The following is a 144,179-nucleotide window of genomic DNA, read 5'->3' as shown; positions in this document are numbered from 1 at the left end:
TATGCCAAGTGCAACATGAAGAGACCATGAAGAAACAAGCACAATACTATGCTGCTAAAATATACAAAAGGACAGAAAAAATAGGAAAAAAGGAAGAAAAGGAACACCCAAGCCTTTTGGGGAAAAAACACTGGTTTTAAACCTCTCAAAATTAAAAGGTGTGGAAGAAAACAGAGACCTTCTCTTGTCTCAGTGTCACTTGCACTACAGTACCTGTGAAATCTCACCTAGGATAAAACTGGTATTTATACTAAAAATAAGAGAATATAGACTCTAGGAACAACGAGGAACAAGGCACCCTGTATCATCTGTTCATGTTCCAAATGTATAAATTTTCCTCCCCGGCTCATTCTTTTCAACCATAAGCCAAGCAATCTTATGACAAAATATTCGGATGACGTTTTGTTTTCTGACCGCTTTTAAAAAATAAAACTTATTTATAAATATCAGAATCCCTTTAATAGTAAATCCCTTCTAAATTCTCTCAATCTTCTGGTCCTGAAGCACCACTGGATCACTCGGGGGTGGACCAAAGCAACAACAGTTTCATTAAGCGTGACTGTGATTTCACCAAGGAATGAAACAACTGAGATACTCCCAATCAAGGAGTGGGAAATACAGACGAGGAGATGCTCCCTGCTCATGCAGGTCTCTTTGGATGTGGAAAAAAATCCTCAATTTTTTTGTGGTGGTGGGAGTGGGACTTGAGGGAACTGCCGTGGTACACCCCTGGCTGCTGAGCTCCTGCCAGCCCAGGGCACCAGGAAGGTTCCTCTCAATGCTACTCAAATGAAGAGCTGTGCAATTTCCTCCACAAAATGACATTGAAGTCCGTGGCTTTTCATCCCATTTCAGACGTACATAAAAGTGAAATGTGAAATTTCACTGAAATAAAACCCGGGGAGCTGGCCAGGCTTACCTAGGAGTTTTGTAGCCAACTAGGATGTCCTTGAAGCCCAGCAGCTCATTTTCTTTTTTCTTTTGAACGTTCAGAATGTTCACACCAGATGCCCCAAGCTCTGCCTTTCTTTGGAGGCCAAGGCAAACTCAGATGCTGTGCAAGTAACCACCAACCACTTCAGCTCTGCAACACAAATATCTCCTAGAGGCAGCAAAGACAACTACTTGTACATTCTTACAGGCCTTTTTCCTCTCATTTGGTTCACATAGACTATAATTTGAGATGTTGTTGTTTCTCTTCTCCCCAGGTGTAAATATTTGGTTTCATTTTTATTGCTCCTTGCCCCTTATCTTTAATATCATATAAATAGAAGCCTGCAGAGTTTCTCCACCTACAAATAGACAAAGATTAATTTGCATGCTGAAAGCTTAAACCAAATAATTTTAACTGGATATGGATAAAACAATAATCCACTCCTGGGCTGAAATCCAAACAAATAAATAAAATAGATTTCACATGAAAGCAATAAACAATAGCAACGCCAATTACTCATTAGAATGCCTGCTCTGCCGACATGACTGACAAACGCTTCATAAAAGTAATGAAAGTAACAATAAAAATCTCACGTCATCAGACTGTCATTACTATTCAAACTTTCCTCCTCCTCTAGGCTGTGTTGGTGTGTGCTTCACAAACACCTGGAGCTCTGAAGAACTTAGGGGTTAGAGTTCATGTAAATGCTGAAATCAGCCTATGTGACGGGAAGGGAATCAAAGCATTTTCCATTTAGGTTCTAATTCACTTGTAAGGCAGCGAAACAGCAGCTCATTCTTTTTCTCAGCATTTCTTTCAAAGTTGTATGTGTACGTGCTGCAGATATCCAGCTTTCCGTGGGGACGGACGGGGAGATTTCGAGTGCTGCTCTAAGCAAGCAATTACCAAGCAAGAGTCACCGTGACTCACACACATCCCCACGTCTGAGTCACTGCTACTCCTCTGCTCTACTACTCCCTTCCAGGATCCGAGGGAGGCAATTCACTCTCGCAGTAATTACACCCGCCCGGAAAGCAGCGAGCCTCGCCACTGCCAAGCTGTAGTATTCAAATATTGTGAGTCAGCCCCTTTCCCCTCCCCAAAGTCAGGTGGCTGGCTTTAAAAAGTCACCTAGTCTTAAAAATATTAAGTCTGTGGGATTTTTTTGTTTGTTCGCTTTCTGATCGTTATTTTGAGCTGGCTTGAGCACACGCTTTTCTCTCCCACCTCCTCTCCTCCCTGCTCTCCTGCAGAATGAAAGGCGAGATTCTCACGTATCGACTCGATTTCGTGCCTCAGAAAAGACACTTCAGAATACACCACACAGGTCCAGACCATGAGAGGTGAGCCCATGGGGAGAGAAGGATCACCTTCCATGGTCCTTGAACAGGCACTGTTCAAGTTAGGAAGCAAAAAAAATTCAGTCCAAATTTGAAATTTTTTGTTCTTCACCCCCTCAGTGCTCTGCTGAAGAATATCTCTGAATATTTAGCTGCAATAGCAGGCACCATCTCTATCTATATCAAGGTTCTGTGGAGGATGGGGGAATGTATTCCAAGCCCCCAGCAGCAGGAATATGTAGTGAGCAATGGCTGTCACCTGTGAAATCTCACTCAGAGCCTCCACAGGTACCATTTTAAATTTTCAGCAGCAGTTTCTCTGCCCTCTCTGCCTGGGATGCCACCTCACAGCCAAAACACATTAACACAGGTTTTCCCAGAAGCTCCTAAGCCAAAGCAGAGTCACTTACCCCCACTGAGTGACCCTGTGACACCACAGGGACACGAGCAGAGACCAGATCTGCTCCACTTCCACGCAGAACCCACCCAGGCTGCAGATCCTCACAGAGCAGCACTGCCAGCTCCTCACTGCAGCCCAGCCAGGGCCAAGTGGCCAGATGGGATTTTTGGCCCGTGGCCTCAGCTTGGTCTCCAGCTTAATGAAATCAGATCTAGAAGATGTATATTGGAGAGGTTATTCATAATCTATATGTACAAGGGGGATGAGTACCCAAAAGAGCATCTCTGCAGCAGGTGACTGCCTTTTGGAGTGCTTGCCTTTAGGGCTGTTCTTCTTGAAGAAATTCATGAGGCTTCTTGTAGCCTGGCAGTGAAAATCCCTCCCTTGGCTGCTCTGTAGTATCTCCCTACATGGCAGAGCTCAAAGCAAACCCGTGCTGCCCAGGGCTGCAGGCATCTGGAGCCTTGATCTCCTGGCAGGTCAGAGCTGTGTCCAAGGGGCTGCACCAGCGTGGGGACACATCCCTGCTGCCTGCAGCCCTGGGACACACGTGTGGCCTGCAGGGTTCAGGGAACGGAGCTGGGGGTGGCTCCGTACAGAAAATACAGGAGAATGCAGGCACAGGAAGGGAGGCAAGACATGCTGATGTGGTTTCCATTAAAAGGGAGGAAATCCAATATACTCTTGAAGCAATTATTTTTGCTTTTTAAGCAATGCCAGCAACTACAGAATGACTGCTTCTTTTCTTTCTCCAAATTCCCCCCAGGATCCTGAATCAGTTTGTCCTGAAATGTTGTTGTACATGTGGGTTGAAACCTTTGGTCAGATGAACTGTCTGCCTTTAAACACACAGTACATACCAGGGAACTGCTTAGCAGCCGTTCCTTTTCCTTTCCATTTGCAAGAAGGTTTGCTTATTCTGCAACCCCCATATCCTGAGAAAGTGGCCAACCCTTTGAGCAGAACAGAATTTTCCTTATTCTAAACAAAAATCTTTACCAGCTGTCAGATGAAGGCAGCTCTTTTTCCATTTCTTTATTTGGATCACAAGATAACATTCTCTAATGAGAGTTTTTACCCCCAGGTTCAGGCATCTCTGGCTTGCTCACCTGAAGTTTTGATGTCCTTCCACTAAAAGTGGAAGAGAAATTATGCAGATGTAGACTCACATAAATAGAAATCAAGGGAAGCCATACAAATACAAAGAAAAAACTTTCCATAGTGCTCTGTATACCTTTATATTGTCACAGCTGAACTGAGCCAATTAATACAATTAATATACCAGTCAAGAGAGACCACTCCCTAGAAAAAGCAGACTATGATACACTTCTAAACAATTTACCACACCAATGACATTTTTGAAGGAACAAATAAGAACAGCCTCTTGTAAGTGCTTAAGACTTCAGAACAATGACCCATAAAAAATAAAAACCATGTTGCAACTTGAATTTCAATAGATACAGCCACCAGCTCTTCCCACTGGACTTTTGTAGTCACCATACCAGGTTTGTGACTAAGTCCTAGTGAACAAGATGTTCTCAAATCCATGAGTAAAGAAGACAATTTAACAATAGGGCAAACAGTAAACCTATTTGGTGGGCTGAGAATGAATATTCTCCCATATTTCATTCCCAATGACTCACACAGTCCAGTATTCTTTAGCAAAGAGGATCTTGGCAATTTTTAGCCCACTTCCCCAAGGCATTATCTTGCTGCCAGGTTACCATAAATCCCAAGTGTCCAACTTGCTCTCATCAATGTCAGAAAAAAAAATCCCTTGACAATTTTTCCCCCTGCAGAGAACTCTTTGCATTCTCATCCTAGAAATCATTGAATCTCTTCTTTCAATGGTATCAGTAAAAAAATAATAACATTGAAATGCTATAGTAGATAATTTCAAAGTGCCTGCTGAGCCCTACGTGAATCAGGTCACCAGCTGCACTCAGGATCCACTCCCAGTTCATCAGTGTCGCTCACAACTACTGCAAACAAACTGATCAAGTCATTTTGGTTTTAGGACTTTATGACCATAAACACCCTCACATTTGATATCCCCCCTGATTCCCACCGTGCCTATCACAGGTCTGCATTGTGGCATGTGGAATACAAAGGAAAAGCAGAATATTTCCCATTTCCTTGCAGTGCTCCCTTTTCTCCCAAGGGGTTGCTCCCAAGGTGAGGGCAGGTCTCAGTAGCCCACTTGTTTCCCAAAGGAAAAAAAAAAAAAAAAAGTACAGCACAATTCTGGCTTTCTCAACACACAAGTAAAAAACCCCAAATAATAAGATTTTCATTCCACAAACCCAAGACTCCCTTCCCCGGGAGCACTGTTCCCACTAGGAGCTCTTGCTCTTGGCTTTCTCCTGGGCTAAGCACTACCTCTCTTTCTTTTTGCAGAGTTTTTCCTCCTTTTTGGGTTTTTGTTTTTCTTTTTTTTTTTTTTTTTTTTGCTTCTCAAAAATACAGAAGGATATAGCACTAACCAGTCAAACCAGAGTTTGCAATTAATCTACAGGAAAACCCGTGTCCATTTGGCTCTGCTGCTCATTAGTTTTGCACAGCTCATTGCCTTGGGTCCCAGCTGGCTTTTGTTCCATCCATCACCACACAAAGGAGCTTTTAATTGGTCTTTGTATTTACCATAAATGAAAGAGGTGAGTATATCCATCACCGCTAAGCAGCACTGCGAATAAACAAAACATACAGCCCCCATAACAGCAGCCATTAATACCTCCAAGCAAAGCAGTATTAAGCCCTTTTTCATTTTGAAAGCATTAACAACACAATCACTAACTAATTTTAGTTATTAATGTTTCAGTCCCTCAAGATTTATGAAGGGGCATAAGGTCTTACAGCAGTTTTAAATACCTGGGTACAGTACTCCAAAAACAAAATCATATTTTTTATGCTGTACAGCATTTCGTAATCATAATCCAAATGTCAGTTAACTACTTGACTCTATATACACCATTACTAAAAGATTAAATATTCAGGAACATAAATTTTTTTTAAAAAAAAAAAAATGTCACAAAAGCTGTACTTGATAGTTTCAAGGGATTTGTGGGGCTTTTTAATCAAATAAAATTTTGGTACTTTTTCAAGAAATAAATCATTGTAGTCGTATAGTTTATACAGGCAATAAGAAATACTGCTTAGTATTCAGGGCAATAATAAATGATATGAAATGAAGTACCATAGAAACTTGTGTTCATAGGATATAAATCATAAAGAACTTTTGCAGTCTGAAACTTGCAAACTCCAAAGTCAGAAAATGTCCTCATACACCACTGTGGAAAATGCGGCCAAGTGGAGATTTTTTTGCCAATAATTGTGAGGTTTTGCTGGTCTTTCCAAGGATTTAATAATTCTTGGGCTCTCCAGGCCTACCCCTATGCATGTCTGTATTCTCTTTTATCAGATGTCTAAAGGAAAGTACAGCCTAATGCACGTCCTGGGCTCTTCTGGCAAATTCCCAGCTGAAGATAAATTGCCATCAGCCACTTTCCTCTTTGCAAACCCAGGTGCTTGGCCAGACCCTTTGCTCCCATCCAGGCAGCAAAAAGAAACCTTGCGTTTTCAGGAATGAATTTACACCAATTGTAGCCTTACCCTAAGCAAATGCTCCACGCTGTCTCTAAAAAGAAACCCGAAGTAGTAAATCACTCACCAACTTCTCAGGACACAGTGGCAGCAATGAATGACTTGATTGTCTGCCCAAAGGAAACGAGTCAGGTTTGGGATGCCTTGAGAGGCTGGTGGTAAAACTGAGATTCATGTCTGGCCTCTGCTACGTTGTGCCACATGTCCTCACTTATCTCAGTAAAATACAGATGCAAAAAGTCACCACGCTGGAATTTTTCACTCTCAGTGTAAAATTAACAAGCAAACTAAAAATCCAGAATTTTAAACCTCTCACTTTCACAAACACAGCGACTTTTATTTCCCCTTTTCTCTTTTTAAGAAAGAAAGAGAAAATACATTTTAAAATTTAAGAAAACCCATCTGTAACATAATTGGAAAACAAAGCAGCTAGAAAAACCAAAGCAGTATTAGAATCTCCTTGAAAGAAAGTACATAAGATCTGCAAATGCTCCTGAACAGGGTCAATTTTTTAAATCCTTAACAAAACTGAGCTCATCTACCATCCCTCTGCCTCTGATCTCAGTCCCCCGTTACTCTCAGTGACAACCACTGCAAGGAAGTGTCAGGAAGATACAAAACATGAATCTATATTGATTTTTCCTCTCAATGCTGAGAGTATTCTCTCTGGGAGAAGGTATAGAAAGACACATGTAACACCAATATTAAGTTATCCTGAGTTTAAATTAGAGGCAGCAAAATTGAAGGCCAGATCTTCAGCTGTCAAAAATGAAAGCCAATATATCCATGTTGATTTTCAGCAGCCGTCAGCATAGCCCTACGCAATTATTCCTGGCAGGGTCTTTATAAATATTGATTTTTAATTGAATAGACCTATAATTTGCCTTCCAGCTTCATACAGAGACATACATACGCCTTGGAATACTTTTTCTGTTCCTGCTTTTCTAAAATGGAGTCCTTAGAATTATTATGTCCAAAATATTTTCTATTGCAGAGAAATCTGAAAGTCAAAGCTGTGCTTGGATTCATTTGTCAATGCAAAAATATTAAAAATAAATCAAAGTTCAACTATCACAGCAGTAATCATTTCAAAATGTCTCCTTTCAGCTTCAGGTTATATTCCTTTATCTTTGATGGTGCAGGAAAGTTGCCAGTTAAATTATTGCCCTCCTCATTGCCTTTGCCAAAGTTTGTGTGACTGTACTGGCGAGCTCCTGAGCAGCTAAGTTCCTCTTACAAGAAGAGAGATCTGGCTTTGCTTTATACTGCATCTAATTCAAGGTTTATTTTACTTCATTCAGTAGATTACTTTTGGCAAAACCAAAATCTTTAAGAATGCCTTTTCAGGGAACACAATCTCTACTAGCTCCTCCTCAGTTCTTCTGTTACGAGAGACATTAGTACTATGTCATATTTAACAAAGCACTTTGTAAGCATTCATTAATCATGCAGTGCCCCTGAGAGGCACATTATGTAATGTTTAATCTGCTCAGCTGAGCCTGTAAGTACAAGAAACCTCTCAAAATTTTATCAGCTTTACAATAAGAAGAGATGTATTTTAACTGTGATCAGTACAAGCCGCTGGTCGCTCTCTGTCCTCCAGCAGCAACAGATTTGCCCCAGTGCAGTCACAGAGCTGATGTACTCTTTGCTTCTGAAAACCACTGCAGGTGTTTTAAGTGCAACTTCTGGGTGTCCAGGAGCTGATTTCCAAGGACACTGACCCTCTAAGGTGTCACACATGGAGGGAGGAGAGGAGCCCCGAGCAGTGCAGCACTCCCGGGGCAAAGATCAGCCCCACAGCCCCTCCTGTGGGGGTGTCATCGGAGAGAAGAGCTCCCTGCACAAAAAGGACACCCCACAGGTGCCCATGAGTGGGTCATCCACGGGCTGCCTCTTTCCACGCTGCCACTGTCCTCAGTTACAAACATCGTGTAACTAACCGCCCTAAACCCTGCAGCAATCCCCTTATCCCCCCTTATCTTTGTCCTGACCCTGCACCAGTGTTAGTGCAAGCTTTGAAGAAAAATCCATCCTTGGAAGACGTTAAAAGGGAAAAGGAGGCAGCTCTGAGCCTTAGACTTCACATTGCTGATACCAAATAGGGTCCAAAAATGATGATGCAGTAATTAATATGCTGTTTTAAAGAATTTTTACTTAATATTCATATTTAGTGACTGAAACAGGAAAGGCAGGGGTACAGAATTCAAGAAAAAAAAAAATCACAGGAAAGAGGTCCTTTGCATCTTTTGCTTCATATCTTTTAAATATTCATTATGAGTACACATTTTATACAATGGCATAAAAGCTTCCTCTTTCCTTTTCCTCCTTACTACCAGCAGAAAAATTCTACATTCACATCTTTGCTTCCATCACAGTTAACAGATACCTTGAAATCACCTTGACAGGGGAATATAAATGATATTTGTGTAGGAATTTGAAGGAAGTCAGTCTCTGACAGCATCTCTGGAGATGAATCATTTGTACGGTCACGGCCACCTGCACCCCCTGCTCTAAACCACTCTGAGCTGTTATCAGACTCCTTTAGATGTGGCCCTTTCTTCTCCCAAGATGAATGCAGGAAATAAATAAATAAAGACAGCTCACCTTGTAACTCACAGACACAGTGCAGCCCAAAAATATTCAGATTTTCTAGCACATAGGCCAGCTCTCATCAAATTCATCAGCACATACTAACGGATGGGGGTTCAGCACTAAGACCACGATAAATCCAGTGGAACTGCTTCAAATCAAGCTGGTACCCAGATGGATTTTTCTTTCCTGGCAAGAACCAGGTTGAGCAGGATTGTGCTTGGCTGTCTCCTGCAATGTGCCACTGAGGGGTGAACACAGGGAGCAGCGGAGGGAGAGGAAGATGAGAGTGAAGCACAGGGATGGGCTGGGACAGGCCAGAGATGGCTCTGCAGGGAACGGGGCACAGTCAGAAGAACTGAAGGGCTCAGGGCACTGTCACAGCTCCCTGCAGAGATCTCAGGTCCTGCTGCAGGGAAAGAGCCTGGAACAGCACTGGGCTCCCCCAGGGCAATGAGCACCAAAGAGCAGAGCCACCCCAGGGCTCACGGGGAGGAGAGGAGGGAACTGCAGCAGGTGTGCAGTGGGGACAGCGTGGGAAGCACTGCGGGGGTTTACAGCCTGTCCCCTTCTGCATACACTCAGTGAGCAGTTTTTACCAAAAACCAATGCACCCTGTCTCTAAAGGGCTGCTTCCCAACATATGTGCACATGTCTCAGGATCAGGGGCTCCTTTCAGCTATCACATTTTTTGGAAAATTGATGGAGGTACACTGCGCTGCCTTTTGATCCAGACATCAAATTTAAATCATTCCTGATTTAGAAGTGGACAACTGCCTTCATTCCATAGTGCATCCAGCTTTCTGGGAAAGAAACTGCCACCTCTAGGCTCTCTCCATTTCTTGTATTCCCCCCCTCATCTCACAGTCACTCACGGTTCCACTACACAAGAAGTTTCTTTGCCACTTGCGTTTACTCTGTTACCATGAATCCCAATGTATTCTTTAAAATCTCCATTTTAATCAGTTCTTTTTTTCAAAATGTATCGCTTTGTAGAGTACAAAGCTCTTTTAAACACACATTTTGTAGTTATAGACCTGCTTCCTGTATTGCTTTTATTATTACCTGGTACATTCAGCAAAAGCTGGACAATAGAATTAAGCTATCAAGACAACAGAGCTGTGTATTTAAAGCCTGATATCTGTCCTACCAGTCTTTAAAAAAAATAAAAAAATCAGCAGGTTCACCCTCATGAGCTAGTTATAAGGGTTTCTGCAGCTCTCCTTCTTGAAAGGATCTATTTAAATGTTGTATGACATCTATTTTCTCCCTGGGAATATCTTTGTAGTGTTTCATCTTTCTTTGCCATCAAAAAAAAAAAAGAGCTGGCTATGCTGCAAACCACTGGAGATTTCTTATTCTCAGGCTCCCTGGCAGCTGCTGGCTGGTTTCACGTTTTCTGACATCACTGAATCCTAGCACCCTTTTTTACCATTATTCAAGAGAAAGGTCAGTGAAATACCTTGGGTTTAGGTAAGTTTCTCGAATTCTTATTGTTCGTTCATCACTACACGACACCGGGGAGCAGCTGGCAATTAGCAAGAGCAGGAAATGAGGACACCTGAGCTCCAATCTCAGCCTGACAGTGGCACTCAGCAGGGGCACGTTCTTTGGGGCAGGGCTGGGAAGGGTTTCTGCCCTGCCAAGGAACCGGCGGGTGGTGCCTTTGGCGGGGGGTGTGCTTTAAAAAACTCACTGCAACAGTGGAAAAATATGAACCTGGAGTGTCCTCTTCTCAGAGCACATCATGTGAGGTCCTTGAGATCAGACACATCACAGTGCTGACTCACAGCCTTGCCACCTTTTCAGAGAAAAAAAGAAATAACGTATGCAAATATCTCTGCAAATTCTAGAGGCTGTTTGCCATCTCTGCCTTTAGCATGAAGAGCACTTGCCCACATCACAGCCAAGCTGCCTCCTTGTTTAAATCATTTATAGCGAGTCTGAAACATAAGACTTGGGGAATGGAGGCTGACCCGAGTTTAAAGCAAGATATGATTCTTTAATGCTGGATAGGAGAGAAGTGGAGAACTTGAGCCCAAATACAAAATATCAGACTGTGGGGGCTCAGCGAGCAGGGTCTGCACTGGGTAGAGGCACCTCAGCAGGGGCTGCAGGATTATGCCTTGACAAGCAGCCACTGCCCTTCTTCCCCTGGTATTTTCCTGTGCTCAGACAGCCAGGGCTGTGGAGAGGAAGGCCCTGTCCCAGGGAAGCATCCCTGGAACCTCCCAGCCTGGATCCTGCCCTCACCCTGTGCCAGGTACCCCCTGCCCCCGGCTCAGCCCATCCCTCCCAGCTCCACCGCTGAGGATCAGAAATGCCACCCACCCACATCCCTCCTGCCCTGCAGGACCAGCCCCAGGGCTCCCACGCTGGACCCCGCTTCAGAGATCCCCCACAGTGCCATCAGCCATTCATTTCCACAATCACTGGGGTTCTTCACTTGAGGAACACTTTTGCTTCAAAGCGCAATACGGCAAGATTTTTTAAATTGGAGCTCTGGGACTAGGAGATCTCTTTGGTCATGGCAGCAGTGACAGAATACAAATGTGTCCATTTCCCTGAGAGCAATTTGGAGAATTTTTGCTGGTGTGTCTGTTTATTTATTCCCTCTTCCCCCTCCTTTTTTTCCTGTGCTGTTTGCACAACAAAACAGAGTGTTGTCGAGCAGAATGATATTATACGATATAATGTGTTACAATAAGCAGTCTGCAAAGAAAAACATCTTTGCTTTAAGAGATTACTTCCAAATTGTATAAGATGTGGCAGTGGATGTGCAGAACCATTAACCTCTGGGAGAGAAAAGCAACCCACTTCACTTATAAACTCAAATTACAAATATACATTTCAGCATTTCATCTGGTGTTTGTATATACACACACAAAAGCCTCACAGTAAACTGGAATGCAAAACCTCTTATTAAATATAAAAGCCCTCAGAAAATAATATTTCAGGCAATGGAACAACAACCAAAAAAAAAAAATCAGAAACTAAAATGTGGAGAAACAAACCCAATTTCCTAAAGCCTGCCTCATTTCAGCCTTGCCCAAAAGCAGCAAGGACAGACTGCATCTCCTGCTCTGGGAACCTGCTGAGCTCAGCAAGGCTCTCTGGAGAGCACCACTGCCCTGACTGGGGTGGCATCAGTCACAGAGAAAAGGATTTAAATGCTACAGTCAGGGAGGTCTACAAGAGCCAAGGGAAGATGTCCCATTGCCAGCTGTCCCAATTAAAGCAAGGTTCACCAGGAAAGGAGCAATCAGTTCCCAGTTGCACAAGATACCAAAAAAGAAAGGGGTGAAATTCAATGCAGCTCAACTGCAAATGCAGAGGAGACCCTGTGGAATCTGTGGGGACCAGGGATTTGGTGTTCATTCTCACCCCACCCCAAGAGAATTTGCTCCCACCTTATGAATAAGGGACATGTCAGAACTCTCTGCGTGTGCTGAAGGCAACCAGGCTTCCAGATAATCGACTGAGCAGTGGCCTGGCACTCCTTGGAACTAATGCAGCTGAACAAGGGCTTTGTTGAAATGAGAAAGCCTAAAAAAGATTTGCTCAGATCAAGATTTAAGCTTTGTTGGACATGCTCACCGTGGCTCGGAGAGCTGCCCAGACAAATTGCAGGCAGCAGGGAACTCTGGTGATTAGAGAGGGAAGAGGGGGAAAAAAAAGAACATGGAAAACATAAACCAGAATTGGAAAGCAAGAGCCTCACGTTGATGGTGCACCCACACCCAGCTGTGTCACACAGCACAGACGCCTGTCCCCAGTTTGGTGATCGAGCCACCAAGACACCGCCAAAGCAAAGGAGCAGGTATGGATTTCACCCACAACCATCTTTGCTTGCAGGTGTCACCTTTCTACCAGCCAGAAGAGCAGCTCAGTGACCCAGCTTTGCAATATTATCTACATTTCCAGGGCATATCTTCTGTCCCAGGCAAGGATGGGTTGCAGGACACAGCCTTCGGTTTGGTTTCAGATCAAAAATAATAACTGCCAGTTTCCCAAAGGTAAAGTGAGCTCCAGAGCAAGAACACCTCTAAAAACAGGAGAACTTCACCATGACCCCATGACTCTGCCCAAGCAATTTTTAGGAAATTGTTTTCCTTTAGCCTACTCCCAACAGAGTTCCATTTATAACGCTGATGGCTCTCTGGTGAGATCCACAGCTCAGCTCCTGCTGAATGCATTACAGAGGATGTAGGCAGGATGTAACCTAGACTTCTCTACCCCAAGGTTCATTTCAGCTGCTTCCCCCATCCTCCAGGCCTGAGCAGACAACAGAAATTCCCAACAGGGCAGGGCATGGAGATGTGCAGCAGTCACTCCTTTGCCACAGGTCAACTGAGGCATCCCTCTCAGGGAAACAAGATGAGCAGGAGGGCTTGCTTCATTTGCCTCTGCAATATTTCAGCTCTTCCATTGTGATGAGCCTCTCTCCCATCACCCTTACAAGCCCCACACTTGGAATCCCAGTTGCTGCCTCGCATTCTGAGGCATCCAACCTGCCAGCCCAAAGGGGACCCCTCTAATCAGCCATGCTACACATGGAGCACAGGGTCCCTGTAATGGCTCAAAACACTACATTTTAATTATGACTGGGTTAGGAGAGAATCAGTTGCCTAATCAAGCTTAAATTAAATGCATATTTAGCAATTTTCATGCTAGCATTTCCAGAAATGCGATACTTGCACACTGAATTATTTATATTGTCTAGATCTCCAGTGTTTTTTAAGAACAAAACCAGCAAAGCAAAGCTCCAAGAAGGTAGGTAAATAAATTAATCACATTTTCTGAGTAGCCATGGTTCCCCACTGCCTTGGCTGCCATTCACTCAGAGGTCCTACAGTAAAATGGATGAAGAGCGTTCAAACCCTGTCAACCAAATTACTGCAAGGATTTCCAGTGTAAACATGCATGGAAAGATTCTTCCATTAACAGCAGCCTACAGGTAAATATTTACTTTGTTTGCAAGGCTGGAGCTCCAGAGGGCAACTTGCTACAGCAGCTGCAGTAGGTAATCCAAAAATAGGTATTTTTGTTAGTGGGTGAATTGAATGCTCATGAAAACTGCCGAAATGACAGAAAGAGGATGGGAGTGGCCAGGTGCGCTGCTCAGGGCTCCATAAGCTGCTTTCAAGGACATGTCCTCATCTGTGCCCCCTTCCAGCAGAACAGCTAACCCAGAGCTGAGCAATAACCTTGTACATAAATCCCACTGATTTGAGGAAGACACATCTGATGGTGAATCAAATTGACCAGGAATTTTGGTTACATAGATACAGAGTTGGTAAAATATCCAAGAGACTGAGCAGTGCTAGAATTAAGCACATGCTTCAGCCTGTGTATATGGATATGGCTTTGTGAGGCTGAGAGTATCACATCTCTGCCCAAATCTCTGCTTGTCTTTGTTCCAGCTTCCCTGTCTAATCAGCCAGGATGGTAGCACTTACTGGGCTGTTATGAAGCATGAATAACATTGTTTAATACTTCAGATCCCACAATAAAAAGTGATGCAAGCACCAAATGCTGCTGTATCAACATAGCACGCTATAGAAATAAGTGTTATTAGAGTCATACACAGGAGTTTTATTTTAATGTTGTGCAGTTTTCTACTGAGTCTATTAATGATCAGCCACTACAGCAAGAATAAATTACTTTTCACAGCAGTTAAGCTTTTCATGGTGCAAGCAGTAGACAAAATTTAACAGAAGTGACAGGTTGAATTCCCAGGGACACCTGAATTTTGTACATCAGCTGCTTTTGACAAACAGCAACACAGAAAAAAAGAAATCAATGTAGTAAAACTTCCACTGGAAATAGAATGATCTTATTTCTGCTATCCATCATATTTCCCACTAAAATCATTAAGAATGAGGGGAGCAGAGAAATCTGTAACAGGATGTTGGCAAAAGCACAAGGGGATCTTTTTCCCAAGCTCTTAAAGCTACATAGCCTTTCCTGAAGCTTGATAAGGTATGTTTTAATACTTAAAGCTTACGCAAATCAAACTCCATTGTGATCAAAGCCTGGGTGCAAAGCTATATTTTCCCCAACATACTGAATCATTAGCCAAAGTCCACTTCTGAAGTTATTTTAGCTTTTTGAGGCGGTTTCGGATAAGAATGATTCAGATTTTAAAGATCTTCCCTTAAACAAAACCCACACATGTACATGACAGATGGTGTTAGACACATAGCATGTAACCTATAGTAAGATGGATACATAGTTTTATATATGTCTATATATAGCTACATTATCTGTGCATGATTTAGAGATAAGAATAGTTTGCTTCACTTGTATGGTTAGTCACAAGTCTGGCAGGGGACCTGAGAACTGCAGAAAACTTGGCCAAAGAACTCTGGCGTCAGGAGATTCCCAGGCACCAGAGGTTTGCTTCTGCTCCCTCCCTATCCTGAGCTTTTGAAAGCCAGTTTTAACCAAGTCACAAGGACAGCTCGTAGTTATAACGCAGCTGACTGTGTCCAAGCAAAATGCTGCAATCTGGTTACTACCAGAGAGGAGCTGGGAGAGTGGCCTGATCCCAGTCTCTCATTTAGATCATCCCAAAGCCCTAAATGTGCAACCTCCTGATCGATTTATCCTTAGGTTTCCCTTGGCAGACTCCAGGTTATAAACAGACTAAACACACTACTCAAGATTCCAGTCCAAATTGAGATGTGAGACAGAGCAAATGGGACATGAATTTGCTTAACAGAGCAAAGAATCCATGTAGTGAAAGCAGCTGAAATTATATCTTGACCCATTATCCTTCAAAAAACCAGAATATGCTAGTCCTGGGTGAGTGCTACATGAGGCAGAGGAGAGTTGACTCCATTACTCACAAACCAAGAGAGGCAGAAGATAACTTATTAAAAAGGAACACTCACTATTTTAATGCACCTAATCTTCTGGACGGCTGGTAAACACGTAAAGGAAATTTGGAACTTAATATTAAATAAGACTGCTTTTCCCAGAGTAAATAACAGATCAGCCTCTTAATGCATCAGAAAACCCATTCCAATCTTTTGCAGCTGTGTCCTTGGATATGGACAAGCAAAAAACACATTGGGACAAATGTATCCTAATGCCCCTCTACTGGCATCAGACACCAGTGTGCCCTACTGCATTTGAGTGGGGGTGACCCCGATACAAACTCACGCATAAGCCTGATTCCAACCCATTTTTAAGGAACACAGGGGCTGGAGCAGATGTCAGGGACATTACCATCAGGCTCAGTGACTGAGTTACTGCATTTGATACAAGATCTACTTATAGCCCAGCTAAGATTAACTGGAACATGTGGTTACCTGTCAGACGGATTTTGCTACACAAATAACAATCACGCCTTCCAAACCACAGCAGTGAGAAATGCCACCTCCATCTCCTCTGGATGTCAGGCAGCTGCAGCACTGGAAACTAGCATTAAAATCAACATTACATGAAAGCAAAGTTTAAAATGCTGTCCTCTACTTGTTGTCCAGTCCAAGACTGTGCACAGCGGTGTTTGTGATCTATCTGCCCTTTGCCTGACCGAAGGTGGGTTGGTTTTGTGCTAGTGGTACACTGCTGGAGGCTATACACCAGAGGTGTTTCAAAGACTTATCTTTATTTATTAGTTAAAATTTGGGTTACTCCCTAATCAGCAGGTTTCCTTTTGAAAATATTTAGTGCGTGCTACTCTACTACTTCACTTCTTCTGGTTTTCCTTTTTTTTTTTTGAACCATCTTATTTTCTTCAGCTTATAGAGGTTTTATTTAATAAGTTTCCAAATCCTTGACTTGACAAGCACAGCTGCACCAGACAAAGGCAACGCAACAAAAGCCATTGGTGCTTTGTCTTCAAGCGAATTTGGTGCGCACCTTTGCAGGTGTAGAGCTATTCCTAGGAACACGGTGGAAGTAGTAGTGAGGCATTCTTGATTTGGTAAAAGCAGTCCTACCTACACATGGCCTTGCAATATAAAAATACTTAGAAGGAAAACCACTGTTAGATATAATGAAGCCTCAGGAGATTGAATTTAAACTAAAAAAAAAAAAAAAAAAAAAATCTGACTATCTGACTGAAATATCTAGCAGGAAGCAGGGTGAGTTCCCTATCAAGACTTTCTTTAGCAAACCTGCATGTGTCAGGCACATACTACCAAGCAACCACGCCTGGAAATTGCCATCAATCTTTACCAGTTTTTGTCTGGGCTAAAGGATCAGATTTTGTCTATACAACACAGACACACTTGGAATGTCAGAAAGGTAGAAAAGCCTCTAGGGGAGATAAAACAAGGTTGGAAAGGATGTTGGTAAATACACGGAGCTGTTCTACAATCAGCTCAAGCTCTGCAGCTTGCACTCCAGCGCAGTATTAGCCCTCAGCGGCCTGAGGCAGAGCTTTGCTCTACCCTGCATGCCCAAATACTTTAGCAGGACCCTCAGCAAAGGCTCTTTCACCTTCCCCTGCGCAAGGCTGCTCATTCTGCGCTTGCAGCCCCACGACAGCGCAGTGCTGGGGAAGCTGCTGGTGCCCAGGCAGCCCCAGCCTGACAGAGGCTGATGCAGGGCGCTTGGCACGGGACCTAATCTTCTTACTGCTGAAGGGATGGAGGGCTAAAGCACCGGAGCTTTTGAAATGTAATTAAAAATATGTTGTCTTCCAAATGACTTCATGATCTTGGAGTGGTTCTGGGAGCATTTAACTAAAACTGGGCCCTGTAAAAACAAGACCACAAACTACAAACAACTTGAAAATATTAATGAGGTGCTGCCTAGTTAAAGTCTGGATTAATTAGCAGACTGTTAGTTATTTGTTTGTAAATACAGGGTGTTTTCTATACTGAGAATGGTTCATTCAGTTACCCCCAAGTCTAATACCAAAATATTTAGCTGAGTTTAATAGGCATATGTGGTTATACAAAAATCTCTTTTTAAATTTCCTTAAAAAAAAAAAAAACTTTATGGGAAGAGACTTCAGATAATGGCCAAATGCTGAAAAATCTGAAGACAGAAAATCTGTAAAATTACTATATATATATATATATAAATAAAATGTGCGTATTTGCATTTTAAACCAATCTTGTGATTTCCTAAGAGGACCTAATGCTGATAACACAGAAGTTTTATATAATCCAAAAGCATCCACCGATTTGGAATGGCTTCCTCAATACATACTAAAGATGCTGCAGAAGGATGTGTGCCAGGACCACAGATTGCTGGACACAGATTTTTTTTGTTGTTGTGCAAACGGCTTCTCTGATGTAGCATTTTGTATTAGATATTAGCATAGGGAGCATAGAAAGGGACTGTCATATGCTAGATCCTGCACAAAAAGTAATTTCATAGCTCTCTGTAAATCTAATTATCTGACTGTGCTTCCCAAAGAGAACTCCAACTTTTACTGTATTAAAGAAAAGGAAAAACCTGTCACTATTGCAGTCTATTTTTGAGCAGACAGGCTGACACAGAGATCACTCCTGAATGCTGCCACTCTCACTGCCTTACTCCAGGCTGGTTTAATAGCACCAGAAAATGTTTTATTCATATTCATAATAAAGTTTTGGAAGAATGCACATTTCACTTGTGTTACTGACCAAGTGACTCTATTAAGGACCCAGCTCGGCAGAGCATGAATTAGAAATAACATTTGGAAACAAAAGGCTTTTGGTAACAGCTTTGGGGTGTTTCAAATCCAGGAGAATGACTTCCATCTATATACCCTTAACTTGGGTTATTTTGTCACTGAGACAACAGAGGGGCTGAATTTGACCACAATGAAGCAACTTCCCAAGACAAGTGGCAAAAGAGCAGCTGTAATTCTGTCTTGAAACTCCCTGAGCACAGAACTGCTCTCAGCACAGAGCATGAGGAGGAAATTTTGGGTGCTACTGTGCCTCAGAAGTCCCAGAGCTGCTACAATGGCCTCTCTGGGATTCCTTCCACAGGAAAAAGATCAACACTTTTTTTATTCTGATGGATTACATTGAAAGTTGGTGGGCTAAAGATGTACAGAATTCAGTCCAAACTGTTCTGCACAGGGTGTAAAAATAGTAACTCCATGTTTGATTATTTAATTGAACAAGTGAGCATGAGTGGATGGCTACACCCTACCCTGCAGACAATGATTGTATCCACCATCCCTTTCAGAGTCTGAGGCTGTGAAATATATACAAAACACTTGGAAACTGCTGCTAGCATTGTCCCTGGTACAATTATAAGAGGCACCTTCAGGTATTCATAACAACAGGGACTGATCACAAAGAACACTTTTTCCTCATCACTTAATTTCATCTCTAAGGCAGATGGAGAGCAGGAGCCCAGCTCCCAGGGATGTGCCCAGTGGCACAAGCAGGGGTGAAATTCAAACATCTGCTCTACATAGCTCATCAACAGGACATGGCCAGTCTAGGAGGAACATTCAGAGGGAATTCTAGGCCACGTACCTCTGATTTGGTTCAACATGTGCAACTAAAACATGCCCTACAATATCTCTAGATTTGCAAAAGTAACAGACAGTATCACCATTCTGAGGGTCATATTTGGCATTCCAAGGTAGTAAAAGTGTGTGCTGTGCTGGATCATACCTCCCACACCCACAGGCACTGGAGGGGTAAATCTAGAACTTTCTGCTTTCCACTGATCTGTTGTTTTGCACCTCAAGAAAGGCTCAAACATAGCAATTGTCCATCTCAAAGTGCTCACAGACTGGTGGCCTTCTTTCCATTGCATTTAATACTAAATGCCTTGAATGTGTCAATACCCTACCAAAGGTTTGGAACCACGCACTCTTTGCCCCAAATGTTTGTCTTTTGCTCACTCAGATGTTCTTTATCAGAGACAAATAAGTCTTATAAACTTGGGCAATGCTCCTCCTTTAGCCCAGGAAAGCTTCTCAGACTCTTGTCCTTCTCTTGGGAGATATTTCTTTCAGAAAAGTATCCTAGGCACAAAGAAACACATCAGCAGCTACACCACATCTCCTAAGAAATTCCTGTACACCATCCCCTGCCTTCCAGCCATTTCAACAAGCCCTTTTATTTGATTTTTCAGAGAGAAGTTGTGACGTGAACTGATCGACATTATGCTCAAGGTAAAGGCAGCAAAGACCTAATCTATGTTTAACCTACTGAAAACTTCACAGACACTTCCCAATGGCAATGAGCCCTTTGCTTGTCTCATGAGAGTAGCTGAGGAAGAAAAACCTGACACAGAAATGAGCAAATGCTGGCCTGTGACAGAGTTCATGTCCAAACCTAAAGCCTGACCATCAGCTAAAGGGGAAGTTTGTACCTCTAGGGTGAGAGAGGGTGCTACAGGTTGTCCCACAGCTGGAAACTTTTCCAGAAATGTTCCAGCATCCTTGAGGCAGAAAACATCTTCTCCACACATTTTCTCTATTAGCCTTAAACCAAGAACAGCCAGAATTCCCACGATGGCCTCTGACGGCGTAAGGCTGACAACCTCCCGTAACCTCAGTCTTGCCCTTAAAGTTCACCACTTCCCAAAATAGAGCTTGTGAGCAGATGCTGGGGAGAAAAGAAAGCAAACATCTGTCCTGTTGGAAATGTAAATCCTCCATACCCACCCCCTGCCAGTCTGCAGCTTGGCACCAATCCTGCAGCACGTGGGTGGACACAGGGAACAGCCCAAGCCCCGAGCCTTCGGCTCCACTCGGGATTTTGGGTAACGCAGAGCACGGGGCACAGCCCAAGGGCTCCTACATTATAGACCCTAGGCAAACAGGGGTTAGCTGGGGGTCCCAGCTCTGCTCTACCCAGAGAGCCTTTGCCAGGGAAAGGGGATAAACAGCTGGGTTGTGCCGTGCCACGTGTGCACCACGTGTGCGCAGGGATGTGCTCGGTGGTTTGTGACACCCAATAAAACTGGACGAGTGCAAGAAGTCACGGGAGTGCCAGAAGAAAAATCCTAGCTGCTGCTTTAATTGCAAGCGTGCTTGTTTGCTGTGTTCTCTGCTGGCAGCACGAGCATTTTAAATAAAACATGACCGGTAATTTATTTAGCAAGCAAGTCTTTGAAAAGTTCTTTTCGCACAGCTCTTACTAATTTATACTAGACAAGATTAACCCTTCTTTCCCCACACACATCCATATGCTTGAAGTGATGAGGGGCGTGATCCACACCAAATATTTCTCTAAAATACATTTGGACACATCCCTAGCTCTGTTCCACCACCTGACTGCCTTCAGAAATAATGCAATCCGACCAAGGATTCACTTTTTACCTCCCAAGATTCAGTTTGAATCTTCTCCCAGTCAGTGCTCCTTCTTCAGGAACGTATATATTATTCATTCTATATATTGTGGTGCTGATCAAGTGCCTGCAGAGCACAGACACAGCTGCAGCTGTCCAGATGAAATGAAGGAGTCTGCAGCGTCCACATGAAGAATTCACAGGTGCACTGACACAAAGCACAAGCAATCCTGGATAACCCACCAGAGCAAAGGACAGGGCTCCTGTGGTTACCTGGAAACATTCCTGGGAAGTTTGGCCACGGCTCTGTGGGAGGGTTTGCTCTGCCAGGGTGGTTTAAAGCAGATCCTGAATCTTGGTTTCAGTCGCTCCCTCTTCCCACACGCGTGGGGAAAGGAGTGCACGTCTGTGTGCACACAAACACTCTTTATATGTATTAAATCTCTTCATACAAGACAGACATACACACACAGAGTGTTTGTATATGTATTAAAGGTATTTTCCTTGGAAAAAAAAATAATCACAAGGAATCAGATCCATACATGTTCAAAGTCCATTTAAAGCAGTCTAAAACAGTCAATTTATTCTTCTTCAAAATGGCACCAGCTTCAGAGATAATGGCCACAGTGGCCAGCAATTTCTTTGGGATTTGCAGTCTGGCTCATTTTCCATTTTTATTTTCTATCTTTCCAATATTATTATCTAAATACATCCAGCCTTTTCTCTGCTGAGGAGAAACCTTAATATTTTGAAAATTTTATGATAATTTTATGCAACAAGAGGGTTAAGTCATTACAATTTAACCTTGCTGAATCTAAGGAGATGTTCAATTTATTGTGTAGCCTTGGGCTGTGGTATAACAGCAATAGTTTTTCATTTTAATTGCAGCAGTTTTTTAACTATTTAGTAAAACTTCAGAGACTTCTTGCTAAATTTGACCAAAGTCTCCTCTTGGTCAGCTGAGGGATAAAGTGTCAAAGGGATGATAAAATACATGTATATATATATACAAAATGCATATATATCTGCACACATGCACAAAATATATGTACTTTTATATACTGTGTTTATATAGTTATTATAGTTATATAGTTCATATAGTTATTAAACAGTAATTTTTGTAAACAGTGTCTCACTTTTTTGCAGCATTTCTTCTTAGATCACATTCTGGGAACGTGTAAGACTTACTTGGATTTGTGTTTATCCTAGCATATTTCAGACAAATCTTGGGAGCAGGTGGTAAATAAACTGAAAATAGAAATTTATAAAACTATAAGAAATAATGTGGCTGAAAGTCAGAACTGTCACCACGAAGAGCTCTTCAAGATTTGGACTCACCTCCCACTCCTCACAACGGTGCAGGTCACAGTACTCTTATCAAGAAAAGAATCTTTCTAGATACCTAAAGTTTAGTTTTGAGTTCAAACTGGGTACACAACTATAAAGATTTGAACAGAAAGAAATCCACTGAGCCCTCAGTCTTCTTGCAATTAGACCATCTCTCATATACAGATTCTTATTTTTCTGGCAAATGTCAATTTTTTAAAGACAATTTCAAAGAAGTGTGTCACTGAAACTCTCTTTATCTTATAACCACTCCAAACTTTCCATGTTTCCATAACTTCATGTTATGACCACTGCATTTATTCTTAACCTGTTTAGTGTTCTTTCTGATACTTCTCTTAGGTGAACAGAGCCAGTGTGTGCACAGAACAGCACAGCTGATTGCTGCTACCTTTCACTGTAAGGTATTTACCTGGAGAAAACGCAGGCCTGGGATGTTCAAGCAAACCATAAAATCCAGAACGACCAGCTGGCAAGGACAACATTTGAATGCCTTAATAATAATTTAAACTCTGATAACGTTCAGCAAGAAATTAGCTATATTAAAAAACCCCAAACAATTTGACAGCCCAAGACAGTATCGGCTCTCAGAACCATGCTGATGAAGACCTCAGTCAAGTCTTGACACAACCAAGAGGCAATTTTAGGACCCAAAGCCAACAAAAGGAGGCAGGGCTCTCCCTGTGGGGTTGTCTGAGTTTCCAGTGCCCAAAGGCTGGCTGGGAATGCAGGCACAGGTCAGCTCTCCCAGCAGGAGCTGCTGCTGAACCTGTGCCAGCACCGCGGCGGCTCCAGGAGAGCTCAGCTCTGCTCATCCCCCCCCAAGGCACAAAGCCTCTCTCCCCCTGCAGCACCCACAGCACAGCACCCACCTGTGCCCAGCACCCACCTGCCTCTGCCCACACTCCCACTTCTCCCAGTCTGGGTCTCTGCTGCAGCCACCACGTTTCCAAACAGGACAGAGCCACCCTGAGCCACAGCAAAATAAATTTTCAGCCAGCTGCACTTGGGTGTTAGGGTGCCGACGTGAAACATGACTTCCCTTAAAAAGTCTTTATTAGCAAACACGAGCATACTAAATATTTAAGGCCCGGTTCCACGACCTACAGCTTAATGTACAGGGCAAGGAGAAAGCAGCACGCTGATCTTTGAATGTACAGCTGGGTTCAGTTTAAAGGATCACTGAGTAACCATCAGGATACAGCAGTGCTGGGCACTGGTTATTCCACAGCACAGCAGGGGTCATATTTAACAATAATGAAACAACAAGGAGGCCCATCCTTCCTGTGGCTCCAGTTTTATTGTCTTCAGTAGCTATTTACAGGGAAATGGCTGTGGAGAAGAGGGTTCAGCTCCACTCAAAGGAAGTTGTGCAGAGCCTGGTTTAGGAAAGACTAAATCTCATCGCACAGACCAGCCAGGTGCAACTCCACTGAAGTCTTTAGAGCTGTGTAGCATGAAACTAGAAGAGATAGGCAGTAAGGACCACATTTAGAAATTAAAATGGAAAGAGGAGGCAAGAAAAATGCCATCCGTCTCTTCTGAAGAATGTTTGTAAAATCAGGTGGGTTTTACGCTCTAAAACGAGGAGCTACCAACTCAAAATGTTATATTTAAAATGCGGTGTTATTTTAGACACATTTTGTTTGTGAAATTGGAGGGGATGGACTCAGAAGGGAGAAATTCCTGGATCTATGCCTCCCCCAGACATTTCCCAGACATTTGAGTGCCCAAAATATACACTGCTTTTTGCTGTTTGATTCCATGGCGGCAACAGTTCTTTCCCACAGCTACTGTGCTCACAGGCAGCAAAACCCCTTGGTTCCCTCCAGGCATCCAGCCCACCCCCTTATCCTGCTGATACCCAGGAAATAAACCTACTTATTGTACCTTTATTGATTTTGCAGAGCTACAACATCTTTGGGAAACAGAGTCTACAACTCGAATAAAAATGATCTGATTAACTCGGCAATTGTACTTATTGCTACCGAGCCCCTTTTTTCTTCCTAATGGGATTATTGATTTAGAGTTTAGAGCAACTTAAATGCAACAACAAGGCATGCTGGGCACAGAGATGAAACAAAGAAAGAAATGCTCACTTTTAACAAGGAGGAGAAAGCAATACCTCTCTGAGCATATCAAGGGAGAGAGAACAGCTTTAAAATAAGTGATTTGTTAAATGCTTTCTTGCAAATCCTAGGGATGCACGTATTTGGTGCTGTTCCAAGGGGCAGGGCAGCTTTCACCTGGTGCAGCAGCACTTCCCTCCCTGAACATGCTTCTGTCTTCCCCCCAGGATGGTAAATCCTGGTTTGTAGCAGCCCTGGAGAGAGGCTTGGCAGGCAGGAGGCAAGAACTGCCCGTGGACCAAATGTGAGGCTCTTAATTTGGACAGCAGAGCCCAGCTGATTTGGACCAGCACAGAGAACACAAGCCCATCACTCTCCCATAAATGAGATTTGTAGAAAATCCAAGACCTCACAAATAAAGGTACACAGGAGAAAAACATACCCAGATTTAGCAGTCAGCGTTATTAATGACCCCTGAATTTTTATTTTTTTAATAATTGAACACAACAGCACGGCAACAGAATTGCCTTTGGAGTAAGGGACAACGACCAGACAGTACATATTGTATAACAGAAAACCACAGGTTGTCCTCGGTGCAGATACTCTGCAGAATTGTTACTCTATGTGGAATTTGCATTGCTTTGCAGACCAAGATTCAGACTGGTTCTTCCAGGAAAAAAAAAAAAAAAAAAAAAAAATCTTCTCCTCCTGAGAAGGGAGAGAACTGCTGCAGTTCATGAAGGAAGAAAAAAACAAAACAAACAAACAAAGAATACAAACACAAAACCTTCTGCTCTGATAATTTTGAATTAACCATAACAAAATACCAATCCACAGTCCAATTCTACAGATCAAGACCAAGACATGCTGAAGTGTTTCCCTGAATTAGGATGGGGCCATTTACCAGAAATGCAAAGCAGCCCTTCTATTTCAGCTGTCATGAAAGACAAAGTTAACATGTACATCACGAAAGTTAAAAAAAAAAAAAAAAAGGTAGAAAAGTTCAGAGGCATATTACAGAGGAGTTCAATGCTGAAAGCTGAGCTTGCTGCAAAAGTCTCAGCAGAATGTTAATGTCAAGGTCCTGTTTGTAGGGAAAGAGTACACACTGCATTGAACAGCCTAAAATCCAGCCCTAAATAAAAGGGGGGCAAAAAAGAAAGAAAGAAAGAAAAAGTGACCAGGTATCAATCAGCTCATGGGGAATTGCTGGGAGGAAAGGCCACACACACAAATTAGGTAGCTGAAGGCTACTGGGATTTCGATTTTAAGATATTTATCGTGCCACTTTGTAGTTTCAATTGAAAGTCCATATTAAAAGAATTAAGGGTGGGGTAAGTGACAGATCTTCAAAAGTAGATGTCTACAGGCAAGCATTAGCTGACAAAGGGGTGTTCACATGGATTCACACCAGGCCTGGCATCCTCACCACTCCCAATACAGGAATAAATATATATTCCACCAGCAGAGAATTTACAGACTGTATGAAGGACAACACAGCAGTAAATTCAGATGGAAAGAGGCCAATAGAGTGGCCTGGATGGTTTAAAAGTTTGAGCTCTTTCCAACAAAAGAGCCAAAGAGCCAAGACACAAAGCTCTAAGTCTAGGAACAACAAGAATTCAACATGAGAAACTGCATCCTAGAAAGCAGAGCGAATAAAGGATTTGGACAACAAAAAGAACAGGCAATTTGTTAGACATTCCCAGTGGCAAAGCTGTCTAATGTCATCTCTGAATATATGAATCCAAGAACAATGTCTGGGAGTACAAATGATATTTGACTTCACTGTAGGGGATTGGCAATAACCAGTTCCTGCTTCAGACCCAATGCTGGGGAAAGACTCCTGATAGCAGAGAAAAGAAAGGCACAAGGGTTCAGTGCAAGAAACAGCCCAGAATGTTCCTAGTCCCTTATGCCACAGCTGGCTTGCAAGGAAGGAAGGTGCATGACAAGGACCAGCAAGTGAAACCTGAAACCAGACAAAATCAAATTAGGACCAAAAGAACTGTGGTGTGGGGCTTGGGAGAGCTGACTGGACACACGGCACTGGGAAGTGGGGATTCAGCACCTGCTGACATCTTCAGACCATTTTCTAGAGAATCCATTTTACAGACAGATGCAGTTTCAGTAGAGAAATAACTGGGACCTGTGAGGGTCTACAGAGATTTTTACTTGGAAGATCTTTCAAGCCAAGAATTGCAATTTACTCTTTTTTTGGTAACTGTTGGGAATAAAGAGTTCTCAAATTCCTGTAGTACGGTTTTCAAGAATACACAGTGTGCAATAAGGAACTCCAAACTCTTTCCTCAGCCTATAATGGCTCAAATCCAGTCCACCTGATGTCAGGCACCTTCTGTTTCTCCAAAGTTAATAGCATAGTCAGAAATGCCAGTCCTGGGAGAAGAAATCTGTTTCCAAATAACATCTCAAATCTTAAAGGCATCTCCTGCACATCTGTCTATTCTACCCCTCAAGGAGAGTTTCTACAATTCCCCATCACCATTTTAGGTCTCTTGGGCAGAACTGGTTCTGTGCTAACCACCCGCAGGGGACTAGAAATGTGCTTGGGCCAGGCTGGTGATTTTTGATTTTTGTAGCTGTAACTTTCTTCTAAAGATTTTTTTTTCACTGAAGACAAGCATTCCCATTTCATTTTTAACCCTTGTGTAATGATGATTTTCCCCCCCACGATGCACCCCCTCTGCATTATTAATTTCAACTCACAATGGTGTCTGCTGCTAAAAATTCCATAATAAATATTATTGCCAAGGGCTGATGGGCAGATGTTAAGCAGCATTTAAAGATTACAGGACCAAGGTAGGTCAAGTTATTTTGGTTCTCTCTGGAATCTAGAAAGCTCTTTTAAGCTGATTTTATGACGAGCCCGATAGCCTGCTTTCATTACTAGAAATTCACCGTATCTAATCCCCTTGTTTCATGTAGCAGAGCGTGCTGAGTGACACATGAGTGTTTCTCTTTGTCCAGCTTAATCAACCAGCTGCAGCTGCATTCAATCACCTTTCCTGGTGAATGAGCCTTCACTCACTACAGCTTCATGGAGAGGATAAATTGGTACCCACAAGAAGAGCAGGACTGCTGATGGTTGTGCTGCAGTGTTGATTCAGACCCACACTAATACTCTGTTTGCATCAGTGACCCAGGATACACAGAAACAGTTTGTCTCAGTCCAAAAGTAACAGGAGATAATGCAAACTAATTCAGCTTGAAGCTGAATGGAGCAGCACATGACCTGAATGCCAGGGGTTTTGGTGGAGTATCTGATTAAAGCTAAGAACTGCCTGTAGCTGCATGAGCCTGTTTGTCCTGTCAGTAGCCAGAGGGAAGAGGGGGACACCCTCTGAAGGACACCTGGGCAAGGCAGCCAGCAGGTAGAGAGGATAAAGAGGATGCCCAAAGCACACATCTCCCTGTTTGGGAGTTAATTTATGTGACCCGCACCCAAAATCTCCGTTTTGGGGTGGATTGCACGCCCAGGTCTTGAGCATGTACTGCTCAAGGACTCCCCTGACTCCCTCCATCCTGCTGTTTTAGTCTGTGTGCAGCTCCCCCCTGGTTTTAGTTCTTAGCACCTGCAGTGGCTAAAGAATGTAATGACACAAGCAGCTTAAAGAGGGAGAGCAGAAAAAAGCTGTAACAGGTGCCAGTGTCCTGATTTTTGTACCGGTGGAAAATATTGGGGTAACAAAGTCCTTCAGGGACACAAAACCTTTGGATAGATGAATCCAAAGGAGCTGTTAGACGAAGATTTGGAAACTTCATCCACTTGCTCTCAGGAGCAATTGATGGTCACAATGAAGTTTCCTTTTTCTCAGCAGCTGTGCTTGTTTAGAGGAACACAGACACCAAACCCAAATTGTGTGCATTTAAGTATGACCTCTGCAACAATTATGGCACCAAAACATAGAGCAAATTAGAGCTTAATGGCTCTATTCAAGTACTTTTATCTCTTAAGGGACTGTTTCAGAAACACAGCTGAACCCAGAGACTCAGGCTTTGATTTCCTTCCCCCACCCTTCCAATTCAGAAAATAATTTAAATTCCGCAAGTGCTAAATTGACCTTGCATTCTCCTCTGCCTGCTAACTCCTTTAACAAGTGGTGCTTCCAGCCCTTCACAACACATCCAGAACAGAATGTGATACAAATGTGAAGTGATAGGATCAGAGAGCTTTACCCTACCATCAATTTCTATATAAATCCAGATGGAACATCAACAGGAATTCTGCAGACAGGAGATGACCCAAAGCCAAGACCAAAGCAGCACTAATAAATCTTGATGTTGTCATGTTGTTCTGTTACTCTCCCATCCTTTTTGAGGTCTAAAATACTACATCAATTCCCATCTGGGGCAAGGCCCACAGTGTAATTTCATTCTCTATTAATGCTTTCAACAGACAAGGCTGTCAACAGGCAAGTCTCAGTCACTCAAACCAACATAGTGCCAGTGAGGCAGCAACATTCACAACTTCAGAGAAAAACTGTGCATTATCCAATACAATATCCCTTAGCACAGCTCTTAATTGAATCATCACACAGTTGTCTCTTAAGCACTGATAATGCAACACAGTACTGTGAATTTTTCCAGGAAGCAAGCAGGGCTCTCTAAAACTCTCCCATCAGTCTTGATTTTCTGCTCCAGACGGGTTTTCAAAGTCCTATTTTGAATTCACTCCTCTTGTTATACAATATCCACATACACTGTTCTTAGAGGTATACTTTGATTAAACAAAGATTTACGGGCTTTTGTTTTGAGTTTGTATTTTTCAAAGCCAAAATGCATACAGAAAAGTTTTAATAAAGCCTGAAATGCTGCTCAGAGTACACTAAACAACAGAGAGCTCATGTAACTGGATTTGTGCCATGCGCTCTTACAACAATATTGTTAACCCAAGAAGAGGCAGAGGTATCAAAGGGATGCTGAGGAAGTGCCACAGCAATGGTTTAGGATCAAGTCATCTCTGTCAGCTCTTCAAGACACACAATTTATAAACAATTGCCATCAACAGCCTTGGATGCCCATAGGAAGCAGCAGGCAGTGCTATGAAACAGTTTCCTGGGAGTTCTTCCCACATTAACAAGTCCTTGCTGGAAGTTAAAAAACCCCTGGGATGCGGCACATTGTCTATTGCAGACTGCAGTGAGCAGAGACACTAAATCCAAAGCCCTCTAAAGCCAGGGGATGGTTCCCAGAGCTTTAGCAGATTCCTGATCATCCCACCATAGAATCAGTTCCCTGCCTTTCTGAACTGTAGCATCCATCTACTAAAAAGCAACTTTGAAGAATCACTTCTCACTATCACAGAAAGATAGAAATAGCTGGAGAGACTTTATCAGTAACATATCCCCAGAAGCACACAAGAACCAGTTGCAAGTCTGACATGGGTTTCTACAGCAACACTCTTTCACCTTGGCATTTAATTCAGATTGCTCCAGAGCACTCCTGCCTGCATCTGGAAAAATAAATGATTGTCCTTCTGGTAAGAAGAAGGTATTTGATACACACACCCCTCAAGGACAGGAGAATGTGGGGGAAAAAAAAAAAAAAGTTTTAAGCCAGTTGGAGCTGTCCAGCCACTCAAAACACAAACCTGACTTTTTGCTAATGTCCAGGGGGAAGATGATTCTTTCCATACCTACAGCAATCATGACAAATGTTATTTCCAATATCTACTACTGAATTCTGACACAGCTTTCCCCTTACCTCACATACTGCCATGGTCACAGTTCCCTTCCACTTCTCCCCTCAAGTGGTTTATGCTGTTCCAACCCCCTCCTTGTCTTTCTTCAAGTGCAAGAAGTCTGCTCCCATGAGCAGGGAAGAATAACTACGTAAAGAGAGCTGCTGCTCCTTAGCTCAATGAACACCATTGAAATTTGCACCCTTCAATGGAAAAACAAGTATGTGAATGACCAGCCTTTGAGTTAAAGCACTGAATGGAAAACCAGGACACAAGCCAAGAGATATTAGCAAGATTTTGCTATTGCCTATGACAGTGAAGGTAAATTATTTTTATTTTCAATGACCCCTCCCAGCTGCCAGAAACTCGCCCCAAGGGCTGGTGCAGGCTGGGAGAGAAGGAGGGAGACAATGCCTAACACAACGCATCCACCAAAGATGCTGCCCAAGATTGAGCATGCAGATGCCAAGCAATACCCAGTTTCACACACAAATATCCAAGCAAGATAGCAAAGCTAATATTTCAATTAAAGCAATAAATCCTCCACCCTGCCTGAAATGGCATGGTATAAATTCTCATCTACAATTTTTTTTTTGCCTTATCGGAAAAGGGACCTGCTCATTTGGCAGTAATATTTATTGTGCTCAGCTAATGCCAGCACATTTCCCCTTTTAACACATATAACCCATCTCTAAAAACTTGCCTTCTCACTGTGTCCCTAAAATTACTGAGTGAAAATAGACAAAAAGAAAAAAAAAGAGAGAGGAAAAAAAAAAAAAAAGACATAACAGACTTCAGTGATTCAGAGGGTTCAGAGTAACCTGCTCCAGCTTGTGTTTTTAAAAATAGCTTTAAAGTCACACCAGATTTTTTTTGTTTCATTTTTACCAGCATGTTCAGACTTGTCTCAAACAGTTTCCTGTCCTTCTCCCATTCAAGTCTATGGAAATTTTGCCTTCAGTGTAATCAGAAAAAGAAAATCAGACATATTCAGTTCTCATAAAGTAATCAGAAAGACATTAAAGGGCACAGCCTTGTGAGGGCACCACTACACATCTCTAAAGTCTCTTTACAGTCATCCTTTTTTAAACTCTGCCCGTGGTGAAGTACAGAACAGATGTCACTGAATTTCTGGGACCTAAACACCTCGTGCCAGTTCAGCTCACGGATTTGAACAGGATTGGAGGATTAAAATCACGGCTACAGCCCTCAACAGGTCATCCTTGCAGCTCCCTGTATCTTCATGCCCTGAAAATGCCAGGCACAGTCTCCAGGAGTGAGCAGCTGACTCTGGACCCTGGAGCACCAGCGGGCAGCCTGCGGTCCCAGAGCCCAGCCCAGGGCTGTCATGGGCTCTCTCATCACCGCTGAGGGAGCCTCTGCTGCTCCCCAGGATTTGTGCATCCTCCTTCCAGTTGTGCACACAGAGCCCTGCCAGCCTTCGGGCAATTCCCAGAACAAACAGGCTGCCTGCTGTTTTCAGCAGGAGCCGCTGTCATTGCTTGGGCTCACATCAAGGCAATATTTTTCTTGCATTTTTTCCAAATCCCAAGTGGAGGGAAAAAAAAGAAAGGCATTATCCCCCACGTGGTGTGTTCAAACTGATGTGCCAGGTCTCGAATTAACAAGCAAGAGCCACATTCTGTCCCAAATACTTTGTCTAAAGCTCTTCCAAGCTGACCCGTGCAGTCAGTGGTGCCTGAGTAACCATAGCAGCGTGTTTGAACAACGCCAAATACTTTTGAACAGAGCCTGGGGCTGCTGATGGACGTGAGGAGAGAGCTGGATCTGCTCTTCCCGAGACCAAACAGAGTGAGGATGGGCAGGTGAGAGTGCTGGGACAGCCTCAGAATTAATCTGGCAGCACAAATGAAAATGGGGGCCAGAGCAGCTCCGGGAGCCTCCTGGATTGTCTGGATACCGGTGGCCACCACAGTGACCCAAGCAGCCAGGGGTGACCACTCCCTTGCAAAGCCTTCTTGCCAGGGTTCCACCTGACCAGAGCCCCAAGAGGCCAGAAGTCCGAAGCACAGACTGACAGCTGTTGGCCACTTACGTGAAATTATCCTTGATGCAGAGAAGTATTTACCTACTGCAGTTATCCCTGGAGCTCCAAGTATCTGCAAGACCTTACAAGCCTCAAAAAAGCTAATTAGTGCACTGCCATAAATAATTTGATCTCTTAGGAGGGTATGTACTCTCTACATAGTAAGTAACAGCTCTCTTTAATGGAAAAAAAAAGATGATTTGCCCTTGCATATCTCTATTTTATTATAGGTATTTATCAACCATTTATAATTTACCATAAAAAAGTAGAAAAACAAACAAATGAACAAAAAAAAAAAAAAAAAAAAAAAAAAAAAAAAAAAAAAAAAAAAAAAAGAAACCCTGGCCTAAAACACAACTCATTCCTGTAAGCTACGCCATCCCTGGAAAGCAAATGTAGGTCTGTCCTGTTTTGTCAGACACAAACATATCCTGCAGGGAAGTCTCACATAAAATTAAAAGTCAGTGCAGATTTCTTCTCCCAGACCCTTTTGCAGCTGCAGAGGTAGAATAAAGCTGCACAGGACAATCCTTTCCCAGCTCTGCACCAGGGAGGAGGCAGCTGCCTGCTCTGTGCCCTCTGAAATGGGAGGAAAACCAATTGCTGCCTGATGCAGGAAAAACAGCCATTCTGGAGCCACAGCAGGACAGCTCGTCAGGATTCCCACTGCAAATCAACAGCCAACACCAAGTAAAATAAAAAATTTAAACAAAAGGAAAGTAACAAGTCCCCTGCTTAGCTAGTGTTGTTACCCAGAAGTTTTAACATCCTGTTTTCAATAAATGAGGTTGCCCTTTAAAGAAGTTGCCTTTCATCTGGCGAGGTCAGCAGAGCAATCTCCAGCAGTGGAGATAAGCCTGGGTGACAAACTCTGCTACAGTAACATTACGATTTAAAGTTACTCATTAGCTGGTTTAAGTGTTTTGAAAGACAAAATGTAAAAGAGCATCTAGTACCTTAAAAACCACTGAACTCCTCCTAAGAAACAGCCATTGTAACTTATTCTTAAAAAGCACTCCAGAACTGCTGCTGGGAACAGCTTGGTGACACGAAAACCAGGGCAAGCCTCTCGTAAACTGCTTTTAGCACCGAAGGGAAGCACGGGCAGTGCCCCAGAGGATCCAGGCAGCCCTGTGTGAGCTCAGCTCTGCCCCAGGGGCTCAGGACAGGCTGAGTGGCAGCGAAGGAACAAGTGGGTACCGCAGAGACTCAGCATCCTCCCCGCGCAGGAACCCCTGGGAACGGCAGTGCCAGGAGCTGAACTGCCTGGGAGCCAGCACAGGTGAAACACCAGAGCATCCTTAATAAATAAAACAATTTCTCTTGCTGGCCTCAGGCCATCAGAGAGCTTCTGTATTTGAAGCTTTGCCAAAACATCAGCCCAGCCCTCCTGTGGAGAAAGAAATGGCCCCTTGAACTCCTTGTGCAAATTTATACTTTTCTAAGTGCAGCCTTTTAGAAACAGCTACAGCCAGGGGGGCAATTAATTCAATTCTTTCCAGAAGATTTTTAGCTCTGAAAAACTCATGTATTATTTAAGCCTCACAGCTAACCATGAGCATTATCAAGGTCCAACTTTCTCTTTGTGAAGGGGAAAAAAGATCCAGAGACCTTTTGGCGAAAGATCTCTGGAAAAATCCCACATCACCTTCAACGCCCCAATTCCCTGGCTACCAAGAGAGACCTTTCATTTCTGGAGGAGTTTGGCAGTGCCTGACTCTCTCCATCAGCAGGGCCTTTGCTGTGTCTTGCCTCAGATTTCTAAGCAGCATCAAGGGATCATTTTCTGTGGCAGAAGCCCCAGCCAGATCAGTGTCTCTTTTTAGGGTTTCTGCACTCCTAGCAGGATTTGGGAGGATGCAATAGAAGAAGGCTGATCTTCCCTCCCCGTCTGGATAACTAAAATCAGCTGGATGAAGAATCCTTACACATAGAATCAGGTGCCATTCGTAAAGAAGAAATGAATCTATAATTAGAGCAGCATTTTTTAGAACAACCATTACCCTGATTGAGAAAGTGCCAGCTTGAAGCACCTAATACAACACAGCAGCTTCACTACTGCCCTGCTCTTCACTTTTGGGAAAGGCCTGAGGGAAATCCGGTCTCTGAAGCCAAACAGAATCAGCTTCTCCCTGGCAGTCCCATAAATTCACTCACGGGGAAAATGGGTGTAAAAATTGAAGTAGAGCTTTGCTAGTCTTCCCTGCATTTCTGAGACCTAAACCAACAGTACAGAGAGCAAGCACAGCCCAGCCAAAGCTGCCTGGACCCAGGAGTTGTGTCCCACACCCAGGGATCCCAGAGGCAGAGGTGATCCTCCTCCCCTCACCTACACACAGCAAGTGTGCAGCTGCAGCCCTCAAGCAAACTCAAAACACATGAGGTGACTACATTTTCTAGTGAACAGACATACAGGGAAAGAACTTGTATTTGAAGAAATATGGATTTATGCTCAACTTGCTGTCAGCCAACAGCCAACACACCAAGGATGCAATGCAGAGGGGATGGTGCAATACAGAGACTGAAGAGCACTCAGAGCCAAGCAGCCACCTGCAGCCCTGGCCAGTTACAGCTCCCAGGATGTTGGCTTGTTGGGATCAGTGATAGCACTTTTAGGAGTCCCAGCTCTGCCTGATTTAAACAAAAACACATTTTCTAGAAATCTGCACTACTGCATGTTCCAAGTGCTGTCACTCAGCTTTCCATAAGTTATTACTTCTGTGCATTCAGAACAGTTTGGGAACTGAAGGTTGTGTTGTCAGTTCCACACTCCATAAACAATATAGATGCTGGAATGGGGCAATATTTACTCCTGTTTTGCCATCTGCTTATATATTCATATAAAATATGTGACTCCCAGGATATAGAGCAGCAGTGTAACAGCCATGGCTTTCCACACAAAACAACACATCTTTTCTTCTTAATGCAAAGGTACCGCTGCACAAAATAATATGTGTATACACATAGACATGTATTAAAAAATAATGAAAGAAACCCATTTCAAAGGAAGAGATACCCCTTACCTTTGGCTTTTACTGAAGAGTCAGCATCTAAAGAAACCACAACAGACCAAAACCTTCCTCCAGACTCCCTACCATGTGACCTATTAAATGAGTGAAATCCAACCCAACCCAACAAAGTACAGCCCCCACCATTAACACCTTCCCATGCAGGTGGGGCTTCTTACTCAGCTGCTGTGTGTTTAAGTAACTCTGAATAAAGATCAACATGGCCAATGGATGTGTAAAGACCTCCCTCAACCAAGCACTGAACTCAAACACTGAGTTGGTGTTTGAAACAGCAGACCCCACTACCCATACGGGCTCCGGGACATTCAGAAAATCATCCAGGACAATTTCAGTGTTGCACCTTTTAAGAACAGAGTGAAATATGTGTAACTCAGCTTTAGCTCCTCCAGCCTCTTTTGAAAAAAGCTGATAAATAAAGGTGGATTGACTGGAGGGCTGATGCCTCATCTGGGCACCATGAAGAGCCCATGGGAGATGAGAATTTCACATTTTTCCTCACCTCACAACACAGATTCCTTTGATATGAAGTGAGTTTTCTGGTTTGTTTTTTCCTCTGGGCAGGGAAAGTACTGCTGTAGGTTGGGGGTGCAGTGTGTGTGTATTTTAAAGCCAATTACAACAAGAACACTTGAGACATTTAGGGAATAAATTGAAGGCATTGGGGAATAAAGAAATCATCTTACAAGACTGTACTTCTACCAGTCTAGAGAGACAGCAGGTGAGCTCACAGGAGCTATGAAAGAGAATATTCAGTGTCTTGTGTGACTATAAAAGAATTAAGAGACTCATTTTACAGTGCATTTTAATTAAAAGTTCATTATAAGAATTTTCTTTTATGAACAGCATACTACATATTCATGGAAATATGTAACTTTACCCTACAAATGGGACTGTCACCATATTATTCTTACAATTCAAACATATGAAAAATAAAATATGATATTTAGCTTTATAAATTCCCCCTCCCCCCCCTTTAAATCCTTTTTCTTTTAAATAACAAAAGTATTAACTCTTTCCCAGTACAGTGCATTTGCTATCTGCGAGCCACAAACCAAGTAGTCACATCAACGCCAAGGAAACAGTAACGTTGTTTGCAAAATATTGAGAGAAAATGATAAAAAAATATAGTAGTCAGCCCAGTGCTTACAGAAGAGACAGTCAACAAGAATTGAAAAAGCAGCACATTTTCATATTACATAGGACCATTGTAATAACATATAAACCAGTGCAGAAGACTTTTATGCTGGAAAAATAGATAGCAATTCTCAGCAAGCAGAAACTGAACTTTGGCACTTGCTCATAAAAAGGCCTTTCAAAGCAAAACAAAATGGAAATTCACTTAATCACAGCTTGTATATTTAAAAAAATAAAGACATTGAAGCGAGAGAAACAATAGAGAAAAGGGTACAAGCCAGGTCACTAGGAATTCAGTACATTCAGTCTACAGAAAATACAAGTACAATCTTTCATCCACCCACCTGTGCTGGGATCCTGGCTAGCAAAGGACAGCCTTTAGGACAGAACCTCACCTGAAGCATCTCTGCTGCAATGGAGCTGTGCTGAATAAACAGCCCTTTCTTCAAATTGAACTGGTACAATGTGTCTCAAATACATCGCCTCTTTATCATAAAATAAGGATTTCTAATTGCAAATTAAAAAGCAAAAGCCTTGCACTCAGACAGTGGCTGTTCTGCTCTACCCACAGCTGTACCATAACCACTGCAGTGTAAGGATTAAGTGATTTTTCTTTTTTAAAAAGGGCTAAAAAAGAATGGCTTTATTTCAAAGGAAGGGTTCACATTTAGTCTGTTAATCCTGGTGCTGTCAGCACTGCACATGACCAGGAACATGAGAGTGAAGCGTGCACGCTGTTCTCCCTCCCTGCAGAACTGATGGTCTAAGCTCAGGCCCAAACAAAAGGCTTCTGCAGGCCAAAGCACATTTTTGGATCAGACATAGGAAAGCAAGGGCTGCTCTAGCCAAGAAGTGCTCCTTTCATAGCCAGGCTCAATGCCCCAGACTAGCAGCTATCTTTGCACTGAGGCAGTTTACTCACTTTTTTTTAACCTTTCAAGGAGCTGAGACTGGGGAAGGGCAAGGAGAAAAATAGGTGCTTTAGATTGCACAGAAGATTGTCCTACTAAAGGGGGCACTTGGACGGGAAGTGATCACAGCTACAAGTCAAGCAGACGCTCCTCACACGTCTCCACAGGCCATTTAGTAGCACCTCCAAACACATCCACGTTGTTATCGACCCAGGGGATGATGTTGCCAGGCATGTTGATAGAGCAGTTGGCAATATTCATGATGTCTTCAGCTTTTAAGACTCTGTCCCATATATTGAACTGGCTCATCTCCCCAACGAAGGCTTGAGTCGCATCAAATCTTCCTCCTACTGTGTCCTTTGGGCACACAAGAGTTAGGATTAGATGAGGAGGTTATTTTGGTGTTTTCTCCTTCAAACTTGGAAGTCCCTCCCCGCCCAGCCCCACTGCTAGAGAGGTGCAGAGTTAGAACACAGAGGTGAACGAGTTTCTAGAAGGGCTACATTGAACAAGGCATTCAGTGACAAACTCCAACCTGAAACGTGTCAAAACAATGGAGGGCCAACAGCGGTGACTGCAAAACACCACAAAAAGGCTGCACATAACCGACCTTGCCCTCGAGCAGTAGAGCACAGGAAGGCAGCTTTAAACTTTGAGGCTAATTTAAGAGCCACTGTGCAAGCTTAGCACAGGACAGCTCCAGCAAGAACTGCACAGATGTGTAAGGTTACCCTGAAAGCTTTATGGCTATAGATTAAACCATAACTGCAGCCCTTGCCCAACTGTCTGCAGGGACTGTGAGATGAGATCTTCGGATCTAAATACCCAGGCTTTGTCTGGTTGTAACAAATGAGTGATTCAAGCTGCCACTGCATAAGCCTAGCAGTGTTTGCTTGCTCCACTCACTATCCAAGGACAGAAATCACTCATTTTTGGTGATCACAATGACATGGAACTGATAGCACAGGACAGAACCCAGCACAACACAGGCAGAGATAAAGGAAAGAGCCAGCTGGAGCATCGCTCTGCAGATTGTATTAGGATACTGAACCCGCCATTCTGTCATTTATGTCATGGATAAGTATCTACTAAAATCAATATCAAGACAAAACTAATTTTTCATTGCTCCAACTGTGAACCTGGGAATCCTGAAGAAAGGGTATTTTCTGCTACTTGTTACAGTATTTGCTTCTTTTAATAAGTGTATAATATAGGTAGAGAAATAATGTGAAGCCAGGAGCCACACAATTCATTACTTATGAAATGTTAACTAGAAAGGCAAGCTTCAAAATCCTCTGGGTTTTTTTTCAATGTTCTTAAAGGAGTTATTCTCAGCCCCAACATGAACATTCTGAATATTTAATACGTGAAACAAATACACCAATGTGTAATTTCATGAAGTATTTGTTGCCTTGTTTCAGTCCTTCTGACACCGTGTATACAACAGGACCAAGTGTTTAACAGAAATTCTCACAGCTTTTATTTGTTTGGGGAGTTTTGATTTTGTTTAAACCCTGGAACACCCTGACATTCACTCACCTGTTCCTGACCCAGGATCAAGACACCTCCAGGTTTAATTGGATGCCAAGGAGCAAGATTCTCCCCAGTGCCAAGCTTCTCTCCATCCTGAAAAGCTTCCCACATTCCATCTCTGGTTGTCCATGTTATGCAGATGTGATGCCATTTTCCATCACTGATGAAGAGAGGGAGCTGAGCAACCTACAAAAATCAGAAAATGCATGTGGCAACCCAAATCTAGCAGTTCAAGCCCAATGTGTATAGAACAGTATTTACTCTGTTCTCAAAAGCAAAAACTTTATAGAGGCAAGAGTTAGTCCACATCCTACTTTGTATGATTCCACATAATCATAAAATGATTTAGGTTGGAATATCCCTCCAAGATCACTGAATGCAATCATTAACCCAGCAGCACACCTCTTTTAAATACCTGCAGGGGTGGTGACTCCACCTCTGCCCTGTGCAGCCTGTTCCAGTGCTTTGCAACCCTCTCAGTGAAGACATTTCTCCTCATACCCAATTAAAACTTCCCCAGAACAACTTGTGGCCGTTCTCTCTTTCTCTGTTGCCTGTTACTTGGGAGAAGAGACCAACCCCCATCCTGCACATTAATCTGTAGCATTTGTTGTTTAAATCTCAGTGCTTAGTGACATTCCACCCAGTGCTCACGTTAGTTCCTCTTAAAATCTGGGGTTTGCCAGCACCATTTGCAGTAACAACTTTGACAAATGGATCTGTCTGCTACCAGGAGGATTTGTGGTTCTACACCTCACAATAAGGAGGAATTATGCTCCTTTAGGAGTTCGAACTGAAAACCTTCTCCGGTCAACATCAAGACACAAGTGGAGTGGGCTTTGGAGCAGCTGTGATGTGGAAGAAATAAAAGCCTCACAGAATATTGATATTACAGACACAATATTGAAGAGAAAAAAGACTATTGCTAAAGATAAGCAGACTCCAGTTTGCTTCTCTTCCACAAGGCATTAAAAATAATTGGTTATTGATCTGGCAGGCTGATAGGACTGTTAGAAGTCCATAATCAGCCACAAGATGAACCACCTGAGTTGTGTAGCAAATACCTGATTCTTCAGAGAGCAGTGAGGTACCAGGAAACCTAACTGAAGGTGGGGAGAAAGGAGGCATTTAAATACTACTTTAATTACAAGTTTCAATGTTTTCTTCAAGCTTGTTTCCTTCAAGCTTGTCAGAAACCATCAATGGTATGAAGTAGTTCTATCTAAAATCTGAAAAATTGTATTTAAACTGAAGTTAAGCCACTAAGCATAACAAAACCAGACCGTTATGTGGAGAGCCTTTTGCTCCACCTTCTGCAAAATTAATTTAACATTTGCAATTTCTACAATTAGAAAGATAGAAAATCTGCAACTGGCCTAGATCTCACAGGTCTTACAAAACTGGCTTCAAATTTTGCATTAAAAGAAACAAACAAACAAACCAAGAAGCCAAGACCTGCTTGTAACTTCAGAGAACACAAGTATGTGCGCATCTAATGTCAAGCTGCTTGGTCTCAACACACAAATATCTGTACAATTTAACTTCTGTTTCAAGTGCTTTTATGAACTTGTAACCAGCAAGTGGACAACAGACAAGGAGACAGCAGCAGCTCAAAGGCTTCTCCCAGAGGGAAGGAAGGAATCAGTGCAAAGGCACAAAGGGGTCTTGTTCTGGTTATGTTGACAACGAAGAGTTCATCAAGTCTCACCTTATCATTAATTAGCAGTTCAATTGGATTATTCCCCCATTCTATGAGGACAATTTCATTGGCTTGCCCAGGAACAGCATATGAGAACGGAGTGCCAATTCCAGGAGAAGCACTTGACCTCAGCCACAAGCACACAGTGAAAGCATAGAGCTCTGGCAGAGTCTTCTTGATCTTCCCATACAGGTAGTTTGTGCGAAGAGGAAGGGAGACTTTGAATTCATCAGGTGACTTAAATGCACTGTTACCTAGAATCACATGGAGAAAAAAAAAAAACCCTTAACATTAAGCAAAATAATACATTGGTAATTCAGGCTAAGACACAATTGTTATTGATAATCTTTGGCTTTAATAACTTTGGAGAGGTGCAGAAAAAAAAAAGTATATTGAAGTGGTGTTTACTGAATGTTGATTTTGCTGCACACAAAAACACAAATAGATTTTATCCGCATTGTGATAATTATTTATTTCAGTTTAGTTTAGTTTAGCTTTGCTCGTTTAGAGCAAAAGAATAGCTGGTAGACAATCTTCTTCATTGACTAGTTTATGACTGGAGGCCTCCCTATTTCAAACAATTCAAACTGGTTTAAAAGATACTTACTGTCAGTAAAATGGATGCTCTGCTATGCTCATTACTAAAGCATCACAGTGCTTCACAACCAGGATTTCTTTCCCGACTCCTGCTACACAAGCAGCATCCCTGTGTTAAGATCTCAGGCTAACAAACAGATTAACACCCACATTTTGGGCAGCAAATTTGAAATAAGACTCCACTGACACAGTCCAGAAATCAGCTACATTCAGTAAAACTGATTTCTGTCCCATCAACTGAACAGGACAAGATCTGAAGAGTTCAAAGTGATCTGAATTAAAAATGCAGTATCAAGCTGCGAACTATGGGAAGATTAGACACTTGATTTAATATAAAAGCAGAAATTATTATTTAGCTTTTTCTAAAAAAAGTGATAAAAACCAGTGAGATATTCTGAGACATGCTTACAAAACTGAGAACCCTTAAGACCAAAACTTTCTGAAGTTGCAGTACTCTGTATCATACAGTTGATGTAGATGCTCGTAAGTAATTTTCTACAAGTATTAAGAAATAAATCCCACATTGTGCCAAAAACTGAACCCCACAGTTCTGTAGTAATGTCACCCTCAACTTCTTAGCTGCCTGTTCCTCTGAGTCTCACTGATTTCCTTTGCTCACATTCCTGAAACAAATTCAATCCCCTTGCCAAACTTCACACTCCAGTCCAAATGAAAGGCTGTTGTCACAAAAGGTTGCCACAATTCTCATATGTATGTTTTAAACCATTGGCATTCTCTCAGTTCCCCTTCTTAGAAGCAACTGAAGTGTTTTGGCTGCATTTTTCATAGAATGAGGGGGTGGGAGAAGAAAAAGCTTCTCTTTTGCTTGAATCTGTCTTGAGGAACCTTAGAGACCTGAAATGTTCTAAATGGTAAGCCAATAAAAAACAGACACCAGGTCTTAGGGTTAATATTGAACAACCTCCATTAGGCTGCTACAAGCAATCTCACGTAGAAAAAACAGAAATATACCCCATTAAAGAACAGTTATTTTGGGGATAGATGGGCAAGAATTATTGTTATTCTCTTTCAGAGATAGAGAAAATAGGTTTAGACATAGTAAATGATCTGTTTGTACCTCCAGCAAAGCTAGGAATCACACTGAAGTCCAGGCACTACTGTTTGGAGGACTATACCTCCTGCTTTTTCTAGTGCATCATCTTCTGCTGTCAATGGAGACAAGCAGTGAAGGAATTAAAAGAAAACTTTTGGAATCACAACAGGTGTACAAGTTCTAAACTCTTCTGCCCCACTGGTAACTAAAACAGCTGTCACAACTGCAGACAAAATCCAAAGCTTACAGTGCCACCTCAAAGTTGTTTTTGTTTGTTTGTTTTTCCTCTATTTAGTCTCAGGACAATGAGGACACTCTAGTTAATTGTAGGGAAGAAATGCTAAACAATACTGCATTTTAAATAAAAGCACAACAGAAATACTATTTTCAAATGAGGTCAGATCAAATATTGTCTGTACTTAAAAAAAAAGTCCTTTCATCATTATCACCCTCACTATGATTTGGCAGAGGAACCAGAGCAGCTAAGCTGTACAGTAATTGAGAGCAAATTACACAAGTAAAAGAAAGGGCTGCATCTTGGTTCCTGTCCCAAATTCTTCACTTCCCCTAAGACTTAAGACAGCCCTCACTCCCCACACAAAAAAATAAAGGTGGGAACAGGTTATTTTAAGCCTAAGTGAATTACACATTCTTGTTCTCCCACCACTCTCTCTTTCTGATATGAGTCACATCTTTCAGAGACAAGGACTATCTATACTTGACTCATAAAACCACTAATTCTCCATAACTTTAGTTGCAGGTTAGGCTTTCTCTTGGCTCTCAGGAAATACCAAAAGACAGAGCCAGTAGAAAATCATCTCCTTCCTTTCCTTTTCCCCTCCTTCACTCTTTTTAGAGGAAAGAATAGATACAGTATGGGCACATGGGTCCATTAGGCTGCATTTCTAAATTCATGAGATATGCCTGTTTGTACCATTTGGAAGGCATATCCATTAAGCTGCTTTTAAGAAGAGAGTTATTCACCTTGGAAAATCATTTAAGGATTGAGCAATGATATTTACTGCAACTCCAACCCTATAAAGTCCACTCTGTACATGTACACAGTCAATACAGAAAGTTCTGTGCTTTAGGTCACTTCCACAGACATTTGTAACTCAAATAAACAGATTCTGCTCAAGCAGGGAGATTTCAGTAATAATGAAGGCAAGGATCAGAATGAATGACTAGGATTACGAGAGTGTCCCCCAGTGGACCATGTGTAATCTACTGTAAACTCTGAAGGCTGTAAGCTTAGAATAGAGCATAATTCAAGTATCTGCAGTTACCCAAAGTCATAACCAGTAACAAAAGGAAAGTTCACCATCAATACTTCCAAAGCAACAGGAAACAAAGCTGGTATAAAATACAATTCATTACACCAAAGGTAGTGGTGCTAATTAAATTTAGCCCATATCATTCTCAGTCCAAATAAAGGCAGCTCTACTCAGATATATCCCTGACATTATGTAGCTATTTACACCCATGCCATACTTATTCCTGTCTCCTCTTGCCTTCTTACAGATCCTTCCATCCCACAAACACTAAGAGTTTCATCCTAGCCACCCACACATGCCAAATTAAGAGACAGGAAGCCAAAGCCAGGCAACTGCCTGTCAAGCAAGAAGCCCGAGATAAAAGAAAAAGGAGAATCCAAGTATTTGCACTGTCACCGACTACTTAGTCCAGTACCTTAATGTCTTTCCCTCAAGGCTCACATTTAGTCCACTGCTCTGGAAGGAAGGAGTAAACAAAATTAATCAGGATGGGGAAGCATTTAGATTCTGAGCAATTACCTTTCTCTAATTCAGACACTCTTTCTAGCAATGCGTTCAAGGCTGTCTCTGTCTTCTGCCGGTGCGCTGAGGTCTCGTTGTGCAGCAGGGACTTCTCATCCTCCAGCTCGGCCACTTTGCTCAGGAGCTGGCGCTCCAGGTCCCCGAGGCGCCGCTGGAGCATCTCCCGCAGGTCACTGGGCAGGGCTGCATAGGACACGTTGGCTCGGAGCTGGTGCTTTAGGGCAAAGCAGAAGGGAAAAAAGAGCTGTCATTCCTGAAACAGAAACTGTGAAATGCAGATATGCTCCCGGCTCAAAGGAGGAGCGTAAGATCATGGAGCTCTCCAGCAAGTACAGAAGAGGTATTGCGTTTTAGCACTTGTCATGCTCTGTGCTTTTATCAGCACTGTAGATTAACAGGTCCTTGAAATAAAAGGGCACTTTTGTTAGAGGCTTCCAGCACTTTATATGAAGGAGTTTTCATACATTTAAGTTCAATAAAATCATTGTAGGGAGCCGGTCTGATGTACTTCTATTAGTATGCATACATGTGGCACATCAGTCCATTTTTGCTTTACTTCCTGTTAGTGACATGACCAATCTAGGGAAACAGAAGAACTATCACTTCATTTTAGATTTTTAAAAAATTAAGTTACTTTGAAAGCAGATTTACCAAAGTAAGATGCTTTTTAGATCAGTCCAAATATTAAGCAGTGAAAGTATTCTTATTCAAACTAAAAAGAGGCACCTCACACTCTCAAATAACACTGGTATTTTTAAAGATACTAAAAAAACATTTCCACCTACCACGTTATTCTAGTGGAGTTTCTCTTCTACAACGCTAAAAAGAATGCTTCAGAAAGACAGCAATAGTAACAAAAGGATGTAATACTAACAGCTCATTCAAAACTGCACTTGCAAAGCAGCACTCACAGAACAGCCTTTCAGAAGTTACTCGCCAGTCTCACATCAGCACTGACTGGAGGACAGCAGGAGCACACACGTGAGGCTCTCAGAGTGCAAAATGCACAACACGAGCACAAATCCTGTGAGACTCCTCTCTACAAAACACTCTCATGAGCAACACTCAAACCATGGGCTCTGTCCAAAGGCTCATGGAAATCACTTATCGGTGGGCTCGGACCAAATTCCCTTTCTATTCAGAGGCACACAGAATCGGGTTCTTTTTATTCTATGTCAGCCCTGAGTACATCATCTTATCTGCACCATCTGCCCAACACAATCTCCTCATTACCACTGGCCTGTTCAGCACCATATGCCGAGGTCTTACTGCCCAAGACGTCATCTTTGTACCTCAAAACGCATGAAGTCACATCCCCAGAAAGAGAGATTTATTTATTAATACAGAACCTAAGCTGGTGACAAGCAGGGAAACCATAATCTCCCCCCACGCAGTGGGAGAACGCATTCAAGAGCAGCCCCTTGGGGTTTTTACCATTAAAGAGAGGAGATAAATAACCAAGAGAACACGACAAGCCAAACCGAGCCTCCCGGCCGCGGGGCCGGGCCAGTTTGGGTCTGTCCCCACAGGGATTCAGGGCACTACTCGTGCCCGACGTGCCCGCTAGACGTGAAGCGGCTCCGCTGCGCGGCCCTACCTCCAGGCTCTCCAGCCGGTCCTTCAGGGTCTGCATGGTGCGGCTCAGCTGGTCGATCACCTGCGCCGGGTCACGGGGCAGGTCGCCCATCGTGTCCTTGCCCTTGCCCACCTCGTTCTTCCAGGCCCCCGCGGCGGACTTGCCGTCAGTGCCCTCGCAGCGGCTCAGCTTCCCGGTGAGCTCCCGGATGGCCTCCCGCTGGCTCCCGATGGTCTCCTTCTGCTGCAGGACGGTCTCCCGCAGCTGCAGCACCGTGGCTTTGAGCTCCTCCTCGGGGGGCAGCGCGCCGCCCTGCATGGGCACGGGGGGCAGCGGGCAGCCCGCGCTGGCGGCGTCCAGCGGCAGCGAGGTGCACACGAAGCGGCTGCCCGGGGGGCTCTCCTGATCCCCGGCCGGCGACCCCCGCCCGCCCGCGGCTACGGCGAGCAGGAGCCCGGCGGCCACGAGCAGCATCCCGGCTGGCGAGCGCAGCGCCCGCTCGGCGGGGCGGCCGGGGCCGAGCCGCGGTGCCAGGAGCGGATCCCGCCGCTCCGTCCAGTCCGTCCCGTCCCGTCCCGTTCTCCTCACGCCGCTTCCGCGCCCGCCGCCGGTCGCGGCTTTTATGGGCATCGAAGGCGTGGCGGGCGGGGCCCGGCTCGCGCCGCGCGCCCTGGTTGGCTGCTGGCTGTGCTGACGTCAGCCGGGGAGGCACCGAGACTGGCACCGAGACTGGCACCGAGACTGGCACCGAGACCCGCACCGAGACCCGCACCGGGACCGGCACCGGCACCGGGACCGGCACCGGTCTGAGCCCCGCGGCGGGGCCGCCCCTTCTCCCTTTCACCCCGGGCCCAGCCTGACCTCTCTGACTGTGTGTCTGCTGACACCCCTTGTCCTCGCACCACGCTCCGCGGTGAAGAGCCCGGCTCCATTCACCTCGATGGTCTCTGCCGAGCCCTCTCCGGCTTGTCTTTCTGGTATCGAGCGGGTCAGAACTGGACCCAGCACCTCGAGGTGATCCAAGCAGTGCCGAGCAAAGGGATTATCCCTTCCCCTCGACTCGCTGCCGACACTGCCGCTAGCGCAGCCTGGGATACGGCCGGCCTGGAGCAGCTCTTTGAGCTAATGCCGTCAGGAAAACGGGAATGGGTCAAGCTATGCATCAGTATTGACATTTCTTACGGAGGGGAAAGAGACTGGACAACTTACTCATTAGAGTACCATAATTCTATTGTGGGACCGCAAGACCATTGTGGTTTCAGCTATATTGTTTGTGGCATCCAATATTTTTAATTCTGATCCTCTTATTTACTTGAGTTACTTTAAATTTATAATCCGTGAAGGCTTTTATATTTTCCAAGTGACATACCAACACCGATCAGTTCTTACAGACTTGCGCATATGCAATAAAAACTCTTACCTCCACTAGAAAAATTGAGAAACAATTTCCTTAAGTATCAGCAGAGGCTGCTCTTAGGACTCCCAAATCTTTTAGTAGAATTTCAGATTTTTAGAAAGTTTATATATGGAGATTAAAGACATTTTACCATAGGGTGAGTAGTTCCTACTATGAAATACATAACTTTTAAAATAATAATGAATAAAAATAAAGAATATTTAACTGGAAATTATTTTAGATTATTTTAGTCAGCATGAGAATTGCTTTGCTGCATAATGAATTAACAAGTTTCCAGGAGTGTGTGCCACAGGGACAGTTAAATCTGATGGTTTGATGAAGTCCAGCTAATTTGTTCAAGTCTAGCAATGTCCTCTTTAAAGTCACATGAGCCAAAGGCAACTGCAGCCACTGTTCAGCCAGATGAGTGAGATGCAGCTCCCATTGCTTATTCAAGGGGAGAGAACACCGAGGGCAGGCAGAGTTCAGAATGCAACCACAAGCTCCGATTTCTGTCTGAACTCCCTTTGTCTGGAAACCAGGTCTCAGGAGACTGTGCTGCTTCCTGGATGAATGAAAACGTACCCACTCGAGTGCAGAGGCTCTGACTAATGCCTGGTTAGGTGTTTAACTCCTGTCAAAATCGACAGCACATCGTGTCTTCATCACCTGGCTGATTAAAATTCTGGATGCTGCAGTGAGGACAACCATGCAAGCACACCAGGAACACCTCACCTGTCAACACAGGGTCTTTCCAGTCCACATAAGTCAAAAAATATTAAAGATTATACAGAAAAATGTACCAGAATTATTGTTCTACATGCAAGATTAATCAGCCCCATCTGTATTGCATTGAGGCTCATTTCTCCCAAATTTCATGTGAAGCGGTATGAAAAAAAATAATAAAATATTTGTAAAATGTTGGATTTAGCCTGTAGGAGAACACTAGTCAATTGCTTTTATACAGCTTGATTCTACCCTTTATAATATGAGTTATGATGGCAACCTGTGCAAGTAACCTCACATTACTTCAAAATAAACTTCAAACTCCTGATCTTGATTTTAATTCAGAGCTGATCCCAAACAGGTTTTGACTGAATGCATGACAGTGATAAAGGCTTTCATCCTTTTGAATTCAAGCAATGCATAGCTTGAAGGTTTTGCTTAATTATAGACAGATTTTTGTCATGATCTCTTATTCAGACAAGCTGAGGAGTAACACAAGCAGCAGCAAGCAATAAACATCTGACTTTCAGAGTTCTGTAAGGTATATGATGGTAAATTGCTCATGACAACAAAAGTATTGTCCTTTATTACTCTACTGTTTCTTCTTGACAGGGGAGGCCAGTAAAACAGGAAAGAATCCCAACAAAGACACCCAGAAATGTCAGCTAGCACACAATGGGGTATAAATGTGGAGGACACAGGGAAAGACAGGTATTATCCATCGTGCTTCATAATACCCTTAATACTTTGCTATGGTACTTCAGTGCTTTCAGAATAAAAAAGAGGTGATTGCCCTGCTGTGCTCTGTGCTGGTGTGGCCTCACCTCGAGTTGTGTGTGCATTTTTGGGCACCACAACATAAAAAAGACTTTAAACTAATCGAGAGTGTCCAAAGGAGGCCCTGGGGATGGGGAGGGTCTGCAGGGGAGGCTGTATGGGGAGCAGCTGAGGACACTTGGTCTGCTCAGCCTGGAGAAGAGGGGACTCAGGGGAGACCTCACTCAGGTCTCCAACAGCGTCAGGAGGGGCAGAGGAGGGGCAGCTCCAACCTCTGCTCCCTGTCATTGGGGACAGGACCCAAGGGAATGGCTGGAGCTGTATCAGGGGAGGGTCAGGCTGGATATTAGGAAAGAAAATTTTCACCCAGAAGGTGTTTGGGCACTGGAACAGGACCCCCAGAGCAATGCTCACAGCACCAGTCTGACAGTGCTCAGGAAGCATTTGGACAAAGCTCTCAGGCACAGGGTGGGATTGTAGGGGATTCTAAGGGCTGTCCTGGGCAGGGCCAGGAGCCGGATTTCCATCACCCCTGTGTCCTTTCCAGCTCAGGATATTCTATGATACCATGACTCTATGAACCCAAACAACATGAATTACCCCATTTTACCCTACTTGCAGATTCTAAGACCTAAATTTAACACATGTAATAATTTATTGAAACACTTCTTGTGACTGTAGGCAGTGTTTCTTCATGTTGAAGTCCATATAAATCTTCATTTTGAGAGACTGGCATGCAGCAGTACATTATCATAAATAAGAAATCATTAAAATTCTGAGAAAGTCTATCATTTTTACATCAATACATCACATGCTAAAGCATAAGCTAGCTGAATACTTGATCACTTAAGATATTTTTTAAAGGATGGGGTTTTTTTCCTTATGACCAAGATGATCAGTTCATAGACACCGTGATGATATTTCACTGTAGGATAAAATTTGATTGGGTTAGAAGGGGAAGCACAGAGAGCATGGGCAACTTACAGTTACATTTGAGAGGTTTTTGAAACTTCTGGCTCTGTGGCTGTCAGGCAGCCTAGTGTGTCAGCAGCCCACAGAACGGATTTTTAATATTTAATTTAACTTTGACAGTTTCTATTGCCTTCAAAAGGGCTCTATTCTCTTTGGAAGCAGCACTTGCATGCTAGCTGCTATCTGTCTTTGATGCCTAACTGGAGTGTCTAACACCAGAACTTCAGTGTCTGTAACATGCATTGGGATTCTCAATAATATAAAGGGTTTGTGTTTAGGATGAAGGTCTGGAATTCAGAGGATCTGGCATAGGTCGTTGTTAACACACATCTGTCTGGCCACTATCGCTAACATAATTTTGCAAAAACTTCTAAATAAATTTGGAGGCTGTGCCTCATCTTTGAGGTGTAGCTTAAGCACATGAGAGGCAATGTACAAGTGACCAGATGAAAGATTGGCTTCTTAAATTTTGGATATTTCAGGTTTATTCCACTCATTATTATCCAGATGTTCAGTGAAATATTGGCCTAAAATATCTGAAAGGCCTGACGTAAACTAGACCTACAGATACAGCTTTAGGTTCTTTTTATAGATGACTTAGAAATTTGGGTCTTACTGTAATGGGGGTTAAGCATTTAACTAGCTAAAGAAATTTTCAAAATTGCCAGTTGTCCAACTTTGTCAGTAAGAAGGGATATTTGAAAAAAAAGTCTAATTTCTCTATATCTCCTTAGCATTTCTCAGATTATAAACTCACACCAAGCAAAATTTGTCTATTCCTATAAGTCTGTGCATCACAATGGGACTTGACGCTTATTATTTGTATCAGAGCATTGTTTATATCAGCTAGATTATATTCATTTATTTATTCCATTTTCTTCTAAGAAAATGATACTTGGGCTGCCATTTACATCTTCCAGAAGGTTAAAAAAATAAATATTTCATTTGTGTAATTCCTTAAGTATATATCCCTGCCAAAAAATATCAATCTACTTCTTCCATCATAAGTTTAACTATTTACTCTATTACCTGTAGTACTATTCACCAGCAATGAAGCCTGAAATTATGCAGTTTTTTCAGTATTTTCTTAATGTGCTTGCTGAAGTAATCAGATATGATCTGACTCTGTATTTATTCTTTCATATCTGCTTCTGACTGCATAAAAGTCCCCTGGCTTTAGAGATTAGAGAGGTGCCACACAACTGAACTCCAAAATTTTTAAGTATGTTCCAAGAAATTTGGTATCTGGTAAATGTTTCTACCAGGAAATTTAGGAGGAGAAGAGGCAATTAACCAGTTACAGGAAAAGAGATGAAACTCTGGTTTTCCTGCAGAAGCTAAAAGTCACAGCATGCAGGAATACTGCAGCATGAGGATTTTTTTTCAACACACTTTAGGAGTTCTTAATATTCCCACTTTTCATAGTTTTTTTTTATGGATAAAATAGAATATTTGAAGAAACCAACCATTAAGAGGCATTCTCCCTTTTTCTTTCCATAACCTAGGCTGATCTATGAAAATCATAAATAAAAAATATATTCCCTTTTAAGCCAATGGGATTTTTTTCCATTGATCTGAATAAATTCAGGATTTCTCTAGATCATTTAAATGATGCATCACTTTTCTGAGAATCATTAATTTGGATGATCTTCCTCCTAGCAGAAGGATAACAAAATTCACAGTAAAAACCAACTTTGTCAGAGAGATTCACTGCAGGAACTTTCAAAGCACATCAGGTACTTAAAAGAGAGCTTACTGCCTCCAGCATTCCCATATGCTGCTGGTGGTCAAAGGCCAGGAACAGGAGACTTTGTGGGAACACACACAAGCTGCCTGTCACCCTGACACTGCTCACCAACCAGCAAGACAGCGGGGCACCCACTGCAGGACCTATTCCCTTCCTGCACTCCACAGACATTTAGCCCAAAATGTCAGGCTTAGAAATACATCTGAGAAGTGAAATAGGTTAGTTACGTGGAGAACAAACCCTGAGAGCTTCACCTTTATTACTTGATTATTATTAATGCACATCTCCCTGGAATTGTGTGAATTTTGGCCAATTCCAAGAGTAAGACAAGCCATAGAATTTGGCTAGAGATAAAGTCTGCAAGCAAACAAAATATATTGCAATGTATCAAGTGCTTTTACGTGTTCGGGTCTGGATTTTTTTTGCTCAAGTTTCTTTTCAAAATTCGAGGTCCACTTAGATCTGTTGTTTTTGAAGAGTAAGATGCTACTGAGAAAAGACCTCAGATCACACTTCCTTCTGTAGCACGTGAGAGGCGTTTCTCTCTGCAGACTCCATTAGCACCACTTCCCACATGGACTACTGCTCTCAGAGCAGGAGCTGAGACGCTGAACTCCATTGCAGGTGTCTCAGTGCTTTGCACAGGAGCAGGAGAAAATGCCTCCTGTAACATCTCCAAATACTGCAGTGTGGATAATTATTACAGCTCATGCTTTGAGGGGGGTTCTAGGGGCTGCTTACAGCAGACTCCTGAAATCTTTCCAGTTCTGCAAATTTTAAAGTCCAGTAGCAGGTGAACTGTTTCCCTGTGGCTGGCTGTGAAATTGTGTCCCTTGACCAATCACTGTCGCTGTGGTATTAGAAACATCTTTTTTCTTTCCATGACACAGTTACATAAACCAAAAATATATGTTTGTGCCAGTCATTCGTATCACACACACACACACATGCTCACACACACGCTCACACACACTCACAGACATATGTTACCTTAACTATATTTTTAGTACAGAAGCACACCCTTGGATTTAGAGCTAGAATCCACTGAATAGAATGTAATGTACCCTCCTTGTGACAAAGGAAGAGAGAAAAGAATACATGAGAGATTAGAAATCCAGGACAAAAGGCAGAACATCTTTCTGTGCCTTTCCATTACAGAACATCACTATAGAAGCAGCCCAGTCTTTCATGTGGGTGAGTTGGCTTCTCAGTTCTGTCAGAGGCAGAGTGATAACCTTGAGTTCTCCCACCAGGGACTTCCCTTCTCTACTCACTATTTTTGTATCTCGCCCTGTGACTGACAATTAGAAATGCTATTATGTCATGACCATATGACACGTGAAATGCCAAAGCACCAGGTGTTCTGAGATGATGTTAAGTCACCTCAATAGGTTTCATTTCAAGTTCTAATGAGTGTGACAAAGTAATGATACATGGAAAAGATCCATAAAGTTCTGGTAGGCCAAGGAGAAAGAAAAATCATTGTCTGTGAAGGTGGTTTTTGCAAGGAACTAGAATGTGCACAGATGGAAGAAGACTGACACAGGAAGATTACAAAATAAAGGGTTATATAACTTTAGCTAAGGATGCTGCACCATGCTCCAGAATAAACACCTGGGGCCAGATTTGATAGTGAATCTGGAAATTAGTTTGTTTACACCAGCAGGGAGATTGTGAGGTATTTGGGCTTCAAGAGCAGCTCCACTGTTGACCCTTGCCAGGTATTTCATCCCCTGGCTCAGGCAAAGTTATTCGCACTAAGAGGTACTTGAGTGTGAGAACAGTTAACCAGCCCAAAAAATTATAGATTTTTGTTCTGAACGATGCATTTACCTCTCACTGTACTAAATCTATTTGGCAAGGCTGCAATCATATTTTAAGTGAGGTAGATATTAATTATTTTATTTTACTGCTCAAAGCAGATTTACCTTACCCCTCCTGCTACTTGCCCAGTTCCATTTTGGTTTAATCTGTTATCTTTTCACAATTTAAGATGACAAGACCTTTGGGGAAGTGATTGGCCATTTTCTATGTGTTTTATAGTACTCAGCTAACTCCCCATTGACATTAAATACAACCACTGAGTACTATAATGATGCTATTCCCATCTATATTTCTATCATCTAATATCTGAATTCACTGGTAATTTGACATTTAATTGGTTTTCTCAGTATCTTTTACACAGTATGCCATCATGAAATGATGTCACAAAGTAAATTTCTTTCTTTGCAGACCAATGGGTATTCATTAGAAAACATACACTGAAACAGTAATAATGCAGTGTTAAAATTTTCAGTCCTTTGCATTTAAGTGCTTAGCAACATTTCAGGTATTATTAACTGAATGACATTAATTCATTTGTGAAACAGATTCTACTTCAATATTTTCATTCTCTAAGGCATGTCAAAATTTTGCAGTTGCAAATTACATAGCTTTAATTTTCAAATAAAATGGAAAATATTTTTCCTGTAAAATCTCAATCTTCAGCCTGTGAAAAATACTGTGGACTATGAAAGAGCAGGTTCTACATCCTTGCTGTGCCTTAGCCAGTCTGAACAAAGGTCTAATGAGTCTCTGAACAGAGTGAAAAAAATCACTGGCTGTCTGACTAGCCGACTGTAGGGCAGGAAAAAATCCTATTTGTCTAGGTTTGATTGAAACTTGAGTTAACCGTCAGTGCCCACACAAACCGGAAAAATAGGATTAAAGGCCAAAGCGATATTAACAGTGGAAATGTTGTACATCTGCTCTGACAGATGATTTTTACACTTCACAGGTTTAACCAAAGATCATTTTTGCAGCAGTTCTTATGAAGCTAAAGCCCTTTTAAATGAAATAATTAAAAAACAACTGAGGATTAGAGAAATCGAAGCCCTCATAAAACTATCCAAAATGTTAGTGGTAATGATAACCAAAGATAAAGCAGAGCACTTACATTTCAAAATAATTAGATGTCTGTACATCAAAATCCAATCAGGTTGTATAATGCTAAGGGCCTTAGTAATCTATTTTCCCCCCAACTCTGTAAATTATTAATCATACACCAAAATAATTGCTATTTGTGATTATGGGAGTACAATAATATTTCATAGACTGTGAAAATTGTAAGGGTAAAAGTGAGAGAATCACCTTAGCTTGTAACATGACTTCACCCAGATACCTTCCAAAAATTATGACTCAAAGTCATTCAGCACACAGGAGCTGATGTACGGTTTTGTTTTAGTCTGGACCAATGGCAAATAATTCAATGCAGAGCCATTGAGCCACCACAGCCAAATAAGCCAAGGAATTTCTTTTCCGTTGTTTGATCTGATAACAGGCTTAGTGTCAGAGCTGCTCAAGGAAATGCTGCAAATCCAAAAGTGCAAGTTCAAATCCTGATGCTGGGTATCGTGCCAAAGCCCAGTCAGAGCACTGGTAAGAGCAGGTGGCTGCTTGAGCTGGGAAGTCAAAGGCACCAGGCACAGGAGCGTTACAGTTGAGCCTGGCTTGATCTCCCATCACCACGCTGTGGAGTGATGAGTGAGATTCTTAAAACCAGGAGATCTCATCCCCAATGTATGAATAAATGAAAAACGTTATTTTTTCTGCAAAATAATATTTACTAATATGCATCCACATTTAATTTTTAGTGTTGTTGTGTCTTGCTTACGCAAAACACTGTATATGAATGAAAGCCCCTGAAGGGAATATTCTCAAAATAAAGGGAAAAGTAAAGGGAATATTTTTTAAAACCTTGTCTGACTCAGTTGCCATTGTGCAAGCCCCACTCAGTATTGAGCCTTATAAAACACTGCTTTGGGCTCAGTCACCAGACCTGTTCTCCATTTGCCAAGTTACAAGGTACAGTCAATGCAACCGTGACAAAACAAATTGCTGGGAAAACTAAAGATCTTCTCATTAAAAAGCTAACTGTTGTTAAAGGCTGTAATATTTCTGTTCAGTTCAAGTGTGGAATTAGTTAGTTTTTTCCCTGAAGAGATTTGATACAAGCTGTTAATGCCTGGGATCTATAAAGACACAGTAAAACCAAATGAGAACAAGTGGAAGCACTGCTGTGGAGAAGGCAGAGTGCTCATGTGAATGAGGTTCATCACAAATTGGATTTACTCCACACTTTCCCTCCAGTTTCAGAAAAGGTAAAACTTGCACAAAAATACCATTGCTGACTCCAGCTCTGGAACTCTTCAATAAAAGGATTGGTCCTCGTGGAACTTGGATACAAAAGAGCAGCAAGCAGAGGGCTCCAGATTACGACAAGTAGATTATCCCAGTAAGAACCACTTAAAAAGCAACCACCATCAAGACCTTTTATCTGCAGCATGGGTCTTTGTGGCTTAGAAGGTTGGGCAGATTTTATCAGACACTTAGCGGCATAGAGGAAATATCACAGATAAAAATTCAGAGTGTGTACACTCTCACATCAACACTGTTCTCCTTAGGCACAGTTTCATTATTGCAGGTGTTTATTTTCAATTTGTTCAAAAATCATGGACAGGGCCAAACAGGATACTTAAGTCCAAAGGAACTGTGAAAAAATGGGAGGTGTATTTACCTCTGTATGAGCTCATTCCAACCCAGTGAACACTCAGGTGAGCACGAGCCCCTGAGCTAGCATGTCATAAGTCACCACCTCAGGGACAGAGCTGCCTCCTAAGGCCTCTCAGCAACCCTTGTGCCCAAGCTAAAATCATGGCTATGTCTCTTGCTGAGAGTTCATAACATGGTCGGTTTATTTACCTACTGCTATTCATTCAGAAGCACTCCAGGCTTCCCAAAATAACTCAGTATATTATATACATTTCTCAGCAGATGTTTAATGAACCTAAACACACAACCTAAGGAAAGCAGGGTAGCTCCAAGCCCAGCTGGGCTAGAGAAAAGGTCCCTGGTTTATCTGAAGCTAGCCTGGAGTATCTGAAAGCTCTTGTCGAGAGGAGTTTAAAAATTCAAGCACTACTTAAAAATCACACATGAGAACGTGATTTTGGAATACTCCACTTTGCAGAATACAAGGTGCATCACTGAGCTGTCAGAACGTTCTGCACACACCGCAGAACAGCCTCTAATTAATCCACTGGGTGCCATTAATCCAGCTGCTGAGGGGGGTGCTCCTGGCATCACAAACAGCACCTTGCACCTGAGCACAGGGATGTGAGGGTGTTGGGTACCATTTCAATAGGCTATGTTGGAATTTGAAGACCATTATAAAGCATATTAAGGGGACATAAACCACATGAGCTTTCTGGAGAACAATTCTCCGTGTTTAGCTGATATCCCTTTATACTTCCATTAATTTGTCAATTCTTCTGCACACAAGTCTTATCCAGAATTCATGCTCTACATGTGGCTTCTTTCTTCCTGAACATTCACTGGAGTCATGCAGTATCAGTTATTTGTCCACTCTCCTTATCCCCACTGACTTGTTTGTAGGTAGTTTTTAGAATTTTCCCCCATGTTTTTAGCATCTCAAGTTTGACACATTTAACTTAATTCTTCAAAGATATGTTTCCTTTTTCTTGTTGATGGGATGAAATTTATAATACCAAATCTTCCACATGGACGCTGTTATCTTATGGAGATTATTGCTGTGTTAATAATGGTCATGCCATGATTTTTTTGGTGCACATTCCCGCTTATAAATGTGTAGGATATTTATGGAAAGCAAATGCATGAGGCACCAACATGGCTAAAATAAGTTCAACGCAACATCTAAACACACTTTTGTTGAAAGTCAATTTAGCTGCATATAATATTTCTGAAACAGTTATGTTTCTTTATACTGAAGTCATTACATTTAATTGCTCAAATCACCTGAACTTTTTAATTACTTTTCTTATTTAAGGTGTATTTCAATTATCTAACCAGTCCTAGTAGGGCCCTGGTTAAAACTGCATCAATAACACCTCTGGGTGCTATGTCTGAATAAATTGCAAGCATATCAAGGCCTTACTTTCTGTGGCTTTTGTAATATATTATGCACATATATGAAAGTGGCAAAGTTTTTAGCCTCATCAATGAAACCTCAAGGGGGCAGTTATGGTATAACTACATGGTCTCAACCAGATGGAATTCTTTGGGCTAAAAGAAGAAAAAGTCCACAATTTATTCCAAGAATTATTTCTCAAGTGTATTGCTGCAGGGTTTGAGTGGATCCTGGAAATCATTTTCTGAAGCAGAAGTAAAGGGCCACAAATAAGATTTATTAAGGAGTCCTTTTTTTAATGTAAAATTACATTTTGCCAATTTCAATTAAAACTAATCCCTCAAGAAATCCAGCTAAGGAGGGAGATTCAGGACATCAGATACTTGTTGCTCTCAAAAATCAGATTTGCAACTGAAGAAATTTAAATTTTTGAAAAAATAAGGAATGCATGTCACTGATGGTGGATCAGATCCTTTTATCACCTACACTTGTATCAGGGTGAGAAATTCTCCTTTGTTACCAGCTTCATATCAGTTCTGAAGAAGCTCAAAGTGAAACTAAGAATAGCACACAAAATCCCATTATGAAAATACATCTGTCTTCCTCTAAAACATTACTGTGATTCTACACCATTTGCAGAATTTTGTTGGTTGAATTTAACTGCACATAGTATCTCTTGACATAAAGCATTTGGATCTGCTGCTTTGGACTTCAGTAAAAACAGCTCCACTGACTTTTTTCATCAATCAGTTCACTCACTTTGCTCTCTAAAATGAATGGGTGGTTTTATTTGGGTTGGTTTGGTCTGCAGAGCTAGGTAATCAGTTTCTTATACCCCTGTGAATAAAATTGAAGCTCTCTCTCATCAACAAGAAGGTAATTAGGTCTTTGAGCATAGAGATAAGCTTATTACAGCAGGAATCTGTTCCCAGTAATGGTTTCACAGTCTGCCCATGCACTTATAACACTTGATAGGTGTTCATCTAATCTCCTGACAGGGACTGGAGCCAAACATAGAGCAGACATTTCCCTATTATTTAAAACTTTAAGTACATATTAGTAATCTAATTACTATCGACTCGGTGGCACTGGGACAGACTGTGAGTCTATGCAAAAGCTGTCTGTATAGAAGAAAAATCTAGCAGAATTCTTTAAAAAATATTTCATAAAATTAAATTGTTCAATTGCCAAACATGGCTGAACTGCAAGGGTCAGTAAGGATCCTGGTTCTGCCTCTGGCTTTGTCCTACATGAATAATGTGTGCTTGCAGCTCTATCCTAGGTCCTTGGAGGGTTCCTCAGTAGCTATCTTTCAGCAAACCTACTTTGATAGCTTTCAAACCTATCAAATACATATTTAATAAAAGTATTTTTCTGACTATCTGGGTGGAGACAGACAAAAGGAAATGTGTATGAAAACTCTCCCTGATGGCTCCTTTCTGTCACAGCCTGAAGAACACATACAATTAAAATTCCACACAGAGCTTCAGAGAGGTAATGACTGAGACTCATCAGACTGTATTTTAAATTACCCAGAGGGTGAAGCAAATCCAAAGAGGAAAAGGACAAAAAAATTGGGAATGAACAGAAAACAGTCAATTAACATCAGATATTGAATGGTCAAATGGTAGGAATTCAGAGAGCCAGCAAGTAACAGTTACCTGGAGAAGCAGTACAACCTTGGAGGAGAATTGGAAGGTGACTCAACTACATTTGTCTACTATTTGTTTTTCCTTCTCTCACTGCAGGAAATATGATAAAAACTATGACATCCAAATCACTGGAAAAAAAAAATCCATATAGCAGAGGAGTATTTTTTCTAATCCATACCAATTTTCTCTGTTTGGGGTGGGCAGCATAGCCTACTGCATGCCCTGTACAGTCACTATATGACTAAACAATTTCTGTCTTAAAATTCTCATTTTCCAGCTAAATTCCCACAACTTGAAACCTTCAGTCACTTGTATGTTGTACTGACATAAATCAAGATTTCCAGCTCTTACTTCCCAGTTCCAAATATGCTTCTGAGACCCTCCTAGCATTTAAAAGCTGTTTTTTCACTGTACACATATTAGCATATCATGAAAGAAATAATTAGCATATCAAATGCTAGAGATCAATTAGCTGCCAAAGCACCAGTCTAGACACAAGCGCCTGACACTTGTAATGAAATCAAAGCCAAGCTGGCCAAATGCTGCTGCTCCCTCAGCAGGGCTCCTCACAACAGCAGCAGTCAGTGTTCATTCATTACCCTCTGCACCAACAGCGCAGAAGCTGATTATCATCTGCTCCCATTTACTGCAGTTGTTGAGCCAAACCCTAAATGAGTTCACAGATTCGGTGACTACTTGTTCCTCCTCTGTGTCTATTGACTGCATGGTTTTATTCCACAATTACCACTTGGTTCCAGTAATTCCTGCACTTACTCTCGAGGTCTCTTCAGCTACAGCTCAGGAGCTGCCTGCTCCTCAGCCCTCCCCATGCTGGAAAACACAAAACTGCTGTGGAGAGCCAGGGACACGCTGCTGGTGCACAATAGAGTTCAGCTCCAAAAGTTCTGCTGTGTCAAGACTCTTTGAGGTTTTGAAGGATTCTGAAGAGGATTTAACTCATGATGATGAAACAGGGCCAGAACACTGCATTGCACAAAGTAGAGATCAAATACACTTGCCCTCAAAAGGAGCATAAGAAATTGTGAGCTTCAATGCCTTGTCGAGCTGAGAATGAACAGCCTGAGGCAGTACATGTCCAGAGAGCAGCAAATACAGCAAAACAGCAGCTAAGTACCTCATTCTGCAGTCTAAGTATGACCAATGCCCCATGAGATTTTCCTATACCTAAAAAAGAGAGGAAATTTCTTTTAAAAGAAATGTGATCAATCTCTGCTCTAAATTCACTGCACAGTTCCGTATCAGATTCCTTCCGACAGCTAAGATTCTCCATTCATCACTGAAGCTTTGGCTTCTTTGAAAAACTTCTTGCACTTTTGCCCTAATCACACTCTCCATGATACAGATGGCTCAAATATTCATGTACTTCCATGGGACAGTAATCTTTAAGGTGCCATTATCAAATTTCTATCTGCAGATACTGTTTAACGCAGAGTCATATTATACGACCATGCATTCAGGAAAGGAAGGCGACTGACTGGAATTTCATCCACGTTAAAGCAGAGATGATTCAGGACAGGAATTGTAGACACTGGTTTAGCAACAGATTTATTCACATTAAAAAAGGGAAAAGCTAAAGACTGGTATGGCTTGGTTTCTTTGTGACTAGCACAAAATATTCTCCAACACAGCACATTTCTCTTAAAGCTTTTCACTTCATCTAAAGAATAAACACCATTTCAGCAGAGAAACCTATCACTGGATTTATATGCTTTCCTCTGAACTCTGTCTCAACAGGATGCTGACAGACAATAAAACCTATTTTCTAGTCCTCAACTGGAAGTTACTTCTGAAAAGAGGAGTCATACAAATTGACTACTTTGGGCAAATAATTCTTTTTTAACCCTTTATTAAAATGTGCAGTGACCACAGTTTTCTTTTGATCACTGCAGACCCACCATACCGTGTACCTGAATGCTCTGTAAGTTCAGGGTTAACAGTAATTATTTCTGCTGTTGACCAACTCTCAGATCTACACAAAGAAAACACACTACAGCAGCTGCCAAGAAAATCCAAGGTTAAGTCAATCTTTGCTCCTAAGATTTCACTTGGTGTATTTTTCTGATAGGCATTACCTTTTCCACTGTTAGAAAAGTCAGTGCCTGTCCCCTAAGTGATTGCTGGAAACTTATATTCTTCCAGTGATTTTCAAAGAAACTATGAAGGATAGTTAATTTATACGTTTGTCTTGTGCCCAAGATAGACTTACATGAATCTTATACATTCAGGAAGCCGAACTGGAGGGGGTAAAGGACTCCTGAAGGAATCTAAGTCTGTGCCTTCAATTTTATGGTTAGAAATGGGGAACGGGGTGGAGAGAAATGACAAATTTTGATTTCACTTACTATGGTAATTTGTGTGGATTTAATGTAATAATTATAATTCGGGTAAGATAAATTCACAAACATTATCCTAGTAAGGAAACACATAAATATATTCATAATTCAGACATTTTAAACAAAATCATCTATTACTTGTCAAGAACTAAGAAGCTCCTAAACATCTGCACTGAGCTTGTCCAAAATACTACAAATTGCTAAGGATTCCCTGAATATTCATTTCATTTGTTTGTGTTTTATTTGCAGCATATGATGTTTTATGCTAGTAATTATGTAAAATCAACACTTATGAAAACAGAAAAAGGCCTTCACAGAGCCTAGCAGAGAGCATAGTACTGTGTAACAATGTAATCCATTTAAAAGCAAGAGAAAAAATACTGGCATCGTTTCAGAAACGTAAAGCACTCAGTACAGCTGGAAGAAGCATTTATTATTTATACTCTGGAGGTTTTTTATTCACATTTACCAACATGTTTACCATTTGGAATGAAGATAAATTAGCAAGGCAACAGCCAAAGACAATTTTTTTTTTTCCACAATAAATTTCATATCCAGTAACACTCAGGTGAACCATTGACATCCTTCCTCCCAAGTGACTGACAGAGATGTGAGAGGCTCAGTAAGATGTGCTTGGATCAAAGTGGTAGATGCTATGTCACATACAGTTTCTGGATTTGGATACATATCTGAGTTAATGGTAGAAATACATTAAAGCTTGCCAAAGCAGGTTAGTGTCATGAATAATGTATTGCATCCTACAACAGAGAACCCACCCTAGAGGCTTTTATAGCTATCCATTTAACTGCTGGTCCAACATACAGAGCATGAATTCTTCACACAAAAACCTGTGTGGGGTTTTTGGGCTGTGTGTACACGACAAGTGACTGTTCACGGCATCATCCTAAGCCAACAGTATAAAAAGTAAACAAACTTGCACGAAACCACACCATCACTGTAAAATCTGCCTGCACAATTTGTGTTGTGTTATGCTTTTAACAGGCACAGCATTAAAATACCTGCGCTGCAATTACGGATGGACTCAGATGCACAGGAAAGCACAAGTCACTGTCGAGAACCATTCAACTCTCTGCCTGTGGAGAAAGCTTGAAAGCACTTGTCATCTCAACTAGCCAGCCTTCACTTATTTCACACTGTAAAAATGCAAAGTGTCCTGTGACCCTTAAGACAATAGTGGAATACCCACACTTCTACAAAAGAAGGTTACACTATTTGGAACAATTCCTGTATATATTTCAGTATACACACAGGTGCCTCCCAACCAGTGATGAGCCTCTGCTTCCCAGGCACTTCACTTTTGCCCTTAAAGCTCCCTGAATGCTGAGAGCTTCTCCTCTGTGCCTGGCTCCAACTTCCGCACTCTGAGCACCCCTAAAATCTAGATTGCTGAGGGGTTTATCCTCAGGGTATGTTCAAGATACCCTGTGGCCAGAGTAACACAGAGTTGCTAAGGGCTTTTTTCCAGGAGGGGGTGCTTATGTTGATATTTAAATAACATTTGAATAACAGCCTGGAGATCAGGAAACTCTTCCCAGTCGCAAGAGACCCAGATTCCATCTCCTCACTATCGTGGAAGGCTGCAAACCTCATCTCTCACCATCCCAGGGAAGCTCCCAGCCTGTGCCTGTTCTGCAGGGCAGGCAGCTGCCTCCTTTCCTGTACAGCAACTGCTCTGCATAGCAGAAAGGACACAGGATTCACAGATGAAAGGGGATAAGCAAACATAATACTATTACTCATACAAATTACAAAATAGAAATCTAAAACTGTTTTACCATTGGCTATTTATCATGCACAAACTATATGCCAGTTGGTATCAGCCGAAGGAAAAAAGCAACTATTTCACAGCTAATAACATTGCCAGAGCCAAAACTTGGTCCCAGATTCAGTTAATACTATGGGATCAAATTCCTGTCAATAGCATCTCATGGTGTTGAAGTTTCTAACTTGACAGCCATCTGCCTCCACAAAACCAAACTGCATACACAAAACATGCTGAGTGGGTATGAGACAGTATCTGTTTACTGATTACTACTGAATAAATCTTAAAAGAAGTAATTGCCCTGTCATTTTCTAGCTTTGATGTACTTCAGAAAAAAAAATGTTCAACCTTCGGGCAGGGGGAAAAAAGAACACTTAATAAGGTATGGCTTCCCCAAATCTGATAAACACAATCCCAAAGCACCTCTTTAAAAACTCAGAGCCTTTACTTTACAGGTAATTGTGCTTCTGGAAAAATACCAAATTATACTTAGCTGGAAAGCAAATCTACGTTGGGCATCAGGGACTAACTTGGGAAAAAAAAAAAAAAAAAACCAGCATTATAAAGAGAGAACACTCTTGACACTGGCTTAATTTGTGCCCAGAAACAATTACCCCATTTACCCCTCCATCACACAAACAGTAGATGAAAAATTCTGCCTCCAAATATAATATATTTATATGCTATATATGCTATATAGCACGGTCTCAGAAGTGATGTGGAGCTCGCATTGACCCAGGGCACACAGGTTTGCTCTGCAGGAAGCAGTGAGCAAGAAGAGAATTAACTGGGAGAGACAAGCAGGCAGCCCCAGCCTGTCCTGGCACAGCAAACCTGTGTGTGACAGCCCCCAGCAGAGCTGGGCCGGCCAGGGGTACCTGGAATGCTCTCACTGGGGCATCTTCCCATCCCTGCACTTGGACCTCCTTCCTCACAGCCTGTCCGTGCATGTACAAACACAAACTCCACTGAAATTCACTGACGTGGATTCCCTGGTCTCCAGCCCAGGGGTGTGAGGACAAGGCACTGAATGTTCTAAATATCCTCGAGTATGAGAGAAAGGTGTGTGTTACATTAGGTGATGCTGGATGATTAATGCACATCAGTGTAGAGGGGTCCTGAGAGGGAGGGGAGGAGACAGGGTCTGCTTGGCTGATGCTGGGGCTGTTAGGAGTAAACTTTGAAACTGGGGAATAATTATGAGCCAAAGTTTTCTAAAATATAATCAACGGAGGGAAGCACCTAGGTTAGAAGACTATAGACAAGTTAAAGTAATGCTTGAAATTGGAAATAAGTGCATAAAAAACAGGACAACAACAAGCCAGAACACTGGCTTCTGTAAATAATGTTAAAAATTACATTGGAGCTTAACAAAGCTGAACAGTAAACAACAAATAAGAATCAATTTAAATTCCCCTATCTGATTTAAGTAATATTACTGCAAGTTCTTTATTCTTCATTATGCAAACTCTTTCCATTGATCTGACAAATCTGATTAAATGTTTCTAAGCACTCCCCAAGCTGAAACTGAGATCATTCACAAGATTATTTTTTACTACTCAAATGACTATTGCATTAAAATAATTCAAGGCAATGTAGTGTGGCTATGAAGAAGGATAGGTATTCACTAATGTTAAATCAAAATATTAACGGTAGATGCTGACTGTGGGTTTTCAACAATCCAGTTTTATTATACCTTTGTGAAAACCACTGTGCCTCAAAACTTAGTAAAAGTTGCTATGGTACAAAACCAAAAGCTATCCCCATGCAGAGGAAGATCTCTTCAATATCAGATGTGGAGCAGAGATGTGAAAAATATTCCTAAAACCTGCAACTCCTCTATGGTACTTACGACACTGCTGCAAGTTACAACAAATCTTCTTGTCAGGGGACAAAAGGTTCAGGACTGGAATTGCTGCAGGATCATGGGCTGTCACTGAAATTGAAGGCTTCCTTCTGTGCTCTCTCAGGAGTGAGGAGCAGAGGTCACAGCTCAGCCGCTGAGGGTCCCACTGCTGCCATGCTCAGCTCTGCCAGATAATACATGCCAAGCTCTTAGATCTGTGTAGAATCTCTCACAGTGAAGGAAAGCGTCTGATTTTCCAGCTCAAGGATTTTTTACTCATCTGTGGGAAATAAGAGGTGTCTGAAGTGTCAGGAGGTCTGTGCCTCTGCCTGTTTCACACTTCAGCTTCAACCACTGTTGGCAATCCAGAAACACAAGTATTTAATGCCAGGTTTCTTCCCCTTCTTCTCCAGATTTTGTTTTCATTGTCCACAAAAAGGCACCCTGGTTGTTAAGATTATGGGACACATGTCTCCAACATCAGCATTAAAAATCTGTAAATCTTCTTATATTCAAATCTATTCCCAAGGGAAAGCAGCAGCTCTGAGAGCCCAGTTGAATGGATGTGCTTTGCTGTATGTCAGGGAAGCCACGAGGTTATTGTGGCACCTCCAAGGGAGCAACAGGCTCTGAGTCCTAAAGCAAACCCCCACAAATGATCCTTTCCGAGTCAAACTTACTGATATCAAACCTAATCCAATTCTCTTTACTCCTGCAGAATGCCAACAGAAGACAGACAGCATCTCAGCCAGGTCTCAAGATGCCATTTTTTTCATGTTCATTCAATTTCAGAAAAATTATATACTTCCCCTAAAACAATTTGCTTTGTCAATATTTCAAAAGAGTAAATAGTGTGAGTCATACTGCTCTGAGTCATCCACTTGGATATTGATTTCAGGGAAAATCATACAATATCTGATTAAAGATTATTAATTACTCTTAGAGGATTAATTCTTTTTTATAGTACTCAACAGCTTTTGGGAGAACATAAGTCTTGTCAGATCAAATACTCCCACTAACAGAGTGGCAGAAATTGTTACAACACATTTCTGAGCATGTTTTAAGCTTTGAACTTGATACCACACAAGTTGCTGATTCTAAGAGACAGGAATACCCAGAAGCTACAGGGCAACATCAAACTAGAAAATAATTTCTTGATACTACACTTCTTAGTAAGTCATTACCAATTACTTGGGGTGAAAAGCAACCTAGAGACTGATTCTCAGCCCATGACAGGATGTATTCTTTTAACATAAAAAGACAATTAAAGCCGGCAAAGTTTCCAAGAGGAAAGGATGGATAGAATGAAAAGAGTGAGCAATAACTACAAAGTTTGCTTGGTAAACTGAACTCAAAGGGCTCTTCTAAATAGCCATATGCTGACAGTGTGACGTCAAAATTAAACATTGTAATCTCTGACTAAGGGACCTAAAGAATTGTCAGTAGTAACTATCTCAGTATGAGCTACCAATTCACAAGTTGAATCAATAACCAAAATTTATTATCTGTGGTTTGCAGAGAAGTATATTAGATGATCATTATTCTAAATGTTACTGCTTGTAAAATCTGTAAGTAACAAATGCTGCAGAAATCATTTGTGTTGAGCTTCCCCCATGTAACCTTATAATAAATTACATCAATCATAATGCTGCTGGCTGCCTAAATTGACAGATCTGTAAATTGGAGTTCGTTCCTTGATGTTTCTGCAATTCTAGCTTTGATACCTGAAGCATATCAGAAAAAAAAATCTATATTAGACAACTATGGACTTGTCAAATTTCTCACACTTGATTTAAAACAAAGCCTCAATGGGTTTGATCAATGACGTTCTATGCTGGTCCTGGACACAATTATTAACATCACTAGCATTTATATAAATAAACTTTCACAACATCCCAAGCAAAATTACAAACCTGTAATAATTGAAACTTAGAGAAGCCAACCCAATGTCAGCTTGCTGTACTTTATTTTACGGCTTCACAGAGCTCATACATCACTTTTTGTAAACACTCTGCTGGCCTTGATGCAGTGCAGCTTCTCACAGTAGAAAAACAAAAGCATTTTTAATTATCACAATGAGAGGCATAAGTGAGGAAAAACAATGCTATTCATTAAACCTTTCCTAATTGATTTTTTACACAGTCTTTTTTTAACCCAGTAAAGTGCAACCTAAAAGCTAAGTAAACTATTATTATTATTATTACATTTAAAATTTATCAAAGGAGAAAATGCTGCAGAATTTGTATCAAATTGAAGGAAGTATGTACAGCTATTTTCTGGCATATTTATGGCATAAACAGAAAGAAACATGGATTAAAAGACCAAGCTCTGCAATTTGCAATCTTAAAATAGAGATTGATTGAAAAATTAGGGGGGAAAAAGGCACTTTCAAGCCTTGAAGACTGTGGTTTGGAAGCATCTTTGTGGTAATTTTTCTTATTATGGTAGATATTTGGAACAAAGTGAGTCTGTTCTTTTTCCTGGAAACACGATACAATGTGCAGTAAAAATGTTTAAAAAGCAGATCAGAGTACTCTCGGTTTCCATTTTAGGAAAAAGATAAAGTAATTTGTTTGCCTCTGATGGCATCTCCACTTTTTCTAATTCTATTAACTGAGCTCTGCCAGAAATTATATACTCATAAACTCACTTATGAGGTGTAAACATTTGTCTTTGCAATAATTCAGCAAACACAGCACACCAGGTAGCTTCAAAGCATTTATTTTCCCTGTAACTGGGTTATAATGGCAAATTCTGTTAAGAACTGATTCCTAGAATTGTGGCATTATCACTATCACATGACAAAGATGGTGCAGGGCAGAGTGAAGAGAGAGCACACTCAGAGAGGCTCACTGCACTCTGAAGAGCTTGGAAACAGGAAAAAAAATGGAGTAATTCTATCCTGGACAGACCAAAATGTGTTTCCCAGCTGCTGGAGTCACTGAAGTTTTGCAGCAGGTTTCACACACCCACCTCTGCTGAAGGATATTTGAGAAGCACTTCTCTAATTAAAGTTCTAAAAATAAATAGCAAGAAGTCTGAGTTTACGGCAAGAGATTTTAAGGAAAGGGTACTACAGCACACATCACATGGTATCAACAAGAAATGTTTAAATCCCACTGAATTCCAAAGAATACTGAAGCATTTCTTTCATTTGAGTAGTGTAAAATAACATATAAAAGGCACATAAAAAGCATATAGGGGGTATCCTTAAATGTTTTCCTGGCAAAGGAAATTATCTTCAGCTCCAAAATAAAACCTAAATTCCAGGTTTAATTATAGATTGAATGCGAAAGTTTAGCCTCAAAGAGAAACCATTTACAATCTCAAAAAAAAAAAAAAAAAAACACCCAAGAAGAAAATGGATCCAATCCAGTTACTAAGCATTAAAATGAAATTAGACGGTAAGCAACCCAAAGTTTCAAAAGACAAAATGTTCACAGGAACCATTTGTCTGAGGGAAGTCTCATGCAATGAGAAGCGATGCTTTGAAGCTGATAACTAAGAACAGGAGGAGGTTTCACTGGAACAAGTATGCTGAACAGGAACTCCTAGCAGCAAAATTAGGGAACAGCATCCCACGACACAGACTTCTGCCAAACCACCTGGGATCTCAAGCAGCTTTACACCGTGACCCTTTTGCTCACTGGGTAAACAGAAACACAGAAAATGAGGTGAAATGCCAAAGCACTCAGGATGACCAGGACTAGGAAGGAGCCCCTTAATTCCACTGCCTTCCAACATTTCTCACAAAGAAGCAACAAAGGGCTCTAAGAGGCTTCTGTTGTTCATCCTCTCTGGACAGAGTTCACCAACACAATAAGTTTTATTTTTAGAAGTATGAACCTGGCAATAGGCTTGATAATATGAAGTATCTCACAAAATTATTGTATTTTATTACACGCTGGGAACCAGTGCTAACATTGATACAAAAAAACCCTATTCCCTCTTTACATATTACTTTTTCTTCTCGTATTTCCCCTTCTTCATAATCACAAGATACCATATTTCAAAAAAGGATCAATTCCTAAACTTAAACCACTATCATAAAATATACCTAATAAAAAGTCCTGGCAACTGAATAAAAACTGAGCTTTAAAAGTCTACACTAAAATTATTAAGAATTTTATTCCTAAAACAATGACCCTATGATTTTTTTTTTCTTTAATCCAAAATCCTATAAATATGTTATGGTCATTTGATTATTTTGGTTAATAATGGAATTGGAACCTGTGAAAATACTAATCTCATTACCTAAAAAGGGGGGGAAAGGGTGAAGAATTAAAAACTGTGTGGCATTAATCTTATGCAGAGATTCTAAATTATACATTTTATTATCCTACAGAGATTTATACTCCCATTATCTCTTACACCCACATAAGACAAAGCAAGTGTAAATCTGTCTTTCTTCGTGCCGGGAATTTCTTAATGCTGTATTAGAGAGATAATTATTCTACACCCACATCTCATAGCATTGTTTTTTTAACAATCAGAAGTACTCTGAGTTTATATGAAGACAGATGTTTTGACTGAGAGCAACTGTGGATGTGTGCTGAAACTAAAAATTAAAACCCCATGTGAATAAATATTGAAATGTATGTTAATCCTTATTCTAAGGGTGATCTTCCACCACCAAGGAAGATGCTTGGCCAGGATTGTCTCTAAATATTTGCAGCAGGCAAAGGAATTACATTTCTATACAACTTTAATGGCTTCCTTTAGTCAAATTGCATAACACCCAATTTCTTCCTTTGTTAATTGTACATAGGATAGAACAATCCCAACTGTGCCAATTCACACTCATACAAACAACAGAAGTACAGGCTGAGTGCATCTAAATTGAGACACAATTTTTAACAATACAAATGGTATGAGAGAAAAAAATTTGCAAATATGTCAAATTTGTATCTGATATATTTTCCTATATCATCCTCCAATATGACACACATCATCCATTCAGCTGTGGTGGGATTCTGACTGAAAATTACCTGCCAGCCTTTGAATGTGGCAACTCCTTGCTCAAACTCTTACCAAATTTCAGCTGCCATGGTGTTCCCTGGAGAGCAAGGTGATGTCTGGGTTGGATACAACAGGGAATTTTGGGTCATTATAAACTAAACTCATGCTGTGGCTTAAGAGTTTTAACAGGTAAACCAGTTTAACCACTGAAAAAAATACTGTGAAGAACTCCTAAAAATTCTTAATTGTTATTCATAGAAGCATGAAACCACAGGACGTTTGGGTTGAGGAGGCATTAGAGATCAAGTAGTTCCAAACCCCCTGCCATGAGCAGAGACCTTCCACTCAAAGGACATTGTTTGTTGTGTAACACTTGTAAAGTTTCCAAATTGCACAGTAACGGAGATGTATTTCATGGAGCTGGTCTGTCACATGGCTACACTTGCTATTTTGTTGGTAGGAACTAATATTGCCATGCAAGGCAGCAGACTTTAATGAATTGCAAACCTGTGTACCTGAAGCAGCAGGAACACACCCTCGAGAATATTCTCAACCTGATGCTTGGGAAGGTTTGCATACAAAATTCTTCAAATGGAAACACAAAACTGGATCCTCAAGCAAAGATCATAACTCACAGAGTGAATTTTTTACTGAAGCTGAGATGCAGCCCATACAGTTGGGAGAAGAAGGGACACATTCCTCCCTCTATCCACTCTCCTACAGCCATCTCAGACCTGGTATAGCAAAGGGCAGCTTTAGAGTTGCTCTACACTATGCCAGTCTTTCTTCCAGCTTGCAGTCACCTGTGCTCAACAAAACTCAAATCAACAGCTGCTCAGTAACTCTCCAAGCAAGCAATCCCTTGCTCTGGCTCTATGTCTCCCCAGGACAGTCTTCCTCATGGAAATCCCAAACCGCCTGGTTAGCCCAGCTTCAGCTTGCTTGATCCAACAAAGTGGCTGAAAGTTGTAAGAGCACAAAAACTATAGAAATGCCTCTTGATATTTTGCCTGTATTGAAGCAGAGACTGACCCCAGCCTGGTTAATGGAAATCCAGAAGAGCTTTGCTGAGGACAGGGATACAGGTCAGGGAACTTGATTTTTTTCTTCTCTGCGCAATATTAAGCACAGCTGTTTTTTAAGTAAACAAAGAAAATACCACCACTGTGCAAAAAAATTTCCTCTCCTATAAAATCAGCATCACTCTTCTGAAGCCAACTGAGTTATAAAAATTTACATCAGCTGCAGATTTCCTCCCATATGTGATAAAGAGCGTTCTGTTTGCTCCCCTGGGTCTCAGCTCAGGCTGTGTATGAATACAAACGGAGTTTTTTCCCTAAATGAGCACCAACACATTTTCTCCTGAGTCACATATCCTTAGCTTCTACACACTGCACATTGCCAAGATGACTAAAACACCTTTTTAAAGTATTTAAATGTTTTCTTCACTAAAAAACCATCAATGACATGGTTTTCTTGCACAGTTAGAAAACTCACCCTGTTTTATTGCCATTTACTGTCCCAGAATGTTAAAAATGAAATTTGCTGTAGAGAACAGGTCTGAGGATAACATACAGCACTGCATAAAATGGAAAGGAAACTCTGACACAGAGCAACCAGCATCCCAGAAAAGGCCACACCAAATGATGTGATATGACAGACTTAGGCAGGAATTACAAGGAACAGAATACCAATAAAATGATGATGAAAAAAATTACGAGTCTGCACACATGTAAGTAACTGTAATCTTGGAACCCAAGTTAGTCTTACACCAATTTTATGGATTTAAATTTATATGCAAATACTTGGATTTCAGAAATAAAAACAGAATAAGATGCCCTCAACTAATGAGCAGAACACACTACTACAAGGTCAGAGCCCTGACCTTGAAAATCTGTTTTTCAAAGACAGCAAAAGTCACACCTTTAAAAATCATGTTATTATGTTTTGTTTTCATAGAAAAAATGTAGCATTAGTGTTTTCAAAGTATATGCAATACTGAATTTGCCATTTTTAGGGAAGAGTATACATTTTAACAAATCTAGATACTCTGTGTACATTACTGCATTGTCTCATTAAAAAACCCAACAAACTCCTAAGCAAAGGCACCTATTCAATTTCAGATAATTCTCGCATAGTCTGTCTTGAAAACAGTTACTGACTTCTACAGTGGAGCATGCACAAGTTAGAAAGCATCAGAATTAGATCTGTTTGTGTTTATTTAATTTAGCAAATCCTCGTGTGTATGCTGGAACCCTGGGCTCTTACCTTGTCCGTCACATGATCTCTAATTTTAGTGCACAAGTCATTCCTCATGTTAGGTTTGCTGCAGTTATACAGAGGGTATCCTTTTAATAGAGAAAATGTTTTATTCTTAAAGGCTTATTTCTGCTGCACAGAAGCCAGTACCAAAATGTCAGTCAGACCCTGTGGGATGATGATTAGTCATATTAAATCCTGCTTGAAATTCTACAGATCTTTGTGGCTTACTAATACTGCTTACAACAGCAGAGGGGTTGGTGTGGAGGGACAAGCTTCCCTCATTCCTAGGAAAGCCATCTGCAAGCCCACTGATGTGTGGGACTGCCCAGGTCCCACAGTGACACACCTGAAGAGCCTCAGCAGAGCTGCAGACTGAAACCAGACCAAGTAAAACAGGTTACCAGCTCCACCAGACAGCTGAAAATCTATTGTCTAAAGATTTTCAACCAGCTCTAACCAGCAATGTGTCCACCAGAATGCTTAGACATAAATTCAGGCTTTGTTAATGTCAGAGCAAGAGCAACGTGGTCTTGAGGAGACAGGCCTGGTGAAGCTAAGATTTGTATGATGGCACTTCTAGGAACTGACCAAAGAGTAGGATTCACAGAAATAAACTGAACAGTTCCATGTACAGTCAAGAAAGAAAAGAAAAATAACTCCCTTTTCCCTTTTACAATAACTTCTATCTGAATAAGGACTTAATGTAAAGCTAATGCCATTCATCTAATGCTGCATTTGATGCAATTTCTATTCATATAAACGGATTATGAGATATATTGCAGCAGGAGGATCTCTCTTTAAAAGCAGAACATTAGGAATTGTAATGTAGAAAACTGGGGTAAACTACCTTCATTTTTGTATGCAAAAATACTGAATAATTCAATTTCCAAAGAAGGAACATTGGAATTACAGTGGCATCAACTATTAAAAATAAATTAGGCTTGTAGTTACCAGTGTAAAGCTGCTAGAATCAAATAATAAAACCAGAAATTCCTAGCAGAGGTTCCTCAGAGTACTTACCACATTCTGCTTGGAAGCTGTAGTGGAGATGTTTATTTTCTTGGGAAACAGGAACAGTTGGAATCAAAGGAGGCAGTAGAGCACTTGAACAGAGAACTGGCCCAGACCTCTGAATTGATTTGTTTTCCCTCCAGCAGCACCATTTGCTTTCCAGGAGACCTTGGAAAAATTTTTCTTTTCTCTCTGTTTCAATCTTCTCACCTGCAGAGAGGTACAATAACCCCCTATAAAGCTTTTTCAAAACCCACAGACAGAAAGCATTGTAAGAACTATCCTTTCCCACCACTAAGTGTTCACAATGCAATGGAGTCTGCAAGATCTAAGCAATCTTTTAATGTACTTAATTCACATTTAAGTGTCTTAATGCATTCCTGGGCTATAATCATGTGCTGTTTTGAAAGATATATGACCACAATTCATGTTGCTTTAATGATTAAGGAACACGAATATGGTTCTGTGAAACCACATGCAACATAACTCAGCCTCCCCTGGTACACCTGGGTCCCTATATTGGATGCAAAACAAGCAATAAAACCCCATAAACAGCTGAAGCAGAATGGCAGTTATCATATAAAACATCTACACAAATATTTAGATTCCATATCACAACAGCATTTTATTTTACCTCGTCCACCATGCAATGATCAAAAATACACCTTTTTAACTAGTAAGCAATACATTTTGCTGAAATTACCAGAATATACCCATAGATTTGAAAGTCTACATTAAAATGGCAAATTGCAGGGAGGAAAACAAAAAAAAAAAAAAAAAAAAAAAACAAAAAAAAAAAAAAAAAAAAACAACAAAAAAAAAAAAAAAAAAAAAACAAAAAAAACACCACCACCCAGGAAGTAGAAAGTGCAGATCATTTTCAGATGTGGATGTTTTAATAGAATAAACAAATACTGGAGGCTGAGAGCACAGTACTGTCAGTTTTAATGCAGTCTCCAAGCAGGTGGATTCGGAAGGGAATGACTGCTAAGAAGTGGCTGTAGAAGCAGTTCTGCTCTTCCCTGTGTAACCTGCAGCCAGGAAAGCCATCTGGGATCCCCTTGAGTTGTCCATACTAATGGAGCTGACCATGTGATGGCCATCCTATGTAATACCTACTGCCATTTCCACAGCATTTCTGACAATAAAAATAAGATTTTTTTCATGTATGCATAAGTATTTTTTTTTAGTTTGAAGACTAAGTTTAAAATATCATTCAAAATGCATCTATTCTTACTATTGGTACCTCTTCCCTCTTGTAATTATTCTGAGAATGAAACAGGTGCAGGAAGTAATACTCTCTAAAATACCCAAGATCATAAAACAATTCTGCAAGATGTCTTACACTGCACTGAAAACAAACTGAAATGAGACACTTAGCCCCCAAAAATATCCACACATGAGTAAGTTACAAAAATTAATTCTAATCTGCTCAAGTTTTTTAAGCATTCAGTAGGCTATAGCAACAAAATCTTTTATGCAGTTATACATCTGCTGAGATGGATAAAAACTGAAAATAAAAAGATTATCCCTTTTATCAGCACAGGTAGGTAAATATATTCCACTCCTTAATGATTTGGCAGCTATTATAAAGTAATTATCAACTTGTGAGATTAGGAGATAGAACAAAAAAGCAGATTACTGCTCGACGCTCAATTTTCAGTGTTTTGTTTCAAGACATATGTGATGACATTTTCTGTTTTAAAACTAGACCTGTACTCTCATTACTCCTGAAGTAAATGAGACCTTAGCAATAAACTCATTCTGAGCCTTAGGGAAGTCTTGAGTCTGCCTTGAGCCACTGCAGACACTTCATATGTTCTACATTTATCCAGAACTACACAGTCTAGATCATAATTTCCATTCCATCATTATAAATTCAAATCCTGCAAACAGTTTCTTTATGGCAAGGCAGACACAGAAAACGTCACACTTGCTGCAATGCTTAACACCCAGGAAATCAGGTTTGTAATTCAGAACCAAAAAGAACACTAGTTTTTGTAGAAATAGGGACGACATAAGGTCAGAAACATTCTGTGAGGATTTGGGAGAGATTATGGGATCAATTGCTTAGGTGAACTGACATATTAAGCATCTTATATCAGGACTATTTATGCTGTGCTCTTTCTTGCTTCAGAATCCAAATACAGATGCTGCTTTCAATTTGTAAAGTCTGGGCAGAAAGCTGCAGACTGTTTTTGACGCAGAATCATCACACTGGAGCACTCCCTAACCCATATTTCTTAATTTTCTGTTCCCAGCGTGAAGCCCATTTCCTCCCCAGAATTTTGCATGAAATGGATTTGGACTGGAGGCCAAAGTCGTGAAAGCTGACGGCAGCGAAGTCATCTTGTTGCACTTGTTAAAAATAGGTTGAAGGATACCTGTTCTCACAACTATCAGTTGTCACTTTCACATAACACTTTTCACAATGTGAAGATGCTCACAGAATCAGGCAACACTTCATTTTTAATAAGAACAGAATAAAGATACACCTTAATTTCTTCTTTAAAAGGATGAAAAATCTAAAAATTACTAAAAAACAATTTTATTTCCTTTTCAAAAGCGTTTTCAAAGAGAGTGTTAACAGCTGATTTATTTCATTCCTCCTACATTCGTCTGTTTGTCTTCATCATTTCACTCTGAGGAAAAGCTGTTCCACTGTTTTAACTTGTGGGCTGTTATTTTTTGGGTTTTTTTTAGACTGACTCGCATTGTCACATCCAGTTCCTCTGTAAATCACCCCATAAGGCTCTGCACCTTTCCTGAGTTTTATTTCTCCTACTGATATCTGTAAAGTCTGCACACGAACAATGATTCCGCTCATTTCAACTGCTGTGCCGTATGTCACTGACACGGTTCCAAAACGCTTTTGAAGCTTTGCATTCTAGATAAATCCTCTCACACGTTTGCTCACAGCAGCTGCCTCAAGGATCCGTGTTGTGTTGGGCAGCTGGAAGGATCCAGCCTCAGACAGAAGTGCCAGTGACACACATGCATTTCCTACTTGCTTGATGTGGAATTTGCTGTCACTTCTACCACCCATCAACAGTTTTAAAACATCCATTTCCAAATGCCCTCTCACCTTCTGGGATATGGGATTGCCTCCATGAGGGAGCATTTTTGGGCAAAAAAAAAAAAAAAAAGGCAGAATTCAGGAGAGTCATTTTGTCTGGAAATGGAAGCAATTAAGTTGGATGGTGAAGCTCACAGCAGCCATTCATTATGAGAATACCTTTTCTGTGAAACAATGAAACCAATTTAAAGAAAGAATGATTTTTGTAGGCTTACAAGTACAGAGGCATGGCTGTGAAGATCACCATTCTTAAAATGCAGCTTTTATCGTGTTATTTCATTTGATTCAGGTCTGTTTTCAAATCAGTTTTCAAATCTGTTTTCAAATGTTGTCTACGAGGTCTTTTATCCCAAATATGTTGGTGACTTTACCACCTCTAAGCCATAAAAAAAGCTGTTTTCCAATTGGGGTGGACAACAGTGTCAGGATTTAACAATTTGGATACACTTTCTTGCTGTAACAGAAAAACTATGCTATATTTAAGTTGCATGACTTCTCTTTGTCTTTGTTTCCAGACTGTGAAAACAAGAAGTTTCCGCACTTACTGCACGGTACTGTACTGTAAGCCTTTATTAACTCAAGCCTTGTTTTCTCATTCCTTACAGCATCATTTCTACCACTACTTCCATTAATTCTAGTAAAAATTCTCAGGAGGATATCTATTGTTCTTTCTGCAGGACAGAGTAAATTTTTCATTAAGAAACAACAGTTTTTCCCCTTTCCCACCTGCCTTCAATGCCTTTTTCTAATTAAAAGTACATTAGCTCCTTGAGAGCAACAAAAACAAAACTACTTTCTGTGTAAGCTGTATTTTTTACCAGCCCTTCTTAAAGAGAAAAAGACCCACCTTACAAATAAACTAGTTGGCAGCAGAAACAGGAATTTTCCCTTCTGCACTGTACTTACAAACATATACAAGTTCCCTTCGCTTTGTGCTTTAGCCTGAGGCTTCCAGTATGTAGAAACCTCCTGTCTAAAATGAAACTTATACATTTAATAAGAATTCAAGGCTGTCTGAAGAGAATAGGCTCTTTTATTAACTACATAAGTCTGAAACTCAGTTAGACGCTGTTCAGAGTTCTGTAAATGTAAGTCTGTATTTCACCATGGACATGTTCAGTGACTTAAAAGCAATATAAACAAGGTAATTCCTAAAGGAGCGTGGCATCCTTTTCTCAGTGCAGTCATATCCATCCCAGTTACTGGCTACTTTACTTTACTATACTTTATTTCTTACAGTGTTGTAGAGAAGGTTTTTGTGCCGGGTTTTTGTTCTTAACAAGGAAAAACTTGCAAAGAATAAGCAGCATGTGAATAGCAAAGATATTGCTCATGTTTCTATACAGTATAAAAAATTTAATAACTGTATGAACAATGTTGGTACAGCAGAGTGTTTTGGTTAGGAATGGAGCTACACCTCTCTGCTACCTAAAAAATCAAACTCAAGGAGGCTGCAAAGGGAAAGAAATCCCTTTCCTGCCTACAGAGTAGCGTTGTAAAGTCTCTAAAGCAGGATATCATGCACATGCCATATCTCGTATAGCAGCCCTAGCTTCATTTTTAAAAAAAGAAACAACACAAAAGAGAAACTCCTTAAGCCTAATGTGTCAGATAGCTGTTGCCATTTGCAAATACTTTTTGGGTGCAAAAGTTAAACTATTCTTATCTCAAAAAACAAGGTTTTCCTAAGAAATTCAGAAACATGCACATTTTTTATAGACACTGAACTAGCAATATTTCCCTACAGAACAGCTCTGAATCTATCCCCACGTTCAAAAAAAAAAAAAAAAAAAAGCAATTCCTTGACCCACAGCCAGATTGTGAGCGTGGGGGATCAACAGTGGAAGCAGTGCATTGCAGAGATGAAGGTGCAGCCACTGGCAGCAGCTCTCTACCAAGCTCTGGTCCTTCTGCAGCCTCCTTGGAGCTCATTCCACCCTGCCCAGCCTCACTGCTGGGACTGCACAGCCAGAGCAGGACTCAGGGCAGGGCTGGGGCCACCAGGACTAGCGCTGGTGTAAACTGCACAGAGCTAGGGCTAAATGCTAGGGCTGGCAAGGAGAGCAACTGGACTGGTTTGAACAGCCCCAAAATCATTTCCATAGAGTCTAAAGGCAAAGAGGAGCCAACATGGGCTCTGTGCATCAAACAGAAAGGGCATGAACAGGGACCACACAGGATGGAAAACATTTGTGGCCATGAGATTTACAATGTCGAAGGACAAGGAGTAAAAACTACAAGAACAGAGGTTTCCTGCTGAATATGTTCAAATAACTGCAGAGCCCAGACTGCCCTAAAGAGTGATATCAAAGGATTCAATTAAAGATAGAAAGGATTTATTGCTTCCACAGTTTTACAACAGAGCTATCGAAGACAAAGCATAAGGACTGAAACTGTAAAACATTTTAATGCTTCTGAAAACAGATAGCCAGGAAACGGGTTTTTTCCCCAGACAGTATTAAAGCATGTAACACTGAGCAGTCTATATTAATCCTCTGAGCTGCAAAGCAAGTTGGGCTTGGATTATTCGGGAATGAATGACAGATTTAGCTGTACTAGTGAAACAAAGTACAAAAGCAAAGGATTTAATCAAAATTATGTGAAAAGGCAACCGATGTCATTTAAGATGACATCAAAACCTTGCTTTAAAAACTGTTCCAAATTTTTTCAAATCTCCAGAGACAACCAAAAATAGAGAGTGAAATTACTCACTATAAGGCTCTGGAACCATAACCAAAATTAACTGCAGTGACTAAGCATACTTCTCTTGCCGGTAATGAAGAAAAAAAAAAAAAAAAAAAAAGAGACATCCCTTATCCATGATAATTTGACAGTGGTTGTTATTATTAACACAGAAATAAAGTGATCAATGCCCTCTCTCTAAAATACAGAACTTTTCATATTAACAGGTGACAAGGTGAGTGATCTTACTGGAGCTCAATTATAAACCAGTTCTGAAAGGGAATATTTCACACTGAGTAAGAACTACAAGGACAACACAAAGACTGCTGCAAAGTTACAGAGAGCACAAGTTCTCTTCAAGACTTCTACATAGTGGGCAGGGATTGATAAATCAATGGTGAAAGTGTCAGCTCTGCTATAGATTAGCGGAGAATTCAGAAAAGACGTGGTCAAACCTGCAATTATTTAGTCATAAGTGGTCTTACTGCAGATTGCAGCCACAATGAGCAGTTTTTATCTGAATTTTCGTTATTCAAACACACGGATCTCAGTTTTGCAGGTGATATCCTGCTCTCACCATCTCAACCAGGGTTTCTAGTGTTTTCAGGAAAACAGTAGAATTAAACAAGGCTGAAAAATGCTGATTTTCATCAGGAGATTTCCCAGTCTAGGTTTCAGTTTAGGGCTGCTATTTTTAAGCATTCAAAGATATTAATTCAGCCATCATTTCATTATGGAAAGTGAAAAACGATGCTCACAAGATTACCATTTACTTGCAAGAATACACCCTGCTCATGGAATTTTACACTTTGATTCTTGCACACCTTTATGGAAATAACCTCTCAAGCTTGGTTAGATCCAACACAACTCAAAAACCTGATCTCCAGCAGAACTTTAAAAATACAAGAACCTTCTTCTTTTAGAGGAAAAAGAAAAGAAATTTACATTACTATCTAAACCTTAAGTTTTAAATCTACAAGCCAGATACCAGAGCCACCCACTGTGAATGGGATTTGTGTGCTTTTACCAAGCCACTGGAATCTTGCACAACCTCATGCACCTGAAACACTTCACAGAACCACTATGATCAAGAACCAAGAAGTGCAACAAAACAGCCCCTACCACTTTAAAATATATATGCCTTTATTCCACTTTTTACTATAATCTTTACTTACATAATCAAAGTAATGTTTTTCAAATATTCCAATATAATATCAAGCAATTTTCTTAAGGACTGATTTAGAACTGCACACCCTGAAGTGATTTATACTTTAATTCCCATGCACTTATCTAAATTGAATTTAATCTGACATCTTATTACCAAGTTCTATTAACATTCTCCTAGAGCTCTTAGTAGTCTTTTCTAAAATTGCCTAATTTATATAAATTTATGACTTTACCATGTATTGACACCCTGCTTTTCACCATTACTCTAGGCAGATAACATAATAATCTATCAGTCTGTACAAAGCCTCAAATAACCCAAATATTTGACTTCTTTCTAGCCCTTCCCAGTCACAGGACTTGTTCTTTAAGTTTCCTTCAATTCATGAACAAGCATGACTGCCCCGACTTTCCCCTTGCCTTAGTTGTTCCAATTTTCCTTAACAACTTTGAATGAGTTGCTAATCCTTTCAAAGTGCCATCTCCTAAATCCTGCTGGTTTCCTTCCAATAAAAATTGGAAAAAATAGCTACATACATTCTTACAAAAAAGTTGGACTTTGATAATCCTGGTGGGCCCCTTCCAACTCAGGATATTCTCTGATTCTATGAAATATTTTTCATGGGTAGCAACGCATTTCTGACCACAAGAACTGCTACTTGAAGTACCCCAAGGTTGAGGCCTTGAAAAGTTTTAACATCAGAATTCTAGACAGGACAACCTACACTACAGCTAAATTTACTCACCCCAGAATAATTTTTGTACTATTACTTTATATTCCTGAATAACTGAATGGCATTTACTGCCATTTTCTAATACCATCAAAATAAATGTTATATCTGGACTTCATACCATTCAAAGATTAGGGTTCCTTAAAGTCAGTGGCAGCTGTGACATTTGGCACATTTAGAGGTGACTGGTAAACAAGGGCTGAAATTGCACTTCCTTGCCTCCTCTGCTCTTCTCCCTTGAAAATATTCAAGGTCAGTGGCATCACTGGGGTTTATTGTAAAGGAGACAGCTATCTGTGGAGAAATGTTCCCCTTGGAGATCTTAAAAGTTCATATTAAAGAAAATAACAATGAACATCATTTTAATATAAATCGAAAAATATATTTCAGTTCTGTTAAGTTAATCAGACTTAAACCTCCATGGGAAACTTGCAACATTGTTCTGAATTTAAACACTTCCCAACAATTTACAGCCTCATTTTGCCAGCTTTTCCACAATTCACATTCCCCTGAATTTACACAACCTAGAATGCTATTCAACAACAGCTGAACAAAGCCTGTGAAGAAGAGGTTTAATATGCTGAAGAGAAATAGTGCAGGAAAAAGCAGAAACTCCTGAAAAAAGTCCTTCTATTTATTAGATGAAAGATACCTCAGCAATGTATCTCTACTCTCTACACTTTAGATCAACATAGGCAGATCAATTTGCTTCTTATGCTTGCACATCTATGACCAGAAATGTTAATTAGCTTTTGGATTCTCTGGCCCCTCATCAGCATCAAAGTGAGAAAATTATCAGGGAGGGGGATGGGAAGAATGATGCAAAATCCACTTGAAAGATGAACCAAACCTCATCGTTTCTTGTACTTGGTGCAGAACTGGTAATTTGAAACTGCTGTAAAACTGCTATAACACAGATCCTGTCCAAAACCTCTCTTACATGGAGAGCAGGTAAAGTGGAAGCGTGAATCAACAACAGCAGAGCTTAATCTATTTTTCATTTTGGACTCTGAGCCAAGCATAAAATGTGAGATGTTGGAGTAGGTGCCCAGGTATTGATGGGCTATGGGTGGGTGAGCTCCCAGCAAAGAGTACACAGAGACAGAGCAAGCATACACTGAATTTTTTTATCAGGACCCAAAGGAAAGTTGATTCCAAAGGATGAGATTTGCATTTAGATACCATTTCAATTTCTGGAGTTAGCCAGTGCTGAACTGAACTCCTGGTGCTGAAAGGATGCAGTGAATGAAGTGGGCACCTGCACAACCCAAACACACATCAGCACTCTGCTGGAACAATCCTTCCTCCTCCTCTTCATGTGCCTCTCCTACGCTGTCAGCATTCAATTTCCAGTACAACACACATTTATATAACAGCTGTATCAAGGGAAAGGGATACAGCAGGAATCGTGAAGATGGGTGAATATTAGGAACTGGCCCTTGAAGTGGATTTTGTGTTCAGAGGTGGCTGATTTTAATGCAACTAGAATACACAAACACGCATTTATATGGTTTGCAAAAAAAAAAAAAAAAAAAAAAAAAAAAAGTGAATTTCAGTTGTATTTTCACTATGAATTTGTTGGGCTAAAATGCTTGTTTCCATAGTGAAACAAGACAAAAAGGCAAAAAAATAAGAAAAAAAATTCTAAGTCTGGAACTGATAGTTCTATTCCCAGGCAAACAAAACTGTATCTAAACAAAACATTTAATGTAAACAAGATAAAATGTTGCAAAATATTACAGATTTTTATTTTCTTTTAAATAATATAGAGAAACCACATTTTGTTTCACTATAAGAGAAATCTAAGCAATTTTACAACTAAGAAATATATTTTTTCCCAAAATTACACAATCTTTCATGTTCAATGTCAATGGATTAGGCTTTCTAACATACAAGGGAAAATTAACTGTTCCAGCTCGCAGCAGCTTACACACAGCTGGAAGCTATTTGATGGCTTTTTGAGCAGGATACTGGGAATTTCACATGCATCCAGCCATTGCTGAGTGCTCCATGGAGCTGCTCTGGAATTGCATTTTCACACCAGTTCTCTCAGTGAAAGGCTGAACCCCATCACCTGCTCCATCACTGGTTGCATTTGGTTATTATTCTCCCTTTCTTTGCAATACCTGCACATAAGGTGCATTACCTTGCTACCCACATGAGTAACTTCTCTTACAAGTCAGTCAATAGATTTTCTGTCTCATTTTAAAAACTCTGTGATAGCAAGGTACTTATAACTGTAACCCCAAAGTAAAAACCCTATTGCTCTGACCTCTGTTGATTACTTTTAATTTATATACAGGTTAGTCCTTTTTCACCTTCTGGTCTTGTTTAAGAATATAACAACAAAGCAACCTTGACAAAATTGGAATCAACTGGTAATTAATATTCCATTTAATGGAGATGAAAGCCACGGCACTCTAAGAGGATACTGCACTTATTACATTAAGCTATATATAACTGCATCAAATGGAATATTTAAGCATTTTAAGTTGAGCATTTTATGCGTTAGTAATTCACTTAATTATTTTCCCCAGAGAACAAGCGGTGTAATATCACGCTGATGCATAGGGAATTATATGAATAAATCTTCAGGCATCAGGATAGTATCAGATACCCCAGAGCCTCACTTAAATCAATAAAAGCAGGAGGAAGTAGTGGGAAGAATGCTGTTTCTGGCTTATTTCACAGCGCTGTCTGTACAGCAGGTACACCAATCATGCTGAAGACCTCTTTGCCTTAACTTAATGAAAATGTAACTCATACTTTCACACTTTCATAAAAGTAAAAAGCTACCTATATTACATCCTCATTTAAAATGTCTCTGCTAGACCTCTTGCTTCATGATAACCATGTTCTAATGAATTTGAGCTGTTCAGGTCACATTGTATTTCTACACAGTCATGGCAGTCTCAGAAAACAGGTGAGAATGAATCAGTGGAAAGACTGAGAGGGCATAAATAAGAAACTTCACCAACAATTCCCTGCAGATAAATAAATGAATGTGTCACTATTCTCCAACACATAACCTCACTAACTCAACTAAACCAGCCTCTGTCTAAAATATTTTCTGCACTGTAGCCAATTTTTATAGCTCTGAATTTGATATGGGAAATATTACATCAGTAATCAATGACTGCAGAGAGAAACTGAGATAGGAAAGAGTCATAAAATGAGCAAGAAAGGCAAGGAGAAAGGGAACATTATGTTAGAGATCTGAAAATGGGAAACAGGACTTCTGTTACTTTGTGAGTATGTGGTTTGTTTTATTTAGTATTTTCTTTTTATTGTATTGGCAGGACAAATTGGAAATTAAAGAAATAGAATAAGAGACTGACACAAAATTGTCAATGAAAAAGGTCTAAATTTGATTTGTACCTGACCCCAGCTGCTGCTACAGGTGGGTGGCAGCCAGGGAGTTCTTTCCATCTTCAGCCTCAAGCTCCACCACTGCTGTGGTGAAATCCAGATCACACTGTGAGTCAGAGGAGCACAAACATCAAACAGAATTCAAGCTACAGCACTGCCCTAATTCATATGCTGCTACCCACTTTCTTGGTGGACTGTTGACAGCTGAGACTAACTCAGAAGCAAAAAACAATTTCCAACTCTTGTGCTGCGCAGAAGTTTCAACTGATTTGGCACTGGAGAAAAGTTGAAATCGAGCTGCTGTGGTGTTTGTCTGTTACCAAGGGATTCCTCCTGTGTAAGTGGGATTCCTACCTAGCCACTCTCTGCCTTTTCAACTACTTTTGCTGTTGGAAAAAGGATGTGGCTTGGCCCACACTGTCTAGAAACTAAGAACTAACAAATATAACACACTTTTATATTAATTCATTAATATTATCCAACAGCACAAACTGTTGGCTGCCCTTAGCAAGTTGAATATTTCTGAATATTTTGGGAAAAGCATCCAGCTGCTAGCTGGTGAGTCACCATAACAAAATGCTCATTCCTCTAAAGAGTTATCCATCAACGTAAGTAAAGCATGGGTTTAAATTCCCAGTTACACAGCCCACTTACCTTGGTCATTTTGATGTCATTCCTGACTTGTACTATGTAACAAATGCTACGTAATTGCCATAGTTCTCTTGAAGTGGTGGTAAGTTCCCCACAATGAAAGAAAATCAGAAGAAATTCACTGCCTTTCTGCACATCCTCCCCACCTCCCTTACCTGCAGTTATTGCAGGAACTGATGTAATTTTTGTTACTAATGAAGGTGTTCAAGATCTCCTTGTCCATTTGCTACAACTGTGCCTCTCTTTCACCTTTCTGTTTCCCATGAGCGCAGATTTTGGTCCTTGACAGTCAAGGATGTTTTTATTCTTTTTATAGGCATTATTCCACTATGAATACATGTTCACTCATAATAGACCCAAGATTTCAGCCTGCCCCTCAGCAGTGCTGGTGATGCTGTTATTGTGTCACAGCTCTTATGTCACCTGTATAATTTGCAAAACCCTTTTTGCCTGAAGTGCCACTCGTGGGTATAAACAGACCTAAACTGTTTACACTGCCCACAGCTCTCACAGACTGCTCAAAGACCACAAGCATCTATTAAAAAAAAAAAAAAAAAAAAAAAAAAAAAAAAAAAAAAAAAAGTTTGGGAAAAAGGTTGTAGACATTGTCCCTTTACATTTCTCCCATTGTGCTGAAGTACTACTTGTACTGATATTTTCATCAGCAGTATTAATTCTACACACCATCTCATCCCTTAGTAATTTCCAGAAAAATCAGCATAACAGGGTGATACTTGAAGTGTTATCTGAAGAGTTAGCCATGGAATTAAGAATTAAAATGCACTAGAGGGACAGGACTTCTTAAAGAAAAACCTGTCTTCTTAAAGAAAGACCCAGCTCCTCACAGTGGGATTTTGAAGGATTCAGAAATTGTAGGAGAGAGATGAACCATCTGTTCTGTCAGCTGGGGGAAGAAGGGGACTTAGGATACTGATCTAGAATAAACTCACAGTACAATATTACATCTTTTCTGGATATTCCAAAAAAGGAGACAATCATAATTGTCTTTTTCTTTAATTCATTCCTATGCATGGCAATACTTTTAGTTCAGCCTTGTGTCTTGGTCTGTAAATACTAAATACAGAATGCCCAAAAGCAGAACCAGGTAATTCTAATGACTTTTCACATTTAAAAACATAAAACCAGTGTCAGATCCCTGATTTTCTGAAAATTTCAGAGCTAAACTGATTATCTGAATTTTGCAGCTTAGACCCTCCTCTCTATTGTAAAGGGGGAAATGGAGGTTTTTTTCATTGCTGATCCTTTTTTTTCATTGCTGATTTACTTTTAGTTGCTAAGTAGCATTACAAGAGTAACAAATGTGGGTAGAGATATGAAACTTTATGTAAGGTTTAGCTGCAAGTATGTGTATTCCATGATACTAGCAAAAAAACATCTACACAAAACAAGCAACTGACTGATGAGAAGCAGGTAATAAAAATGTGCCATGGACAACAACAAGCTCCTGGTATTTTAGGAGTCAAAGAAGGAGGAAGTATTATCAAATCGTATCACAAATCCTATCAGAGTAAGTTTTCTGGGAAAATGTTTTCTCTCTTAAAAGTTCACATTACTTGATGTTTAACAAAAAATCAAGAGCATAAAAAAGAAAGACGGGCTTCTCTAAATTAAATCAAAAGCTCCCATCAATTCTAGTTCGACCAAATTTCTCTCCTAAATTTAAGACAAAGACATGAATCTCATGGCCAAAAGAGGGTCCACCACATCCCTTTTCTCCTAGTTTGGACCAGCTGTAACATACAGCTTTTCCATATGAACAAGAGTTTCAAAAATTAACATATTTAGAACACATTTAGAAACCCTGAAATCATTTAAATTCTTGATATCTAATTCAGTGAATTCTAGGGTGGACCAGCAGAAATATGCAGCATTGACGCAACTTGATTTATCCCCTGCATCCAGAAACTGGATTCTCTGGTTCCAGAACAGTTAGTTTCAAAATATCCCCAGCTGAAACAACAGCCTTTATGTGAAAAGAACAAAAGAAATAGTAAAATACTTTTTCCTCAGAAGCCAAACAACTGAGCAACTGCCATGTCGCCATGTCTGTATTGAATCACAACCTGAACATTTCTTACCTAGTAAATTAACTGTAACTCTAGTTAATTTAGAGTAATTCACCGGTTTAGTAACATGGAAGGATTATGCCCTAGAAGCCTATGGAAAGTCAGAACCCACGGCACTGTTGTCAGAAGTCAAGTGCCTTCTCCTCACATGTCAGGTAAGGATGACAAATAAACTGCTTAGGTGACTCCTGGATCCCAGCGCTCTCCATCACCGGCCATTCCCATGCGGGATCCCCTTTGCTGCCACCTCACATTTCAACACAAAGTGCAGCTGTAGCCCAAGAAGAGTTATTACAAGGACCCACCTTAAAGGCCAAGCATGTCCATCACCCTGAGCCCAGCAGCCTCGGCTCACCCATCCCTGTAACCCCACCGAGCTCCCACCGCCTCCCGCCCAGCCCCAGGGCACGCACCGATACCTGCACTCCCATTCCGTGCAAATGCTACTCAGACAAGCTACAGCACAGCCCGCAGCTTAGTTCAGACACTTCGATCCGAAAAACACGAAATCAAGTAATGGTTAAGGGTTTACAGCCCCATGGGTGGCCGGCCAGCCTGGATGCAGCCGGGAGGTCCCAGAGCAAACCCTCACGGAACCGAGTGGATTTGAGCCATCCCACACCTCCGTCCTGAGGCTGGGGACCACTCCTTGTGATACCATATATTTGATTTTCAAATGAGAAAGCTGGGCAGAAATGAGGAATGGCAAGCCGAACTTTCAGGAAATCCAAAGGAACTGAACTTACTTCAATGAAGCCAGTTAATCAGGAGCTGAGAACCACTCTTAATCACGCTAATTTCCCTAAGCATGCTATTTTCCCAATCTCAACGGGACTGGAAGTGAGGTATTTTGACCCTAGAGCTATCACCTTTCAGACAACCTGTGATTAATCAATCACCCTTTTCATCCAAGACTGCTTTTGCCAGTCTAATCTTACCTAATCACCGTCTTCCCATCTTTGCAGAACAGTCACAGCCTCCTTCCTCCGGCGTTTTTGCGAGCCAGGGGCGGGACCCCCGGCGGGGCAGTGACTGTCAGCTGCTGCCTTGGGTCTGCAGTGGAGACACCCCCAGAACACACCAGGCTGGATTGTAAATACCCATCACAGGATGCACGGGGTGCTCCCAAGATGTGCGCTGCTCAGCATCAACCATCACTGCCCCTGCATTTTCTGGAAAGCATTGCTCGCATTGCCACCGGCCAGTGGGTGTCGAGAAACAAGGAGTGGGCAGGCACAGCAGTGCTCGATTCCTGGAACAGCAACTGAACATAAGAGGAGAAGGCAGGCTCGTAACATGTCCACACAAAGAAACCAGTATGGCTCGATCCAAGAATATCCGTGTATGGGTCTGGAATCATATTTTTGTTACCAACAAATAGAAATGGATTGCTGCTTTGGTATCAGTACGACTTCTAAAAAATGTTCACAGTTTAAATGTCAATATGGGAAGAAGGTGATTGTATTTTTTAATAGGTTATTATTAATACAATCTATCCTGAGCACCTTTCTAGTAATTCTCCATGACAGTAAGGCTGCATAAAAGAGAGGGGTTAATGAGCTACAAGTTTCTTTGCAATACAGAAATGCAGTTCTAGGAGGTTTGCCATTTTTAAGTACAATCAAATTATGAATATTATGTACTTGGTCTATCTCCTTGCTGTGAAAAAGAAGAGATAAGAACAGCACAAAAATTCTTTGAAAATCTTCATAGCAGTGTTACTTTACACCTGATGCACATTTTGCTCCCAGCCCAGCAACAGCATCACATTCCAGTTGAGGTCTTTATGTTCTCCCGTGTAACAAGCAGTGATAATTCCTACTCTGGTTCTAATACAGAATCTCTTGACATTACTAAGAGCAGCAATGAGCGGATCTCTGTTTACCTGCACAAGTCTATAGTCAGCCCCAGGCAAAACCAGTTTATCCATTTGGGACAGTGCACACCTGTTGTTAGTTAATCCCCAGATGACAAATTACAAAAGGGAGAATAACAAACACGTTGGTATCTAAAATAATGTGTTTTCAGCATGACTCACCTCATAAACCCCTGGAACCAAAATGGATTAGAAGTTTATAACAGCAGTTTCACCAGGATGTTGGCTTGCTACTAGGGCTGGCTTCCAAAATAAAGTTACAGGTCCCAAGGCATATTTAGATTTCAATAACATGAACATACTAACTGCACTTACAGTCTTCAGAAAAAAATTCCAAGGCTGTGTCTGAGCAATATAAAGGCTGTTTCATTCGCTTAGCACTAATATCTATCTTGTTTCATTATAAAGCACTTGAAGAAAGCCTTGTGCATACAGATAATGTGTGTTTCTTTCCTTCCATCGCGCATAGCTCGCTTGCCATCTAGTGGGCACAGCACGTGAATTAAAGCACAGCTACTCTCGGCGAGAAATGAGCAGTCACGAAGTGTGTGGGTATAACAGCTTTGAATGAAATATTTCAACTAGCAGCAGAAAATTATTAGCATAGCTAGCAGGACTGCCTGTTAGATTCCCTTGACTGATAAATTTCGTCTAACCTCTAGGCAACCTCATTAAAGAAATCTTTTAAAAAACACTTTCTTCCATACCATACGTTCTTTTTGGTCTCAAAAAAATAAACCACAGTGATGAAATCGAATTATAGTTCATCTTATAATACTGCCAAGATAATTTGCAACACCAGACTATTGAGACACAAAACACATCCAAAGCCTTCATCTCCAAGGCAAAAACATAATCTCATTTTTAGTCTGGAGAAAGAAGAGTTAATAAAAAGCATCTTGCACTTCTTTGATTCAATCCCCCAAAGTACAGTCAATTAATTACATGTTTAAATTAAGCATTTGATTAAGTGTCTTCCTTGACCAGAGAGCTCAGTGTCCTATTGACCTGTGAGTCTGAGTTACAGCTCATTTGCTTTGAAACCAGCCCAGGACAATGAACAGCAGGGAACAAAACGATTTTGTGCTTGCTTGCATCAATATAAAAATGGAGTAAATCCTTTAAATGATCTAGAACTGAATCAGACTGAAAGTGTCAGTAACCCTTCAAAATTTTGTATAATTCTCTCAAACAACATTCTGTGTAAGTTTTAGGGTGCTTTTGCAGTGTCAATTTTAAGGGGATTAAAATACGTGAAAAATTCCTTATAAGAATCAACAGAGTGCAAAAAAATATCTATCAATCAAAAAAGAGACCTTGTAGAGTCCCTATAATTTCCTGTTCAGAAAATTATATTCTGACTCTGAATTATATTCTGAATATAGCTTGAAATAATCAAATAACATGCTGTGAACATTTTTTTCCTTAATCAAGTCAAACATCTGCTAATGACCACGGGGAATGAAATAGGCTACAGCTGGCTAGATCATGCACATGTGATTACTGCTTAGCCACAATTTATGTAATTAGTTAGAGTCGTACTAAGCTACTTAAAACACATGTTAAAGATCTAATGATGAGCTGATATTAATGGGTATTTACAGCATGCTTAAATCCTTTCCAAAGAATGTTTGAATATGCCTCTGACATGAACACGTACAGAAAATGATTGTACATCAAAATATTACTGCTTTTAAAGAAACACATGTATCTATCTACTCAAGGGAATATTTCTGAGTACGTTTTCAAAAGATGTATCAACAATACCCTTTTCTCATTACAATCCCAGTTACATAGGGCTGGAAACACATGGGGGAAATTTTTATTGTGGTTATTCATGTTCCAAAGCTTAAACCCTACAAGGGAGAGCTGGCCTTCTGGAGGGAATAAACATAAGCACTTATTTTGAGTGAGTCCCTCGACAGCAGTTTTGCTAAATCTATGTGATTCTGCCTTTGGCCAACATGGAATGAGCTGCTGGATTGGAGCCCAGAGAGGCACTTCCCAGCAATACCTACAGAAAGCCAGGTTCAGATGCTGCCAGCCCCAGCCCCAGGCCAGCCCATGCCTGGCTGCTCCTGTCCAGCACCTGCCTGCCAGGGGCAGGAGCACCCTAACCACCACAAGGGTGAGACCAGGACACGCTGAAATCCAAGCCGTCACCTATAAACGGCCAGTATCAAGGATAACTGCTGGAAATATGCATGATTATGGCCCTTCAAACATTTCAGTTTAACACCAGGGAAGTGTAAAGTGAGGCAGAATGGCAGGTAGTGAGGAAGGAGTTTTGTTTTCTCAATAGGCAACATCACAGTCAGAGCTCTCCTTACAAGCCAAAGGATGCCTGTTGAGCATAGGCAACTCAGTTGGAAGGGTGACACAGGATAGACCAACACAAAATGTTAAACACTGTCTCCCATAACACTGTGGAGAATTTTCTTTAGTTGCAAAGCTACAGGCTCTTTCAAATAAAACTTTCAGTTCTGTTCCTCAACTTCTCCTCCAAAATCCAACTGGACGAAGTCCTGACCAACCAAATGCTGAATTTAGCCCTACTCTGATGGGGACTGGAGCCGCTAAGATACTAACCTGGCAAGTTCCCTGAACTATTCTTGAGGAGCAGCTATTGCTTGAGACAAAGTACAAAGAAGAGACAGTAGTTATATCACAGGATGGGTTCACGACCAAAGAAAGAATATTTCTTTCTTCATCTCTTCTGGCCAAAAAATTCATATCTGTTAAAAGTAGACATCAAAAAAAAAAAGGTAATTAGATTAATTTTAATTCAAATCAGTTCAGAAAGCAGACATGACTGGTGATCAGAGCTAGACTCCTGCTCTGAACTCCTCTACAAAGCAAAGTCAGCAAGTCAGAGCCTCTAAGAAACAATACCAAAATGCATAACCTGAGAAATCAAACACCCAAACTTCAGTGTAATTGATGAATGTGATAAACCAGAAATGTCTACATAAAACAATACATCTCACAATTACATGTTTATTACAAGTGCCTACAGGAGTATGTAGGCAATGGAGCACGAAACAATGTTCATTAAGTTTCAGGTTTGCAAGCTATTAAACATTCTGTCCTGATCACACCAAGCACTTTGGTGTGTTACTAGAGGACTACTGCGCTCATGTTTAAATGTAAGAACATCCTTAAGCAACTTGCAAAAATGAAACCTCAGTCAACTATTCTAAATTCCTCTTGATTGCACACATCAGGATTGACTCCAGCTAAGTCAGTAATGTAACACTAATCTCTACACAGTGTAAGATAAAAATCCCCTATTAAGTGAGCAAAGCCTTTGCATTACAAGCTCACGCAGAATTTCATTCCTAGTGAATTTGAAAATGTGTGATTTATAGCAAAGGCCTGGATACTCAATGAACTGGATTTGGCTATCAAGCTTCAAGTTTTGCACTCACAGAGTAAAGTTAAATATCTGAATTATTTATGGTTATTTTTATTTTAATCTGGAGGTAGATTAAATAATAGATGTAATCATTACCCGAAATTAAGGCTTCTGCCCTGCTCAGGTATTTCCCACTCAGGTATTCCTTAAAGACTGTTTTTTCTAAGTTTCTTTTTCTTTTCTCCACAGTTTTACAACCAGTATAATACTGCACTATGTATTTCCATTTCATTTTCCTTTTTTTTAAAAAAAAACCAACAGCACTAAAAACACACAAAAAAGATTACTTAAAAACTCTAAAAAAAGTATGCACAAAAAGACAACAGAAACAAATACCAAAGGCCATACCAAAGAGCAAAGGTCGTGCACAGAAGTAGGAAATTCAATAGAACATTAAAATATTTACATCTGCTTGCAAGGTAAAAAGAAAGACTTTTACAAAGGTATATTTTGAAATGCTCAGCATTCCCCCAAGTGTTAAGTATCGCACCAACTTAAACACTTCTGCCTACATAAATTATCCATATTGTTTCTGTCTGATGTGCATACTCCATTTACACTCACATTGTAATTTACGATGACTGAACTTAGCAAGCCAACTGGAAGCAAACACCCTGAATCGTGGGTGAGCTCCCAGAGCTGCACAGCGTTCAGAGGAACAAGAAATGCTATGTCCCTAACAGGAATAAAACAGTCCCTGCTACACACTACACTCCCAGCTCCTTTAGCAGGAATCAGGGAAGGAAAAGTCCTTTTCTGCACCTCCCTTCGGGTACCTGCTCCCTCAAATTTGAACACCAGCCTATTTAGGGAGTAGCATCCTTTTCAGGCACTGGCATATGGTAACACAAAAGCTGGTAGCACCCAGTATGTTTTCAGAGTTGTAACAAACTCTGCAGACAAAAGGCTCGGGAACAATTAGTGTGACCTGTGACTGTTCCTATCATGCTCAGGCAAGCAGCCACATCACATTTGAGAGGACTGCATGAGCAAACACTGCTTAGAGGGGACATCAGTTGTAGACTTGGGCCCAAAACAATCCATTATGGCCCTAGGACAACATTATAAATTAAACTGAAAAGCAATTAAAGCCATATATACCACAAGCCTGTAAAGACCTCACTTGGATTATGAAGTCTCCTAAAACCCCCTTTCTGCCCTGAGTTTGAGCTGCATTCAAGGTAACACCTTAAGTGCCCACTTTTTCCCCAACTGCTAAATGTAATTGTAATTCTAAAAGCACCTCCACGTGCTCAAAAACATTTTTGCCTGTTAACAACTTCCTCCCTCACCAAAGTCCAATATCTAGGATTTTGATCCAAGACCAGTTTTTTATTGCTGCAATAAAGTGAAGGAAACAGAGGGAAAGACAGCGACCAAGAGGACAGCTAGCGTGTGAGGAAGCCAATTACACCTCACATGCTCCATACCCAGCATTATAACCTAGTTTTAAATACCTATGGTCATGAAATTCCCACGAAGTCCTTCAAGACAATGCCAGTATTACTTTATCAGAAAGATATCCCAACCGGCATACTTTAATCTCACAACCTCTGCACTATTTATGGTCCACAAAAATTTACAGCTTCCCACAGCCTTCCTCACCACCCCTCCCCGTGAAGGACCTGTAAGTCAGCTCACAGAGGAAAGATGACCGGGGGCAGTGTTTTATTGGGTGTGTATTTAAAACAAATAGAAAACTTCAGCGCGTAGCAGGAAGCTCGGGCAGTGCACTAGACCAGGATTCGGGAGAAAAACAGTTGTGCCCATTCCCGAGGGGTGCCTCAGGAATGGGGGTCTCCCCCCGTCTGCTCTCCCTCATGTGGAGCTGCTGTGCAAAGCAGCAGGGGGACCACCCCGCACCTCACTACCATCGCCGGGGCCAGGCTAATTCATTCCGACTAATTAATTCCTACAGAGCCCTCACTTAACTGCGGGGAGGAAAAGTTTACCTCCGACTTCGCGGGGCTCTTAGAGCAGAGCTGCCTCCTCAGAGCACATCCACACGGCCCGGCTGGGGCTCTGGCAGCGGGGCAGGCGCTCGGGTGAGGGAAGCGGGGAGGAGGGTGAGGGTGAGGGTGAGGACGGAGGCGGGCCCGGGGCGGGCGGCGGCTCAGGTAGGGGCGGTCCGTGCGCTCCGGCCGGGCTGTGCCGTGCCGTGCCGTGCCCGCCGAGCCGAGCGGAGCGCGGTGATGCGAGCCGGGCCCGGCCCTCCCCGCCCGCCGAGCCAGTCCTGCCGCGTCGGGAGCGGCGGCGCGCTGGGCCCGCCCCGGCGGCGCTGCCCGGCTGGTTCCGCCAGTTCGTGACAGCTCGGGCACGGCCGGCCGAGGCTGCCGCGGCGCTGCGCTGGGCCGGGGCGCTCCGCAGGAACGAGGTCTCCCCGCCGGCACCATGTCCCGAGACCCCGAGGAGGTGAACAGGCTGACGGAGAACACGTACAAAGTGAGTGCGGGACGGGGAGGGGCTGCCCGCCGCCACCTTTGCCCCGGCACCGGAGCCGCGGGGCAGCCGCGGCCCCTCGCGCGGAAACGCAGCGAACTTTTATCTTTTTTTCCTCTTTACTTTTTTCCCCTCTTTACTTTTTTTCCTCTCCCTCATTTTTTTTTTTTTTTTTTCCCTCTCTTTGCTTTTTTATTTTTTTTTTTTCCCCTCTTTACTTTTTTTCTCTTTTCTTGTTTTTTGGTTTGGTGGGTTTGGTGGTTTTTCTCCGGCTCCTTTTTTTCCCCCCACTCCCCGGGAGGGATCCCGCCCGTCCCGGTGTGTCCGGCCGCTCCCGCTCCCCTCGGCCGGGGCTCCGCCGCACCCCAGGGACAAGGCGGCTTCCAGAGCGGTTTCTGCCTCTCCGGCAGGCTCGGTTCAACAGCCAGCCCTGATTCCCTCGGTGTGTTTTGGTGATAAGGTGATTTGGCGATCCTGTGGTCCTCTGCTTGAACCGTTTCTTCATACGGGCTGGAGCCTAAAAATGGCTTAATGCTGAATTAAGTTGCTTGCCAGCGTCCCGAGCTGATAATCAGATTTATGATGGTGCACCCTAGCACTGCCTCAAAGTACCGACTGCTGTGGGTTGTTCAATTTACGTTGGGAGGCTTTTAAACTTTCCAAAATGCCTCGTTATTTGTGGAATTAAAAATACTTTGTTTATGGGCACCAGACACTTGCTCTGAACTCTGTCTCCTTATAAACACACTCCTTCCAAAACACAGCAATTCTAATTGGGAAATATTCCCTTGAGAATCATACTTTTGGTCGGCTAGTGAAGTAATCCATAATTGTGTCTATAATCCTCACTCTACACAGTGTGTTGTACCAGAGAAAGCACTCAAATTTGCATGATTGAATGCATTTGCAAATTTAACTTACAGCTGCACTGCACTTGCAGCTTTGAGCCCTAAGGAAAGCTTTCTGATGGATTGCTCTATTTCACTATTTACAAAATTTTTCTGGTTTATTATCAAACGTTTCATGTTTCTGAAGATGTTGTCCTCAGCATTTAAAGGTTTCAGAAGACATTTACTAGGAGTAAATTTCACTGTTGCTTTTGTTGTTCTTCAGCACACGTTTAAGTCAACTTTACCCCTCCCTTTAAGTAGCCCAGTTATATTGGGGTCATGCTGTATTTGCTGTTTACTTTCTTTGGACTTAGATATCAAATTCGTGGAAAACTACTGGGGAAAAAAAAAAGTGATTATCTGGCTATAAATTTTGTTGTCTTGAACCAGAGCAGATAATCTTAAATAGTCTGGTGCTTTTTGGTATCAATTATGTTTGTGACAAGGCCTTAAGCAAATATAAATTCCCCTCTCAGAGGAGCACGCTCTAAGTACAGGCTCACAGAAGAGAAACCTGGGAAGTTGACTGTTCAGGCTGTGCCAACAAAGGAATGCTCTACTCTGTCTATTGACTTCCAGAATGCAGTCAAAACAGTTTTACAGAGGAGAGAGAAGATCTCCTGTGTGTTTTAATGGATATAATTTAAAATAGGCTCTAAATGAATGAGAGACCTCTAAATAGTAAAACCTTCCCTGTTACTCAGTACTTATTCCCTGGGAAAGTTTATGTTTTACTTTTTTTTTTTCCTTGACTAATTCAAAGGGATCTTTAAGATTGAAATAACCAGGAAAACCACAAAGGAATACAAAGTTAATGTTGACAGTGTGATGAAATGTCTCCTCTGTAAGTATTTTGAGAGGTCTGGCATGTTGCATCACATAGCTCGTACTCACAGGCCTGGAAACCCTCCTGCCCTGCCCTCATTAAAAATTGAAACTTTATCCAGATAAGGTATAAAGGCTGCTTCAGACAGGGAATGGATTCGGGGTCCACTTTAAAGCAGTTATTTCTATATCAAAGTTGAAATCTTGAAAACAGCTGGTTACCCTTTAGGGGCGGAGAGCAGGAGTGTGTATTCAGCACTGGCTGGGACTGTAATCACAGCTCGCCCATCTAAAACAAATGAACACCTCTTTGTGCCATGCTCCAGCCTGTGTGGAGAGTGTGCTCTCCTTTGTTCAGCAGTGCTCATGGCACTTCTGCTGTTGCCTGAGCCATCCCAGCAGTGCACTGCCTGAAACACCGTGCTGGGATGGGTAAAATCCAGCGCAGTGCTTGTGCTTCTCCTACCTGTAAGAAAAAAAGCTTGGTCTGGGGAGAAAACAATTCAGTGCAGTGTAATGATGGCATCTGTGCTGCAGGACCAAATACAGGCTTAAGACTTCTCCAAAAGAAATCAAATTTTGGGTGACCTGGAAAAATAATAGAAAATTAAATTTAATACCTTTCTGGCCTGATATTTTTGGAGGGGTGGGGGAATGTTGTGTGATTATTTTTTTTCCTTACAGTGATAATCCATTGGATTTATTAAATACATAGTAACCTGTATTATACAAAGCTTCAAAATATATTTACAGAAGTCATCAGGTGGCTGAGTAATGCCATTTTATTTTTATCTTGTTCTTCCTTTCTTCTGGCAACAACATCAGAAAGTGAATACCTCAATGTTTTTCAGCTAACCTGACTCAATAAGCAGCATAATTCCCAAATGCATGTGCACACGCCAAAACCAGGGCTGACATTTACCCTTTATGTAAGAGCTGAAGAATCACTTGAACGCATGATAGGAATGGCACGTGCACAATGAAGCCCAAGGGTGTGGGAGCCTATGACTAAAGAGGGCTCAGCCTCCCTTCTGCCAAGGAGCTGCTCAGAGGTTCCCTGGTATGACGCTGCCCTGCCCTGGCAGCTCCCTCTGGGGACGTGGCACCATGGGGAGGGACGCTGTGAGACCCACTGAGGCACAGATGGTCACTTGGTCACCCCAAAAAAGTGGGTTTTGTGTCCCTGCAGCCTGTACAGTGTGGGGGAAAACTGCTTGGCACGCGGCTGTGCTACACAGAGTGCAGGGGAAAGGGGACAGGACGGGGAAGTGCTGAGGTGCAGAGCTGTCCCTCTGCCTGGATGGGCCAAGGGCTGGGCAGGCAGCTCACAGAGTGCTCCTGTGGCTTGAGCTTTCCAGAGCTCTTGATAATGGCATGATTGGTCTTGCTCATCTTGGATTTAAGAGATATATTTCTCTGTGTTCAAGTGAATCTTACCCAGAAATTTTGATTGTCAACCAAAGCACAATTAAAAAAAAAAAAAAAAAAAAAAAAAAAAAAAAACCACTAAAAAAACCACAATACACCTTCCCCCACAAAAAAACCCCTTTGTTCTTCCTAGAGGCAGTGAGAATTATTTTGGTAAGCTATATTGTTTTATTGTGGAAATAGATCTGATAAATTCAGTTTAAAATCCAAAATTCTGTGTTTCTATATTTTAAAAATACTCACAATTATATTAAGCTACAGGATTTATGTATCAAACTTCAAATTCACCTATGGTGCTGGCACAAGCTGCAGTCAGGCTGTTGCTTTGCATCCCTGCGTTGTAAATCTAACTTGGGGGAAGAGGAGCCTTTGGGAGTTTGTACAAAATCCAGTTCTTCCTCAGTACAAATTATCTCTTCTGCCCTTATTTAGAATTATGCTTGCTTGAAGTCTATCCTTGGGCATGTGTTCATAACCTGAAAAGGTTTGTATTTGAAACACACTGATGGATGTTGTATTAATGTTTCTCTTAAACAAGAGATGTTCCATCAAGACGACTAATAATTAGTCATAAAAATCAGTCTTTTTGAATAAACACCAGCATCTTGATTTAGTCTTTTCCGTTCTGTTAAACCTGTTTTAAAATAATACAAAGCTAAAATACAAATGAGATGATGTGCTGAGGGCTCAACTGTGCCCTTCTGAAAACTGTGTTATGGATTTCAGGAGCTAAAGGAGGAGATGAAATGCACTAATGCACAAGATGCTTCAAGTACGGGAGAGCACAGTATTATTTCCTTTTTGTAGAGCTTTTGAATCTTCTCAAGGGGGTCTCAGACATAGTGTGGTGACACTGAAGAGTTCTTAAAAAAATTACTTATTTTCAAATTGAGAAAGAACAATTTAAACTAAATCACTAGTAGCTGTACAGAGCTTAACTATGAAGAGTTGTAGTGATGATAAAGGAGTGATGGTAGACATCAAGAACTACTTTTCCCTGGTAGTTTTCTAATTTCAGAATTCTACCCAAATACGTTTTTATTCATTCTCGCAAGAATGCCTGCAGGATGTAAACTTGAAACTGCAGGGAGTCTATGCATTGTTTAGTTGTGTTCATACCTGCTGAGCTATTGTTCAGTGAGGTGTGTCTTTAAGTAAAAAGCTAAGCTGAGCATTTACAGGAAGGCACTTTTACAATGGCTGTCATTTGTTTTGAAGATTAGCGTTGTTTATATGACCATCAGGAACTGCAAAAGATATAATACCCACACATAGCAAGTGGAAATTCAGGGCTTCTTCCTCTTCAGCCAGCTCCGTGCTACCAGCCTGGATAAATCACACTGGATTCATGTGGTGAAAGGAACACAGCAACTCTTACAACAGATTCTGTGAGGATTTAATGACTCAAACAACCAGAAAAAGTTTCTCTTATGCTTTTTTCCCTTGGAAGGTCGCTTTTGCCAGCTCTAAAGGTCTCTGCATAAAAGATGTTTCCAGTTGCCTGTTTTGAAAATGTTTCCCTTTATTTCCATTCATCCTAAATAATAGAAAGCTGTAGGATCTGATCATGTGCCTCCTCTTCTCGTTAATTATTCTGTTCATGAGAGGTAGTGTGTCACTAGAATATAGGACACACGATTGACAATCAGGAGGCCCTGTTTGTGTGCCTCACTGTACAGGCAAACGATGTGTTGTGAGCCACTTTATCTCTCCCAAGCTCTCTCTCACTTTGATGTTTATTTGGATTAAGACAAAGGTTTTATTTACGTGTCCTTGTACACCAAGATAAAAATACTGTCATTTTCTGAGACTTTTGACAATTTTAAATTCATCGTTCTCCTGATGAGAAATTTTTCTTTGTTCTTTTGTCCTCCTTTTCGAGAAGTTTTGAGATCTGACTTTACTGTATGACTTGAAATTTTGCACTGGTGTTCAGTCCCACTCATTTTTGCGACCTTTTCTTTGGACTAAAAGTAAGAGAAGCTGTAAAACCATAAGACATGGTAAGAAAAAGTAGCTGTGCAAATTGATTTGAGTTGCTCTTGTCCCCTATAACTTCTGAAGCTGAATAAAATACTACAGTAATTTTAATTTATCTGAAATGTCTTGGTAATATCAAATCTATAGCTCATTCCGAAGAGAGAGTTGCCTGTGACAGTTTCCCTTTTTGATGAAGTGCTCTAAATACTTCTCCTGGGCTTCAAAGACAGCCAGTAGTTACCTGTGGTTAACTGTAGAGAAAGACCACTAAGACGCATGACCAGGTTTTTGGTTTGCTCTGAAAATCTAGTCTTCAGTAGAAAGGAAGAAGATCACATACTATGCTTTTTTTCTAATGTATGAAAGGGAAATAATCTGAGAATTCTTTCATCAGGTTATCTTGGAGACGTGGCAGGGGGTCAGGGAGAGTTAAGTTCTTCTGTTGAACACAGACCCTTGGTTGAGATGAGCCTTGCCTGGTGCTGTGAGGATCAGCTGATACCCAGAAACCTCCCTGTGTGAAACCAGGCAGATTCCAAAGGGGAATTTCCACTGCAGAGCTTTTTGCCGTTTCTCAGGCGTTCACATCCAGGGACTGGTTCTGCTAACAATCAACCACTGTGGCAGTGCAAAGCCTGAAACACTTCCAGAGACTGCCTGGGCTGATGGAGAAAAGATCCATTCGTTGTGCTCCTTCCAGCTGCTGCAGGCACTGGCTGTAAGTCAGTTCTTCACCTTTCCCAGCGGTTTTACCTGTACCTCGAGCAGATGTGATGTCCTGGAGCTCTTCCTCTGAGCTCCCTGTGTTCCACTGGGCCTGCTGTGTCTCCTGTCTGCTGCACATGAATACCTGCTAGGGATCAAGAGGTCTAGTGGAAAACAAGAGCTGTGAGGGCTGGCTTCCGAGAGAGGAGCTGTTAAGGGTAATTTTGTTGGGGTTCGTTCACTTCCTCCTGAATGAAAACAACTGACGCAGGTGCAATCACTGGTTTGAAACTTGAATTTGAAGATGTCAGGAAAACTGGAATCTTTACCCCCAAATGCTTAAGACAGACATTTCAAAAATCAGTACTTCAAGGCCAATAATTATCATGTTGTTTTTAGAATTTTGGGGTAGGTGGCAATAAGGGGTTTTACTCTGTAATTTTTTGTTTTGAGGAACAGGGTTAGCATAGGCAGATTCTTTCAAGATTATTTTCAGTATAGAGTGGCAATTCAAGGTGGCATTGGGATTCTTACTTGCCATGGACACACCCTATTACGGTACATCTTTTTTTCCCCATATCCTTGAAAATACAGGACTCTTTATCCTGAAACAATCCCCTAATTCATCTTTTTTTCTTTTTTTTCCCCCTTGTGATTCACTGACTCCATGTAAGTCAACAAACCTCATCTTTAGTACACAGCTGGGAAGAAATAGCGAAAAAGTTGGAATAGGAAGAAACAACTTGCTCCTTGGAACAAGTGTCTCACAGAGTGCCTCAGCAACAAGAGCAACAGCCACAGCAGCAACACTGACAGGAGCAAATTCAAGGGCTGGGGCAGGAGGAGGGATATTCCCAGACACCAGAGCCTGAATATCCATCCTGTTAAGTTGTTAGAATAGCCCTTGGCATTGTTGGCTCAACCTGAAACAGCTTTCCCAAATGATTTCTGGATGTGGTTTGTGAGTTAACACAAATCAAGGGCCTGGGGACAATAGATGGTTTGTTTGCAGTGATTGCATTTCGGTGGGTGAGAGTTTAATGGGACAGACCAGAAAACAATCCCAGTTGCATTTAATTTGTACACAAGGCAGTGAGGCCAGGTATTGTTGTTCTGTGGCTGCTTTTGATGTAATTTATACTATACTAGTATTGGAATCTAATAGTTTTATATATTTTTTAAATATCTATATTTTTTCTTGGTATGACTGTTAAAGTATTATTGGAGTCAATCCTTCAATTTTTATGTTCAGCAGAATTCAGGTATAGTTCTATCTTTGAAAAATAATAAAATTCTGCCTGTATGGCCTTGCCTGAAAATCAGACAAATGTGACAGTATTGCTGTTCTTTTGGGGTCCACCCGTGTACTAAACATAAATATTTTCATTCTGTTAGTAGTAAAACAGACAAAAGCTTGATAGTATTTCACTTCTGTGGAGTCTTGTATTTCTTGTAAACAAAACGCATCTGTTTTGAATTCCTTGAACCTGACAGTTCTGCTGTGTGAACAGTAGTGAGTGGTGACATAAAAGTATTGCCATAAAAATAATAGGAATAACAGAATGGTGTCTACAGGTATCTCATTATCTCCTTTTCATGACAGTATAATTTCACAGAGTGATGTCATAGCCATAGTTTTGTTAGGAAGATTCTGGGGAAAGGAGGTCTAGAATCTGCAGGTTGTAGAATTTGCTAGGAATGAGAGCAGTCCTGCCTGGAGCTGCTGGGTTTCAGATTCTGGTTGTTTCAGCCCGTAATTGTACTTAACAGTGAAAGCAGCTGCAGTGGACTTTTTTTTTCCCCATCTATTTAAATAAGGTCATCATTTTCATTTTCTTTCTGAAAGAAACATGGCTTTGCAAAATTTCAAACAAACGAAAAGCACAGAAAAAAACCCCAAAATAGCTGATTTCCCTAAATGCATCTGTAACACAGAAACCACAAAGAATATGAGCCAGAGATCTGGTGAAATTTTTCTTATTTTCTAGCATTTTTTGCAACTCAAATCTTGAACCATTGTTAGAAAGTTGTTGTCTGAATTTACAAAATAGTTAGTGGATAAAGGTTTTTCTCTCATTCCAACAGCACCTACCATAAAAGACGGTCTTGCATGAACTTTGATCACACACTTGACATCTTTTTGTATTATAAACAGCCAGACTCCTTTTTACCCCCTATTGCATTAGGGTTTTTTTTCTCCCATTTGTTGATCTAAAATGCTCAGTTTCTTCTCCCTTCCATCCTTTGTTTTCCTGTGTCTCTCAAATCCTTCAATTTTCATCCATCCATGAACTTCTCAGTTTTAAACTAGGCCTGAGTGACACTGAGATTAATACTTATACCCACTGTGGAATTGCCTTGGTTATAACACAAATTTGGTTTTCTTTCACTAGAATGTCATGGAACAGTTCAATCCCGGACTGAGGAATTTAATAAATCTGGGGAAGAATTATGAAAAAGCTGTTAATGGTAAGTTTTCCAGGCGCTACATTTAGAAAGAATGTTTAATTCTCATTTAAATACATGTATTGGATATAAGGGTTGTGTATACAGGCTTGATTCCCAATTTGAACTTTGGATGTGTTTAACTAAGAGGAAAAAAAACCCAACTAACAAGCACAAATATACAAATATATTTACCTTCTCTCCAGTCTTTTGGGGTTTTTCCACTGTCCTGGAGAAGTTGAATCACAAACACTTAGGCACAGAGCTCCTGCAAAATAAACTGAAAGTGGGTGTAAGTAACCCATGTTGGAATAATAAGTGAAAAAAACCACAGTTATGTAAATTAGGTGTTATATTTCTTCTCTTTGAAAATACCTTCCAGAGATATTTCACATTCTTAGATCTGTTCCTGCTCACCTACACACGTCACTACTTGGGTAACCCTGAGTACAGAACAATGTGAATTAGTTCAAGTTGCAGGAGTGGATCATTTTTTTGTTGTTGTTGTCCATACTAATCCTGATGGTATCTTTTTCACTGAGTCAAAATCAGAATGAATTTGAATCTAAGGACCGGTCTCTCAAACATTTTAGAATGTAATTGCCTGCTTCCATTATTGACTTCACAGAAACAATCTAAGTAGGGCTTTCCAGGACTGGGCTCCAGACTCCCAGAGCCTGCACTGTGGGACCTGGCAGAGCTTGCTCCAATTCCCCGTGTAGACCTGTCAAACTGCTTGATACCATATTAAAGCCATGTAAAATCTCTCTAATTTTGCCTCACTCGAGCCTATGGCACATCCTTCCCCTCGGTGTAATGCAGTCCTCTGAGAAATGGGATCCTGCAGGAGCAGTGCATAGCCAAGCAGACATTGAAATCTCTCTTCATGCAAATTTTAGGCCTGGCTTGAGAAAAAGATAAAACCAAAGCCTGCTGGAGATGAAAATAGGGAAATGTTGACCTATTTGTGGCAGTGCCTAACTTGATGGATTAACATGTGTTTCCCTAGTACCTGACCTTAGGAATTACAGGTAGTACCAGAAGTAATAACAAGAGTTTTCATATTCATTTGAAATATTTCTGTTCCGGTTTCCGAGGGTTCTGCTTTTCACACGCTTTGCTGTTGATTTGTTACATTCTGGCTGTTGTTAATTTGCCTTTAAGCCTAGCTGATAAGGCATATCTAGCATGAATGCTTAATTTCAAATGAATATTTACAGTGTCGCAACAACTGTTGCAAAGTCATCTTTGGACTCTCATAAATTGGTAATCTTTCCACCATAGGTTCTGAGTGGTGTAAATAAATCTGTAACAAGGAGTAAATACTCTGTTGCTAATCAAACACTTTGCAGCTTTCCAAAAAGGTTGGAGTATGCTGACAAAGAACATAAAACTTACAAGAACTCCAGATATGTTTATAATGTATTTTTCTCCACTTTGAGGACAAAAGGTCAAAAAAACCTCCCTTTTCTGCAGAAATAATTTATTTGCCATAGTACTGGTGAAGGGACTATACAAGCGAGGTTCTTGATTTAGCTTGGTTAGCACAGGGAAAATCACACATTTCCTTCCTTTTTTAGTGCTTGTGTTAGGTGAAAAGAGTGACTTGGGGCTGTCTTGAGAAAACACAGATAGGAAGAGTTGGATTGGCATCAAATCCTCTTCTACAGGTGGCACACGGCTCTATTATGAGCACCAGTATAATTCTGCTCAGAAAGTTTGGGTACAGAGCACCTATGAGACAGAGCTTAGGCAGAAGTCTCCCTTTCTAATGCAGCAGAGCCTCGAAGAGAATCTTTGTTTGATTTGGAAAATTTTCAGGCTTCTCAGTGGATATACTGTTACACAACAAAAGATGTCACCTTACTAGTAAAAACTATAAAATACAGACCTGTAATTGGCTATTATATTCCTCTCAGAAAAAAGAAACAAAAAAAAGTATACTAAAGTCAACAGCAAGGCTCTGCTTAACTTTTACTTTAGGTCAAGAATGTACTACTACAAAAAAATTATGACAAATACCTTCAATAAGTTATTTTTTCACACTAAAACTTTCCAGTTGGTTATTTCTTGTTATTTCTTTTCTTTGTGGTGTGCAGATCAGTTCTAGACACTGGAGATGCAAGGCAGGCAGTGTAGATCTCTTCCCTGTGTAAGATGTTTCTCCCCACTGGCCTCCCTGCAGTTTCAATCCTGACGTTTCTGTGTTCATTCCAGCGAAACTGGCTTTGCTGTTTAAATCAGCCCTAAGCAGGAAATGATTAACTGGGAATAACTGAAAGTTCATGGTATATAGTAGAGCTTTTTGGTTCCTGTAACAGCCACCTTCAGAGGGAAATGATGATTTGTTTTTGAGGGGCTGCACATCTCCCTGGGACAGCTGCGGGTCCGTGGTGCCGTGGCCAGTTGCCATTTCCCAGGTCCCCGGTGTGACTGGTCACAAGAGACCTCAGCACTTCTAGAATTGCGGTTTGGGTTTCTCCAACAGTTTCTGTTGGTACCAAGGAACTTTGCTATGCTCTGACCAATGGCTTATGGCTAAGCCTTCCCACTAGATGCTGATTGCCTCTGGAACTTCATTAATACATTCTGGAGTTCTGTCTTTGTTTCTTGGTTTCACAGATCAGCAGGGAGCACAGGGGCTTTTGTAACTTTCTCTGACAGAAGGATTTCCTTTTTGCCATATACCCCTCTCTTACTCTGTGCTCTGGATGACAAGACTTCATAGGATCGTACATTTATAAAAATCGAAGATATTTTGATTTTTTTTAACAATTGTATTTTTTTCACTCACCCCCAGTTATGGTAGTGGCTGGAAGAGCATATTATGATAGCCTTGCAAAGATTGGGGACATATCAGCAGATTCTCCAGTTTCTAAAGAATTAGGTAAGTGAAAACTCATTTTTTAAACTACTCCAAAGTATAAACTTTATTTTTGCTTTTCTGATGGCAGTTCACAGAACAAATGTGAAACAGATAAGGATCAGTAAAAGTATGTTCTACTCTTATATAACACAGATGAAAGGGATTAGATGCCTTTAAGGCATATTATTTCTCAAGACACTTACAATGTTTTGACAAAATTACCTTTCTCCCCTCTCTTTTTGTGGATACATATCTTCCTATGCATTCAAAAGCATGTATTTTTAAGCTCATATAATTCTAAAGTAAATATGAAAAAACATGTATCTTGATTTTTAATGCAGAGGTGAAGGTTGAAATACTTCAGCAACAGAATATTGGTATGAGGAGTCCTCATGTACAATGGCAGTTCTAAACTAAAACAATTTTCTGGTTGAGTGTCATTGTGAAGGGTTCAGTTTTACTTCACTACTTTTGATCAAGTGTATCACTCAAAGTTCTCAGGTGCATTTATATTTATTTTCTACTTGAGCTTTTGAAAGAGCAACTGTAGACTCAAAGACAGATTAATTTTACATTAATATAAATCCACTTCAAGTTACTCTTCTGAAAATAATTTCTGAATATTTGAAAGATCAGCAGCAGCACTTGACCTTGAGAACTTCAATTCTGCAGGCTGAGCAGTATAATTGTAACACCGGGCAAAGGAGTACAAAGTATTTGCAATATTTCTGACAAAAGATTCTCGTGTCAAAGCAAAGAACTGGGACCTGAGGAAACATTTGCTTAATGCCTTCATTTGCTGTTTGACAAAAATAACCTGATGACATGTGTTGCCTCTGAACTTTTGATTTTGGGCAGTGTAGGACCCTTCCAGTGATGTAACTTGCTTCTCCTCCTGTAACTCACAATAGCTCGTTAATTCAGCTGATTACAGTGGATGGGTTTAGCAATTTTTTTTTCATAGCTCTGGAGAAGTAGAATTGAGGGGGCAGACTCCTCTTGAAAGGTGGCCACTGGTTTCTGTGTGGCTGCCTGCATTTTTATGGTTTGTTCTGAAACCACTCGTGGGTGAGCGTTGAGGTCTGTGCCGAGGGCTGGGAGTGGCGGAACAGCAAACAGGGCAGAGCAAACAGTCCCGACCAGCAGCTGCTCTGTTTGCTTTGCAGGCTGTTTACAGAAAGCAGAGCTGCTGCTGTCAAACTGTAGAACAGTTAGAAGAAATGGCTATGCAGAGTCTTATGAAATAGCAGAAAATGCATAATTACAGTTTTTGCAATCAAGCAGTTGGTCAGATGCATGGAAGCAACTGATTTGTGACTTGTCATTGTGGGACATTGTCTGCTTATTTGGGAATATTATTATTATTGGGTAATATTCTTCTGACTTCTGAAAATAGATGGTTTTCCCTCTTATTTGGGACAATACAGAATTGTGATTGAAAACATATTTTTGTTTAACTATGAATTCCATCCTGCAATTACAAATCTTTTTGAAGATACATCATATTGAGAAAACACGGCCTTCTTCCCTGCTTTCTGTTCACCTTCTGATTTAAGTGTTACTGCAGAAAAATCTATGCTTCTTAAGGCAAACAGTAACCCTGGATTTCTTCCAACATTCTCTCTGATGGAATACTTAATTTAGAGATAAGGAAAGTCAATGAATGCTGGAAAAGGCAGGATAATGTGGTTAGGAGTCTGTGACAGCTCATTTGCATTCTCAAGAAAAAGCCTTACAAGTTCTGAAGCTGGGCTACAATATTAGACTATTTACTAAAGAAATATGATACAACCAGGTGTCTATAAAAGTACCTGCTTGAAAAGAAAAGCACTTACTGTACACTTCTGTGTTTTAATAATATTGCAGTGCATGCTGAGCAGTGTGGGGCGTGTAAGGACAGATCAAACTTTGCCCGTTCGTGGGCCCTATAACTCCAGGGGAGCTGCAATTGTCTCATCCCTGGGTTCCTTTAGACTTGCCAAAAGACAAGTGGTTGACCACTAGCAGCTCTGTCATGCACAATACTTCTGTTATCTCTGCCAAATTAGAGGTGGTTTCACAGTTCAAACCCAAACCTGCTGGGTCACCTGGAGAGGATTCGCTGCCAGTGTGATGTAAAGATTGGTATCAAACCCACAGCTAATTCTTCCTCCTCACAAGGAAACACTGAACTTCTAGATGAGACAGTAAAATGGACACCAGCCCCACAGCAGGGTAGAAACAGAAATGGATTAGAAATAAAGGAGATTTTTTGTTGTTGTTAAGTAGAGGGTAGAAAGCAGAAAGGCTGGAGAGGTCTTGGGGGAAAAAAATCAAGTAAAATGCCAGAAATCCTTTCTTCTGTTGAACGAGATTGGAGCAGAAGAGGGAAATGAGAATGAAAAGGAAATCTGGATATTCCAGCTGATTCAGAGCTTTTGTACTAAGTATCTCTATCTTTCAAGTCTGGTTGAAGGTCTCTGAACTATTTTAATACAGAATAATTTAAGCAAATTGAGGAAGTAGAATAATGTACTGCAGTCATAACACAATCCTTATGAATAAGGTATGAGTTGATTGAGTCAACATTCTTTCTAATTTTGTATTTCCCTAAATTTCTGAGCTTGTAGTCCCTCAGACTTGGGTAAGAGAATTTAATGAACAGAATCTGAATTTATATGCTTCAAGCTATTCTGCAATATGGAATTTGCATACCTTTTTCTTAGGCGCCTTTTGGAAATCCCTCTAGGAAGAAAAAATAGAAAACAAGAAACTGCATGTTTAAAAATGTTAAGATTTCATACTATTCAAATTTCAGCATACCACAGCAGCACAAATGCTGTGTTTCATTAATACAGTAAAACCAATTTCACATAGACACTTCACCAAGGTGTTAAAATAGTAACTTTCACGTGTTGCTAATTGTTTTTGTCTTGCCCAAAACACAAAGGCTTGTGAGGCTTTGTCACGTTGATTTTTAGTGCTTATAATTTAAATAAAATCTCCTCTAGTAACACAGGCTATCTCTGTAGGCTTCACTTGCACAAGGAATCGGGAAGTTATTTCCTGCTTGCCTATGGAGTTCTGCTTCTCATATCTTCCCAATTATCTTCTCCAGCACCTGCCAGCTATTGTAGCTACATCTCATTTTATATTGTGGGTGTAAAGTCCCACTTAGTTTGTTGTGTGGCAACGGTATCTACAGCAGTCACCCACAATTACGTTATGGGTCTATACCCAGAGATTGTTGCTCAAGAACTAAGGGGTGTAAACTATTAATTGCTTGTCCAAATAGAAGAAGAAAGAAAAATATTACATTGTGGGGTTTTGATCAGTGGAACTAAATTGCAGAAGATAAGTGTGTTAATAGGACAATCAGAGGAGACAAAAGTCTCTTTCCTAATCTAACCAAGACTGAGAATTTATTTAAAGATTACTCTGATTTACAGGCTTGTTTTTTATAGTTGCATTGTGTTAAAACTTAATTGGAAACAGATATGCAAGAGCTTATGCTCATCTGCAGTTTAAAATGTAAGAATTTGGGTTCGTTTCAGAAGAATTTTTTTGGTTAAAAAGCACTACAAATGATCTAGAGAAGCAACTATTGACAAAAAAGATTGCTCTTTGTTGTGGCACCCCTTATTTCAGCTCTGCAACTAAGAGAAACTCTGTGGGCTTATCTCCCTCCTCATTATTTTCAGAAATGAGACACTTTCCGTGTCAGAAGTTGAGCATTAAATGGTCAATACAGAAAAAAATTTGGTACTAAAATGGAAAATTCTAACTTTGCTAAAACAGACATGTCTACATGCTGAAAAATTTCTAATCAGACCGTAATGTAAAGCAGTACTTTCTTTTTAAAATATTATCTTGCTAGTATTATTCAAAACTGTCTATTTTCTTCCTATTTAATAAGCAAAATTGCCACTTGATTGGGTATGTTTCAGACCTGTAGCTCTCTGTTGTTAATTCTGGGATACAGCACTTGTGTCACTCTCACTAGTGAGAAAACCAAGCAGAAAAAGAGAAAGTTCCATGGTTTAGGATGAATGTAGCTCTACTTCCATTAAAATATAAAAGGGAGGGAGGAGAGTTGTTGGCTTACTTTAACACATATACATTGACCCTGTCAGCTGGAGTTCTATTTCACTTAGAAAGATGACACCGTGCTCTCTTCCCTTCTCCGGCTCATTTCAGCTGCAGAGGAGAGCTCTGACATCTTGTCCACCTCTCTGCATCCTATAGAATCAAGTGCTGCCTTTGGAATAGATTCTGCTGGAGAGAAAGGAAGGTGAAGCCTGCCAGCAACTGCAGAGCCTTTAGCACCTCATCTGGTGGAAACTTCTGGGAAAGCAGCTTAGAGGCTGCAGTTGAAGGAGTTAGAGTCAGGCCAGCTTTTCCTATGGAGCATTAATAAATGAGCTTTCTGTTATATTTATAATGGAATTTCATTTGAAGAAGCCATTGCGTTCCTGTGCTATAAAAGGAAACTACACAGAGAGCAGTCTTGACAGGGAAATACAAAGTATTTGTGGGGTTTTACAGGAATAAGGTGTTGTATCTTCCAGTTATACAGTAACATGCCAGGCTTGTGCTATATGGACCTCCACTCTGCTAAAAGAAAGGTGGGAGGAGATGAGCCAGTGTTGGGTGTAAGTTCTGTAATATCTCCCTGATAGAATATAAACCAGAAATGATACTTCCAAGAAGCACAGTGAACAAGAGGTGGGTTTGTTACTGAACATAAAGAATGTATCTAGAAATGGATATTGCAGTTTGTTCTTAAAGAACTACCCAAATATGTTCTGTATACAATGATATCATTGTAAATTTTGTTATGAACACTTCCAGATAGGTTACAAATTTTCAGGTTCTAGAAATGGCTGATGGGAGGAAACAGAACATGAAAATACACAAGGCCTTTCATAATGATCCTAGTAGCACCAGAGAAAAGAAAGAAGACAGATATTTCATAGGATTTCAGTGATATTTTTCCAGCTATTTTTTCATGTTAAGTTAGATAACGGGTTACATTTTTCAGTCAGTTTGAATGTTTTATTCCCCACCCACCCCAGTCTTACTGCACCCTACAGACTGAAGCTGATTCTGCTGGTTTTGGTCAGTGATAAGATGGGGTGTAACTCCTGCAGTCTGTAGCCCTGATGTGCTCAGGGTGGTTGTGTGATGCAGTGTGGTGGTGATGGCACCAGCGCGGGTGTCTGGGCACCTGCAGCTGTCAGAGCCCCTGCTGTGTGCCCTGACTCTGGGCTTCAGCACAGAAACCCCTAATGGTACCTGTGAGCACACACCCTCCAGGGAAAAATACATATTCAACACACCTGCACTGAGTGAGGCTTGATATCTTTGTGTTGTGCCTCAAAGGCCTGAGAAAATAATGAAGGGACCGCTTAAAGAATTTCTCACTGGACTGGAACACACAAATTTCACGTGAGCCTCTCACACATCTTTAATGTGCAATGGGAAGTGCCCTGGACGTCACCCGTGTGTCCATGCAATGTTTGCTGGGTTGTGGCCAGGTCTGGCCAGGCAGGAGTGATTCTGGCCCTGGCTGTGCACACAGGTGTGTGCTCCCCCAGCCCTGAACCCACCCAAACACGGCACCGTCACCAGGGGCTGCTTTGGGGCTGGAGGTTGTTCTCTCTCACATCTCCAAGCTAAGGATGCTGAGCAATCACAGCCTTTCCTCACCACCAGCCCCAGCTGAAACAAGCCTGAGAGCTTGTGCTGAGAAAATGTACTTATTGTGCTCTCAGTGAGAGAAAAAATGGAAAGTAAATGACAACTTTGAGAGGAAAATAACGTCATATTTGTAACTAGCTTGTAAATCCTTTAGTGAAAGTCTAACTATATTTAGTCTGTACAGTCAGCTCTTCCTGCTGAATTATTTCTCAACAACAACAAAAAAATCCAGTATCCATTGTGGATGTCACTAACAGTCCCATGGGGCAGGCAGGGAACCAAAACCAATTGTCTTGGACTTCTGAGAAAGAGAATTTTATCAAAACTTTTGACTCAATTTAGGTGTGAGGTTGTTTGGTTTTTTTGGACACTGCTAAGACTGTGAAACCTGCTGGCAGTTCCAAAATGCTGTAATGAAAGTTGCAGTGATTCCTTGTGGTTTATTGCATTTCATGTAACATTTGTAATGATGACTTAAATATTTACCCTCTCTGGTACTGGAAACGCATAAAAATTTCAGTTTTTGCCGGTTAGCATGATTTGTTTGTTCCATTCCTGCTGTAAAACAGAGATTAGCTCTCTTGTATGATCTTCCTTAACTAATCTGCCTCAAACCAGCAGAGTTTCATCCAGGCAAGTTCAGGCTTGTGGCTGTATTGTAACTTATTTTCTTTTCACCTGACATGTGTGAAGATTACAAGTCACTGCACACTGCTGCAGCTCAGGTATGAAAAGCTGTGGTGCTTCCAAAGCCCTCTGAAAGATGAGTCTCTGACATACAAACCTTAATATATTGTGAGTTTATATGTTTGGGTAAAAAAATAATAATAATAACAAAAATGCCTGCAGCAGACTTCATATATATTAGTAATGGAGTAACAGGTAGAAAAACAAGTTTGTAATTTTTCATGCATTATTTCCATTGCATATGCTTTTCCTCAACTTTTTTTAACATTAAAATTTAGTTTCTGTGCTTACCAATCATCTCAGACAAGCTGAATATTTCATGTTGATTAAGATCAGTTCAATGATACAGTATGTTTAAAAAAATTCTAATCTCTGAATTTTTTTTGACTAAGAGATCAAAACATCTTGTGAGAAATGGGGGAACTAGACTGCAGACTGAACTTTGCTGAATCTGCAGTAAAGTCACATTCCTCTTTAGAATACAATGTAAGCTAATGTTTTTGTTCCATTTAAAACAGGAAAATAGGAGCATCACCCCAAGAGCAAACTCAGAGTAACTGGAAATCGAAATATTGCTCATCTCATAAGTATTCACTCTTGTCTTGCCTTATGTGGCTAGTAATGGATTAGCAGTTCATTACCCACTATAGCATGGTATGAATTATGTAGTACTTTCTAAAATCACCTGTGTCCAGCTGAAAGAATTTGGCATTCATTAGTCTTAGTAAAGTATAATTTAAAAGCAAGTTAATCCTTGGGTTTAACAGAATATGGCTTATAAACAGGCACAGACTTTCTAAGGTATAAAGAGCTGAGCAGTATTATATCTCTTTTAATACTTAAATATCCCAAATTTTTAAAGAAAAATAACTTTAATTAAAGTGATTAAAATTCTGTCTTCTGTACTGGGAAAGTCCTTTGTTATGTGATCCTAGACTATTTCACATGATCATCAATGAAGTTCTAGGACAAGAAAAGGGTGACTATATATAGTTTTGATCCTGGGCTACAAAAGGAAATTATATCATAAGAGGTGATAGGCTACTAGAATAGAAGTGAACTGTGCTGTATCCCTTCATTGTTTGCCTAATTATGAAATGGGAAAAGGAGCTTTAAATAAGAGGATCCTTTGATTCTATTTCCCATGCTGAGAGCAATGTGCAACCTAATGACAGTGAAGTGTTCTAGAGAGTATTGCCAAGTATGTGTCAGTGAGATACAGACAGGCACTTGTATGGGTCGGTTATGTATGTACATTGCAAAATAAAGTTAATATTTGGGAAGGACAGAACTTAGTGTCCAGCAGTAGCTCTAAAAGTAAGAGGCTAAAAGTCCCTTTTGGTCCAACAGATGCATCTTGTGCCTAGAAAGTTTTCTGTGCTGGGTAAAGCAGCTATGGACTCCTGGAAAGAATTAATTTGACTGGATAAAAACAGAGGCTAAAGTTTTAGGCTTTTTTGGGCTGGGTTGTTTGGGTTTTTTCACTTGAATGAGATGAAAATTTGATTGTGGTCAAAGACTCAAAGTAAGCATGGGCTAGAATACATTTTTCCCTATGGAGCCATATGAGGAACTCAGCAGTGAGATCCTGTGGGAAGGAGCAAGTGGAGCACTGGGAGTTCATCAGTTCAAATACCATCAGTGCCCAATTCACAAAATTTGCAACAGTGTCCTGCACAATCCTGTTTGTTACTTACTGGTTTTGTCTGGATGTGGAGGCAAGATACTTAGACTACTTAGGCATCTTGCAGGACTGTTTATTTCTTCTGTATCGAGGAGACTGTAAAGTAATTATTCATTTCCCTTAACCCTTAATCTGTTTTAAATTAACTAACTTATTTGCTTGTTGTATCGCAGAAACATTTCTGTTGTTCACAGCCTCAGTGAGAACTCTGCATATTTTAAAATTAATCTCAGAATGCCATTTAGAATGCGAAGTTCTCCTTGCTCCTATTTTTATTTTATTTACAGATTTTATTTATGTATGGTTCTAGCTACCTCAGGGTATTATATCTAGCATGTAGAGTGGACTTTAAATACTTTAAAATCTCTTCCCCTTTTCTTGATTGTAGGCTTTATTCTTTTTTTTTTTTTCCTTCCCCTTCACCTTCTGCAGTCACCTTCACAAAATGGCACTGAATGGTCATGTGTCAATGCCATTTTGTAAAATGAATTACAGGGAGATTTACTCCTGAATTCCTATTCCATGTTCGCTCATGCAGTAAGGAAAGGCAGACTTGACCTAGTCCTACTGATTTATGTGCATATTACTATTAATTCTACAGATGGGGGGAGTGTGTTAAAGGATTCTGGACAAATTGTATCAGAAGAAAAGTGCAGTTAGAGCTGGGCAACAGCTCTATCATGTTATCCTTCCTTATGATTTTCTTCCTCCATATGTTAAATTCCATTAAAGCTTTTTGGTTTCTTTAAAGCATCTGTTGCATAATTAAATCCTTCCTATCACAGAAAGATAAATTTAACATGTTTGAAGCTAAGCAGATGTTTTGTTCAATCCTATTTATTTGTTGCACTGTATTCCTTTGAAACTTCCTATTTTACTACCTCCTGGGGACTACTGTTTTCAAAGACTTTGTTTCTAACTTTCCCATGTCATAAATGCCTTTTTTTTGGGCAGAGGGTAACCTGGAGAAAAGAGCATCTAATAACACACTTGGACTATGCTGTCGCCATGTGCAGCTTTGACTCAGCCTTTCATTCTCTTGTTTAATAGAAATAATTATGTGGCTTCATCTCTGAGACACAAAGTTAATCAACCTGCCCTGAATACAAAACAGGACAACAGGAGGTAAATGAGTGATATAATTAAGCATTTTACCTGTTCCCAGACATCTAAAAAAGTCTCACTATTAAGAGACTTGAAATTTTTCAAGAGCAACCGCCTCTAAATAAAACAAAATTGAAGTATACTTCAAGTAAGCTGGTGTAATTAATACTTTTATTGATTCTAATGTAGCTATTCGGTATTTGAAAAGTTTAAGTGAATTTGTAGGTAGCTGTTGATACTTGTTTCTATGACAGAACTCTATTGATTGAGTTCCGTTTTTGTTTCTAACTTGAACAAATTCTTCTAGACTTCGCAAGAACAGTCAACACAAGGTGAAAAGGTAAATAACCTGAACAATTCAGCCAGTGCAAACAGTGAGGTTGAAGTGTAACTTCTGCAGAAGTTCTGGCCTTACAATGAGTCTTTCTTAGAGAAATTGCTTTCCTTGGTTTTCATCTCCTGGGCAAGACAGCCTTCCCAGGATGTTTTCTTGCTCAGGAGATGCTGTATAGGGAGGAATTACTGTTGCACCCTTTGGACTTTATTTGTTTGTTTGTTTGTTTGTTTGTTTGTTTGTTTGTTTGTTTGTTTGTTTTTAGCACACCCAAAATCATTAATGGAATTCTAGTCCATATTACTTTCTCAACAGAAAATACAGATACAACCAACAGCCTTGGTTAAGCCTAAAAATATTCCACAAATTCCTGAAGTTTCAGCTTAAAAGATCTTTCTGTGGGTGCACTGAATCTAATTGAAACTGAGATAAATTTACCATGGAACCATTGCTGTTCATGGTCCTATATCTGATTATAGCTGTATTATGACATATGGTTTCAAGAACTGTATATGAGGAATGTTTGTTTATTTTTAAGTCATTTAAATATTTGAGATGTTCCCCCAAAATCCTTTTCTGAAAGAGACTGATGTCTGCCTTCCCTACAGTGCACCTCTAAAGTAATAGCAAAATATCAGAGCAAGTATCTGTGAACATCTGCAGCTAATTTTTTGTTTTCTAAAACAAAGTGAGAATATTTAATGTACACCTACTTTATTCAGTCACAAAGATTTTATGTTCAGGGTGTGGGGAGATGGAAAGCAGAGAAAAATCGTTGAAAAACAAGTATTTTAATAGTTAATGTTTATCATCAAGACCAGTGGTTTGGGTTTATTAATTCATTGCATAATATGATGCCTAAAATTGGTTCAAGTTTACGGGATGGCTGCCACAAACTGGACTTTAGTGGCTTGGTATCAAGTGCTCTGGTCATGTCGTTTTGTTTGATAGGTTTGGGGTTTGCCAATAAATGATGACGAGGTTAATACTTGGTTATCAGGTGTTATGAGTTCTCATATGTAAAACCTAATCATGAGCAGATTTAAAATAGAGCAGAATATTTTAATTGATGTGAGAAATACATGTTTGTCTTCACCTTAAATAGTTTTCTGAACCTTTTTGCAAGAACCTGGCCTTAGGTTATGCTGCCATTAATCCAGAGTTATCCACTGTCTTTCCTAGAGCTATCCTGTAATTCAGCATGGTGATTAAAGTTCAAATATCATATTGAAGTTGTTCCATTTCCATTCTACTTGGACACTGTTCTGTGTAGGCTAGGGGTTGTTTTGTCTTTCCTGAATTAGTCTTCTACAAAAACTTGTCTCCTCGTATAAATTAATTCAGGAGAACACCATCTAAATGTGACTAACCCGTCACGTTAAACTGGCAGTAAAGAAACACGATAGATGTTCACTGCAGAAATGCTCTCTATTTGTTCAAAGGGCAGAATCTGATCTATAATTTAAATCTTAATAGATCAGGGTGTGGTTACTATGGATGGGTTCTTTTCATGTTTTGAATCAACATTTTGAAAGGGGAAGTGAAATGGGTGAGCCAGTACACGCCGTGCCTGTGGATTCCTGGTGGCAGAGTAAGGTGTATATATAATATAATATCGGAGAATAAAGGATATATATATACATTAAGTATAAATATGACTTTTGCCTGATGCACAGTACAGGAAGTCTCTGATTGAGAGCAAAAGAAAACACAATTAGGGACAGAGTCACTGGCAACTAAACACACCTATTAAAAGTGTTCTGGAACACTCTAAAATAACCCAGCACAAACCATTTAGAAGGAAGCATAGCTTTCAAGGTTCTCTTCAGGACATGTTTTGGCAGTATTTTTTTTGTAACAGAGATGAACAAGCCCGTTTCCAAGCGCGCACTCGAAGCCGAAAGGCTGCAGCGGGCGCGAGACAGAAATAACCCAAATAACGCCGCGTGTGCGTCAGGTTTTCCACGCAGCGCCCCAGGTGAATGGGAGTTTTATGCAGGCAGGCAGGGCTGGAGGAAGGGAAGGGAAGGGTGGGAGCCCCGGGAGCTGAGTCAATGCCCAGCGTTGTTGGATGTCTGTCCGTGCTCGGAATGCTGTCGGTGCCAAGGATTAGCTCAGTGCTCTGCCTTGGCAGCCGCTGCTTGGAGTGGGGTTTTTACTCAGAGGGGGAATAAGTTTGTTTTAAAAGTACAGAAATCTGTAAGGGTAATTATTTTGAGGGCCATTCCGGTTCTCGCCCTGAATTTCTGTAACTTCCCAAACAGCTTTCTAGTCTGTGTATGTAAAATGAAACAAACTTCGTAATTTTATTTGTATTTCTTGATAATTTTTCCTGCTTTCTTTTATCAACATTTTTAAGTTTTAGATAAGTATTCACAAAACTCTTCTAACTTTAAAAGCTCATTGCAGTCTAAAATGTATCTTTTGAGTTGAGTTGGTGAAACAGAAACAGTAGGAACTAAAGTGCATTCACTTCTGGAGCCTTAAAATAACACTGCTCACCTCAGTTACTTCAAGTGTTTGTGTTACTAATTGTATTTACTTTTCTATTGCACGTGAGCAACTAATTACTATGCCACTTTCACTTCTCATAGTATTTATATTGTTGTAGCTTTAAATATGAACAAGAAAACCATGGCACTCTGTGGGGTTGTACAGAACTCTGAAAAACTAAATATATTAAAAATACATATATAAAGCACTCCTCTGTGACTGTGAATACCTTTTCTTGCTAGTCAGGGGGTTGTCTGTTCTTATTGCATTCTGATTCTTTCCTCTAAGCGTCCTGCACTCTGTTGTGCAAAGAGAGGTGGGATGGGCACTGGAGCAGGAAGAGAGATTCCTGAAAAGCCAGAACAGACACGTGTGTTTCTTCCTGTACCACCTGATGTGTCCACATGGACAACAATGCAGACTCGCATTTTATAAGATTTAGTTGAAAATGTGCTGTGTCATACTGCTTCACAAGAGATGTGGTTCTCGTTTCAAAGAAACAAAGATTTTGAGATGATGTAACTGGAGAATGACAAATGAGAAAAGTGGTAACATAGCCATGGGGATGCTTCTACCGAGTCACCAACCCGCACTATGGGAAGACAGGTTTGGATGTCTGTGCAGATGAGAAAGAAGATGAGAAGGTTCTCGTGAAGAGTTCTGTCATTCATTTATTGAGCCAGTTTTTTTCATTATTGGCATCTTTTGGGAGCTTTTGGGAGCTGAACAATCTGAAGCATTATGGGATGATAAGCTTTGCTCAGCAGTTCTCAAACAATATGGATGGTAGAAAACAAAATTCAGCAGCGTGTTGAGCACTTAATGCATCCTTTCTATTTTAACTCAAAGAAGTAAACTGGAATTGCATGAGATGGTAAATAGGAGGGACAGTCCCATGCAGTGACTGCCAGTGATGTGCAGGAATCACAGAACCGTGGTCACTCTGCTGCCCTGCCTGTGCACGAGGACAGCACAGCTGCAGGTACCTGTGGCAAATCCAGATGGGACAGCTGCAAGGGTGACTGAGGGATACAAGGATCACTGGAGGAGGTGTGCCAGGGAACCAGCTGTCAAACTGAACCTGCCAGTCCTGCCATGCAAATGCCAGGAAAACACAGCTCTAGTCAAGGCTTCCGCGTGCAGCCCGGTTTGTGGATCTGATCGTGGTCCAACACTTCCAGTTCTGGTAGCGGCTCCTGGTCAGGAGCTGGTCACAGTGGGCTGGTCTGATCTGGGTGCAACCAAACTGAGCCCTTCCAGCTGCTCTCCTCAGCAGTGTTGCAATCTCCCAGACAGGGCTGGCACTCTCTGGGTGTGCCAGGGCACAGAAGGGAGTGGGGCTGATGTGGCCAAGAGCAGCAGGCAGGGTGATGTGGCTGGCTGCAGGCACCAGCCCGCAGCTTACGCTGCTTTGCACATACAACCACACCCAAAAGATGGAGGGATGTTTCCTGTGTGTCCTCCTGAAGCAAAATGGGATAGTTCAGCTTTCAACTGATCCTGACTGGGCTGTGTAAGTTTGTGCTGAGGAGTCTGCTTTGCCTTGGCCGTTGGTTAATGCTGCACAGGTGGGAATTCCTGTGTGGATCAGGTCTGTTTTAGCAGGTGTGCAGTGAGGGAACTGAAAGGTTGCTTTGTTGACTCTGAAGGTGCAGTAGCTTAATAAACATTGAAGTTTAGTTTTCAGACTAAGAAGTGGAGAGCAGCTATTTGGGTAGTAACAACTTGTGTGCTATTCTCTGACTAGGCACAAAAAGAGGTTGTTACTAAACCAACAGGAGCTACTCTGGAGAGAAGGAAGTATTTCTTTTGTCTGGCACTCCATGTCCCTTTTGCATAACAATGCATGATTAGTTATTCTTCTATCACTTATGAACTGCTTGGTTTGTCTGTGGCCAGTGTGAATTATTCATTTCAGCTGCTGTGATGAGCAACAGCAAGAAATTCCCTACTCCTCTTAAATATAACCATTAATGAGTATATTAGTTAAATGTTTTTTATTACTGCTCGTTGTTAATTAACTTCAGAAGTCTAAGAAAGAAACCAATACAGTTGTATGTTTATCAACAGGACAAGTTCTGGTAGAAATCTCAAGAACACACAAGAAACTTAATGACAGTCTAGAGGAGAGTGTAAGTTACATAATTTCTTCTAATTCGTTTTGCTTGTAAAATTATAAATTACTTTTGCCAAATTTTAATAAACTGTAATTCATTTTGTTTTTAAAGTTCAAAAAATTTCATAAAGAAATTATATCTGAACTGGAGAAGAAAACAGACCTGGATGTAAAATATATGACTGTAAGTACGTTCAGTTCTAAAGCTCCTAATTGATTTGTCTACTGCTAGTCAAAGAATATTTTTAGCTGTTGTTTCCCAAGATTTAATTGATACGAACTTTAATAATAGAAATGCACTGTAGATCTATAACGATAGCCAAGACTTTCATGCTTAAGTTAAAATGGGAACCCCTCTGTATGACTTCATAGCTCTTGAAACTACAGCAGTTGCTGAACTCTTTTGGGGTGTGGGAGCAGTATCTCAGAGGTCACAATAATGCTTTTTAGTCCCTTACCCAGATACATGGCTGAGTGCATTATGAGATGATGTAAATGCTTTGATTGCAGGCAACTTTAAAAAGGTACCAAACTGAACACAGAAGCAAACTGGATTCTTTAGAGAAGTCTCAGGCTGAGCTGAAAAAAATCAGAAGGAAAAGCCAAGGAGCACGAAATGTAACGAAGTATGAGCATAAAGAAATGGAGGTCAGTGCATTGTCTCTGATTTGTCTCTTTCTCTGTGTGAGAACTGGTCAACAGAAAAAGTTAATGGTTCCTCAAAGCTGGTGTGTATTAAAGGCACTCCTAGGGTTTGTATTGCAGCTGCAATTGAGCTCTCATGCTCCAGTGTACTTATTCAGGGACTTCTGGCTCCTAGATTTCATCCCTTGGCCAGTAATGGACCTGTAACTACACCTTTATGCAAAGCTTTACCCAGGGAGCCAGCTAAGCTATGTAAATTCAGTAGTAACTTGCTATAGAGTGATTCCCCTGAGTAGGCAGTGCCAACTTGTGTTATTGCCTTTCCTACTGCCCTTAATCCAGCATTGCCATCTTGAGGTGAAATCTGAAATGGCAAGACACTGAAGAGAAACTGCTTTAAAATTAAATTAAATCAAATCAGAATCTCATTGTCACGTGTCTCTGAAAATACTTGCCATTGATATTTTTATTTGCACAACACTTGTACTTTGTGCTAGCTTATATATTTTTTCTCCATATCTGTTTTAATTTTCAAAGAAATCTTTGTGTATAACACAGTACAGTAAGTGTAGGTAACAGTAGCTCCTATTTCTTACTGCCTTTTAACCTGCATTCATAAGAGTTGAGGGTTTTTTTAAGGGACAATATACCTTCACCTGATGAGATCAGGGAAGTCAGATCTGTGCAGGAAAAGAAAGACTTAGGAGCAGAGCCACCCTATACCACCCTGCCTTTCCAAAAGCTTTTTCTAAGGCTTTTAGAGTTTACTTAATTAATTGCATATAGCATCAAATAAAACTCAGAGGCTCTATGTGCTTCTTGTTTTCCCTTTTTCCCCTCAGTATTTGGAAACCGTGAGCTCTCGCCAAAGTGACATTCAGAGATTTATTGCAGAAGGCTGCAGAGAAGCTCTCCTTGAAGAGAAAAGAAGGTTCTGTTTTCTGGTTGACAAGCACTGCAGCTTTACCCAGCACATGCACTTCTACCACGTTCAGGTCAGTGCTGTGAGCGTAAACAGAAATGAAACTCCTGAAATCCAGGCGCTCAGGAGATGTTGAGAATTTCCTGCAGCATGTAGACCAGACTCCCAGGAACAGCTGAGAAGAACTGAAGTGCCAGACAGATTTTGTACCCAGTTAATAGAAAATTTACAATTTCTATGAAATGTATTGCAGCAAAAATCAAGGATTACCGTGAATTTTTTAAAATCGTGTATTAAGAAAAAAATACATGGCCTGATCAGGTACTTCCAATATCTGACCCTGCAAAAGAGTTGTTTTTACAACATCTTATTTGTTTCAAAGAGAAGAATCTTAGAATTTGTTTCCTTAGAAGAATCTTAGAAAACACTTCAATTTTGCTGGTGTAAACATTTCAGTGTAATGAAAGTTAACCAGTGGGTTTGTGCAATTTTATGAAAAAGCCTATCTTTGACAAATATCTTTTAATTTGGATGCAGTGTGCAGACTTCCTAAAATCCAAGTTGCCTGGGTGGGAGGAAATCTGTAGTGATGCCACCAAAGTGCCTGAAAAGGTCAGAATGATGATAGATGAAATGAGGACCCCTGGTTCCACGCCGGTATCGGGAACGCCGCAGCCTTCACCGATGGTAAAGAGAAATACCCTGGTATGTTGTTCCTCATGGCTGTGGGGCTCTGGGGTGTGGAGCAGCTTCAGGAGGCTCTGTTGGACCTCAGCATTTGGGATGGACTCTGTAGTGCATTTCAGCTGCAATATGGCTTGGGTATGGAACCAAAATCATTAGGCTGAAGCTCTGCTGTGGGGAAAATGCACAGCAGAGAAGGGAGGAGCACATGTCCAAACGAGGCTCAGTTCTCAGCTGGTGCCCAGGGCTTCTCCTGCAGAGCTCAGCCTCAGGGCTGCTTTTTTTCCAGCCATTCCATCTCCTACGTTCTTGTCTGTAAGTAATGGTAATTATGTACTCAGCAGTTCGATATGAACTTAAGAAAAATGTTATTTTCTATTTTCTTTCCTCCTTCCCTTCATGATTATTAGCTTATTGGAGTACAGGTGAAATTTTCATTTCTGCTGGTTCATATGTTGTGTCATCGTTAGTTGTTAAATTTCTAAATGATTAACATCTAAACAAGAAAAATCTGGAGATCATCATTCTATTTAAAGAAAAAAAGGTTATTGTAGCCTTCCCACTAGCAAGTGTTTATCGAGCCTCTTACAAACCTTCAATCAGCAATTCCATAGGAACATTTGGGCTTTATGTCATGTTTAAATGTGTATCCTTTAGGAATATTGCTCTCTAGAATTTAATCTTGCAAAAAAGTTACTGCTGTTCCCTCAGTATTGTGATACTGTTGTTTTTGTGCCTCCAGATTGGAAATGATTTTTATCCTCACCAAGAAAATGCATCCAAAGTGCCCCCGGCTCCCACAGGCAGGGCGTACACGAGTCCACTCGTGGATATGTTCAACAATCCTGCAACAGCTCCCAAAGCACCTTCTGAAAAACTGAATCACTCAGCAGGTGAGTGTCCCTTCCCTGCAAACTGGGTACGTGTGAATGACACCCTGCAGCGTCCAAAATTACCTCAGGGCTTCTCTGCTACTACCAGGATGTGAATTGCAGGATGGATAGAGGAGTAGGAAATGGTCTTTACAAAGGATTTACAGAATTTACCTAACAGGAGAGAGATGTGTTCTCATAAGAGAATTGCTTGCAGTAAAATGCAGGTAGGATAGGTGGTTTCTATTTTACTCTCTGTGTGTCACTGATAACCCAACTTAACTGCTCTCACAGTTTGCAGTGTTATCAGCAGAAGGCATTCCATAATTTGGAACAGGATACATCTGAGTGTTTCAGTGCACACAAATGAACACTGACAGTCTCACTCTGGTTTACTTCAAGGGCATGTAGTAGTAAAGGAGAAATGCACATGGGACAAAATGCACAGTCTTGTAGTTCTTTTCCTGAAAATTAAAATCAGTAAGATTTGCTTCCCAAGTATCTAATATATTGATTTTTATACTTTTTGTGATACAGGAAAGAACTAGGTCCAGACCACAGCATAAGAAATGCAGAGCTCTTCAATGTGTAATAGAAATTCCAGCACTTCTTCCTTAAAAATACTAGTTACTTGTATGTTATTTGTACATATGTTTGATGTACATTTGTAGATATGTACATATATTACTAGTACAATATATTGTACTAGTCAAATAACATACAGTTTTAAGCCCTCCTTTATTTTTTTTCTGATAAACATCTGGTGTCCAGAAAGTGCCAAGTATCTGCAATTCCCCTCCATGCTGAAGCTGAGTGCTGAGGCACACTTGAAAGTGGAAGTTGGATTTTATACACAGTTCCTTTTCTTCAGAAGGGAAAATTTTCAAAGGCCTTTTACAGGTGTGATTGTTTAGTACTTTTCATGCCAAAAGAGGAAAGAAATAGCAAGTTAAAACTTACAGAACTTTTTCTGCCTGATGGTTCCATTTTATTATGCTGGGTGTGTGCATATAAAGGCACGTGCAGTTGAGAACTTCATGGTGATAAGAAACATTGCCAGTGAGAGGTGTCTAAGTACAAAGTCTCAGAACTCCATTTGCACTTGAGTTTTCCTTTATATTTTTCCTCCCAGATTACTAATTGCATTTATTTCTGCGTGTCTAATTTTTTTTTTCTTTTTTTAACAGAGAATTCAGATGATGCCAGTTTATCACGTTCAACTTCTGTTGCCACGGGATTAAATATAATTAAGAGGCAAAAAGTGAAGACAATCTTCCCACATACTGCTGGAAGCAACAAGACATTGCTCAGCTTTGCCCAGGGGGATATCATCACCCTGCTGGTGGCTGAGGAAAAGGATGGCTGGCTTTATGGGGAGCACGACACAACCAGACTGTAAGATAATCAATATATTACCCACCTTGAACATGAACTAAAAGTGTCTCACCAGATTATGTTAGCAGACATCAGTAAATGGTTTTCCACCTTTTTTACTGGCTGTCACTCACTAGGGACTTGGGGTCTCCCTTTAAGGAAAATGTCTGGACATACTTAGTTCTACACACTAATTTGGCATCATCAGAAATTGGTTTCTTCAAAAGTTAAAGCTGTTTGCTGAGTCAAGTGTTGTATTTTGAAAGATCTTTCCAATTTTATATAATATAAAAAACCTTTCCCTTTACAGAAAAGGATGGTTTCCATCATCATACACCAGACCACTGGATGAATCAGCAGAAGAAAAAGCCTTTGCCCCAGTGCCAAGGTAACATTTTGGGTGGCACTTGCAGAAATGCCCAGATCTTCATGAACATTTATTTAAAATACTATTTCTGTGCTCATGTTCTTTGAGGTTCATTAATGTGTACAGTGAATACTCTCTAATAGTCTGTAGTACAATGCCTTAATTATGTTAATAATGTGTTTTAATGGTTACACACAGCCCCAAGGAGGAGCTTTAACAGCCTTAACTCAGAGCCCATGGGCCCCAGGACATTGCACCCATTATTAACCTCCAGCTCACGCACTTCTGTGCTTTCCTAAAGAGAAGTGAGAGATGGATTCTGGCATCTGAGAATGGGATTTGTTGGTTCTGTCTTGCAGCCCTGCACCAATCCGAAGTGTTAGCTCTGTGAACCTTGTGGAGAAAGGGGAAGTTGTGCTCCCACCACCAGACTACCTGGGGGCTGCACAGACAGACAGACGGATGGAGCCCGCCAGAGGTGCTGCGGTGAAAACTCCGACCGACAGAGCGGAGCAGGCGGGCCCGGTGAGTGCCTGGGGCAGGGAGTCAAATATTCCACCCTTGCACGGGCCCCTGAATGACCCTGGGATCTCCTACCTGTGCTTGACTTCAGCCCTTCACCCAGCTGTCTCCAGGAATAGCAGGGGCTTTGGCAATTCAGTCCATCCATCCTAGCAGGAAGGGAGAATTGTTCGGGGATGTAACTGACAGTAGCAGACTTACTCTGCACAGCAAAACTTCTCAGCAATGGAATCTGTTAAACATGAAAAGAAATTCTCACAGAAAGCAGTCCAAATCCATTACCTGCAGTGATGTTAGAGCTGTGGGGCACAGGGGATTTACAGCAGCACAAACTCTGTGTTCAAGAGCCCCAGGAAGACGAGTGTTGGGTTTGCAGCTGTTGCTGAGGGAGAGCTGAACTAACTCTGGCTTTATTCAGCAAAGCTCCAGCTAAGTGAAAATACATTTTTTATGAACAGATGATGTATTACAATGCTATTGCTTCCACTATTTAGGCAGCATTCAGATTCAAAATGAAGATTAATCAAATTAGGCAAATACTAGCTTTTTTCTTCCTGCTTGTTTAAGTATTTTGCTGATGTGTATGTAAGGGTGATACTTTTGAGACTTCCTCCAAAAAGCTTCTTGAAGGAGAGATCACATTCTGAAGGCAAAAAATCCTAATTAAATAAGGTTAGCACTGCTAAAATATGAGACACTGTACCAAAGTAAGATGCAAAGTTCCATTAGTCAGTGCCATGGGAAACTTCAGGAATCAAAGAATAATGCAATTGGCTGCCAGTAGCTAAAATTTGTATTATTTATTGGTATGACTAAAATACTTTGTCTCTCAATATAGCATCTAAACAAATTTTGGGTTGACCTGCTGACAGAAGTTTCTGCTTTCTAAGTAATCTGGTGAATCCTACAGTAGAAGTTATAAAGCTATTCTGTGAAATAGAAAAGCATCAGGAAACAATGGCTGTCTTTAATGAAACCTCCTCTCCAGGTCCTTCTAAGTCTACTCTTTGGATAGACTTAGAGTCTATCTTTCTTACCTACAGGTGTTGGGCATTAGAAGGGTTTTTTGCTGTACTGGCTAGCAAAGAAAATGAACTGTACTTAAAATAAGGACAGATGCATTCACTTAATAACCACCAAAATATAACTAACTTCAAATACATCACTCTAGAACTCCAGAAAAAAAAAAAAAAAAGCAGAAAACATGGGAAAGACAAGTATGCCATAAATCACATAATTTGATAGTAACAGATGCATTTTAAGCTATTATCTGCATTTCAGAAGTATGGGGAAATACAGAATTTTAGCAAATGGGAGGAAAGGAATTAGATTAATTTTGTTTCTTGAGTGAATAGAGTGTTTTCAATGCAAAAACTTGGGTAAACAAATCACAGACTTGTGTGTAGATTTTAAAAGTACAAGTTGTATTACTTTACAAATATAAAAAGTGTGAAAGAAAGTATAAAAATTGTTGCTGGAGATTTGTGAAGCTCCTCTCAGATAGAGATCTTACTCCATTTCACTATGAGTCATTATTTTGGGATAACCTATTTTTTTTCCATCTAAATATTCCTACAGAAAAGATTTGCACTTTTTTTGGGAGCCAGAACAGTTTAATATTAGCATATATATCTGAATCCACACTCAAGGAAGTGGGTTTATTTCTCAGTAATGAACCTTGTGGTGTAGGAAGTGTGTAGTTTGTGCAGTGATGTTTCTGGGACAGTGTTTTCTGTGAGGAATGAAGCTTTTTTGCAGCATGAAATGATTATCAAGAAACATGACCTAAATCTCAGTGTTCAGTTACTTTCAAAACAAATATCTGGGAACTTCTAAAATGATTCTGAAGACCAGCATCTGTAGTTTGACATAGTTGTGGTTTTCAAAGAAAACCATGAGCCCTAGCAATGGTGTAATGTCAGAATTTGTACAGTGCCTCCCTTAGCCTGTGTCCTGCTGTTGAGACCTTCAGGTGTGATTATGAACAAAGCCCATGGGAGGTGCCAATCCAGCAGGGAGAGCTGTGTGCCTGGGACCAGGTGACTGATAAAGAGCTTAAAGGAATTATGGAATGTGTGAAATGGTCTCAGGATCCCAGCACTGTTCTGCTCTGGTCACTCCATTCTCAGGAAGTGTCACCCCAAGGGTTGTTTTGGTTTGTGGCATTAGGTCAGGGGGGGTGGGAATAAATTTAAGGCTTGTGGGCTAACATTCCTGTTGAACAAGAAACACAAGAAGAATGGCAGATCAGTCAGTTGGCAGAGCTCTAACTAGAGCAGTACAATCTCTTTGGAGGCCAGAATGGAAACTGATAGCTCCTAGGAGTGAAAAACAAATACATCTTTTTTGATAATCTAAATTTCCACAGGGAAAGCAAGACTAAAATAAATTAGAAATTCTGGAGTATAGAACAATGACCACTTTTGTTGAGGCACCTCCTTAACTCAGAGCAGCTCCTGTGACCCCATCTTAGGACAACTGTAGAGAGCTGCTGCACTTTCAACCAAGTGTTTTGTTCCAAAGTCACTATTTATTTTCATTCTTGCAGAACTTCCTTGTCTTTCCTGCTTCCGTGCAAGTCCCCAGCCCCCACAGCTCCACAGGCTTTGGAAATAAGCCCAACATTATACTGGGCTGGCTTGTACATTCACACAGGATTTACAGATGTGTAAAACAGTCTGTTCACTGGGCCTCCTATGCAGAAGCAGGAAATGATTCAAGGCATCTTATTTTTGCTTCAGAATACAGAGAAAAAATAGCTCAGGATTTCAAGAAGGAAAGAGGAGGAAGGGTTCTTGCCAGTTCAACTGTTCATGCTGTGCTACACAAGACACTAATATGCACAACAGTATCAACTATAAAAAATACCTAGTAGCTGCCATAGCTTGGAGGAGGGTTGGTGTTCAGTAAGATTAAACTTAGGCACTTGTTCATTTTTCTTAATTTTAATGGTTAATTAGGCCTAATTCTATTTACAACTGATGTACTTGAACAATTTCATTGGAATCACAAGCCAAGCATGAGTTAAGAACCTGCTGAATGAGGTCCTGAAACACAGCGTGCCTGTGATGGAAAGCTTGACAGGCTTTGGTTCAGCACTGAAATTTGAAGTATTAAAAGCAAACTGGCCATACAGATTAATTACAGGATCTCTTTCCCTTAGCAGGACAGTGAGATCACCTCTAGCATATTTCTACAAATTCATGTAAATATCTTTTTTTTTTTTTTACAGAAACCTGACATGAATGGCATTATAAAACCACCTTTTCTGAGGTAAAATACTTTTACACTGATTTTGTTGTGTTTTTATATTGGCCCTATTTTATTGATTATAAGGGGAAATAAGGATGTTTATCATTAATTTCTCAGTGACCTTTCCCAGGCACTGCTAGAACAATATGGCTAAAATTAGTTGCACTTTCCTCAAGAGTGGCACCAAGTGCAGTACAATACACAGGCCCTTCTCAGAAAAACATGTTTCTCCAGCAGCTTGACAGGGAGCGGGACCTAAAACCTTTCTTTAACTGATTTTGAGGGTTGAGAGCAAAAATCTTTGAAAACTGAGAGCTATTTTAAAAAGTCCAGATGTAACTGGGCATTAACTTCCCAAATTTCTGGCTCACTGAAAAGTGATTCTTCACACATAACCTCGTTTTAAAAACTGAAGTTAAACTAAGAGTTGCACAGAATCCCTGAGTCTCAGAACCATAACTTACCATTTGATGACAGCTTGGGTGAAGGACCTGAATGAATAAATTTGGGCTTGGATTGCAGAAAGCCTTCAAGTAACTTCATGCATTTCTTTTCAGCGGAGAAAACCCCTTTGCAACGGTGAAACTCAGACCCACAGTAACAAATGACAGATCAGCCCCGATTATCCGATGAATCCGCGCATCAGCCACGTGTGCTTCCTCCTTATCAACAGCCACTTTCAGCAATGACAATTACTATCTCAACTTGTCCTAAAAAATTATTTAAATGTAATTACTGTACAATAGAGAGATACTGGAATGGAGCTCTGATGTTTTTTAAAGCTATAGTTTCTAATGAGGTAATTGCTTTGGGCTAGTGTTTGAGCACTTGGGCTTGACTTTACAGTATGCCTTTTTTTGTAGTAAGAATTGTGAAAATACTGGAGATAGTTTGGCTACTCTAGTGAATCAGAGTAAGTAATAGATCACAGAATCTCTGGCATTCATTACTTGGAAGCTGCAATGGTAAGTTCTAGAATAATAAGCCTGCATATGCCACCTACTAAAGAAGATAACAGTGATTTGTTTTTTCCAAACAGAACAATGTAACAACTGCCTTATTCCAGAATAGAGAATTGACTGTATAAATTATTATATGTTATTTTGTGTAAGAAAGATACCTTAGGTTATAAATAAATATTTATCCCCTTAAGAATAGACAACTTGTAATGCCTTGCTTAATGTTCACACACAAAATTCAGGTGTCAACAGAAACTCATTTTCAGTCTATGTTATACTGTCAACACATTCTTCAGTGATAATTTTGTCTTTAAAAACTGTTGTCAAACTTTAGTCTGATAAAAGCTCATAATAAAGCAGTGCCATGATTTTTTTCTCAAATGCCAATATAAAAAGCTGCCTTTGAAGTTCCTCCATTACTGTAGCCTACACAAGAGGAAAACAGCTTAAAGTTGAAAATTTTTGGTTAAGGAGCTGAGCAAAGGCCTGAGTGCTAGCACAGTTCAGTAGCTCAGTTAAGTGAAACTGAGCTTTTACCTTCAGCCACAGCAGAGCTGTGCCTGTGATTAATCCTTACTCTAAATCATTGTTTTACGCATTCAGGTTTTCCTGCAGCATCCCCTGGCTCATTCGTTTAGTGGTGCCTACTTCTACTACTATAAACAGTGAATTCAAGTCATGTGAAATGCCTTTCAGTTACTTAATATCAAAAAATAGTATATGAGCATGTGCTGGCTGCTCTCACCCTGCCTTTCAAGTTCAAGGCCGAGGAGAGTTTGCCAGAGAGCCCTGCATAAACATTCACCCTCCCCACCTGAAACACTGGCGTTTCAGAGGGATAACTTACACCTGAGCCCAGCTTCTGAAGCACAGTAGAGGCAACTCTACCGAGCCTGTCTGAGCTTTCAATAATTCAGTATCAGAATGAAACAATCGAAGATGCAAAAGCCTTTACTCAGGGGAGCACATGGTTGGCAGTGCCCCAGCCTCTTCCTGCTGCAGGCAGAAGGTTCTGCTGTCTGTGAACCAACACCAGCCCCTGCATGAATCAAAACCCTCACTAATTAAAACAGGGCTCTGATTGTGTGTTATTATTTGTGCCTGCAGTGGGGGAGAGGAGCTGTTGCCATAGAGGTAGCACACACAGCTCTTACAACACTTCCCTAAAATACCTGATGCCCTAAACATGTACAGTCTTAAACATCATTTATAATCATCGTAAGGATTCTGGCAAATACCCTTCGTTGTAGCTAGGATTACTACTCTGCTTTCAGACTATATGGTATCAAGACATGCCCGTAACATACTTAATAATCCAGCCACAAGTTGAGGATTGCAAAAGGAAAAGCAGTTTTATTTAGTTTTCAACAGGTGCCACTAAACATGGAAAACAAGTCAGGTTTTCATGTTTTGCAATGCACATGCTCATAAAAGATTAAGTTTAAATTACATGCAAGAGACTAAATTCCTTCACACTTTACAAAACAGGTCTGAAGCAAATAAAGTGATTGTACATGACATTTACATTAGAAAGAGTAAGCTAACCAGTTGTAGCTTCCGTAAGCACGTCCACGTTCAGCCCCTCAGCCAAAAGCTGCCCCACAGTTAGGGCATCTTCTCTGCCTCAGTGCAAGGCAGAACAGAATCCCAATTGGAAAGAATACAATGGCACACAAAACACCAAGACAGGTGAAGGTGTCCTCCAACACGCCAACCCTGCAAAAAGGGAAAACAGACTCGGTCAAGGACACTCACCAGGTTTGTCCCCACGTCACCACTCAGTGCTTTGGCAGTCACGAGAAACCACACCATTTTATACAGCAAGATAAAGTACAAAGTTTGGGGTTTGTTTCTGGTTTCTACTTCTCAAAACTAATTTCCTTTTACAACTGTAGAGGAACTAATTATTGATGTCACCTGGCTCCAGCTGACTCTCAAATCCACCACCTGGAAATTTTGTTTCAGCACAGTCCTATGACAGCAGCAATTTAGCTCCATTTCAGTCCCTGACTCCTTTCTGAAGTGCTGTATCTGAGCATGCCCCAAAATGAAGACAGACAATAAACCAGAGCATTCAGACTTTAGAAATTTGTGCAGTTACATTAAATAGTCAAGATCTGGAGTTCAGCAAAACACTCGAACAAGATGTATCCTCCTGGTACACAAGCAGAGCTGTGTGACCCTGAAGTGCAGGCTGTGAGCAGGGTGCCAAGGCCAACAAGCTGCTGTCCTCTGAGCAGTCAGGGACAAGCTCTTGGATGTGTAAATAGAGCGAAGGAAGGCGCAGGCTCAAGAGACCATTTCCTTACAGCAACTGCCTGAAACATTGCAACTTGATTAAACTTGGGAACCATTCCCCTTCCCCTCACCCATCATCACAGGCCAAAGGCTTTTCCAAGTGTTCTTGATATTCTGCTGCTTACACAAGTTCATGTTCCCCTTAAGCTTTCCCTCACTTTAATGCACTTTATTTCTGTTTGCAGAAATAGAAATTAACTCTGTATCTGGTATAAAATAAAGGAGCTGTCAGGTTACCATTGATCCCAGCAGTAGCTTTATCATTTCATGTCCTCAGATAAGACTCTTTTAAGGCAACTAAAAAATGCACAAAGTTTGTATCACCACATAGATTCAAGTCTCAGCACACGCGTCCCGCAGCTCAGACTGATGCAGCCTGTGCTGGATGTTGTGGCTGCTCCCACAAACTCAGCATAACAGCAGCCATGGGGAGAGAACAGGAGACTTCTGAAGTGCTTGAGGGTCATGGGGAGAGAACAGTGCCACCTGCACTACTGAGACTCACTCTACAAAACATGGTTCGGCTCTGGGAAAAAGGGTCGGATCTGAAATCCTGAGGAGTGTGTCTTGGAACAGAACACTTCTGCAGAGCTCATCTCTCACTGTTCTAATCTCTCTGGGCACAAAGATATTCAAGTAATCTTGCATTCTTGTGGCAAAACAAAGTGCCTGCCCTGAGAGCTGGAGCTTGGGAAGTGCCATCTCCTGGGAACACTCTGCTACTAAAGCTGGAATGCAAAGAAATTCAGGACAAGACCAGTTACAGATACAGGAGCAAAAAGGACACTGCAGGGTTCAGCCAGAACTGTCAGGTCTGGATTAAGCACCTGAATTTGGCAATTTGAACTTGGGAAATGGATGAAATGCTGAACACCCTAAGACCAAACAGAAACCAGCAGCACAAGCTCAGGAGGTGAGGCCTCTCCTTTTCCCGTGCCCACAGTAACACAATGGATGTATGGAGAGGCTCAGGCACATTCCCAAGTTTTCTGAGTCATTCAAGATTCAGTTTTCACACTGCAGATCCACCCAAGAGAGGCAAAGCCCCTTTTCCAGGCATTTCAAATGACATCACAAATAACATTATTTGGAAAATGCACACCAAGTACAGTACACAGCACATTACAGCTGTTGTATTTCCTGCCCTGCTCTGCTGTTACACTACTGCCTTCTTTTCCTTTCACACACACTGAGCAGTTCCCTCCTGCAGGCATCCAACTCCTGCTCCATTACTGTTCTGAAATCTTCCCGTCTCTTCATAATTCCAGGTTCAGTTCCTGCCCTGAAACCTACATTTATGACAAGTAAGCCAGTGTGCCTAGTTATGAGTATAAGCAGCCTGTTGATGCGACCCTGAAGAACAACCACACTAATCAAACACAGAGGGCTCAGCGGGGTACTGCTGGTCAGCCCCCAGCGATGAGCACAGCCCAGCCCACTCCAATCACCCCTGGTAATCAGCTTGCAGGGCCCAGTCCATTGGTCAGCACATGTCCTGGACACTTCAAACAGAATTTCTTTTCAACTCCTTTCCCCCTAAGCAGAGTTACTCAGAAGTGTTTGTAGTAGTGCAAAATGCCAAGTTAAACTAAAACTAAAAAGAAATTGCCATCCATATTCAACACCAGATGCAGGGAAAAGGCCCAGAGAGGCACAGGGAGCACTGCTGGGCCAGCACTGGGGAAGAACAGGGACAGCCCAGGCCAGCAGCAGAGCAAGGCAGCTCCAGGGACACTCACCCGAGCTGTGCCTGCGTGACCTCCCCACTGTACCTGTTGCTTCTGAGCTCCTGTCACGTCTAACAGTGTGATTACAGCATTAGCCACACAAACACTTCTGCTGATTTATGTCAGCACCTAATTTTAGATGAACACTTACCCAACCACTGCTTAGCCAGTTACTAAATTTAAAAAGAAAAAAAAAAAACAAACTTTTTAAAAGGGAGACTCTGAATATTTTTTGCTTGTATATCTTACCTGAAATGTGGAGTAATTAGAGACTCCACATGCAAACTGTGGATTCACTAACGTGACCAAACATAAAATTTCTTCCACAGCATAAACCACATAAAAGCTGATTATAACTGCACCACTCCCACTCTAAAAATAAAGTGGAAAGGTTTATTTATACTGCAAGCAGCATCTTGCATTTAAGCTACTGCAGCTGCCAACTCCATAAGTAAGGTCAATTATGCCCACTGACGAGTACTTAAAACCAAATTGTTTTTAAGATAACCCCCTTTCTCAAAGTAAAAAAATTAAGATCTTAAGTCAAATGCTTAGGGTGAGACGGCCAATAATGAGATCTGTGAACACAGCATTGGTCCAATTTAACACGTGCATTTTTAGACTTATCACTACATCACAGTATTTAAAGGTGGGCTTATCAGCGTTTTTTAGACCTTACAAATGCATTCAAAGGGTCACCCCAGGTAATCAGAGACAGGCAGATTGTACAAGCTCTGCAAGACATGAAAAGAAACTGCACTTGAGAGAACTGCTATCCTCCACACAGATCACTGACCAGCCACCTGGAATTTTCAAATCATATCCATCTTCTGCCACAGAGGTTGGTTGAATTTCAAAGTTTAGATTTGAATGGAAACATCAGACCAGGGATAAGCATGGACTATGGCAGCTACATGCTAAATCTTTAATTTTGAATTCTAAACAAAAGCCAGCCAGAGATTCTTCATCATCTCCTGGCTAATGCAACAGCAGCTGTGTTCAGAATGTTTAAATCTCACCTGCAGCTGCAAAAGGAATTGACAATTACATATGGAACTACCGAGTCAGCACAGGATGTTTACAGTTTTAATTTCTATGAAGAGGGGTATCAGCTCCTCCAGCCTCAGCTTGAATGGCTGTTGATCCGTATCCACAAGAAGCCCAAATCCCCCTGCAGCCACTGGCCTGCCCATCTCAGTACAAGGTGTACATATATGTAAATGCAATTATCCTTAAAAATCACTTCCAAGGAAGAGGCACGACAGTATTTACAGATTTATCTGAATTTCCTTATGCTTTAGAATTCATTTCCTCTACAGAGGCCTGGCTGCAGAAGCAGAGGAATCCTGGCAATGGGAACAGCCTTATCCAGCTGTTTGTCTTTCCTGAAACGCCCCCAAACCGCCAGCCCTCCCTGCTGCAGGAGCACTGCTGCTTTAATTCCAGTTCTAAGCAGGAGATGAGCCTCAAGGCTCCCCAGCAACAGCCCAGCCTGGCAAGGAGGCCGAGCACAGCAGCCAGAGCTCTCTGTGGGGTGCACACCCAGCAGGGTGAACCACACGGAGCCCTGCTGGGGTTTTTCCTCCCTTGTGCACACACAGCCCCGTCAGTACCGCTGTGTGACCAACAAACAAGGGCAGCTCCCTCCTGCCTCCCAGAACCACTCATTGCTACAATGAAATCCTAATTACCACAATACTGACAAGCATTCTTCAAGACAAATGGTGACTCTAAGGAAAAAAATTGCTGTAATTCAGGGCCGGTGACAGACTAGGCATTAGAGACCCGATTATCATTTTTCTACAGTCCCACTAGGGAATCCACTCCTGCTGTGCCTTATTTTTCTAAGAAATGAGACTTTATGAGATTAATGTGTTTTGATTATTGTCCTCAAATCAGGTCAGACCAGTGGAACAAAACCCCTCAGAAGCAGCCAGAGCTGTGCTGTTCTCATTTGGGACCCTGCTACAGGCTCATCCCTCCTCTCTGTGGGGCTCAGTGAGCAGCTTCCTGCTCAGCAGCTGCTGCTGAGCTGGGAAAAGTCCCAGCTCTCCCAGTCAGGAATTCCAAATGGCTCTCATGGCATCTGCCCAAGTCTGCTGGATCAAGGCTTTCTTCTTCCCTGTCCTCTTCACAGCACTCTCAAAAAGGTATTGCAAAGTCTGCTTCACTCACTGAGTTCAAAAGGGTCTCCAGCTTGCTGCTGGAAACCAAAAATCCTCAGGTTTGCTCACACTGTCAGACGTGCTCTCTAAACAGGTGCTTTGCTGTTGCCTTTTTTTAAATTCCTTGCATATTTAACCAGTGAATGTATTTAAATTATATTAAGAATATTTACATGAAGTTTAAATATAGTTGTGAATAACTATAGAAAGCCTGTATCCTGAGCAGCTGTTTATCAAAGCCCACACAGCATTTGTGACGGAAATCATGGAAGAGCAGAAGACTGGAATTTGGAAGGACTTGATCACCTAAGTGCAATTTTTCTAGAGTCTATTCCCTCAGGAGACACACGTGTAATTGACAAAAACAAAATTTCAACTGAAACCTGAGAAGCTACAACTTTGTCAAGTCAAAAAAAAAAAAAACCCAATAAATTAAAAAAAAAAAGCCAAAAAAAAACAACACCCACCACAACAAACCAAAACCACCCCTGTGGCAGGGAGAATGCTGTAAGACATCTCAGAATAAAAACAGTTTAATTAAACTTGTCTCATCTTCCAGTTCAAGAAGAAGCTTCAGTGTTGGCATCATTTGAGACCCACTACAAAGCTGGTCCAGCAGATGCACTGTAGCTGCCAGAAGCGAAAGCTACAGCAGCGGGAGGTCCTTTCCCTTGCTCTTTCTCCCAAGCAGCTGAAGAGGGTTGAACAGGAAAATAAAAACCCAACAGGGCCCATCACAGGCTCTCTCCCAGATTTTGAAGGAACTGGCTTTTGCAATCATCAGATCAAGAGACCGTTTTTACAGTTTTTAAAAGGAACTTTCTTCTCTTAAATAACAGGAAAGCAAACATTCCTGAGCAGTTAGTTATCGCCAACAACAAAAGACAGAGAAAAAGAAAATGAAAGTGACCACAAGTAAAGCAGCCAGGCTGCATTCTCCAAGCTAAAAAGATAATTCCACAGCAGGATATCTAAAGTCGGTGCCTGTAATGACTCAATGTGTACTCCGGAACATAAAAGAGTTTAAAAGCAGGACTTGGCCAAAACCTTAAATGTCAACTAGAAGTCATAAAGCTGACAAGATTGTGTAAGTCAGTTTAATTCGCTGTACATCAGGGCTGGGAGAAGAACACACATCGAGACAACAGGACATTCTGAGAGTGCAAGGAAGGATGAACACACATTAAAACTGAAGTCTGTAACTACAAAGCAACAGGGATGAATGAGCTCGATGTAAGGAACAGCTCTAAGTAAGAGGCACAGGCTGTGAGACAGCAGAGTCATCCCTCAGATGGCAGCAGTGCTTCAGAGGGAGAAGGGCAGGAATGCAATTACCAGTCACCACAGGCACATTACCAACTTCAGAGAGGTTGCTTCCAGAGATACTTTGTACTTTTCATGACTAAATACCCTAAAAAAAAGGCTAAAGATTGACTGTACTCGAGCCAGCTTATTAACCCCAAGATCACTCATGACTGCAATAAAATTAGACACCAATTCAAATAACAGTCCAATACTGTGTATTTCTCCTCAACACCACGTATTTTAAGTTGGAAACGGTTTTGATTTCAACCAGCAGCATGAATACATGCCATAGTGCAACAGACTGCTTTGTATTTCCGATGGCAGAAATCCTCCATCAGTTAAATTATTCCACAGCCACACATGAGGCTTTTCCCGGTGATCTAAAGCAGATAGATTTCTCTAACAATCAAGCACCACCAAATCAGGAAAGTAACAGGACAACTGACCTGGTAGTTTAATAACAGAGTTTTTAATGTACCATTAATAGCTTTTAATATTTTTCAATGCCCCTTCAACAACTTTTCTGTTCAGGGCAGTATTCAGAGTGTAGCTGCACATTGCATTCATCATAAAATAGGTTTCCAGGGCATGGAAGTAAACTAGAACTGTTTAAAAGTCTTGTGAAGTCAAAGAGGACTGAGTTTTCTTCTCTAAAAGTAGCAAGTAGTGTAACCTTCCAGAATATGAACCCTGGCCCTTCAGCTCCCATGAATATTTTCAATATGAGGCTCTTCACCCAGCCTCCCTGTCATTTCTCCTGAAGTAATACACACTATCAATTCCAGGACTACTCAAAAAAAACAGCAATCTGAGATTTTTCCCTCCTACCTTGACACTTGACTTCTGTTCTAAGGACAATTAGGAACTAACATGGTAACAGGGCAAAGGAGGCTGACACACCATTACTAGATACAGTTACTCACCCTTGGGATTCCCTGATCCAGAATATTTCACAGTTCTCCTCACAATTAATTTTTTTCAAAGCCTAAAACAGAAACTAAGGATCCAAGAGTAAACTAGGTTTTTGTGGAGAGTATTTTGCTTTAGGAAAGAGTCTACAATGGGTACTTCCAGCTGGGCATACCTGATGACTTAAGAAAGCTCTTCAAGTGAGATCAATTAAAAACAACAAGAGATCTCTCATTTTCAAAAATTTGGCTAAAGTTATATATTATATGTGCAAATGATTGTTTCAAAAGGATGGGTTTTTCTTCAAATGCCTAGACCATCCCAGAAGCCTCAAGCCTGTCTGAGTTCAAAAATTGTTTGGACAACGCTCTCAGGCACATGGTGGGACCCTTGAAGAGTCCTGTACAGGGCCAGGAGTTGGACTCGATGATCCTGATGGGTCCCTTCCAACTCAGCACATTCTATCAACTTCTAGAAAAAGAAGAAATAACAGCAACAAGAGCCCTTCCACTTTAAGCTATTTCCAGGAGCACGTCCCCAGTGAATGCTTTGAGCTGTCCTGGGGTCAGGGCCAGAAGAGCTGTGTGTATAAGCACACTGCCTGTCCCTCTCCAAGCCACACACAACACCTGCCCTGACTTCTGGCTGAGCTACAGCATCAGCACGCTGATATAATCACTCAGGTGGCAGGATCTACCACATCCTCTGAACAGCTCAGCACTTGCTTCCCCCACTGTTTAAAACACACACCGAGATCAATAGCTCGAGCTGGTACAGGTTTTTCAGCCTTAACTGGTGGCATTTCAACAGGCACCCGTTTTTACATAACACCACAGGATACTTATTTGAATCCACCTTTGAAAGCAGGTATGGACTCTCAGACAAACAGCAACTTTAACACTTGGGCTCCAGCCTGTGCCATACGCCATCCCCTGTCACATCCATCACACACCACACTGGTGTCACTTCAGCTGCTCAGCCAGGTCTGTTCCTGCACGTTCTGAAAGGGAAGGAAGGGCTCAGACCTGCAGAGTACCAAGTGCTTCCCTGCAAGACACCCCAAGGGTAACTCCTGTACACTTTAACAGAGGGCAATGAGCCTGCACTCGAGTCACAGCTGACCGGGCAGAGCAGTGCCTGAACTGCACCAGCAGCAATCCCTCTGCCCTCAGCCATGGCCTAATGTCCCAGGAGGAGGAGAACTGAGAAGTGAAAGGGACTACAGCTGACTTAGAGCACTAGTGAGGAAACTGAGTGTCTCCTTCCTTTCTAAAGGCTGTCATCTCCAAGGGGGAAGTTGTTCTCTGCTGCAACTCCGTGTAACAGCTGACCACTTTTTCTGGTTTTCACCACTGCAGCAGACTTGACATTTTTGGTCTGGTCTATCAATTTCTCTGTTCTTCTGCAGTTAAAGGACTTTTAGAGATCCTTTAGAGCTTTAAGCCTCAAATGTTTTCAGCCAATACTGACCAGCACCCTGACTGGTTTTGCAGCTTGGATTGGGAATGGGAGCACACACCACAAAAGCAGAAGTTCTCCCTCAGTACTGCCAGACAACCAGAAGTGACTATGGTCAAGGATTACAGAGTTTCACAATAAAATCGCGCTACTCACCATCACCAGGCATAAACACATCAGAAAATGCTTCCTGTCATGCTTTCCCCCAAGAACTGACCTGTTACATCTGTTGCTGAAGTGCCATTACATTAAAAGTATCACTTACAGATCTTCCTCCATCACAAAGAACAGATTAATGTTTGAAGTGTCTTGTATTATTTACAGCAGCTGTCACGAACCCACCAAGACAATCTCACAAGGCACAAACCAAAGCACTCCACTCCTAGATCTTAGTGCCTTTTCAGTTAATTGTAATACACACACAAAGAAAAGCTGCTGAAAACCAAGGAACCATATGGAAACCTCTACCTTAAATAACAAACCCAAGACTGAGTTTAATTCCTCAAGAGCCGTTTTACCTGCAGGCAGGACAGCCACCAACTACTACTACAGAAGTGGTGGTGGCAGGCTGTTGGATGATGGTGTACGTGCTCGAATAGCTTGGCTGTGATGTCGGTGGAGGAACAGCATACCCTAAAACGAGAAAAAACCCTCAATCACCACACAAAAGGCACCAAGAACAATGATAATTTACCAGTATGACAACAGAACGTGGAAAACAATAAACAGGAATGTAGTCTTGACTACGCACTTTAAGCTCTACCAAAATCAGAAGTGGAACACCGGGCACATCTAATAGCAAAGGCACTTCATAAACCCAAGTATCAATTTAACCATCCCAAAAGGACACTGAGCTAATAATTAACTTCGAGATTTGGTTTCAATGCTGAGTACCAGGGAAAAACTGTTTAAACAATGACCACAGCTTTCACTTCTGGATGGTATGTATCAAGAACGCCCCACTCCAGCAGATAAACGATTTGAAACAGAATAAATCTTCCTCTAGTTTCAAGCTTAAATTCCATACGCTAAATTTCTAACTCAAGAGCAAGGTAGGAGTGATAGGATGCAAGTAGAAAGAGATAACATAGGAAAAAAAACCCAACCTGTACTGCAGGAAAAGAAGCTTCAAGTTATCAACAGGAAAATCAATCTATAGCCTCAAGGTTCAACTCAAAGACAGGGGTCTGTGTGTGCTGCGTAACTTTTATAACTTTTGAAGCACTGCTCTTTCCTTTTCATTCTTTCTTCGGCAGATGTTAGCATTAATTCAGTTAACGAAAGTGTTGCATCTACTCACCTGCCTAAGTCTCTCCGAGACTACTGAAGTGTATCAGAAAAAACCAAATATTAACCGGAGTACAGCGAAGTGCAGGCAAAGAACAAGTTTGGGGTGTGTTTTAGTGCCAGGCACAGCTGTGGCTCTGCCATTGTTCCGAGGCAGAAAACCCGCGCGTGTGAGGAATGCTCGCAATCCCAGCCGGGACTTTGGGGAGAGCACAACACCAGCACCTCAGGGGCCCCGAGGGGAGGAGGGGAAAGGGAGATGGCGCCCTGGAACACCTGGATCCCGGCGCACCCGCCTCCCTGCGCAGCCTTCCAGCGGGGGAGCCGCGACACCCTCAGCGCCCCCTGTGCCGGGGGAGCCGCAGACGGGAGCGGCCCGGAGCTCCCCGCTCCTGCCGGCCAGTCCAGCCCCGCTCCCGGGCCCGCGGCCCCGGGGCACCCCCGCCCAGTCCCGGGAGCGGGCGGGCTCTCCGCAGCCGCCCCCCGCCCCGGCCCAGAGGCAGCGGGGCGCTGGGGCACCCGCTCCTCACACCGCGGAACCCCCACCCGCGGGCCCCCCGCGCCGCCGCCGCCCGTGACCCACCTGGGGCGGCCGCGGCGCCCGGGTAGGAGTACGGCGGGGGCGGCTGGAAGCCGGGCTGCGGGGCGGGGATGGCGCCGTAGTTGCCGTGCCCGTAGTCGTAGGCCGGCGCGCCCGGCGCGGCGGGGCTGTAGGCGGGGGGCCGCTCCTGCAGCAGCGGTTTGCTGTCCATGCTGGGCCGGCGCTGCCTCCTCCCGCGGGGCCGACCAGGAAGCGGCGCCCGGCCCGGCCCGGCCCGTCCCGGCGCGCGCCGCCCGCCCCGCCCCGCCCGGGGGCGCCGGAGCTCGGGGGCGGCGGCGGCGCGAGGGGCCCGCGGGGGGAGCGGCCCCTCCCCAGCGGCGCGCGCGGAGCGGCGGCCCCGGTGCTGCGCTCGCGGCCGGTCACGAGGCCGCCGCGCCCCACGTGACGCCGCTCCCCGAGAGGAGCGCGGCGGCTCCGCCGGGCGGCGCCGGGAACCCGCCGCCTTAAAGGGGCCGCGCCCCGCCGGGACCCGCACCGGCACCCACAGCGACTGCCCCGCACGCCTGTGCCCCGCTCAGCGGGGCCGTGAACGCGCTGTCCTTGCTGGCGGTGCCGCGTTCCCCCCCCCGCCCAGCGCGCAGAGCGGCCCGCAGCGGCAGAGCGGGGTGCTCGGCACCGCCCCGAGGCTCCGCGCCGCCCCGCCGGTGTGTCCCTAAGCCCATGAGCGATTTTTAAGGTGCTCGCTCAGCCCCCGCTCAGCATCGCTCGTGCCCGTGCGCTCTCCCCACACTACGATCCTGTGCCGTGTGCTCTGGGGTGACCCTGCTTGCGCAGGGAGCTGGGACCAGAGGAGCCCCTGGGGCCCCTTCTAAACTGAGCCGTTCTGTGAAACGCGATCCCTGCTGGAAGCCGGCGGGATGGGGACTGTGAGGATGAGGTTGGTTACTCGCAGTGACTTCTGCAAACTCTTACATCCCCACTGTAAAGAGCCGCCCTTGAGTGTTAAGGGAACAAGAGCTCTGGGATGGTGGTGCAGGGTTGGAATGTTGTAAAGAGAGGAAATGTTTTTGAAAAGAAATTGAGAAAAGCGGGAGAAAACTGTCATGGTTCAAAGAAACACTAAAGTTAAGAAACAAACACTACAGGAAGAAGGAGGAAAGCAAAGGAGATGCTGCTGCCTCCTGTACAGCAAACTACAAGAAGGTGTTCAACAACATTTTCACCAGATTCAGCTGCTTCTGAAACTCATATTCTTGATGACTGCTCAGGCCAGATGCTGTGAAGATCTTAAATGTCTTTTACTTCAGCTAAAACTCTTGCCTATTCCCTCCACACCTTTATCCCTTGAGCTGTATGACTCACCAAATCTTTTGTTTTGGAAATCCCTGGTTTGTCCTTCACTACACGTCCAAGCACAGCCTTATCACCATGGCAAACACCGTGACTCCTTCCCATGACAGGTCCTGTGCAGTAGGGAAGGGTTAGCCCCATTTCATAGGAAGGGAAAAAAAACATGAAAAAACAGTCATCACTAAAAGACTGCCTCAAAAGGAAACAAAATTCTTGAAACACATGGGGACACAGATCGCACCACCCCAAATCCAAGCCAGTGCCAGCAAAACACAAGGGTGAGGGGGTCCCTGTCCTCCTGCCTTCAGTCTCCTGGTTTGCAGGTGACCCATCTGGAAGGGGCATCCCTTCTGAGGGCTCTCCTGCTTATTTTAACTGTAGCAGTATAAATATCACCTGAGGCTTTTGAATGAAAAATCTTAAGACATAAATGCAATGCAGCACTTCCTCATTAGGGGAAAGATATTTGTTAAAAATGAATGTTAATTGACAAGGAAAAATCCCTCTTTTATAGAAGTGAGGTTTAGGAAAGCATGGAAGACCCAAGAGCGGGAAATCTCTCTGTATAAACCCCCTCTGACTGCATTAGGATGAAGGCTGCAAAGCAGGGAAATACTATTGAGGATATTTTGACTAGGCTTTGGTTCACTGGAGAAAACTCCTTCTTCCTGAGTCATGCAGTAACCACAGGACTGAAGGACAGAAGTGAGGAAGGATATATGCATGTTTTCTCTCTTGCACGGATTCAGCCATTTAGGGAAGACCCAGGATGCACCTTTCACAGGTCACAGCCTGGAAGGGAGGTTCCCATTAACCCAGTGCAAATCCATTTATATTCAGCTGTCTGTGCAAAAGCTTCCTCGTTAGCTCCTTCCAGAATGGGAATTCTATTGCAGCACCAGCAACTGAACAAAGAAGGGCTCAGCACTGGAAACCCAGAAGAGAGAGTGTTCTCTCTGATGTAAAGCATCAATTCAATCCTAACTTCTACATCAAAGTGCAGGTGTAGCAGAGCCGCTGACCACACACAAGGCACGTGCTGACAGTGTTATGGAGAGCACTTGTTTGATTTCACATGTAATATCCTCCCTAAAATAACCAGGGAAAAACTGTACTGGTTGTAAATTACTTATTGTGCAACCCCCTCGCATATCCAGTCATTTATGCTGCCATCCTGTAAGATTATAGACTGTCCAAACCATGAAAAAAACCCAGGAAATGCTCCATAAATTCTTCTGCAATCTAGTTCCCATGGAAAACAAGTAACATCTTGTTTCTACCTGCTAATAGTAGCCACAGGATTGAGCACACATCAATTGTATCAGTCTAAAAATCTCGCAAAATTAATTTTCTAAGATCTAAACTGTACTTAGTCTTACAAATATGTTGTGCTACAATGATCAAATCATCAAAACACTACTAGAGAGCATAATTTCTGTGCTGAGGTAGGCCCCTGTCTGTGCAAGGGACCAAACCACTGCAGTGAGTCAAGTGTCCTGGGGGCTCAGCAGGAAACAACGTAGACGGGATGGCTTTGCCTCACACACAGGAATCATTCTAGAGAATTTCATGTGTGCATCAACCCTCCAAACCACAACCCTCTGCACACCAAAACTATCTGAACCCAGAGGACAAGAGCAAGGCAGATGTATTCTCCTTTACCAGTAATTAGAAACTCCTCAGGCAAGATTCACTACAAATCAGCCAGTTCCCTCTGAAAGATATCTGCGATGCTTTTTCTACTCCTGTACTGGCCTGCAAGATATATGAAGGTCTGGGATACTTTTAGTTCAGATATTTGAATGGACAGGCATGGGAGTCCTTGCCTATCTTGTTAGATTTTCT

General features: G+C 41.4%; 3 protein-coding genes and 2 long non-coding RNA genes across 6 annotated transcripts in view; 1 reads left to right on the top strand and 4 right to left on the bottom strand.

The window, feature by feature from the left end:
* The window catches only part of LOC120759859 (uncharacterized), a 48,064-nt gene extending 12,718 nt beyond the window's left edge, over positions 1-35,346 (bottom strand). The window contains exon 1 of the long non-coding RNA XR_005703237.1: positions 35,255-35,346. This is a non-coding gene — a long non-coding RNA (uncharacterized LOC120759859). The remainder of the gene's footprint in view (positions 1-35,254) is intronic.
* A 699-nt stretch (positions 35,347-36,045) lies between these two features.
* NPTX2 (neuronal pentraxin 2) lies at positions 36,046-46,117 on the bottom strand. Its single transcript, XM_040079099.2, has 5 exons — positions 45,582-46,117; positions 43,982-44,198; positions 40,547-40,791; positions 38,845-39,024; positions 36,046-37,662 (listed from the first exon to the last, which is right to left on the bottom strand). The coding sequence occupies exons 1-5, from the start codon at positions 46,032-46,034 to the stop codon at positions 37,435-37,437; spliced, it is 1,323 nt and encodes a 440-aa protein (XP_039935033.1). The 5' UTR covers positions 46,035-46,117; the 3' UTR covers positions 36,046-37,434.
* Positions 46,118-61,892: 15,775 nt separating this feature from the next.
* On the bottom strand, positions 61,893-94,059 carry LOC120759759 (uncharacterized). 2 transcript variants are annotated; one of them, XR_005703226.2, is made up of 3 exons: positions 93,975-94,059; positions 72,981-73,181; positions 61,893-65,019 (listed from the first exon to the last, which is right to left on the bottom strand). It is a non-coding gene; the product is annotated as an uncharacterized LOC120759759 (long non-coding RNA). The 2 variants fall into 2 exon arrangements; XR_005703227.1 differs by lacking the exon at positions 93,975-94,059 and adding an exon at positions 91,197-91,324 and having other exon boundaries at positions 64,401-65,019.
* A 246-nt stretch (positions 94,060-94,305) lies between these two features.
* Positions 94,306-129,675, top strand: BAIAP2L1 (BAR/IMD domain containing adaptor protein 2 like 1). Its single transcript, XM_040079530.2, has 14 exons — positions 94,306-94,464; positions 102,683-102,758; positions 105,535-105,621; positions 119,652-119,713; positions 119,810-119,881; positions 120,208-120,345; positions 121,185-121,337; positions 121,802-121,969; positions 122,691-122,841; positions 124,008-124,215; positions 124,505-124,582; positions 124,921-125,086; positions 128,316-128,356; positions 128,893-129,675. Exons 1-14 carry the CDS (start codon positions 94,414-94,416, stop codon positions 128,966-128,968), a joined length of 1,527 nt encoding a protein of 508 aa, XP_039935464.1. The 5' UTR covers positions 94,306-94,413; the 3' UTR covers positions 128,969-129,675.
* A 945-nt stretch (positions 129,676-130,620) lies between these two features.
* BRI3 (brain protein I3) lies at positions 130,621-141,243 on the bottom strand. Its single transcript, XM_040079584.2, has 3 exons — positions 141,027-141,243; positions 139,675-139,789; positions 130,621-131,010 (listed from the first exon to the last, which is right to left on the bottom strand). The coding sequence occupies exons 1-3, from the start codon at positions 141,193-141,195 to the stop codon at positions 130,878-130,880; spliced, it is 417 nt and encodes a 138-aa protein (XP_039935518.1). The 5' UTR covers positions 141,196-141,243; the 3' UTR covers positions 130,621-130,877.
* Positions 141,244-144,179: the final 2,936 nt, after the last annotated feature.

This window comes from Hirundo rustica, chromosome 15 (genome assembly GCF_015227805.2).
Source record: "Hirundo rustica isolate bHirRus1 chromosome 15, bHirRus1.pri.v3, whole genome shotgun sequence".
NCBI lineage: Eukaryota > Metazoa > Chordata > Aves > Passeriformes > Hirundinidae > Hirundo > Hirundo rustica.
The sequence above is the reverse complement of the archived record's forward strand: the minus strand, read 5'-3'. Positions and strand labels throughout refer to the sequence as shown.

Excerpts from the sequence above, each read along its gene's own strand:
- BRI3 (XM_040079584.2), bottom strand. The coding sequence starts at position 141,195 with ATGGACAGCAAACCGCTGCTGCAGGAGCGGCCCCCCGCCTACAGCCCC. Across the intron at positions 139,790-141,026 it reads GGGCGCCGCGGCCGCCCCAG|GGTATGCTGTTCCTCCACCG; the intron begins GTGGGTCACGGG and ends TTCTCGTTTTAG. Across the intron at positions 131,011-139,674 it reads GGTGGCTGTCCTGCCTGCAG|GGTTGGCGTGTTGGAGGACA; the intron begins GTAAAACGGCTC and ends CCCTTTTTGCAG.
- NPTX2 (XM_040079099.2), bottom strand. The coding sequence starts at position 46,034 with ATGCTGCTCGTGGCCGCCGGGCTCCTGCTCGCCGTAGCCGCGGGCGGG. Across the intron at positions 44,199-45,581 it reads ACCGGCTGGAGAGCCTGGAG|CACCAGCTCCGAGCCAACGT; the intron begins GTAGGGCCGCGC and ends TTTGCCCTAAAG. Across the intron at positions 40,792-43,981 it reads AGTGTCTGAATTAGAGAAAG|GTAACAGTGCATTTAAGTCA; the intron begins GTAATTGCTCAG and ends ATGTGATTCTAG.
- BAIAP2L1 (XM_040079530.2), top strand. The coding sequence starts at position 94,414 with ATGTCCCGAGACCCCGAGGAGGTGAACAGGCTGACGGAGAACACGTAC. Across the intron at positions 121,338-121,801 it reads TGCACTTCTACCACGTTCAG|TGTGCAGACTTCCTAAAATC; the intron begins GTCAGTGCTGTG and ends ATTTGGATGCAG. Across the intron at positions 122,842-124,007 it reads AAAACTGAATCACTCAGCAG|AGAATTCAGATGATGCCAGT; the intron begins GTGAGTGTCCCT and ends TTTTTTTAACAG.